The sequence below is a fragment of the Salmo trutta genome, chromosome 21 (assembly GCF_901001165.1).
Source record: "Salmo trutta chromosome 21, fSalTru1.1, whole genome shotgun sequence".
In the NCBI taxonomy this organism is placed as follows: domain Eukaryota; kingdom Metazoa; phylum Chordata; class Actinopteri; order Salmoniformes; family Salmonidae; genus Salmo; species Salmo trutta.
The window spans coordinates 29,385,644-29,529,822 of record NC_042977.1 but is presented as its reverse complement, the minus strand read 5'-3'; the positions used below and the strand labels follow the sequence as shown (position 1 = coordinate 29,529,822).

General features: G+C 42.7%; 1 protein-coding gene across 1 annotated transcript; it reads left to right on the top strand.

The window, feature by feature from the left end:
- Positions 1 to 25,062: 25,062 nt before the first annotated feature.
- On the top strand, positions 25,063 to 133,470 carry LOC115157120 (cadherin-2). Its single transcript, XM_029705095.1, has 16 exons — positions 25,063 to 25,318; positions 28,964 to 29,075; positions 94,710 to 94,930; positions 101,745 to 101,924; positions 102,910 to 103,065; positions 103,811 to 103,955; positions 104,340 to 104,512; positions 105,576 to 105,713; positions 106,224 to 106,409; positions 106,873 to 107,126; positions 107,536 to 107,678; positions 108,477 to 108,710; positions 109,653 to 109,886; positions 110,515 to 110,654; positions 126,667 to 126,831; positions 131,909 to 133,470. The coding sequence occupies exons 1-16, from the start codon at positions 25,262 to 25,264 to the stop codon at positions 132,113 to 132,115; spliced, it is 2,745 nt and encodes a 914-aa protein (XP_029560955.1). The 5' UTR covers positions 25,063 to 25,261; the 3' UTR covers positions 132,116 to 133,470.
- The last annotated feature ends 10,709 nt before the right edge of the window (positions 133,471 to 144,179 follow it).

Sequence of the window (144,179 nt, the reverse complement as noted above, 5' to 3'; positions counted from 1 at the left end):
ACACCAGTGGCGGTAAGTGCTGTTTCAGATGAGGGAGGATGATTTTCTTTTAATGAATATGGCCTTACTTCTATTACAGCATATTGGATGACTCTCATTCATATTCCATTGATCCAGTTCAATGTAACAGCGATAGATTTAGGTTACTACATGATACTCAAATGTTCCCTATACCCATCATTAGGTTGCTAAAACTTAGCCTATGAATGAAAGTTTACAACGTAGGTGAACACAGGTCGAGAGACAAATGTGAAGTGCGTTCCAAATGTTCTATTGCCATACTGGCTGGCAACGTTCTTATCCCTTGAATGCTAGCTAGCCAACTACAGCTGACTTACAGTCACATCAAACAGTGCAGACAGAATAACAACAGTAGCTGCGTTTGCTTTAGCTGTTTTCTAGTGACATTTATTTGGATACATCCATAACAATGAGCTAATGAGGCGCGATTTCACCTGGAATAGAAAATGTCTCTCTCGTCAGGAGAGTGTTGTTCAGAGGAGCTAGCTAACAACACAGCGTACTTAAACAATAATGTAATTATTAGTCTAACAGTTGCAAACGAGCATTTCTATTGGACAAATTCCGGTATGTTTATCCCCGTTTTGTTCCATTTGTTTCCGTTTAAGAAACATTTTTCAACAGAATCGGCGGAATGAATACACCCCTGATCACACGTAAAGAGAGTTCACTCTCATAATAGCCACGTTGTATTCCTTCTCTTCCCTTCGCTTGTGGACTTCAATGTATAACAAATCAGCTGTATGTGACCAGGCGAAAAAACCTTTCCAAGCCAAACCTCTACAAACAGCCTACATCGTTGTCACCATATTAGCTAAAGTAATGTCATAGTCAGCATAGCTAATAGAACTAACGCATTAGTAAACACTCTACAATCATGCAGTAACGTAAGTGTACAGTCAGTAAGCAGTTACACCTGCGGGCCCGGGTGGCAATAAATTAGTAATACCAAAAGCTTAATGTTAACTTGACTTGGAAGAGTTCCAGTGTTGTGTTGGAAATTCATAGCCAACTCCCTAACATAGCATCCCCCTGTTTGAGCAGGGTGTTTAAGTAGGCTAAACTAGCTAGCTGCATGTGCTAGCTAAGTAAGTGAAAACAAATCTCTCTCTATTTCTCTCTTGCTTCTCCTTCATTTTGGAAGAAATTAATTTGTTCAAAACTGTTCAACTATTGTCTTTCTTTCTCCTTGAGTCAATTACTCACCACATGTTATACACTGCCATGCTAGCTAGCTGTAGCTTATGCTTTCAGTACTAGATCAATTCTTTGATCCTTTGATTGGGTGAACAACAGTTCATGCTGCAAGAGCTCTGATAGGCTGGAGGATGTCCTCCGGAAGTTGCCATAACTACTGTGTAAGTCTATGGAAGGGGGTGAGAACCATAAGCCTCCTAGGTTTTGTATTGAAGTCAATGTACCCAGAGGTATGGTGCTACCCTACAGAATGCTGTTGAGGCTACTGTATCAAATCAAATCAAATGTATTTATATAGCCCTTCTTACATCAGCTGATATATCAAAGTGCTGTACAGAAACCCAGCCTAAAACCCCAAACAGCAAGCAATGCAGGTGTAGAAGCACGGTGGCTAGGAAAAACTCTAGAAAGGCCAAAACCTAGGAAGAAACCTAGAGAGGAACCAGGCTGAGGGGTGGCCAGTCCTCTTCTGGCTGTGCCGGGTGGAGATTATAACAGAACATGGCCAAGATGTTCAAATGTTCATAAATGACCAGCATGGTCAAATAATAGTAATCACAGTGAACAGGTCAGGGTTCCATAGCCGCAGGCAGAACAGTTGAAACTGTAGCAGCAGCACGGCCAGGTGGACTGGGGACAACAAGGAGTCATCATGCCAGGTAGTCCTGAGGCATGGTCCTGTAGACCTTCTTTGCAAAATAGTGTGTTTAAATCAGTTATTTGGTGTTATTATATTTAGCATAGTTTTATCTAAAAAGGATAACTTTTTAAATGTTTTACAATTTTAATGCTTATGATATTCACTGAGGATGATGGTCACTGAGGATGAAGGTCCTCCCATTCCTCCTTTGAGGAGCCTCCACTGCACTACACGCTATTCAAAGTGCTCTGAACAAATTAAGGGAATCGTTCACAAATATTGGCTCATATCAGTAATGTGTTTTCGGACACTCCCTTGGTCGTATTCTCGCAGGGCAGAAATCTCAGAGATCAATTGGTAAACTCCGATTTACCACCCCAAAATACCCACAGCACAATGTCTCCTTGCCCCTCTAACGGATGGAATCTACAACTATACGGGCTGCGCTAATGCAATGGCACTTCAAAATGTAGATCATTCATTCCCCAAACAGGGAAACATATCCCAATTAAATGTGCTATCAAATGCTCCACGAAGGCAGTTATTTATCTTATAACTTGTCCTTTTGGTAAAAAATTATGAGGGCAAAACGGAACACAAACTAAAAGTAAGAATCTCTTAGCATCATAGCATCCTTAGGTGCAAGAACTGCAGTCCACTTTTTGGAAGCGAACCACCCTATTTCATCCCTTCACTATATTGGCATTGAACACGTCAGCCTCCCTAGGAGAGGGGTTAACCTTGACAATTTATTGTTAAAATGAGAGGTCACCTGGATCTTTAATTTAAAGACCCTCGCTCCCTTGGTCTCAACGTAGAGTTTGATCTGAAGCCGTTACTGTGATTAGTGTTTTTGCTATCCATTGTAAATAATGTGTTTGTAGGCCTATATGACGTAGCCTAATTGTATCTATGATCGAATGCAATCCATTCATGCTTTTTTATAATGTTCTATTGATATTTGCAAATCGACCAATGAAATTTTGCCACAGCAGGCCATGATTACAGACACTGGTGTGTGTCCTTCGAAACTCTATATAAACTAGTGATCCACAGTGTTTGTCATTATACCCTGATGAAGACAGCTTGGCTGTCAAAATGTTGGTATTAAATTATTGCCTCTGAGCTCCTAGAGTGTGCGGCTCTCCGTTTATTTTTATGAAACCTACCTTTTGTTCAAATTCAAATGAAGAGCTAATTAAATATTTGCTGTATTTGACATTTTTTATGAATCAGTAATATCCCTAGTAAAGTTCTATGAGTGGTAGTTAACCCACCATGACCTTAGTCTTATTACATTTTTTCAAATAAATAAAAGATGTGTCAACTCTGTTACGGCGATCAATGGTGTTCATAAACAATAAGATTATCCTTGGAAGGACTTAAATATATTAAAACTGTTAAACATGCCAGCATGCAGTCACATACCAAACCTAATTACACATTCTCCGATATAAAGTATTGCTTGCAATTTGGAGGTATTCATATCATGTGTCTGTTTGTTTTAGCAAATCACCATATAATAAAAATCAAATAAAAAATTGAATAAACATGAGGATTTTGAGGAGGATACTAATTTTCTGGAAAACTATTAATGGCATTCATTATTTTTGTCATATTTTCGAATGGTTATGATGATACACAACTCTTATGTTTGATGTGTTTGGTAAACAGAAGAGACGCGCTAATGCACAGAGCCCAGAGCAACGCCATGCGAGGAGGAGCGATGTCTTCGGGCAATTGATGTGAAAATGTTACAAATCTTCGGCCTGTGTTTTGCTTAATTTGATCACACAGGCCAGGGAAGGTTGGTGAAGGACAATAAAGCTGTCTAGCTGGCAGGCAGGCAGAGAGCGAGACAGAGACCCGACAATGACAGGACACAACTACGACACTGAGTCTCCGGTCTGCTCTGTACTGTCTGCTGGTCTGTCTGAGAAGCAGACCTGGGTTCTAATAGTGATACATTTTGCAATAATTTTAGCTGTGCTTGATTGAGCATGCCGGTTGCAATGGATCCAATAGAATAGTCAAAAAAGTGCAAAGCCCCTACCATCTGGCACTTCAGAAAATGGCTCAAGCAAATGCTCAAAATATTTGAAAGATTTCTAATAGTACTTGAACCCAGGTCTGGTTTGTGAGGCCCACGTCACAACATTTTTAACAGAACATCATCAGGGGCCTAAAAAATATTATAAAGACTCAAAATGAATCATTGTTTCACTTAATACGTCCTCTGAGAAATATGATTTTGTTTAAATACATAGTGGTGACATGAAGCAGTGGATTTTAATTGTCTCTGTTCTTTTATCTGATATTCAACATGACAAGCCTAGATGCCTAGGGGAGAATAGATGTCAGGGGTTTGATGCCAGTTGGGGGAACCTGAGCTTTGACACGCTGAAGAGCTTAAAGCCCTTGATCCAATTGTTACTGCTTGACAGGGCAGCACATGTACACTGTGTTAGTGTTGAATCATATCTGATATACACTGACTGTTCAAAACATTAGAAACACCTTATTGAGTTGCAACCCCTTTTGCCATCAGAACAGCCTCAATTTGTCGGGCCTGGACTCTACAAGGTGTCGAAAAGCGCTCTACAGGGATGCTGGAATTGTTTTATGATGGTCATACCATGGATCACAAGCTATTTGATTTAGAATTTTAGGAGCCCTTTAGGTATAAAAAATATGAAAAAACAATATTTGATAAAATATTAAATTTGAATTTACAATAGCCCATAGAAAAGCATTGAATAACACATTAATAAATGGCAAAAAAAGACAGTCAAAAATAAATCCAACACAATAAGGTTTTGAAGTGTCTGTCCTATATCTAGAAGATATAAGAAATATCAGGAAATATTTGTGTTTTTTTGGAAAGTATTCAGACATTTACTTTTTCCACATTTTGTTACCTTACAGCCTTATTCATTAATTAATCTCCTCATCAATCTACACACAATAAATACCCCACAATGACAAAGCGAAAATTTTTGCACATGTATTAAAACTTTAAAAACAGAAATAACTTATTTACATAAGTATTCCGAACCTTTGCTATTAGACTCAAAATTGAGCTCAGGTGCATCCTGTTTCCATTGATCATCCTTGACATGTTTCTACAACTTGATTGGAGTCCACCTGTTGTAAATTCAACTGATTGGACATGACTTGGAAATGCACACACCTGTCTATATAAGGTCACACAGCTGACAGTGCATGTCAGAGAAAAACCAAGCCATGAGGTTGAAGGAATTGTCCATAGAGCTCCGAGCCAGGATTGTGTCGATGCACAGATCTGGGGAAGGGTATCAAAAAATGTTTGCAGCATTGAAGGTCCCCAAGAACACAGTGGCCTCCATCATTCTTAATTGGAAGAAGTTTGGAACCACCAAGACTCTTCCTAGAGCTGGCCAAACTGAGCAATCGGGGAGAAGGCCCTTGGTCAGGCAGGTGACCAAGAACCCAATGGTCACTCTGACAGAGTTCCAGAGTTCCTCTGTGGAGATGGGAGAACCTTCCAGAAGGACAACCAACTCTGCAGCACTCCACCAATCAGGCCTTTATGGTTGAGTGGCCAGACGGAAGCCCTCTTCAGTAAAAGACACATGACAGCCAGCTTGGAGTTTGCCATAAGGCAACTAAAGACTTTCAGACCATGACAAACAAGATTATATTGTCTGATGAATCCAAGATTGATGGCAGCATCATGCAGTGGGGATTTTTATCAGTGGCAGGGACTGGGAGAGTAGTCAGGATCGAGGGAAAGATGAACGGAGCAAGGTACAGAGATCCTTGATGAAAACTTGCTCCAGAGCGCTCAGGACCTCAGACTGGGGTGAAGTTTCACCTTCCAACACAACAATGACCCTAAGCACACAGCCAAGACAACACAGGAGTGGTTTCGGGACAAGTCTCTGAATGTCACTGAGTGGCCCTGCCAGAGCCCCGACTTGAACCCGATCTAACATCTCTGGACAGACCTGAAAATAGCTGTGCAGCGATGCACCCCATCCAACCTGACAGAGCTTGAGAGGATCTGCAGATAAGAATGGGAGAAACTCCTCAAATACAGGTGTGCCAAGCTTGTTGAGTCATGCCCAAGAAGACTCAGTAGGCTGTAGTCGCTGCCAAAGGCGCTTCAACAAATAACAGAGTAAAGTGTCTGAATACTTACTTGTAGCCCAAACTGTTCAGACGCTACAGGCATTTTGGTGAGAAGACTGATTTTTGGGATGTCTCCTGGTCTGAAAAATAGTGCTGTAGTTATGCCACTTTCCACCACAGATGCGGAAGGGTGACATCGGCGGATGCGGTAAATTGAGACACAGCCCATGCAAAAAACTGATATCTCCAGCTTACTCTGACAGATTTTGATGGGAATTTTTTTATTATGTTACTTAGATTGACACACCGATCAACAGATTTAAGGATTTTAACCTGTCTCCTCCCCTTCATCTACACTGATTGAAGTGGATTTAACAAGTGATATCAATAGAGGATCATAGCTTTCACCTGGATTCACCTGGTCAGTCTGTCATAGAAAGAGCAGGTGTTCCTAATATTTTGTACACTCACTGTATTTGTGAATATGAACATCAAAAATAAATCGATGTGAAATGCATTCCATAATAATAGGACATTTACACATCACACATTTGCACGTGCACCAAGAGAACCTGACACACTCTGGGACTCACTTGGAATCTCCTGTGGGAGACCTGCTTCACAAGTTGACTCACCCGCTGTGGAGGAGACAAGGGTAAAAGTATGACTTTTCAATTTGGATGATGACAACCGACCAGACAATGTGCCAATCTCACCCCCCTCTTCTCTCAAAATTTGAATATCTTGACACACTATGTATGTGAACAGCCTTGTCTGCTGACACCCTCTGTCTTTCCCCCCTCTCTCCGCACCCCCCTCTTCTCTCTCCACCTCGCTGCCAACTTGTTTTCACTGAGCCGCCTATCTTGCCTGGGCTAATGCGAGTCGACATTCTGTCACCAGAATCCTAAACACAGCCACTGTACAATCTGTCATCACAGTCAGGAATGCATGACATTTACAAGAGATTCTCTGTCACTATCCATTCTAGTCAAATTTTTGGGAGTTTTTGGATCTTTGCCATTCATGCTTCCCCTCCAGATCAGGGCTCATTATAAAGTCATTCACAATGCTTTATTAAGTGTGTTACAACCTGGCTCAAGATTGTAACAATCAATGGGAAACCACACACTGAGTAAAGGAATAACAAAATTAATGTATTCCATAAATAAAGTAAACACTCAACAATAATCAGTTGAGGCATGAAGGTCAGTAAATTAGGTGTCAACTGCAAAAGCCACAACGACACAACCAAAGGTATGCATGGAGAGAGGAATCTCTTGCTGAATGGGGAAACAGTGGCTTTATGCCACAGCTGAGCTTTCACAGGTGTGACCAATCAGCACTGACGACCCTCCCAGCTCCGCCCACCAATCTCCTGCAGCAAAACCCAGTAGACAGAGCAGGGAGGGGATGTCACAAGTGTAATAAACTACTGAGATGGTAGTAAATAAATAAATAAATCCAGTGATTGTCATACATTTTGGGCTGATTTTTTTAACGTTTTACGGAAAAAAATAGGGCACCAGAATTTTCAGATTTTTTTGTTCAATATCCTTTGGCCTCTAATATTACATATAGGCCAAATTCATTTGGTGCTAATTCACCACCTGGCGAAGTGGAAACTCAAAACACAGCTAAATCGATAACTCTAAATATAACACCTACTACTAGTAGCCATGTAATAATCTAACAGTAAATGTAATGTCCTTAAAAAACTTTGCAATGAGGCCTAGAGCACTCACAATTTCAAAGGCGTAGCATATATCTCTATTCTAGAACAGTGTGCTTTGAGGTCAATATTTAGCCTTAAGAAATACAAATTGTACCTACAGAAAGCTGAGATTCTCCTCTTTTTAACAACTAATTGCTTCCAAATGGGGCTGCACGATATGGATAAAAAAATCTAATTGCGACTTTTCTACGAATTATTCAATTGGAACTTTTATTTGCAATATACACTCACCGGATAGTTTATTAGGTACACCGACGTGCTCAGGAAAATGGATCGCTCCTACAGACTGAGTCACGTGGTGTCACATCCTGACAGAGCAGAGGGAGCAATTGGATTAGTTTTGGTCAGGATGTGGCAGGGTTTTTGTGTGTGTGAATGGTTGTGTTGGTGATTAGGATTCCCAATTGAAGGCAGGTGTGTTGAGTTGCCTTTGATTGGGAGTCCTATATAGGAGTGTGTGTTTTTCTTTGGGGTTGTGGGTAATTGTTTCTTGTTTAGTGTGGTTGCACCTGACAGGACTGTTGGCTGTCAGTTTTCTCAGTTTGTTTTTTTGTTATAGTGTTCTTTCTATTAAATTCAAGATGACGAACACTAACTCTGCTGCATTTTGGTCCTTTCCTGAAGACAGCTGTGACACGTGGCCATAGCTTGCTATCTAAACTGTTTGATTGAACATTACAATAGGTAACAAGACTGACCTAAGCGACTTTGAGCATCCAGTATCCCAGAAACGACCGTCCTCCTGGGCTTGTCACGCACAACAGTGTCTAGGGTTTACTGAAAATTGTGCAACAAACAAAAAATATCCAGTCAGCGGCAGTCCTGTGGGCAAAAAAAGACCTTGCTGATGAGATAGGTCGAAGGAGAATGGCAAGAATTGTGCAAGTTAACAGGCGGACCATAACCAGACAAATAACGGAGTAGTACAACAGTGGTGAGCAGAACGACATCTCTGAATGCACAACTTCAAGCCTTGTCACGGATGGGCTATTGCAGTAGATGACCACACCTGGCTTTACTCCTATAAGCTAAAAACAAGAAGCGTCTCCAGTGACCATGCGATCACCAACACTGGACAATTGAGGAGTGGGAAAACATTGCCTGGTCCGACAAATCCCGGTTCCTGTTGCCTCATGCTGATGGTAGAGTCAGGATTTCCCGTAAGCAGCATGAGTACATGGAACCATCCTGCCTGTTGTCAACGGTACAGGTTGGTGGCGGTGGTATACCACTGTCCAATCTGCAGCAACTGCGTGATGCCATCATGTCAGCATAGACCAACATCCCTGTGGAACGTTTCCGAAATTGTCGAATCCATGCCTCGAAAAATTCAGGCTGTTCTTGAGGCTAAGTGGTTCGACCCAGTACTAGATGGGTGTACCTAATAAACTGTTAAAAGAATCTGTTGAGTGCATGTTTTTTATTTGTATTATTTAACCAGGCAGGTCAGATAAGAACAATTTCTTATTTACAATGACGGCCTACCCCGGCCAAACCCTCCCCTAACCCGGACGACGCTGGGCCAATTGTAAGCCGCCCTATGGGACTCCCAATCACAGCCGGTTGTGATACAGCCCGGGATCAAACCCGGGTCTGTAGTGACGCCTCTAGCACTACGATGCAGTGCCTTACACCACTGCGCCACTCAGGATTCATGTACTGATAGTATCCTGAGAGAATAAACACTAAAACAGTGTAGAGGCACTGTGTGCTGCCCCTGCTTGAGTGACAGGAGAGAGAGGCATTTTTCGGGGAGCACACCGCAGGGGGGAGAGAGAGTGTGAGAGGCTTGCTCAGTAAAGCAGGCGACCCCAGCGAAAAAGGCACAGCGGCAGAGCAGACATTTTTTTTTGTACAGGAATCACAAGGATAATGCACTAATGCACTATATGAATGTGCAGATCATACCAGTGCGACCAATACATTTTTTTTACTTGCACAGCTAAGTCAAAGGGTCGGAAAATACGACTAAATAGTTGCAATCTGGAGACCTGCAATCTGAAGCCCTGGAGCCCCACTCTTGCCCCCCTGCCCGCATCCCTCAGGAAGATGACGTGGTATTTATCGTTCATTCATTTAGCATTCATTCTGTGAACATGCACTCTATGGGGCAACAAATCACTCACATTGACAAACATTTGCTAACCAATTCAGAAATGTTTATTCACAGTAGACATTTGCTAACATTAGCTAACCCACATCTTCTGTACAATAAGCAAAAACAACAGTTTGGGAATCTAAAGTTCCATATCCAACAGTGGTGTGATGATTAATGCGTTCCAGTACATATATTTCAGAGTGATATTTATTGTAAATGGTGCAGAAATACTGCTAGGAAATCATCAGCCATCTATCAAAACAGTTATCTATAGTTATACACTAAGGATTTTCTTCACATTTCTGAACGATTTGGAATGCTCATTCAGATCTTTCAGCAGGCACTGTTATGTTTCAAGGAAACAGTTCACTGGAAACACATTCACCTTGCTGAACGTACATCTGGTTCTGACGCTCTTTTGCTGAGACACTTTTTAGTGTGTAATATTTATCACATTCTCTCTCATGTTGAACAAGTGCAAATGTTTGACACTGAAAAGTTGAGAAACTTTATCTAGACTTTAAAAAAAACTTGGGTTAGGGCTCAGTCACCGATACTTTCATATGTTTTCCTTGTTATACAGATATTAAAACGTGTTTGTATGTGTTTACCATAGCTCAACGAAATCAACACTCCCCCAGAAGTGTCCAGCTATGTGTTTTTTTATCCAAGAGAAAGCCTCGTAATGGCACATTAGCTAGCCCACCATCAAGATGACGTGTTTCAGAGGTTCAGCCCCTGAGGCAGACCTTGAATGGAAACTTAACGATGCATTTATGAGAGGTAATTCTGGACTGCGAGTGAAAGTGAGTTAATTAGGTACTAGGACGTTAACATTTGGTGTTCTTGACCCGAACCGCCACTCCCTTTAACGTCCACAGCATGCTTTGCATGTCAGAAGAAAGACGGAATAAATATGGTGAAAGAAAGCCTTAATTGAAGGTTGACGCAACCTTAACATGTGTAAGGTTGGGCAATCAGTCTTCATCTAAGAAAGGCCAATAATCTGTTAACCTACTCCGGTTAGATCTACTGTAATGAAGTGAAGGGCAACCTAATTAAGAGTTGACTGGGTCTATGTATGTTAAGAGGTCAGCAATCTGTCTCACTGTGCTTCTCATTAAATTAACCTAGTCGTCTTGGATTATGAAAAATATTACTGACGCATAATGAACCCTTTGTGAAATTAAAAAATGCCTAGTGAAATCGTTACTGCGTCATTTCTGTGCATAGATAAATTAGGAAGTCATAACCCTCTGTAAGTTCTTGCTTCCAACAATGAGGACTGCCTGGGCCATCTTATTTTAATGTTTCTATTTTTAGAGAATTTTACCGCTTTACTTATTTATTTATTTTAAAGGCAGAGAAGGCAAGGCAGAGAATTGGGCAGATGGCAACACTGCCAACAGAAATACTTTGTCAGCAACATTGAATGCATTTACATGGTAGAGTGGGTCCAAAGCTGGAGTAAATTAAAGTGTCCTGAGCCACAGGGCTCAGCAGAAACAACACAGACACTCTGAGACACACAGTGTGGTGAGCCTTTAACACCATCATCATCATCATTGTTATTATTAACTAGGCCCTCATATTATTACCAACAACCTTCAGTGTTTTTACTTCAATATTATCACTCCTCTTTCTTCCATTTACCACATTGCTCCTTCAGATCCATAATTAATACCAAAGGTCTTGATTGTTTTTCTCTTCTTTCCTATCATTGACCACAGTGGAAGCACAGACTTATCCCTCCCTTTATACTAAACATAGCAGGGGAAAAAGTCCAGAATGTTGAAGTCAGCAGGAACAGATGCTCAGTGTTATGTTCTGAAATGACTCAGTAAAAAGAAGGCAGGCAGAGCTGCCCTGAGAACCTGCTGAAAAGACTCCTCTTTACCTGGCGAGGCTGTCTCTCATCGGACTGTCTGACCAATGACCCCTCATATCACATCTCACCAACAGGCGTTATCAATGAAGCTCACACTGAGCACCACCACAGCATCCATACTAACTAAATATACTGATCACCACAATGCCTTTGTAGTATAGCTGAAATAATATGTTCAAAGTTAAGGAGTTTCAAATTGAGCGTGAATGATTAGCATGTGTGGTCTGTCTAAACAGAGAAGTAAAGCAGGGTATCTATGATGTTGTTATGGCTCTATGAACACCCCCGATGGTTGAGTGAAACAGATACATCTAGAAAGAGAACACCCCACTCTCTCTGGCCCCAGCGTCCCTCTGACACAGCAGCTGTGTTTGTTTGTGTGTGTGTGTGTGTGTGTGTGTGTGTGTGTGTGTGTGTGTGTGTGTGTGTGTGTGTGTGTGTGTGTGTGTGTGTGTGTGTGTGTGTGTGTGTGTGTGTGTGTGTGTGTCGTGCCAATACAGGTGGTTAGAGGGAGGGGCTGCTACACCTGTGAGCAGACAAAATCCGGTACAGTGTACACCTAAGGAGCTGTCGCTGTCATCATCAGGCATTTATAATGCATATGAGAGAGAGAGAAAGAGAGAGAGAGAATTTCTGGACAGAGACAGTATCAATGTTCTGGATTTAAACTCACTTCTCTTCTGCTCTGTATTGCAGAATATGTACAGTGCATTTGGAAAGTATTCAGACCCCTTGACTTTATCCACATTTTGCTATGTTTTCACTGAGACGCCTATCTTGCCTGAGCTAATGTGAATCGACATTCTGTCACCAGAATCCTAAACACAGTCACTGTACAATCTGTCATCACAGTCAGGAATGCATGACATTTACAAGAGATTCTCTGTCACTATCCACTCTAGTCAAAAAAAATAATACTTTTGGGATCTTTGTCGTTCATGCTTCCCCTCCTACAGATCAGGACTCCAGACTAACATTTTCCTAAGTTTTTCAGTTGTGGCACCATCCCATGATTTGGTTGCACTCCCCCCCCCCCAAAAAAAATATGTAGCGTCACACAATAGAACAAATATGAGTAATTTTTTTTTTAGGCAAGTCAGTTAAGAACAAATTCTTATTTTCAATGACAGCCTAGGAACATTGGGTTAACTGCCTTGTTCAGGGGCAGAACAACAGATTTTTACCTTGTCAGATCAGGGATTCAACCTTGCAACCATTTCAGTTATTAGTCCAACACTCTAACCACTAGGCTACCTGCCACCCCAGTAATAATTACAGCCTTATTCTAAAATGGATTAAATCGTTTTTTTCCTCATCAATCTACACACAATACCCCATAATGACAAATCAAAATCAGGTTTCTAGAAAAGTTATCAAAAGTATTACAAATTTTAAAACTGAAAAATCACATTTACATAAGTATTCAGACTCTTTGCTCAGTACTTTGTTGAAGCACCTTTGGCTGCAATTATAGCCTTGACTCTTCTTGGGTATGATGCTACAAGCTTGGCACATCTGTATTTGGAGAGTTTCTCCCATTCTTCTCTGCAGATCCACTCAAGCTCTGTCTGGTTGGATGGTAGGGTGGCAGGGATCGTTGCAGCACAGCTATTTTCTAGTCTGTCCAGAGATGTTAGCTAGGGGGAGTGGGTTCCGTCTGGCCACTCTACCATAAAGGCCTGATTGGTGGAGTGCTGAAGAGATGGTTGTCCTTCTGGAAGGTTCTCCCATCTCCACAGAGGAACTCTAGAGATCTGTCGGATTCTTGGTCACCTCCCTGACCAAGGCCCTTCTCCCCCGATTGCTCAGTTTGGCTGGGCAGCCAGCTCTAGGAAGAGTCTTAGTCTCTTCCATTTAAGAATGATGGCGGCCACCGTGTTCTTGGGGACCTTCAATGCTGCAGCCATTTTTTTGTACCCTTCCCCAGATCTGTGCATCGACACAATCCTGTCTCGGAGCTCTACGGACAATTCCTTCGACCTCATGGCTTGGTTTTTGCTGTGACATGCACTGTCAAATGTGGGACCTTATTTAGACAGGTGTGTGCCTTTCCAAATCATGTCCAATCAATTGAATTTGATGAGGAAAATGTATAATTAATAATTAAACATTTGCAGCTTTAGATTGTTACCCAGCTCTCCTTCTCTCAGCCCTGAAGTCACACTTGTCATAAACAGAGATCTCTCCTTCCCCTCTCTCCTCTCCCTCCCTTTGCCTTCCTCTTCACTCCCTGTCTGGCCCAGTGGATGTGTGTCCGGAGCTCCGGACACCTCCTCCAGAGAGCTCAAGGTGACACACATTTTACTCAGGCTGCTGATGACTGTGTCATGACGTGGCCCTTGTTGGGTATAGCTAGTGGCCTCCCCCTCTCTCTCTCCTACACCCAGGTTCTGTTATCTCAGGTCGTAAATTCCTGGAGGAGACTCTCTCCCCCTGGCCATGTAGAAAGTGATACATAGAGAGAACAAAGAATTTCAAATGGCGAACTCCTGAATCCCCAAAATTAGGATTTGATACAAAAGGTCCACTTGTGAGAAGGTGGGAATGGTCTGTGGACACTTAAGGGACGGGTATGACGAGTGTGTTTGATTTGGTGACCTCAGAGAGGACAGGAAACACACATGACTATATCTCTGAATATGTACATTTCTCAATTATGGGGTTTGCATCTAATTCTTGTATAAAATGAATGAGTAAAGATAAAACTATATAATATGATGTTAAACCCTTAATGTGTTCCCTTTAAAGTTTTACTAAGTCATTGGCCCACTCCCGTGAGTGTAACAGTGTAGGTTCCGTCCCTCTCTTCGCCCCAACCTGGGCTTGAATCAGGGACCCTTGCACACATCAACAACTGACACCCACAAAGCATCATTACCCATCGCGCCACAAATGCAGCGGCCCTTGCAACGCAAGGGGAACAACCACTTCAGGTCTCAGAGTGAGTGACGTCACCGATTGAAACGCTATTAGTGCGCACCACCGCTAACTAACTAGCCATTTCACATCGGTTACATGAGCACAGACATGATCTGGCGTCATGGGACAGCCCTTTTCTACTGTTACGAATGAAATCCTCTTCAGACCACGCCTACCTCGATGGACACCGAGGGGGCACAGGTTGAGTTTAGACCACAAAAACCTCAGTTTAAGCTAAGGTTGTAATGGTTGTTGAATTCCTAACCATACCACGTGGAGCACTGGCTACACGGCTGGAAATGGTTAAACTCTGAGACTATCGATCCCGACAGAATAAGAGCAAATCTTAGATACTAATTACTAGCCTGCAGCTAGAAACTATGTCAACCTGGGATGCGAAGACCGACAACCGCCGAAACATCTATTCTATAAGAACATTTCTGAATGGTACTCTGAAGTATCCATTCTAACCACAAAATACTTCAGGGAAGCAGAGAGAGAGAGACACTTGGAGGAACTTTCCAACAGAAGGACTGACGATTGCAACAGAGATCAGGACGACACACTGGGCGTAAATATATATTGCTTGCAATTATTCCCGAATGAGCGAGCGTTCATGTGCAAAGGATTAGCATTAATATTAATATAATTATCAACTGTGTAGTGACTCCTTTTGTCTTTCCTGCCCTTTTCAGTCCACACCCACTTCCCTTTGTCCACCAAGCCGTCATATCGGCTTAGCCCACTAGCGAACCTCCCCTATCATTTCCTTGTAACCATATCTACCGCGTTGTTTGTTTGTTCATTTCTGTGATTATTTAGTTAGTTAGTAAATAAATGATTAAGACAATTGATGTATGGATGATCCATAGTAAAGGCTGGGTTTGTGCAGATTACCAACAATTTACGACATTTGGAATGAGACTAACGTGAGGTAAAGAATAACTCATTAATTAGAAGACTAATTGATCAGATATTAAAATATCTGAAGAGTTATATTAGAAAAATTACAACTTTGTAATCTGAAGATTTTCCTTGGTGCCCCGACTTCCTAGTTAATTACATTTACATGATTAGTTTAATCACATAATAATAATTACAGAGAATTGATTTGATAAAATAACAGTCTTCACTTTAATGACGCCAAAGACACGACAACTGGTTGTGGCCGTGTCCCCACGGCTACTCCTGGGCCCCACTCCACTAGCAAACCTGGCCTTCCTTCCTTCACCTACACCACCAAAGCTCAAAATAAGAGCCCCTGAACAGAGGGTAAGCTACAGTTCAAACACCAACACCACCAACCAACCCCCGGAGCTCTTTATGGTTATCTCTGAGTTGCTAATCACCGTGCTCTGTTGGTGTATGTGGGGCTAGCGAAAGATAGCGAGAGCAGGCAGGTTGATGCAGTTCCAGCTCTCTGACACATTTAGGGTGTGCTGGGGAAGTGGAGCGTAGAGAGTGCTGTTAGACAGCAGGGTTGGTATTTTTCTGCAGGGTCAGCAGAGGCTGGGGCCAAGCCAGCGTCACGGCGGATAAATCAATTAAACCCAATTAGACACTGAGAAAAGCCAAGGTGAGAGGTAAATTAAATGGCACCAAAAAGCACAGATAGACTTAAAAGGATCCTCAACCCTTCTCCCTCTGAGGTAACTTTGTGAAAACACCTGAGATTGAATCAAACTTTTTTCAGGTTCACTAACACTAACACTATAACACTATCCAGGACCTAGCGCTAGCGAGGTGTTGTCAATGACCTGCTAAATTGAGATATTGTGCTATAAAAAGCCCAACGCAGGTTTTGATGTTTCAGACTGCCATTCAGTTCCTGGAGACAGCGTGGCTTGTGTTTTGTGTCACATGTGGGTGGAGAGGCACAGTGCAGTGAGTGCACAGAGAGCCCTCTGTTGTGTATGTGGGAGGTGTCTGTCAGTGTTCTGAATCATAATGGTGTGTAAGGTGTCACACGGTCACACCTCCATGCAAATGCCTACGGGAAATCAAGGCATAGGCGTTGTGGAAAATATATAATATAGGCATCAATTTGATTCTAATTACCATTTTAGCTAAGATATTATGTGATGACATTCCTTTTGGGATAGTAATGTAGTGCTGTGTCCACACTGAGCAGTGTGAAGCAATATGTTTCATGATCACCTTGTGATCCGGCCAAATGAGGAAACCTTCGCTCCAAGCAACCTGCCACTAACATCTGTTGTGTTGGAAGCATATGCCTTTCTTCTTTATGCCAGAGTTACATCTGACACCAGGCTGCCTCAACCTTACGTTATAAACCATGCACAAATACACACAGACCGACACACACACACAGGCACACACACACACAGGCACACACAAACGCCATGATCGTTACAAACTAAATATGATCATCATTCCCGAAGACAAGATCATAACACTCCTGAATTTGAAATTGTGATTCTTGTTGTAAGTAATTAAAGTATGTTGTACTAATTAGAGAGAACAAAGACAAGCCAATATAGGTGCTTCTATGAATCGCTAAAGTGGTTGGATATTCCTTTCCCCGGTTGCACTTCAAACAAGAGCACTGCAAAGAGCAACAATTCACTATAAACACAGAGTATGATATGCAGATAATGACTTAGTTGTTTTGTAGCTCTGTTCTCAGCATACCCATAATTCAAGTGAAAAATATGAATGTGTTCTGAATTAACGAAAGAAAAACATCTTCTTAAGCATTATGTGATAACCTGCTGAGTAATTCGTTAAGCAATTCATAATTGCTTAACGATGTAATGCTTCAAATTGCAATTCCCCCCCCAAAATTAAGTAAAAAGCTAAATCCTTGATAGAGCAAGGAAATGGAAGAATTGACTGGATGGGGTAGATTGGCCGTGATCTAACTCCCTCACTAAATTGTGATCAAATCAACTGAATGATAATCAATAATCATGGTTTACATCCAATCTATTGCTGCCAAATCCTAAAACCTGTCTCAGAGAAGCCCAGTGAGACAAATGCAGCCAGGCGGACATCTTGGATCCTCCCAGCAACCTGAATATGATATAAATCCATCGTAGGGCTTCTGTTGCTCATACAGGCTGATGATCCCATCCTAAATCAGAGAGGCCAGACTGTCAAGGACTGACAGCCTGTCTCCTCACAGATCAATAGCGATAAGGGGAAATGGATTTCAAGCCCAGAGATCTGAGATAGGGGAGAGAACTGCTCAGGTTCCAGTCAGAGAGTGAGAGGTCCATAAGTATCATGCATATTTGAATGTCAAAGGGAATATTGACCCCTTGGAGTGATGATGATGGCTTGGTCAACATTGTTTATGCCGAATGAGAACTGTTGCGGAGAGTATCAGAGGGGACTAGATAAATACAGACCATGCATCACTTTGAAAGGGATGGCATTCCTATTGTATGCAAATGGTTTGGGACTGGGTCTGGGAGAGGAGAGGAGGTGGATACTTCATTTAGATCCTCAAGAACTTCTCTGTTGGCACTGTCTTTAATCATTAATGCCCATTTAGAGTGGAGTGAGATGGAGAAGAAGATGGATGCTGGAATGGTGCTGAGGAGGAAACTGATTGGAGTTGGGTATTGATTAACTGTGACTAATCACACCTCCTTCCTCATGCGGGGTCTGTTATTTGTTTCTTCTGAACCCTTCTCCCTGAGTGGGGATGTGTAATTGTGTGTGAGTGTGTGTGTGTGTGTGTGTGCGCTGTGTATGCATGTGTGTTTGTATGTGTATGTATGAAAATAATTCTGTCAGAATTCCCTTCATTGGCATCATGCCAAAAGGATTAGTGTATGAATGAATAAATATGAATATTGCAATGAATTTAAGATGGTTTCATTGAATTTACTTGGCTCTTCTATTTGACCTGCAGTGTGCTGGGAGATCATGGTCTGTGAAAAATACTTTCTGGTCTCGCTCTCAGAACTCACAGCGAAATCCCAGAGCCATTTATCATTTTCTCATTCGGTGTTGAAGGAGAGAGAAAATAGAAACTTGTTCAAATGCTTCCCACTGCTCGTGTCGATTGTAGAGCACACTGTAGTGTAGAACACACTGTCAGAATAATCTGTCCACGCGGACACTTTGACAGAAAAGTACAGATTGAATTCCTCCAGGAGAAATTATTCATACTGAAATCCCACTGATGGTGATGGAATGAATGAATGAATGAATGAATGAATGAATGAACGAACAAGCATGTCAACAAACACTTTTCCTGCCACACACCACCAATAAAAACAATAGCTATGGCTTTTATCTTATCTCTTAAGGACAGGCCCTGCTCGCCCCTCTCCCTGAGTTTGCCACGGTCCATGGTCCTCCCTAGTCAGCCAATTAATTGCTATTACAGCGCCAGCTATAACTACAACCCCTCAATTAAGCCAGATGCTCACTCAGCCTAGGTCTGGCTGGTCTGTAGAAGACACAGGGAGACTACACACACACACACACACACACACACACACACACACACACACACACACACACACACACACACCACATGCCAGGGCCTGCAGAGTAACATCATCCCATTGTTTGTGGACAAGGCGATGGCACTGCTCTGCTCTGTTGTGTTGACTCTTCGTCTCACAAGGATTATGATGAACCCTCTGTGCTGAAACTAGATATGATGTACAGCAGGGAACAATATGGCTCTAAAATAATGTTTTGATTTTAAATGCAATTATTGGTTTAGCTCAGACGGCACTTTAGACCATCAAAACGAGCCAGGCCACAAATCCATCAAAACTAGGTTTAATCGTTCAAATATGTGGGTGACTGAAACATATGTAATGGGGTGACATATGCTTGGGGAGAGAGATGGTGTGCAGTGATAGTGGTAAAAAACATTTGAAAACCACTAAGACAGAATAGACACACTACACAGCACAACTCTATTTGGCCCTATTGTTCAAATGGCATAAAAGATTGAAAGCAGCAGATTTGGCAGCAGAAACAAATAATCACATTGTTACTATTGTCCTCAGAAGCTCTATTGAATGCATAACAATTAAGCTTAAAAGCTGCTTTGAAAGCTAGGATGCTCCTCTCAGCTGACTCATTTGTTAAAGGGCAACCTTTGACACATCGGGGAATGCCATTGGCTAACTAATTAGCCAATGATAGAGAGGGGTCAAAATATGTGGATTTAGTCAAAAGGGCTGACATTATGTTGAAGAGATCAGAACGCCATGGTTACAGAATTATCCATTCAAAGTGATGGTCTGTTTATTACTAGTCTCATCCACAATGTGGTAGCAATTACCCTGGGGACTATGAGAACTACGTATAGTTCATAGTCTCTGTATCAACACACATATAGTCAGCATGAAGAAGTACAAAGGTATGTAAGGGTTATAAAGGTGCTGCTGACCTCTGCCATTTTCTCTCCCTTGGAGAGATCAAGGCCACCATTTTCCTGGAGGTAAGAGCCGTTTGTGCAGAGTAATAGGCCTGGAGTCCAGGGCTCCCCCCCAGGCTACCAGCCCCACCAGCATGTCCTGGCCCCAGCCACCAGACACCTGCCCTTATAGGAATCAACAGCAGTGTCAGCAACATGGGCCACATACATCATACATTCACCTTACAGCTGAGAGCAGTGTTATTTCTCTTCACACATATACCTCTACATAAACACTCATCTAACAGCTGACCTGAGAGCAGTGCTATTTCTCTTTACCCAGACTCCTCTACATAAACACTCACCTTACAGCTGGCCTGAGAGCAGGGCTATTTCTCTTTTCCCAACCACCTCTACATAAACACTTCTTCTCTAGCCTCCCTCTAAACAACTCTTCTTCTGGCCTTATCTGCTCTACACATCCAAGTCTGTGTATGTATGATATGGGAAGAGACAATTCTGATTCGGAGTAATGATAATGATATTCCACTTCAGGCTGCATGCGGTTTTATATCATGTTGTTTTCATAAAAGGCAGCCCACAGGAGAAATATGCTGCGTACACAGTTCTCATGGGCGCAGAGTGGCTTTATGAAATATGAATCTTGATATAGCTTGATTGAATGCTCTGAGTCATAATTGGATTCCCCCTCATTCTCCCCTCCTCTCTCCTCCCCCTTGTCTCCCCCCTGACAGAAGATAACCGCGACAGCGTTAATCAAAGAGAGGGAGCGTTTTGATCCCACTCTCAATTAGATTAGATTACATAAACTGAAGCAATTTGCACAAAATGCAATACGAATTATCAACAGGTCATTCAACTTGATCTCTAACCCAATTTAGACATTGCACAGTGTAACTGTATTTCCTTTGGATATACTTGAGTTAAATTTAAAATACATTTTACAATACGTTTCTCCAATACAGTGTAGTAGATTGAATTTCATTTAACTATCAAAGTTGGAATTGTTTGATTACATGTGGAATGGGTGTTGGTAAGTAGAATTTAATGCAAAGGGAAGCCAAAAGTGTAATGATTAATTAACACAAAAGTACCTTACAGTGGATTGTAAGCATCTGTTAAAACAAATACGCAACCCAAACTCTCACTGAGTATGCTTAAACCTGAGCCAGTCATAGGTGATATTACCATCTGTTTGCTCAGGATTACTGGTACTGGGAAATCTCTAGTGTGGTGGGTGAGAGGGAGTTAGCAAGTCAACACTGTTAGCATCAACACCCTAATTCCTCATTAGTTTTAACACACCAATAACCAGAGAGACACTTTATTTTCCTTTACAATGGATTGTGTATTGGTGTCACGACCGTCAAAGGGAGTAGAGCAAGGTGCAGCGTGGTGAGTGTTGATCTTTGTATTTAATTATAAATCAGAACACTACAAACAAAAGAATAAACAATGATAACGACCGTCATGTCTTGCAGGCTTAACAATCAGTACAAAAATAAGATCCCACAACTACAGGTGGGGAAAGGCTGCCTAAGTATGATTCCTAACCAGAGACAACGATAGACAGCTGCCTCTGATTAGGAACCATACTCGGCTCAAAACAAAGAAATAGACATCATAGAAGGCAAAAAATAGGAAGGAAAACTCTAGATAATTTTTTTCTACACGTCAAATGCTATAGGCTACACACAATCCTTATTTAACCTTTATCTTAATTATCTACCTAAATCTCAAAAGTGAAGATGATTCTAGATTTTAACTTATGCCAACCTGTATGATATGAGGAAACATCTGGATGGTCTTCAGTCTGCTGATGTCTGCTGCCTGTTGGGAACTTGAAAGAGCATTATTCATCCCATGTTTTATTAAGAGAACATGAAAGCTGCTTTACATCCATCCCTGAAGATGAGTCAACAGACTTTCACACAGAAAGGGATTCTAATGAATCACATCAGACTTATTAAGTTAAACTAAATTGACTCAGCTTTCTGTAGATATTACTCAAGAATGGACCAAAGAAAAATATGTGGATGGGCGATATTTTCCCCAGGTAGGCCTCAAGATACTTAAGATATCAATGACTAGCTTACTAAAAAAGTGATTTATTAAAACTGTTTACGTTTTGTGAATGTAGCAGTGGTTCTCCACTATATTTTGATTGTTAATTACTGGAAGAGAAAAGTGTGTGGTCGCAAGCGCATTCATTTGGCGCCAAACATTTGTTTGGCTCCACACTATATACAGTATTACTCTGTTTCGATTCATGCATTTTATTATTCAATGTTTGTACTACTTAAACAGGTCACGGTAAACAATTAAATGGACATGGTTATTTTAAAAGAAATGTAAATTGTTTCTTTGTTTTTCCTCGCTCTTGAAGAGGGGATTGTTTGTTCATATGCGTGCACGCGTCAAAAACGGAGGCACGTTCAATAGCTCAAGTTTTAACCATAGAGATCCTATTAAATTAAGTATTATAAAATGGGTGGTTCAAGTCCTGAATGCTGATTGGCTGAAAGCCGTGGTATATCAGACTGTATACCGCGGGTATGACAAAACATTTATTTTTACTGCTCTAATTATGTTGGTAACCAGTTTGTAATAGCAATAAGGCATCTCAGGGGTTTGTGGTATATGACACTTAGCCGTGGTTTAGTGGCTATATACCACACCCCCTCAGGCCTTATTGCTTAATTCTAATTCCTAATTCTATGATTTTAACAGTCTTGTGGTTGGTAACCACAATTAACCTTTCAAATATGTTTCAAATATCACTGAAGGCATCTTTTAGCACCTTGATTGAAAAGGGTGCATATATGGTAAATACTCTATGTAGGCTATGTTTATTGCCTGGAGACGTGTAGCCCTATATTGTTATTCATGGTTTTTGTATGGTGATTGACCATTTGGGTATAATTATGGGCAACATTTTTCGGAACTTTTTTGTTGCCACCCGTGAGATTAAATGTCATTCCTGTTCACCTGTTATGCTGTACTATTATCAAATGTTAAGGTTGAACACTGGCAGTTTAGTAGCTTCAATGAGGGTTACAAAAGTGTGTGAATACCTTGTAGGCCTATGCAAATAGTTAAGGAAGAAATATATTTACTAACTTAACATGATGAACAGGAATGAAATTTACTCACGGGTGGCCAAAAATACATATCTAAAAGCCATACCACTAATTGGCCAACTCTCCTGAAAATAACCTAAGGATTACATTAAAAAGACCCAGCAGCTGCGTCAACCCAGGATGAAAGTGAAATAAACTAACCTAATGGTTAAATTAACCCATGAATAACATGTTGAGTTATTCACGCAACCCAACTGGCTAGGTCAAAATAACCCAGCGTGTGTTCTGTCCAATATTGTCCCAGTGCTGGGTTACATTATATAGTGTAACATTAAGGGAGCCTAAAGATAAATAATCCACTTTTTTAGAGATAAATATTTTAATATTTTTTTTTAAAGGTTGCTTCACCATTTCCTAGTTGCAAAAATTCTAATAGTTTGCCTAATTTCATTTTATGTAACAAAACAAACATCTACTTTATAGTGTAGAGAATCACTGTACAATCTAAACAATTGTGAAATATAGTTTCAATAAACCAAAATATTGTTTTTTCAACTGTTTGAAACTGGTGTACAAAACCGGAAGTAAAAGACGCAAAAATGAAAATTAAGCAAGGGACCCATAGAAATAGTGCAGATACAACAGATCTACCTCTTCTTAGAATTTCTAGCAATGGAAATGACAGATCTATAACTCACATTTCTATGTGCATTTGGTTAGGTCAAACAAAAAGTTACATATTGCCGCTTTAATAAAGCAGTCAAAATTAAGGTACATTTTAATAAGGTGAGCAACTAAACATTTTTCAATTCTAGAAGTTTATGTCCCTTCATAGCTTGTTTGCCTAACCATGACCATCATCCACATAGCTATCCCACTCAGAACAGATGTCAATTCAACGTCTATTTTCATTGATATGAAGTGGAAACAACGTTGATTCAACCAGTGTGTACTCAGTGGGATTTTTCTTTTTTACAAACTTTGTTTTTTTGAGTCAGCAATTAGACATTTTACTTATCATTGAGGCTGTTATTTACATACCCTTCAAAAATAATGAATCTTGCATTAATCAGCAATTAATTGACACTTAATATTCTTTCACATAAGGTAAAGTTGCCCCAAATTACCCTAATATCTGTGTCTGCCTCCACACACTGCAACATCCACCACAATGGCCCCACAGATTGAGAGAGAGGTGTCACATTTGATTTGCATTGAGGCTGTTGTTTGCATACACTTAAAAGTAATTAACCCTGCATTAATCAGCAATTAATTAACACTTAAGATGAAATGTAAGATAAACAATTGTCTGTGACCCATATAGATCAAGCCATATCTATCAATTCTCTCCTAGCAGGTTGGAGACACCCTTCATTGATCCATGATTGGCAGCTGAATGGGAAGATTAGGAATAGGAAACCTTTTATAGACTCTTATGCATTTCATTGCAATTGCAGTAAAATGAAATCAGGTCGAGGTAGGAAAGTATGGCAACATTTAATCACTGTTTTATAAGGGCCCATTTACTGTTCAGCACATGTGCCAAAATGATTTCTTCCTTTTTTGTCAGATAGGCATAGATGGAAGACTAAACCTGATAAATATTCAATTGCCTATCATTAATGTAGAGCATAATCATCCTCAGTAGAAACCCAAGTGTGTCATTCATTTGGATAAAGCTCAAAATAATAATTCATTCATAGGCCTACTATAAAAATAATGCAAGATTAAGGGCATGTATTTAAATCTCCCAGCCTGAGCTTCCCCCAAGATTTTCAGGCAGCGAGAGGAGGGCAGCAGACTGGCGATAAAATACTTAAAGTGCTTTTCAACAGATTGTATGTTTGTTTTTAGAAAGGAGAAGGAGGAGTTTCGAGACGACGGAGTCTCAAGGAGCCACATTGTGTTTAGTGAACTTGGCGAATTGACCAGTAGGGAGAGACAGTGAGAGATCCTGGCACAGCGACAGGGTATTTTCTGTTGGAGGGACTGTATGCATGGGAGGGAGTAGCAGCCTCAGTACCAGGCGGTGATCTCAGATCGGAGCGGAGAGTGGATAGGGGAGGCTGCTACATGCTGCTGCCGCTGCCGCCTTTGTTGTAAGCAGGGAACGTTTGGTTTCACCACTACATCCAGACTGCAGCAGACATACGGATATTTATCACGCATTGAAAGGGAAAATACAAAACAAACGGCATTTCAATGTACTTATACGAGGTCAGGGGACTGCTTCTGCTCACGCTCTTGGCCGCTTTGCAGGTAATGTGTCTCCGGAACGGTTTTGTTGAGTTGCACAAGACAGTTCTAGGACTATTGCTTTCTTTCTGTGACGATGCTGGTGCTGTGATCTGTCGGGTTATGTGCCTGGTTGTCCGTTATAGCTTGCCTCCAAAAAGGCTACATGGGCATTTTTAGGATGGATGCTCGTTATAATGCAGCCAGTATTGGGAACTTGGATATGTGATGCGTCAACAAATAATGACAAGATGTAGTAAATTGATGTTGCGTGAAGATCAACCCTGGTTTGCTTGGAGCCGAAAGCTATTTGAAGGATGGGATGCTTTGCCATTTATAAAGCTTCGCTTGTTCAAAATATGTTATTGTGTTGACTACAATGTATCACTCACTAGTACCCTATTCACTTGCTTTCGAAAATCATGAAAATAAATCTAGCCCGCATAATCTATTATAAACATAGTCTTATCTATTACGGTATAATAAACGTGGTTTATTAGTTCATATGGGCCTCAAGAAATACAATGTTTCTTCTTGAAGTATTTTTTTGTTGTTGAACTTGCTAAAATGCTATACTTGCATGTTTGTTGGCTACATTTGTAACCTTTTCACGAGCCAACATGATATGGTTAGTAAGTTGCTGTTGTCTATTGATGAAGGCTATGGGTTACAAAAGCCTATTATTTCTTCCTCACGGACACGGAATGAGCCTCGAGGCAATGGCCCTTTCCGTCTTGTAATTAGGCTATCAGTGCAAACAACAGTTACGGTGCACTTATGTTGAGTTTCTCTAGGCTAGTGCAATCCAGAAACTCTGCCAGAGACAATGCTGTGTTCGTTTTTGATTTCCTAAGTACAAAATCGTCTTGACCTCAGCTGCTTATAGTGCCTCGGCAGAATGTAAAGTAGGTTACCAAAGTAGCCTAGTCCAGCCTTGTACTTATCACATTTTATAGTTCATTCTGAATATTGTAGTTTCATCAAAATTATGTATCTTTTAATAAGTAATTTAGGCCTGACCTAGCCTACTTGAGCTGTAAAATAATAATTAAGGATTATTTTCTTTAAATTGCCAAAATGTTTAAATAATTAAAGCTCTAATATGAGAGACAGTCTAATGAAATGTAGGACCATGTATTCATTTAAAAAACGAACTATGCTGTTCTATGCATGGTGGTGTGCCCTGTCAATTGATGATGTAGTGTGCTAGAAAGCCAGGCATACACCTCCCCCCGCCCCTCCCCCAGCATTTTCGATTTCAATTCCACTGATTAAGAATGGCAAGTGGCACGGATACTCCCAATACTTGTTTTCCGTGGAACTCTTCTCGTTTCACATTATTTTGTTGTCCGGCCAGGCCCTTCTAAATAAATAGTATTAAGTGTATTTGGGGATGTGAGGTCATATGCTCGTTTTATTTTGTTTTGGATAATTTTTGATTAATTTGATGCCCATCATGTGGTAGGCTAGTAATAGATTATGTGTTATGTTGTAATAGACTACTCACGCTTGATGAGATAAGTGTCAAACTCTAGGTCTATCTAATATCTAATTTGTGTTAAATTGAATTTGTTACATGAATGTTTGTATTTTGTTTTGGAAATAAGATAAATAAAAATAAATAAAGTGACAGATAATCATTTATTATGTAACAAATGGCAGGAAAATGACTTATCGGATTCAACATCAGACTGTTGTGATTAAATCAGAGATAGAGTTGGGGGAGATGAAGAGGGATGATGATGGGGGAGATGAAGAGGGATGATGATGGGGGAGATGAAGAGGGATGATGATGGGGGAGATGAAGAGGGATGATGATGGGGGAGATGAAGAGGGGAGATGAAGAGGGATGATGATAGGGGGAGATGAAGAGGGATGATGATAGGGGGAGATGAAGAGGGATGATGATGGGGAGATGAAGAGGGATGATGATGGGGGCGATGAAGAGGGATGATGATAGGAGGAGATGAAGAGGGATGATGATAGGGGAGATAAAGAGGGATGATGATGGGGAGATGAAGAGGGATGATGATAGGGGGAGATGAAGAGGGATGATGATAGGGGGAGATGAAGAGGGATGATGATGGGTGAGATGAAGAGGGATGATGATGGGGAGATGAAGAGGGATGATGTTGGGGAGATAAAGAGGGATGATGATGGGGAGATGAAGAGGGATGATGATGGGGAGATGAAGAGGGATGATGATGGGGAGATGAAGAGGGATGATGATGGGGAGATAAAGAGGGATGATGATGGGGAGATGAAGAGGGATGATGATGGGGAGATGAAGAGGGATGATGATGGGGAGATGAAGAGGGATGATGATGGGGAGATGAAGAGGGATGATGATGGGGGAGATGAAGAGGGATGATGATGGGGGAGATGAAGAGGGATGATGATGGGTGAGATAAAGAGGGATGATGATGGGGAGATGAAGAGGGATGATGATGGGGAGATGAAGAGCGATGATGATGGGGAGATGAAGAGGGATGATGATGGGGGAGATGAAGAGGGATGATGATGGGGGAGATAAAGAGGGATGATGATGGGGAGATGAAGAGGGATGATGATGGGGAGATGAAGAGGGATGATGATGGGGAGATGAGGAGGGATGATGATGGGGGAGATGAAGAGGGATGATGATGGGGGAGATGAAGAGGGATGATGATGGGGGAGATGAAGAGGGATGATGATGGGGAGATGAAGAGGGATGATGATGATAGGGGGAGATGAAGAGGGATGATGATGGGGGAGATGAAGAGGGATGATGATGGGGGAGATGAAGAGGGATGATGATAGGGGGAGATGAAGAGGGATGATGATGGGGGAGATGAAGAGGGATGATGATGGGGGAGATGAAGAGGGATGATGATGGGGAGATGAAGAGGGATGATGATTGGGGGAGATGAAGAGGGATGATGATTGGGGGAGATGAAGAGGGATGATGATGAGGGAGATGAAGAGGGATGATGATAGGGGGAGATGAAGAGGGATGATGATAGGGGGAGATGAAGAGGGATGATGATGGGGGAGATGAAGAGGGATGATGATAGGGGGAGATGAAGAGGGATGATGATAGGGGGAGATGAAGAGGGATGATGATAGGGGGAGATGAAGAGGGATGGTGATGGGGGAGATGAAGAGGGATGATGATGGGGGAGATAAAGAGGGATGATGATTTAGTGTTTTGTTTTAGTAGACACAGGAAATCACACACAAAGCTTTGCTTTCACCCCTACAGTTTAGTAGGAGTGTTAGGAGTTGTAGCCTAGCTCTACTGTTCCTGAACTTCAAAGCATCCCGTTTACTCAGATCAGAGTAGTGATAAGGGGGACCAGCCAGCAGTGAGCCATAGACCCAACATAGAGCCATAACCACGGCCTGGGACTGGGCCTGAGTCTGGGCCCCTCTATCTCCTCAAAGAGACAAATGGGGCCTGTTCTTGCCTAGCCATGCTCCTTGGCTAATGGTTAACCCTTTTGGCCTCATTATCCTAATTGCAGTCCTTGCTATAAAAACAACAGGTGCATTTGTATGACTGTGGAGGGAGATAGAGTGGAGGGTTCAGAACGAGACCAGGAGTTTTTGGGGTAGTCGAAAGTGCATTTTGGAAGGGGGTGATTTCTGATTCTGAATCATTCTAACCCCTCCCCCCTCCTCCCCCTCCAGATTGCAACGGAGGGCAGGGGCACCCCTCCTCTGTGTCGGCCGGGCTTCACTGAAGATATGTCCGTTGCAGAGGTTCCAGAGAGTGCAGATAAAGGACAGGCCCTTTTCAATGGTAAGTCCTGGTTTCAATATAGCTTTTTTCCATTACACTCTTCACTGCCTGTTTGTAGTATGTTTGTGCACATGTGCTTAATTGTGTGTCTGTGTGTGTGCGTGCGTGCGTGTACTGTGTTTCATTCAACACATGTATGATGTTGAGTGCGGTGGTGGGTAACAACAAACATCAAACATATTTAAACAATTAGCGTTGCTGTTATGTGGGCCTAAAACCCCATGTTGTTTGGCTTGTAAACAATGAAATGTCAATCTGGATAAATGTAGCCCTACTTCTAATAATTTGCTTACACAGGCCTTTTTTGAACAACAGAGTTCAATAATTTTCTCTCTCCAATCTTAGCACAGTGTTGCTGAAAAACCAACGCATAAACAGCAGGACAATGTGTTCCAGCTTACTTGCTTTTAAAAATAGTTTTAGAGCTCTGAATTTAAAGAATTAAAAAAACGTAAAACCATTTGAAATTAGATTACTTAGTACAGTACCCCTCATAGAAAATGCATAAACTTGAAGTCATGGAAAGTTTCAAAGATGGAGACCGACTGCAATTTCTTCTGAATAGGAAATGAAAAACCAAACCCCTCTACTTGTTTTGAAATGGAACCATAGCAGTTGTAATTCAAAAAGTGAACACATTGGATGCACTTGGGTGCACATTGGGTGCAAAGCACAGTCATGGAATGGAAATGTTACTTATATCTTCTATGTCTGTTTCTGTATGTCTAACACCATTCATTATTACACATAAGCTAACCCAAGTGGCACGCAGATCAATTGGTCAAAGCTTTTATATGTTGTGTACTAATCTCTGATATATGCAATAATTATTATGCAAGTAAATGATTATGTTGCTTTCACAGTCATGAAATCATTATTTCTGCCATGTTAGCCTTAAACATAGGTTCAAGGAAATGTGTAAAACTTGCAAGTACAGTTGAAGTCAGAAGTTTACATACACTTAGGTTGGAGTCATTAAAACTCGTTTTTCAACCACTCCACAAATTTCTTGTTCACAAACTATAGTTTTGGCAAGTCGGTTAGGACATCTACTTTGTGCATGACACAAGTAATTTTTCCAACAATTGTTTACAGACAGATTACTTCACTTATAAATCACTGTATCACAATTCCACTAAGTTGACTGTGCCTTTAAACAGATTGGAAAATTCCTGAAAATGATGTCATGGCTTTAGAAGCTTCTGATAGGCTAATTGACATAATTTGAGTCAATTGGAGGTGTACCTGTGTATGTATTTTTGGAGAAATGTCCTCTGGTCTGATGAAACAAAAATAGAACTGTTTGGCCATAATGACCATCATTATGTTTAGAGGAAAAAGGAGGAGGCTTGCAAGCCGAAGAACACCATCCTAACCATGAAGCACGGGGATGGCAGCATCATGTTGTGGGGGTGCTTTGCTGCAGGAGGGACTGGTGCACTTCACAAAATAGATGGCATCATGAGGAAGGAAAATTATGTGGATGTATGGAAGCAACATCTCAAGACATCAGTCAGGAAGTTAAAGCTTGGTCGCAAATGGTTCTTCCAATTTGACAATGACCCCAAGCATACTTCCAAAATTGTGGCAAAATGGCTTAAGGACAACAAAGCCAAGGTATTGGAGTGGCCATCACAAAGCCCTGACCTCAATCCTATAGACAATGTGTGGGCAGAACTGAAAAAGCATGTGCGAGCAAGGAGGCCTACAAACCTGACTCAGTTACACCAGCTCTGTCAAGCTTGTGGAAGGCTACCCGAAACGTTTGACCCAAGTTAAACAATTTAAAGGTAATGCTACCAAATACTAATTGGGTGTATGTAAACTTCGTTCTCTCTACTATTATTCTGACATTTCACATTCTGAAAATGAAGTGGTGATCCTAACTTGCCTAAGACAGGGAATTTTTACTAGGGTTAAATGTCAGGAATTGTGAAAAACTGAGTTTAAATGTATTTGGCTAAGGTGTATGTAAACTTCTGACTTCAACTGTACATAGCAGAAACATAAAGGAAAGAAGTGGTCAGTGGCCATGCTGTTTTATAATCCCAACCCCTCTCAATGGCTGTCATTTCCTTTCAACACAGCTTCAGTATCAAAGTTGTGTTTGTACAGTATCTGCTCTGTTGGAAATACAACATTGAAAAGCACAGCTTGCTACATCTGACTATGCTTTTATCTGTTTCATTTGTATCTGTTTCATTTTGCTTATATACCATATCCCTCAGAAAAACAAGACAAAATCAATGTAATGTTTTGTTTTCAATTATTATAACGATACTGACCCGCAGCATGATTGGAAACAGTAATTACAATGTATCTTGGAAAACATGACCAATTAATTGCTTATTTGCGGTTAACTATTCCCAAAGTAAAAGTGCTGCCACACAAACAAATATCACACGATTACAGTCACCAATAGCACCTCTGAACAGTGCTGAGACTGAAGTCGTCAGCATTCTTCAGTTCGGCTGGTGCCTAGCAAGACGAACCATACGAGTGTGCTGGCATTCTGCCTTCATTTTTTGGGGAAAGAAGTGGCAATAGTGCTGTTTGTCCATTTTGAGATGCCGTAGCCAGCATACACTTCCTCATAATAGTCAGAATTAATCTAAGATATCTCAAGAAATATGTCATTAATTTTGATGTTTTTGCCGGGGAGATCTTAGTTGCTCAATTTTGCATCTGACTGAGATGTTAGGTGCAGTATTTCTCAAGTGAAAAAATGTGCACAAGGACGAGTCGTTTCTTGTTGAATGACAACAGGCACTTAATTGAAGAATCCCTACTGTTGACCAATCACAGACGAGAGTGCATAGACTTCGACTACCGACTTCGATTTGCCTCTGAAAAAATGTAGTCTGCCCAAACAGTCGACAAAACCCTTGCCAAGGTCCAAAACAAACAAAACATCACAAAATGACGTCATAATATATGCACAAACTGTTCAGAACTATTTCGGCTGAGAAGCATGCGGACCAGTGGAGGCTGGTGGGAGGAGCTATAGAAGGACGGGTTTATTGTAATGGCTGGAATGGGATAAACGAAACGGAGTCAAACATGTGGTTTCTATATGTTTGCTACCGTTCCATTTATTCCATTCCAGACATTACAATGAGCCCATCCTGCTATAGCTCCTCCCACCAGCCTCCTCTGATGCGGACGCCTTGAGAGTGACTGCCGATAATAAAATAAGAATATACCACCAATGTGCCATCCCAGGGATTTGGGCCTTGAGGTCATCTGAACCAGAAAACAGCTCCAGTAGCATTGGATTTCACAGTGTGTTCTAAGAAGTCACAGTCAGCTGAGAGTGTGAGTCAGAAGAGACTGAAGGAGAGAGAAGGAGAGAAGGAGAAGGAGAGAAGAGCGAGAGATAAAAAGAGAGAGAGAGAAAAGGGAAAGAAGGAGAGCGAGAGGGGAAAGAGAGTAATGGAGTGGTGGTTGGAATGGAAAGAGAGCTTTCACTGGCCCTTCCTTATACCTGCTCTACAGCTCAACCTCCAGTTTGATCCTCCAGGTGATGGATTTCCCTCTCAGCTGAATTGTGGATGGGCTGTGACCAGGGGTAATCAGGTTCCCTTTTGTCTGCCCCCCTTCACCCCTCCCCTCACCGTCCTCTCTCCTTTTCTCTTTCTTTACCGTCCCTCACCTCCTCTCTCCTCTGCTCTTTCTTTTCCCTCCCTTCCCCTAGCCCTCAGCCCTCTATGGGGAGAGAGGTTCTCTGACAGGGAGAGAGAGAGGCACAGCACCCCTATGTCATTGTAATGCGTTGGCCTGGAGCTGGGGCTGCATGGGGCTCAGTAGCTCAGTGGCGTGGGATGATGCTAATGAAAGCTCCAGTCGCTAATGAAAGGCTCCTGTGGCATGTTTTGAAAGACAAAGCTCCCACGGTGTGGAGGGAGTGTTAAACCCCCCCTCCTGTTTTCTAACTCCACTTTCACCATGCTGCTTGTGAATATTGTTTTTACCAGGAAGCAGGGAAACAGGGGCTTTTTGAGAGGCTCCTAGCCACAAGAGGTGTAGTGTGGAGACTAACGCCATGACACCTTTGTGTTTTTTTCTTTTTGTGAGAATGTCTGCCTCCTGTGCATTTAATTACTTTTCTTAATTGCACCCTTAGGCCCTAAATAATGAATGAATGAGGACTGACTGATCTAGTTGCAGTCATTCTCCTCAACCATACCTGAGTATTCATGCTCATTGTAACAGAAAATCCTTCCTTGTTATATCAGAAATAATCTAGCAGCTTCCTTGTAATATGCATGGACCTGTCCTCCTTTAGAAAAGCTATTAGCGAGTGTTGTTATACTAGGCTCTCTCTGTAGAGCTGGAATAGATTCCTTCTTCCAAGTTGGGAAAGAGGATCGTTGTGAATATGACTGTAACCCTATCAGTATACAGTACTAGGTAACGGTAATACGATCTCTTTGTTCTTGCGGCAGCTGACCCTGTGGTGAGTGGAGACAATAGGAGAAGACGTTACAGCCGACCCTACTGTCTCTGAAGGTGATTCATTTCAGTAATTGATTATCAGAATACACACCCTGAGTAGATCTGGGAGAACATCAGCATTCACATGCAATTTTTTGGAATGAATAACAAAGCCCAAAGTTTTCTAGGCCCAAGACACATTTGGCTCTGCTTGGGTATTCTCTATAATGGCAATTCCTCCACAATAAGCAGAAGTAATTGTTTAATTATAAAGATGTAATTATTTGTTAGGTGATGCAGATCCAGAGATTAACTATTGGTTGGCCCTGGCGAACGCTCCATCAGTTTTCACTGGAATTGTTCAGGTGGCTCTGAACAAAGTTCATTAGCAGGGCAGTGGAGGGGAAAGTGAGGGAGGACAATTATTTTGCTACGAGGCCTCCTCTCCTATGTATCCGATGATGTGGAAAAGAGGATTTTAGCTCTTTGTTTGTGAACGTAAAGCCCACAGGCTCAGGCGGTTTCCCACTGTCGGCCCCAAGGGCCTCTTGTGACCTTGTCTTTAAGCATCCCTATTTGTTTAGGGCTGGCTGATACCGAGTCCCTGAGTGGAGGCCTATATATCTACTCCCACTCACTACACTCATCACCATTCACTACCACAGCTTAGCTAACACTGTGTCACCACCAGTGAATGTTCCTATAGAAAGGACATTTTAACATTCATGTTGTGTTCGTTTCCTGTTTGATCAAAATGACTCATCTGATGAAATCAGCAGGTAAAATGGCCGGTAAGGCTGGCGATGGTAGTGTGGACTGGGTCTTGGGGCTGCTGGTTAATGGGTTAATGGAGAATTGGATATAGAGAGCTGACATGTATTGTCCTGCCTTTCAGACTAGGAGGCTTTTTAAGCAGGATTGTAAAGTGAGTCAGTAACAGTAGCATTATTCAGCAGAGGCTTTCCTCTCCAAAACTGGGTTAATGAAAAAGCCCAAAAGCCTAATTGAACTTAATACATACTCCTCTCAGTAGCAGCCACCCTGCCTCCCCAACCCCCCACCACCTACTTTCAATCTTTTTCTTTATTCCACACTCCCCAAGCTCTTAAATTTCAGATGTTTTTGCCAATTAAGTGTGCTGTGCTGATGGAAGGCAACTGTGGTTATAGTCTTCTTCAACCTCAGTTCAAGTGCTTTTAACGCCAGTGCGTCGACCGTGTCCACTGAGCTGTCTGTATCTGGCTCCACTGACTGGGGGTTCAAACCCTGAGCCGGCCTGGGGAGACACAGTTGGCCAATTTCACTATATGGTTTAAACAAGCAGAGAGAGAGAGAGAGAGAGAGAGAGAGAGAGAGAGAGAGAGAGAGAGAGAGAGAGAGAGAGACACACACACACACACACACACACACACACAAACTTTGGGTGTACAACATCGGCTCTTTTTTTCTGTCTAATGAAATGTATGGTATACTGGATGGAAAGACCTGGGCATAAGAAATCACAACACTTTCTATGATGTTTTTTTAGTGTAGTTACCTTTCCCTGCTCTGTTTGATTAATACAAACCTCTTGAACCCACAGAGAATCAGACCCTTTTGACAAAAATAAAATATTCGGAGAAAAATAAATAATACAAGTTTTTTCTGTCTTTTTATGTTTTTGGGGGGTTGGGGGGGTGTGTGGTGTTGGTATGGTTCTTTGCACTTTGTCAAGGCTCCTGATGACCCCTGGTATAGAGTACAGCTGGGGCAGCTCTCGGAAGTGCTTGAGAGGCCCGTGTGTTTGGTGAGACGTGATCCTGGTCAACTCCGTCCTGTAAATTGGGGCCGGTGCTCAGCAACCGACTCAACCTCTTACAGCTCCAGGAAGGAGGAGGTGATGCTTCTGTGTGTGTGTGTGTTTGTGTGTGTGGAGGGGGTGGTGGCATGGCATTCTGGTGAACTCACAGTGAATGGAGAGGCCAGCCAATGGAGGTTGTGACCCTCACCGGGGTGGCCCCATGTGCACGACACCTCTCAGGGCACGCTGTCCTGACTTGCCAAAATGAACATCTATCATTGGAAAAAGGAGAGGCGGAGAGGCGGAGCGTTCAGAGGGAGCACCGGTCGGTTGGATCTCTATGGATGTTTCCACCATCCTCCATACGATACATGACAAATGGTAATGAATTAACGTGACTATCACAGCGAAGTCAAAGGCATCTGCATTAGTTATGAGAGGCTGCCTGCAGAACACTGGAACACTAAGGGAATGTGATTCTCTTCTAATTGATGAACGCCCAATAGGCCCCCATAAGTATATAATAAATTATAACACAGATACACAAGTTCAGGGGATGGGATGATCAGAAAACACATTCCTTTTGTAAATAATGTGTATCTAAGGGTTAGCCTGAGTCAGTGTCATGGCACAGCACATCATGGTCATAGAAAAGACAATGTGTAATAACCTCGTCCAATGAAGGCTCTCACTGGCTACCTTGCTGCAGAGGAGGTTGTGTAGCAAAGCACTGTCTGAAGCATTGATGTCTGTGCCAATCCTGAATTATTCAATAGTCAAACAAGGGTGCCTTAATATTCTAATCCCTTGGTGAGATGAGAACCATAAATACAGAAGAGCCATCATCCTTTAGTCAGATGCGAAGAGGAGAGGAACAGGGGCTAGGAACAGCAGGACAACCAGCCCTTTATTTCTTTTTTCATTACAAGGATTGCATGTTACACAAGTTCCTCCATCTCTGTTTTTTAAAGTCCGACATCAAGTGCAACCCCACGACCGCACCTCTCTCCCCATCTCATTTGATGGGGGTTCTAAATTCCAATCCCCCGCTTCCCTTGTTTTAAGCCGATGCAGCACTTCTCTCTGGGTGATCCTGTTTGCAGCACCAGTCCATTGCTCTCCTTCTCATTCCCACCTTCTCAGTTTTTCCCCCACCAAGCGGATCAATAGATCCAGGGTCTTTGTTTGGCCTGATCAATATGTTGTAATGAAGGCTGTGCTCCAATTCCCAGCTAAAGTATGGCTGCCTGACGGCTTTTGGAAGAATCAGCTTTATTTTTTATTGTTATGAGAACCCATACATTTTCATCACCTGCCCGTCTGTGTTGGTTTTGCCCCATGCCACGCCACCATGGCCTAGATAACCGCCACATATTGTGTCGGTTGATTGGATCTCAGTGGTATACAGTTCCTTCAGAAAGTATTCGTACCCCTTGACTTATTCTACATTTTGTTGAGTTACAGCATGAATTCAAAATGGAATAAATTGATTTTTACACACAATACCCCATAATGACAAAGTGAAATCATGTTTTGCAGAAATATCTCATTTACATAAGTATTCACACCCATGAGTCAATACATGTTAGAATCACCTTTGGCAGCGATTACAGCTGAGTCTTGCTGGTTAAATCTCTAAGAGCTTTGCACACCTGGATTGTACAATATTTGACCATTATTATTTTCAAAATTCTTCAAGCTCTCTCAAACCGGTAGTTGATAATTGCTAGACAACCATTTCAAGTCTAGAGATTTTCAAGCAGATTTAGGTAAAAACTCTAACTTGGACACTCGGGAACATTCACTGTCTTCTGGTAAGCAACTCCCGTGTAGATTTGGCCTTGTGTTTTAGGTTATTGTCCTGCTGTCAGCTACAAGTGTCTGGTGGAAAGCAGACTGATTCAGGTTTTCCTCTAGGATTTTGCCTGTGCTTAGCTCCATTCCGTTTCTTTTTTATCCTGAAGACCTCCCCAGTCTTTAACGATTACAAGCATACCCATAACATGATGCAGCCACCACTATGCTTGAAAATATGGAGAGTGGTACTCAGTAATGTGTTGTATTGGATATGCCCCAAACATAACACTTTGTATTCAGGACAAGAGTGAATTGCTTTATGACATTTCTTACGGTATACATTTTTTATTTGGTATTTTGGTATTTTATTAGGATCCCCATTAGGTGTTGCAAAAGCAGCAGCTGCTCTTCCTGGGGTCCACGCAAAACATGAAACATGACATAATACAGAACATTAATAGACAAGAACAGCTCAAGGTCAGAACTTCATCAAAAAACTAAACAAAAAAAGGCACACATAGCCTACATATCAATACCAATACATATAGACAAACTATTTAGGTCAATTAAGGTAGAGGCATTGTGCTGTGAGGTTTTGCTTTATCTGTTTTTTGAAACCAGGTTTGTTGTTAATTTGAGCAATATGAGATGGAACGTGCAATAATGGCTCTATATAATACTGTGCGCTTTCTTGAATTTGTTCTTGATTTGGGGACTGTGAAAAGACCCCTGGTGGCATTTCTGGTGGGGTAAATGTGTGTGTCAGAGCTGTGTAAAAGTTGACTATGCAACAATTTGCGATTTTCAACACATTAATGTTTCTTATCAAAATAAGTGATGCAGTCAGTCTCTCCTCAATTCTTAGCCAAGAGAGACTTGCATGCATAGTATTTATATTAGCCCTCTGATTACAATTAAGATCAAGATGTGCCGTTCTGTTCTGGGCCAGCGGCAGCTTAACTAGATCTTTCCTCGCAGCACTTTAGTGCCTTGTTGCAAACAGGATGCATGTTTTGGAATATTTGTATTCTTTATAGACGTCCTTCTTTTCGCTCTGTCAATTAGGTTAGTATTGTGGAGTAACTACAAAGTTTTTGATCCATCCTCAGTTTTCTCCTGTCACAGCCATTAAACTATGTAACTGTTTTAAAGTCACCATTGTCATGGTGAAATCCCTGAGTGGTTTCCTTCCTCTCCAGAAACTGAGTTAGGAAGGATGCCTGTTTCTTTGTAGTGGCTGGGTGTAATTAATAACTTCACCATGCTTCACCATGCTTTTTTATTTTTACCCATCTTCCAATAAGTGCCCTTTTTTGTGAGGCATTGGAAAAACTCCCTGGTCTTTGTGGTTGAATTGTGTTTGAAATTCACTGCTTGACTGACGGACCTTACAGATGACCTTACAGAGATGAGGTAGTTGTTCAAAAATCATGTTAAACACTATTATGTGACTTATTATGTGACTTATTAAGCACATTTGTACTCCTAAACTTATTAAGGCTTGCCATTAACAAAGAGGTTGAATACTTATTGACTCAAGACATTTCAGCTTTTCATTTCTTATTAATTTGAAGAAAAAAAACTAAATAAACATACAGTACCAGTCAAAAGTTTGGACACACCTAATCATTCAAGGGCCTTTCTTTATTTTTACTATTTAGAATAATATAATAATAGTGAAGACATCAAAACTATGAAATAACACATATGGAAAAATGTGGTAACCAAAAAAGTGTTAAATTAAAATGTATTTTATATTTTATATTCTTCAAAGTAGCCACCCTTTGCCTTGATGTCAGCTTTGCACACTCTTAGTATTCTGTCAACCAGCTTCACCTGGAATGCTTTTCCAACAGTCTTGAAGGAGTTCCCACATATGCTGAGCACTTGTTGGCTGCGTTTCCTTCTCTGTGCCGTCCAACTCATCCCAAACCATCTCAATTGAGTGTGCCTTGAATTCTAAATAAATCACTGACAGTGTCACCAGCAAAGAAGCCCCACACCATCACACCTCTTCCTCCATGCTTCACGGTGGGAACCACTAATGCGGAGATCATCCATTCACCTACTTCGCGTCTCACTAAGACACAGAGTTTGGAACCAACAATCTCATCAGACCAAAGGAAAGATTTCCACTGGTGTAATTTCCATTGCTCATGTTTCTAGGCTCAAGCAAGTCTCTTCTTATTATTGTTGTCCTTTAGTTGCAGCAATTCGACCATGAAGGCCTGATTCACGTAGTCTCCTCTGAACAGTTGATGTTGAGATGTGTCTGTTACTTGAACTCTGTGAAGCATTTGGGCTGCAATTTCTGAGTCTGGTAACGCTAATGAATTTATCCTCTGGAGCAGAGGTAACTCTGGGTCTTCCTTTGCTGTGGCGGTCCTCATGAGAGCCAGTTTCATAATGGCGCTTGATGGTTTTTGCGACTGCACTTGAAGAATCTTTCAAAGTTCTTGAAAATTTCCATATTGACTGACCATTTCTTAAAGTAATGATGGACTGTCGTTTCTCTTTGCTTATTTGAACTGTTCTTGCCATAATATGGACTTGGTCTTTTACCAAATAGGGCTATCTTCTGTATACCACCCCTACTTTGTCACAACACATTTGATTGGCTCAAACGCACTAAGAAGGAAAGAAATTCCACAAATTATCCTTTAACAAGGCACACCTCTTAATTGAAATGCATTCCATTCTACCTCATTCCATTCTACCCCATTCTACCTCATGAAGCTGGTTGAGGGAACGCCAAGAGTGTGCAAAGGGTGGATACTTTGAAGAATCCAAAACCAAAAATATTAATACTTATTTTGTTACAACATGATTCCATATGTGTTATTCTACAATGTAGAAAATAGTAAAAATAAAGAAAAACCCTTGAATGACTAGGTGTGTCCAAACTTGTGACTGTTACTGTAATTCCACTTTGATATTATGGGGTATTGTGTGTAGGTCAGTGACAGAAAAATCGAAATGTAATCAATTTTAAATTCAGTCTGTAACACAACAAAATGTGGAAAAAGTCAAGGGGTGTGAATACTTTCTGAAGGCACTGTATATGGCTTCAATACCTCCGACCTCTAATGCAATTTTGCCTTTAGTAGTCTAGCAGTGAGAGGTGGGGGCTGAGAACACTTTATACTGATTCTTTCACGTGATCCCGGCTCCATTGCATTCCAAAGGCCATATCATAACCATGAAATAGTAATGTTGTTAACGTTTTAAAGCAAGTGCACCCATCTGCGGCTAATTTGCACAGAGGTGGGGAGGCTGGCGCTGCCTTTTAAGGCTATGATGCTCGGCGGTGTGACTGGAGAGTACATATTTTATTTATGGCTGACCTTTTTTCTCTCCAGCGCCTCCTTATCGAACAGGTAGTCTGCTCAGTGTTTCCACACTTTTTGGGAGCAGACAGGGACTTGAATGCAGATAAAGGTATTTTTGTGTGGAGGGTGGTTGGTGGAGGGTTGACACGGGCCCACGCTAACCCTTTAGTCTGGCTCACTTTTCACTACACAGCGCTCCTGCTCATATCGCTCATATCAGCCGCAAGCCCTGTCCCCTGTTAGACTGTGTGACACTGACATTGGGCAGCAGTAAGGTGCCTCTCCATTGTGCCTGTGTGTGTGTCAGGGTGAGTGTGTGGGTGTTTGTCGTTGGCATATAATTAGCCTGTTCGCTCACCCCAGACAGTCCTGAGAGCCAGTGGGTCTCCTCTCCCTCTCCACCAGTCAGAGGAGAATTCCGGAAACCACAGCTGTTGCGAAAGGCAAGGCCTTATCGTTAGTCACATGACCTACCTATCGTTCAAATATCTCAACTGGCATTCAGCAGCATTCAATATGCTTTCTATAAGGGTTAACGTCATAAGCCTAGATGCGGTTATTTGAGTGTCGTTTCTAACTACATTTTCAAATAATAATTGTGTTGAATGTGTATCCATGGGGATTGGATATGGAAACAAAGGTTTCATACAATAGGTGCATGGGTCCGTCCTCAGTCATTTGAAGGTTATGTGCTTTTATTGATTATTTGCTTCTGAATCACACCTGGGCCCCTCCAGCCGTGAACCACTCTGGCTTGGGTTTCTGAAATTGATGTGTGGGCTTCAATTTAAAAGACTGTCAGATGGCAAAGATTTTTTCTTAAACAATCCTTTCCTGTAAGCACTCTGTCATGAGGTGAGGTGTGACTGAGGAGACTGGGAATGGTTGCTGTGCATGGTGGTTTTGACTCTAATTCCGATGTTTGAGTTTTATTTAACATGAAATACATCTGGAAAGTGCAGAACATGACCCTTCTATGTAATGAGGTCAGGTATAATTGTCTGTATTGGCCTCGCTTTCCGCATAATATGCTTCCATATATGTAGCCTAGTGTTATTTTTCACCAGTGAAACTCCAGACCTCGATGGAGGAAAAAAAACTGTCCAGCTTGTACTTGGCAGACAACAGATCAACACAGTGGAGTGAAATATTTATTTTACTAAAGGACCGACAGGCTTGTGGTTTTCACTAGTTTTTTTTCTCTCCAGGAGTCAGGCAACTTTAGTTTGGGCAGCAGCACAGCGAACAACTCCATATCTCTTCTGCTAGATTCTAGCCCTGCTTACAGTGTTGACCCAGCAGTCGATTGAGTAGTGTAAGAAACATAGTTTTATTGTTTCCCATTCGTTCATTCCCTCTCTCTGTGTTGTGCAGTTGTTTTTCTCATTATGCTGCTAGCTAGCTGAGTGTGTGGAGGCTAGCCCTCATGTTTTCCACTGCATCCTACCATTCATGCGTCACTAAGCAAAAAATACAAAAAGAACAAATATTCATCGTACCACAGGAACTCACTGCTTTTCTCTCCTTCAGGGATCTTTTGTTTGCTTTAGAATACTTTTAAATTCTAAACTACCATTTTGTTGGCACTAGACCGGGGTGTGGCCCCGGCAGCACATGTGTCCGATCCTCTGACACTACATATCTCACTTATCTGTGAACGAGAAGAACTTGTTGGTGTTTAACAATAAATAAAGTGCCGGTGAGAAGAGCCCAGAACAGCACCATCTCTTGTCTGTAGGGTCATAAGGTCACAGCTTCACTGAACGGAGAGAATGCAGGGCTTTTTTTTATTGAAACAGAGCAAAACCAATGCCTGAGTGTGTATTTACAGTGTTTTTCTTTTTTTCTTGTCAAATGTAAAGCTCAGTTCATGGTTTAAACCCCATGCTGAGCTGGAGAGGCTACGGGAATTGACACACCATTATTTCACTGACTACAAAAGGGGACATTTGAGGCAGAGAGACATTAATTGACCCAGATACTGTAACCAAGTTCCACATATGCCAATATCCTGCCTAGGATGAGGAGCCTCCCTGCCTCCTCTCTCCCTCACCACCGCCCGCCTTGGGCTATGCCAACTATTGTGTTCCGGAGGGGGCTTCTATTTCAACGCACCAGCGCTTCTTTGGACGTTACTTTCTGATGAGTCGCCAGGTCCTATCCTGTGACATCCCTCCCTGACGCGTCCTCCTCTCCACTCCCACCCGTCTCCTTCCCCCTCCATCTATCCATCACTCCCTATTACCACTCCCTCCCCATCCACCTCCTATTCATGTAAGCAGTAGTGTGATGGATGAGCCCCCCTTTCCTCCATTGGATGACTGATGTGCTTTAATTGAGTAATACATTGACACTACTGAAGCGTTCTGCTTAACATTATACTGCATTAAAACCAGCCACGGATTTAGTTCCTTATGGAAACCTTGACAACCTAATGAGTTCTAGTCATGAGCTGAGCACATAGAGCACCATTCAAATAGTGCTTGTAATATTTTTGATGAATGGCTTGGCCCGGTGTTGTTTTGTGGAGGTTTGGGTTTTTATATTTCCCAGAGGTCTCTATGCTTCAGCTGAAGAGGCCTCTGTGTCTGGCTGAGGTGGGCTGGAGGGATGGAGGGATAGAGAGAGAGAGAGGGGATATGAGTAACGCTGACTGTCATCCACTACTTGCTGATCATATCGAGCAAGTGCACCTCCGAAGAGACGGTTATTGATATTTGGAAACATGGTCTTTGTAGAAAAAAAACTCATTAAGTTGATTTACCTGAATATCTGTTTAATCTTGGGCATCTGGTGATTGGGAACACAGAGGCGACGGTTCCTCTTCGCCTCCTGTCTCCCACCCAAACTGTTTACCTCATCAGATGAGCGGATGCGTCTGTCCGTATTACTGTCCCACTCAAAGTAATATACCGTTACCAGGCCGTGCTGACACTGCCGCCTCCCACTATCACACTGCGGACGTTATGATTGACCTGTGGCGATTCCTAGTTACCATCGGTGGCAGGCGTATGTATACGGGCTGCTGCATAACAGAGATCCACTTCCCGCTCCCTCCGCTCACCGCCATTATCCTGGGTTTATGTTATCTCACCCTGTGTCGATATTTACTGAGGCCTTAAAAAGCGTGCAGCGTGTCGCCACTTTATTTGCTGTGTTACCGTGGGCTCAGCAAGAGATGGGCTGGGGGCTGGAGGGAGGGGATGTAGTCAGGGGGGTGGATGTATACTACTGGGAGCTGATAGGCCTGGTTGCTCTATGCACCATGTAGCCTATGTACTGTATGTTGGGTCTGCAGTGCAGTGTATTATTTGAGCCCTGTACATTAAATAACCCAATGAGGTATCCAATGAGAGAAAGGCTCAATAAATACATTTGATTACGGATTTGTGACAACAAGGACATGTGTTGTGTTTGCTTCTCACATCTCATAAATCAACATGAACCAACATATATATTATTTTTATTCAAGCTGCAAGGAGGTCTATCAATTAAACATTAGGAACCCCTGCTCTTTCCATGACATAGACTAACCAGGTGAATCCAGATGAAAGCTATGTTCCTTCATTGATGTCACTTGTTAAATCCACTTCAATCAGTGTAGATCAAGGGGAGGAGACAGGTTAAAGAAGGATTTTTAAGCCTTGAGACTATTGAGAAATGGATTGTGTATGTGTGCCATTCAGAGGGTGAATGGGCAAGACAAAATATTTAGGTGCCTTTGAACAGCGTATGGTAGTAGGTGCCAGGCACACCAGTTTGAGTGTGTCAAGAACTGCAACGATGCTGGGTTTTTCAGTCTCAACAGTTTCCTGGGTGTATCAGGTCCACCTGTCCATGCCCTGATGAATTGAGGCTTTTCTGAGGGCAAAAGAGGGTGCAATTCAATATTAGGAGGGTGTTCCTAATGTTTTGTACACTCAGTGTATAGGCGTAGTACATTTACTACAGGGCACTATACATTATCTGTGTTAACTCACCTACTAGCGTTACATTCCAGGTGCATTGCTTTCCGGTAAACCTTCCAACCCCCATCCCCCACTGTTCCCCACTAGAGAGCAACACACTCAATCTTCTATAGATCCTGTGTCACTCCTTCACTCTCCCCACTAAGTGTTCTAAGCACTGTGACCTTTTGGCAAAGATAAGCTTCCTTCAGCTGACTTTAAGAGTTTGGAATAACAGCCTCAGCCATTAATTTATGCCATTGCTAACCTGAGGGCTATGAGCCAAGGTTATTGACCTTTCACGCCTGTCACTAGTGATAGAGAGACTTAGGCCTGGGAGGAGAATTAATTGGCGTTAATAAGGACCAGGGATTGGAATCAAAGACCTAGGGGCAACTTGATCCTCCAATTCTTTGTTTTACACTATTTGACCAATTCCCTTCTGCTAGAATAGAAATTGATGGCACCGGCGGTGTTGGCCTAGAGTGAAAGTCACACAGAATCATAATGCCTTTACTCAATCCTAATGCATCTGTGCAAACAGAGGGTTAAATGCGTGAACTGATTGTAAGATTAACAGTTGCAGTCCTGATTTACTTACTGCATCTCAATCTTGAACTGAGGTCATTATTACTGGACGTGAGAAGGGATTTGCGGGGGGATTTGAAAAGATAGTGTTTCAAGGATTTTATGCAACAGCGATTTAAGGCTAGAGTTGCTTCAATGTTTTATTTTCAATCTCAAATCTTTTCTCTCTCTCCCTGCTCGCTCTTTGTACTGTGGATTGATTTGGTATGATTATAGCTGGAAAACAATACAACTGAGTGGAGGGCAAGAGATGCAGAGTTTAATGAACTATGTAAAGAATGTCGGCTGGAAGGACAGGGGTCGGGGAGGATGTCGGAGAGAGACGTGGGTTGAGGAGACTGACCACATGTTATTAGGCGCTCGTCTGCCCTCAAAGGCCCCAGTATGAATGTCTTAGTGGGAGGTGATGGAGGCACGCAGCACTGTTATTGGGCTCTTATTGCAATCTCTTCTCTATGAATTGTTTTCTTTTTTTCCCAGCAGTCTGTACTGAACTACTTCTGTGTTTGTAATCACACAACCATCTGTGTCCCTCGTGGGGTTCAACTAAAACACTTTTTTATTGACTTAGGAGAGAAGATAATCTTTCTTTAGTGAATCCTGGATGCACATATTAACACAAGATCACTATCTCTCCCCATTACAAATATATGTTTTTTTTTTAAATGACGAAAACAGATGAAGAAAAGAAAATGGGCGAAGTGTCCCTTGTGGGATCCATCTGAAAGCACATTTTTGATCATGCTGGAGAAACTTATCTCTGGCTGTTGGTCCTTTGTGTAGTAATTCATATATGTTCACATTAAACCAGGACCCTAGCTCTATTCTGGTTAGGAAAGGGAAGAAGACAGAGGACAGAGAGAGGACAGATAATGGATGATGCTGGCTTAGCCCTCTGAGTCATTCATTTAGCTTAGCCTGTTGAATTCATCAAGTGTTTGTTTATTTGATAGATAGATACAAAGTATGAGGTAGAAGGACGGATGAATGAGGATGGTGTGTGTGTGTCTGTAGAGGGGATCCGTTCCATGCATGGAATTTATAGACAACACATAGCCAATGTAGAGGAATATGTTTTTTTCAGTGGATAGTGGAGGTATGCAGGGGGACTCCATATCATTGGGCCATCGGTCCTGGCAGGAGGGATGGGGAAGTGGGTGCCAGTTGGATAATGTAAACAGAGATAAGTCATCTCTCCTGGCTCTTCACTCTCGTATATGTTGTGGAGGACATGCCAGGAAATAAGCCAACCGACTGACACAAAATTATGACTTCTAGTTTGATTGTTTTGTTTAGGGTCGGAATGAGGAAAAGGGGGCAACACTGTCTAGTCCCCGTTAAGTGGACCTTATCGGATGAGCAGAAAAAACAAAGCAACTGTTGGTTGGGAGGTCATTTCAATGTGAAAGGCTTGTTTTCTCTCCCACAGAGAATGCATTGTCTAGGAGTGCTAAGGTCACAGTGACACAAACAAAGCCATTGTGTTGGGTGAATCAGCAGTGTATTTACCAGCTCTATTCTGCTGTGCTACTTCCCTGACCAGCAATGGCCATTGTTAGGGCTCTTTTATATGGTCTCTGAATGATTTGTGTTTGAATAGAGATTTGATGAATATGATTTTGGCATTGATAACTGTTCTGTATGAGACTTACAACATACAGTGCATTCAGAAAGTATTCAGACCCCTTAACTTTTTCGTTACAGCCTTATTCTAAAATTGATACAAAAAAATAACACCTCATCAATCTACACACAGTACCCCATTACGACAAAGTGAAAACAGGTTCTTAGAAATGTTTGCAGTTGTATTAATAATAAAAAACAGAAATACCTTATTTACATAAGTATTCAGACCATTTGCTATGAGACTCGATATTGAGCTCAGGTGCATCCTGTTTCCATTGATCATCCTTGAGATGTTTCTACAACTCGATTGGTGTCCACCTGTTGTAAATTCAATTCATTTGACATGATTTGGAAAGGCACACACCAGTCTATATAAGGTCTCACAGTTGACAATGCATGTCAGAGCAGCACGAAGCCATGAGGTCGAAGGAATTGTCTCCAGAGCTCCGATACAGGATTGTGTCGAGGAGCAGATCTGGGGAAGGGTAGCAAAAAATGTCTGCAGCATTGAAGGTCCCCAAGAACACAGTGGCCTCCATCATTCTTAAATGGAAGAAGTTTGGAACAACCAAGACTCTTCCTAGAGCTGGGCCGCCAAGCCAAACTGAGCAATCAGGGGAGAAGTGCCTTGGTCAAGGAGGTGACCAAGAACTCAGTGGTCACTCTGGCAGAGCTGCAGAGTTCCTCTACGGAGATGGGAGAACCTTCCAGAAGGACAACCATAGAATGGCCAGACAGAAGCCACTCCTCAGACCATGAGAAACAAGATTTTCTAGTCTGATGAAACCAAGATTGAACTCTTCGGCCTGAATGCCAAGTGTTATGTCTGGAGGAAACCTGGCACCATCGCTACGGTGAAGCATGATGGTTGTTTTTATGTGTATGTGAATTATTCACATCAGAGAGTTTGGTAAAGTTCAAGCATAATCCTTTACTCAGGTATAACATGTTAGAGGTCACAACATCCTAATCAGACACTCATAATGCACCTGTTTATATATCCTAGATAGTTGCCCCACTAGTGCTATCTCTGGGTTGGTACTATGCCCAATATCTTAGCGTCTTTCTTTTCGTATAGAATTAGCTCAAGCACTTCATACCATTTTAATACCACAGTGAAAATACCTATTTACATTATCAACACCCTTTTTTGTCCATCTCTTAAAGGACGTAGTTCCCATACCGCAGGGGCGGTCTTAAGTTAGCCGTTGTCCTAGTCGCACTGGTACCATATTGGGCAACTCTGGGACGTTGGGCACCTCTGGGATCCTCAGGTCCTCCCCTCACACTCCTGGGATGCTGGGTACCTCTGGGAGCCTCATGGCCTCTCCTTCCTCTTCCACAGCCTCCTGAAATTATTTAATCCATTTCAGAATAAGGCTGTAACGTAACAAAATGTTGAAAAAGTCAAGGGGTCTGAAAAGTTTCTAAATTCACAGTTTTTTTGCGAGTAACTGGTTAAGCAATTTGCCTTCCATGTGTGTTGAATAGGAAGATATTGACATTCATTACTTTTTTATATTCATGCACATTCTAAAATGTGGCATGTTTATATATAGAGTGGGGATTTTAAACTATGGATTTATTGTGTGTTTTCCAATGATAGGTGAAGACATCAAACAGCATTTGGGTGTTAGATTTTTATAAAACAATGTATACTGAACAAAAATATAAACGCAACATGCAACAATTTCTAAGATTTTCCTGAGTTACAGTTTATATAAGGAAATCAGTCAGTTGAAATTAATTAATTCAACATTAATCTATGGATTTCACATGACTGGGCAGGGGCACAGCCATGGGGGGGCCTAGGAGGGCATTGGCCCACACACTTGGGAGCCAGGCCCAGCCAATCAGAATACGTTTTCTCAACATAGAGCTTTATTACAGACAGAAATACTCTTCAGTTTCATCAGCTGTCAGGGTGGCTGGTCTCAGACGATCCTGCAGGTGAAGAAGCAGGATGTGTAGGTCCTGGGCAGGTGTGGTTACACGTGGTCTGCGGTTGTGAGGCCGTTTGGACGTACTGCCAAATTCTCTAAAGCGACGTTGGAGGCGGCTTATGGTAGAGAAATTAACATTAACCTTTCTAGGATTGTTCGGGACATGAGCGTCCCACCTCGCCAACAGCCAGTGAAATTGCACTAAACAACTCACTGGTCCCAGGCAGTCCACTAATTGACTGAGCTCCTATTTTCTGCCCAGTAACAGGAGAAGGATGAAACACGTTTCTAAAGGCTGTTGACAGCCAATGGAAGCCTTAGGAAGTGCAACATGACCCCACAGACACTAGTTTCGATAGGGATTCAAAAGAAGAACTACAATTCTCAGATTTCTCACTTCCTGGTTGGATTTTTCTCAGGTTTTTGCCTGCCATATGAGTTCTGTTATATTCACAGACATTATTTTAACAGTTTTGGAAATTAGAGTGTTTTCTATCCAAATCTACCAATTATATGCATATGCTAGCTTCTGGGCCTGAGTAACAGGCAATTTACTTTGGGCATGCTTTTAAACCAAACTTCCCAATGCTGCCTCCTATCCCAATGAAGTTAAATTCACTGGCAACAACTTTGATGTAAATATCGGCAGTCATCATGTCAATTGCACGCTACCTCAAAACTTGAGACATCTGCGACATTGTGTTGTGTGACAAAACTGCACATTAGAGTGGCCTTTTATTGTCCCCAGCGCAAAGTGCACCTGTGTAATGATCATGCTGTTTAATCAGCTTCTTTGATACGTCACACCTGTCAGGTGGACGGATTATCTTGGCAAAGGATAATTGCTCACTAACAGGGACATTTGTGCACCAAATTTGAGATAAATAATATTTTTATGCTTATGGACAATTTCTGGGATCTCTTCTTTCAGATTATGAACATTTTACATGTTGCGTTTACATTTTTGTTTAGTATAGCATAGATTTGAATGCATACAGGCATGCAGGCAGGGCTGCCTGGCTGGCGCTTTGCCATTCCTGCAGCTGTGTGCACACTACCCATGATTCATGGGCTTGAATCATATCAACCAATGACAGCAGCAGCAGCAACACAGGCTGTTACTAAAGTAGAGCTGCCTGGGAGAATAACCTGTGTGGCATGCTAACGCTACAAGGACACCTCACCACCGTGACCAACCACGCTATCCACACGCCTACCTGTCACACTGCACGTATCACTATAACGTCACGGCCAAACAATGTGGCCTACTGCTTACATAGTCAAGATAACAATAAGAGGCTGTAATTATTATATTGCTGCGGGAGCTCCCCCCTCTCCCCCACACCAACCCTCTCCACCCCCACCCGCGGTCCCTTCAGAGCCGGGGTAGTGCAGCCGTTAAGGGGTTGGTGTGTGGGGTATTAGGTGCTGCCTGGCTGCTGTTGACAGCTGGAACAGTATTCCAAGCCACTTGGACACAGCTGAGGTAATGTCTGTCCTCTCCTCTCCTCGCCCAATCCACTCCAATCTGGGCCCTGTGATTATCCCTGGCGTCTATTTATTGGTCGGCCTGTCCACGGCACAGCAAAGCGCAACGCAGCATGCCTGGAAAATGTGATTGCACCACCATCGATTTGTGCCTGTTTGAAATAAGGTGGGCCAGACAGAAAGACACATAGTTAGGTGGGAGGGAGATCTTTCCTCTCCCTTTTCCCTCTTCCTTGTTTCTCTCTCCTTCTCTCTCTCTCTCTCTCTGTGATTGTGACTACTTCCTGAGCCTGCTGTGCTGTGTGAGTGGCCGTGACTCCTTGCCCCACTGACCACTGAGGGGTCTGAGCATGTGTGTCTGTTGGCCTCAGCCGGGCAGCTGTGCCCCGCTGTTAAGCTCCATTCTGTGGGGGATAAGTGAGAATTGGCATGCGCTCTGATCTACTCTGCTCTGCCCGTCGAGTGCGTTTCATCTGCTCACAAAACGCGACAGCTGGACTGAGCTTTGGACCACGCCAATGTCTCTTCTACTGCGCTCCTCTACTGACTCTTTCTAATAAGAGATGGCCATCGAGAGAGAGAGAGACTTCCATAGTCTCTTTGCTTTCCACAGTCTCTTTGCTTTCCTCTGGTTTTGGTTCTAACCAAAGCTCAACGAAGTGAGAGCATGTGTTAAGAATTAGCAACGACATAACTGTTTTAAGAGCGGCCTAACACTTTAAAGATGTGGTGCAGCCAGCTCCTTTGCTCTCTTTACTTTCCTCCTACATCCTTGGGGTAAAAACACTGAGCAGTAATACGAGGAATGGTATGAGGAAAGTAATTTATGTGCGGAGGAGAGAAGAGGAGAAGGCCAAGATGAGCCCTCCCCCTGGGGATTAATGGAAGTCTGTGTCACTGTTCACAGGAAATATGAAAGGCTCTTTGTAGGTGGAGGGGGCACGACGCTCGCTGCCAGCAACAAACCACCTATGTCATATTCCAGACCCCCCCCAACCACTAAATTCATTGCCTTGACTGTCTCTCATTTACCCCCTTTAAGCCTGTGTTTTATGTAAATGTTACTCATTTATGATTCTGCTGCAGTGCACTGTGTGTGCCGGGGTAGTTTGGAGCGGCCTCGGAGACACGAGGAGTCTCACACTGTTAGTATTCACTGTCACTTCTATGGTTATGGCCGTTGTTGAAGCGGAGACAGGCAGAGTGAAATAGTGGCAAGATTAGCCTGATTCATGGCCTCACCTGTGATTCCATGTTTAGTATTATCTTTCTGCTTTGATCTATTTTTCTACTGCTCAAAAAACATGTGGGCCTACCTCACAGTTAAGGAGTTAGTGAATGGCTAGTTTGTTTTGCAACTGCCTGCCAGTAAATAACGGTTTCTTCCCAACTGGTTGGACAGTGTAGTAATGGTTTATTTTTAGTGCAGGACTTTTGTCGTTGGAGAGGCTAGCCGTTAAGAGAGGCTAAACATACCTCCCTAGGCAAGACCAGATAAGCGCTGGCCTATCGATCAGTGTGGGTGTTAATATTAATTAATGAGCCTTTGTCACTTCAATGGTGTGTCTTTCATCTAGTCGCACCTTGACACATGTCACACCTGTGTCCCAGTCAGGAAGAGAAGGTGAAAGGCTGATCTGAGGTGTTAATTGTTAGAAGTCACCTGTTAGAATGACTCAGCCTAAAACAAGAGGCGACAAAACGAGTCATAAAAAGCTCCCCTTTTTGTAATCTCTCTCTTCTTTGCAACTGCAACACTTAATGGTTATCGAGAGCATAATTGTTCCTTTTCAGTCAGTCAACTTCAGTACAAGATACTATGGTGAGTTGCAATCTCGCAAATTCGGTTGAAGGATCTACAATCACACCTGACAAGGCCAATGAAATCTGCTCCTCGCTGGAAGCCCCGCCTTCCATATGTGATAAGCTTGAGGCTCGTATTCATTCCTTCAAATTAATCTGCTCTTCACCTCGGTGTGAACAGAAACGATTCATGCTACTTTTAAACAAATAATTGGAACACGAGACTGTCTTACCTTGCGGCGTTGGTCGGGTTGAATGTCTCCCGGCTACGATGCGTTCTGTCGCCAGTTACGGGAGGCTACTCGAAGAGAGATGGCGACCAGGTTCTGTGGGTTTCCCCCCGACAGCCTGTGTCTGTCTTGGTTAAGCCCCGCTTGCCTTTCTTCCCAGAACAGTCTGGGTCCTACCTCGGTGATCTGGTTAACAAGTTAGCCAACTATCTATTCCTGCTTTCCCATGGTGAAGTTGCTTGGGTAGCTCTCTTGTTTAATATACTTAGCTTTAAGTCTCTTGGTTATTCTTAACAGACCATGTTGTGGTCAAAGAGGCTAGCTAGCCTAGTTTAGACTAAAGAGCCTCCTGGCTAATGTTGGCTAGCATGCATAACTTCTGGTGAATGAAGCTTACTAGTGTTCCCCTGGCGCTATGGCAACCCCATTCCTATTTTCAATTCCTGGAGTTGAAGGGAGTAGAGCGAGTAGGGCTTGCATGCTATTCCGATGAGGAAGTAGCCCCAGAGCAACTGCGCCGCTCCAGAAAAACATTGCTGTGATAACAGTGCCCCCACATTTTGTTACAGCAACTGGGGTACTACGTCATCCATTGCCAGAGCCCTCTCTGCCCATAAGGGGGCCGAGCTTCATGCAGGCTATACAGTCTCATGGAAGCACAACGTGTGTTAGAAGCATGTCCATGTTTAATGCCCCTCTGTTACATCTGTGTTCAGTGGGTATTCAATAGGTATATCAATCTCCCCAGGGTGGGAGTAATACGTTGAGCGATTTGCTATCTGTTCCCAAGGGGGCACCCCTCCCCCATGGGTGGCTCTCATTACTGGGATTCATTGCTGATTCCTGCCTTGTTGCTCACTGTCCCTATGAGCAGGGTTGGATGCGACCATCCTATTATCCCACATATGAACCCCGAAATGAGCTGTCTTTCTCCAGCTCAGGGCTGGAGGGGTCTGTTTTTCAGAGCTACTGTCCCATTCCCAGGTAGGTTACAAAGCACTTTGTCGCCAGTACCTATGACTGGTTGGTAGGGTAACCTCCATGATAAAGTTTTTTACTATTTTCAATGAGTGCTGTTCAGCGCTGGGTGCCTGCTGGTTACAGGACCGCTTAAACCGAGTGAGGCTAGTTGTGACAACAGTACCCCCAGGTGGCAATCGGGGTACGTCACTGATCGACGGAGCCCTTGTACCCAGAGTGGGCCGGACAAACCTTGCCACAAAAACACCGTTTTTTCAACCCCAAGTTCCATATTGTTCGAAGGTGTTGAAAGGATTGTGTTTTCCGCATATGAGCAGTGGAGGAAAAAGTAACCATTGTCATACTCGAGTAAAAGTAAAGATACCTTAATAGAAAATGACTCAAGTAAAAGTGAAAGTCACCCAGTAAAATACTACTTGAGTAAAAGTCTAAAAGTATTTGGTTTTAAATATACTTAAGTATCAAAAGTAAAAATATAAATAATTTCAAAATCTTTATATTAAGCAAACCAGACGGAATGATTTTCTTGTTTTTTTTATTTACGGCTAGCCAGGGGCACACTCCAACACTCAGACATCATTTACAAATGAAGCATTTGTGTGAACAGATGCAGTAGGGATGACCATGGATGTTCTCTTAAGAATTGTGTGAATTGGACCATTGTTCTGTCCTGCTATGCATTCAAAATGTAATGACTACTTTTGTCAGGGAAAATGTATGGAGTAAAAATTAAATAATCTTCTTTAGGAATGTAGTGGAGAAAAAGTACAAGTTGTCAAAAATATAAATAATAAAGTACAGAGAACCCAAAAATGACTTAAGTAGTACTGTAAAGTATTTTTACGTAAGTACTTTATACCACTGATTATGAGTTTGATTTTAAGACACACGGTTGTCAAGAGTGGTGGAAATAGAAGAAGAACTAATCTCTCCCAGTCCACAAAATTGCATCCCACCCATTCAGATGGCACTTCACGGGAGGTTCGCTGTCTGCTCAGACCAATGGCGTGCATGCGCAGTGTCACCCTGCATCATGCGAACAGTGACATCAGGCTACAGGCTATAATTTGTTGTTCATCTCCAATGCTTCTGCACCATCATCACGTCAACTTTTCCCGAGGCCTCTGCACCCTTTTTGAGGGAGGATGCTATTATAACTATTTCTATTACAGCATTGGCTGGTGGTGTCGGAGTCGAGAGGGAAAGCAGTGTTACACACATCCATGCTACTGTCCTGTATTCAGTCTCTATGCTTCATAAGAAACCAGAAAAAGAGCTGTCTGACTCCATCTCAGTGCATTCCGTTTCTGGGTCTTGAGCTAGAGTCTATCCCCACGGAGGGGGTGTCCGGGTACCAGCTCTGCTTAGCCAAGTTTCGGCTAGGGTAAACAGTGCGTTTTTTTCCTGTGCCTACGGCTACTGGGGATGATGGCTTCTGTGATGGAAGTCGTTTCCGTGGGGCTATTGCTGATGCAGTCTTTCCAGCGCTGAGTGCTACCCACTCACCTGGACGCATCTCGCAGCCTAATCCGGTCGCTTCCGGTGTCCCTGTCAGACCTACGGGCCATGGCCCAGTGGTAGGACCCTCTGCTATTGTCAGGGAGTTGCCATGGGCTGAGTTGTATCCTGCAAGGTGATCATGACAGACGCATCAAATCAAAGTGTATTTGTCACGTGCGCCGAATACAACAGGTGTAGACCTTACAGTGAAATGTTTAAGTAAAAAATAGGCATTAGGTGAACAATAGATAAGTAAAGAAATATAAACAACAAAAAGTGACTATGCATATATGATAAACAGAGAGTAGCAGTAGCGTAAAAGAGGGGTTGGCGGGTGGTCGGTGGTCGGTGGCTAGACACAATGCAGATAGTCCGGGTAGCCAATGTGCGGGGGCACCGGTTAGTCGGGCTAAATGAGGTAGTATGTACATGAATGTATAGTTAAAGTGACTGTGCATATATGATAAACAGAGAATAGCAGCAGCGTAAAAGAGGGGCTGGGGGGGTGGGTGGAACACAATGCAAATAGTCTGGGTAGCCATTTGATTACCTGTTCAGGAGTCTTATGGCTTGGGGGTAAAAGCTGTTGAGAAGCCTTTTGGTCCTAGACTTGACGCTCCGTTACCGCTTGCCATGTGGTAGTAGGAAGAACAGTCTATGACTGGGGTGGATGGGGTCTTTGACAATCTTTAGAGCCTTCCTCTGACACCGCCTGGTGTAGAGAACCTGGATGGATCGAAGGCAGCTTAGCCCCAATGATGTACTGGGCCGTACACACTACCCTCTGTGGTGCCTTGCAGTCGGAGGCCGAGCAGTTGCCGTACCAGGCAGTGATGCAACCAGTCAGGATGCTCTCGATATTGCAGCTGTAGAACCTTTTGAGGATATGAGGACCCGTGCCAAATATTTTCAGTTTCCTGAGGGGGAAGAGGCTTTGTCATGCCCTCTTCACTGCTGTCTTGGTGTGTTTGGATCATTATAGTTTGTTGGTGATGTGGACACCAAGTAACTTGAAGCTCTCAACCTACAGCCCCGTCGATGAGAATGGGGGCGTGCTCGGTCCTCCTTTTCCGGTAGTCCACAATCATCTCCTCAGTCTTGGTTACGTTAAGGGATAGGTTCTGGCACCACCCGATGGTGAGGTGCGCTTTAAGATAACAAATTGGGGGGTATGGACACTGGTGCGGAGCGCGCTGTATATCAATTACCTTGAGCTCCCAACAATGTATCTGGCGCTCAGGTGCTTCCCCCTGCTTTTGTCCAGCAAGCTTGTGCTGGTCAGATCCGACATATGTTAGTGGAGGCATGCATCAACAGATGGGTAGAGACTCTGTCTCTCTCCATCCCAACCTTGGCTCGCTTGGCTCGCTCTCAATTGCTGGGGAGCAGTGAGCACATACTCTCGCTTTGGGCGACAGATATTTTATCCATGTGGGACCCTCTCTCTCAGAAGTGGAGGCTACACCCCTAGGGGGTCTCCCAGGTATGGGACATTTTCGTCAGGGCCGACGTAGATCTTTACGCATCCCGAGGAAATGCACTGTGTCTAATCTTCTCAATGAGGGACCCGAGTGCCCTGTTGGGAACAGACCCACTGACGCACCAGTGGCCTCGAACCCTCCTTTACACATTTCCACCAGGAGTTCTGATTCAGCCCACATTGTAAAAGGCACACCGGGAGTGCTTATCATTGATTCTTGTGGCTCTCCGTTGGACAGGCAGTCTTGATTTGTGGAAATCATTTGCCTTTTGGGTGGGGACCTGTGGCAACTCCCGTTGCGCAGGAACCTGTGGTGCCATGAGCACAGGCTGGTTTGGCAAGCGAGGCTGGAGATTTGGTTCCTATTGACCTGTCACCTGTGAAGGCCAATCTGATGGCTAGAGGTTGACCTCTGAATGTTATTGCTAACATTATGTTCCTACAGGAGTTTTTCAAGCAGGGGTGTGCATTCTCCATGGTAAAAGTGTACCTGCAGCGTGTCATGTGGAAATTGACGGAGCCTCACCGGGGGCCATCGCCTGGTTGTGCTGTTCCTGAAAGGTGTACGTGGTCTCAGACCAGTCTCTGAACCTATTGTGCCCACAAGGAACCTTGCTCTGGTTTTAGATGCATTGTGTGCAGCCCCCTTTGAGACACTGGATTTGGTGGATCTGAAGATCCTCTCCTACAAAACCTCCCTGCTCATGGCTTTGGCCTTGGCTAAACGTGTTGGGGACCTTCATGCATCATCCGGTACTCAGTTTGCCTCGTGCGAGTCTAAGATGATGTTGCGTCCAAATGCAGCATTCGCCACTGAAAGTCATGGCTATGTCCTATAGGTCCTTAGCTTTTGAGCTATTTCCCTTTTTGCCTTCTCCTTTTGCCTCTGACGAGCAACAGCGGTTTCATGCCCTGTGTCCTGTGCTGGCTTTACAGGCATATATTGAACGGACCTTGGATATCTGGTTATGTGACCAGCTTTTGTGCTAATCCTGCTTACGGCAGGGTGCTCCCTAAGCAGCGTCTCTCCCACTGGTTGTGGAGACTATCTCCCTGGCACATAGCGGCAAGGGTTACCTGCACCCATTCCACCAGGGTTCTGGCAGCAACTTGGGCATTGTTTAAAGGGTTGACTATATGAGATATTTGTGCTGCAGCATCACCACACACTTATATGAGTGTGTAGCCCACACTGTGCTTGTGCCTGGGACAGGGGAAAGTCACTAAACAGCACATTTAACAACAGAAAGTCACTATTGCGCCGTGTGCGCAATACCCCGACTGTCATAGTATGTTGTACCGAAGTTGACTGACTGAAAGGGAACGTTATGACTATAACTACTGTTCCCTGAAGGAGGGGAACGAGGTACACCACCTGTTTGGCCCCCCGCTGCCATTCCTGGTCTCATTAAAGAGCGGTATTAAATTGAACGTATGAATCCGAGCATCACGCTTATCACTTGTGGAAGGTGGGGCTTCCAGCGAGGCGTGAGTTTCATAGGCCGTGATTGTTGATCCTTCAACTGAAGTCGCAAGAGTGCAACTCCCCATAGTATGCTGTACCTCATTTCCCTCCTTCAGGGAACAGTAATCATAACGTTACGTTTTCCAGTGTCTGCAAGACTGAATATATTTTCCTGTTTTTTGTTGTACTTTAAGGAAAGGATTAAAATGTGTCAGATGCTATTGTTTTGTTCTTCCCCGCCTGCCTTGCATAGGAATTTGGTCTGCGCTCAGTCTGTTAAGCCCTATCAATACAGTACGCAGATTAACGTGTTTATACAAAATCCTCTTTTCAGTGGCTCTGAGCTTACCAGGACTACTCCAGAGTTTCATTCTTTCTCTCTCTATGTGTCTAGCTTTTCTTTTAGACATGGAAGCTCTAGGCCTTTAACATCCTCAACCACAGTTTATTTGGTTTGGAGGAAAGAATGAAATAACAGTGTGCTAGGATATAAACATGTCACCTCTGATAAATGGGGAAGCCTTATGTGTGAAACCACATTCACAGGTTCAATGTGTGAGGCACATAATATCGTTACTGGTGTAAGCAATGTATAATAGACCTTTAAGTGGCAAAGAGCCGTGTCTACTGTATGGTAAATAGCCTTTGCTATACTGATTTGCAAAGCAATTCTGAAAATCTTAGGACTTACACAGAATATATCACATATTCCACAAAATTTGGTTTATATAAGATACAGATTTGAGGCGCTATGTTTCTGTTTTGAAGCAGGTTGCTGCTCACCCTCTCCCTCTGTCTGTCTAGCCTAGAGCAGTAGCGCTAGTGACTCAGCGGAGGGAGAGAATCTATTGGCTCTGTATTGACTTCCTCAGGCCGTCTCCAATGGATTTGACACGGATAACACTGTTGTGTTTGTAATGAAAGGGGGAGGGGAGCTAATAAAGGAGAAGTCAAAGGAGAAGAAGAGAAACTCAAATGAAGAGGGGCTCAAAATGGGCAAAAGCAATGGGTTGTCATGGACGACCAGGCAGAATTGCTTTTTGCAACCTGTTTAACTCTTCTCTTTTCTTCCCCCGTCCCCTCCTACTAGTTCTATACTGCATGGGAAGTTCCAGGCAGAATATTAACCAGTCTTTGAAAGGCTGAAACAAAATATATCAGGTGTACATGCATTCCATACCATTCTGACTTCATAAATGTTTTATAATTCAGTTGGCTCTGGCTCCGTCAAGCTGATACATGGAGGCATGGAATAGAGTCTTTGCTCCTATATTGAGGTTTCATCATTTTTTTTCTTCTCGTTTTTTTGTTGTTGCTAGTTTAATTGTAATAGTGAGGAAGCCATTCATTTGTTTAATTCACTGGACTGGGAGTTTATGTTTGGCGTGGCATGGTAGGAGGGAGGCTATTTTAATAGCCGTCCTCTGGAAAGGATAAGCCTGTTTAGGTCTGATGGACCTCCTGTCTCCTATAACCTAATGTGGGAGTGATAGACAGAGCAGGAGCAGAGGATTCTGGGGAGGGAGGCTGTAGATACAGTGGAACTATAAATCGGGACCATGTTCCTGTTCCCTGGCCTTTGAGTTTGTAATTGGCCATTAGGCCTGGTATATATACGGTGGAGGAGGCTGGAGATGGAGGGGCCAGATGTCGTTGGTTGTCGATGTGGCTGGGGGTCCACAGTTGGCCGTTAGTGTGGGGGGGATGCAGGGGGAGGCTGTGGCAGTAAAGAGGGAGATGTGGGCTGGACACTGTCTTTCATTAAAGGGGCTTGGCTGGCGGGCTCTATAAAGACCCCTTTAATGTTCTTACCAGGAGGAACTCCAAGCTCCAACAGTTTGCACACAGTCGTAAAAACGAGCCAAATTCCCCAAGATTATCCCCTGTCATTTTGTCATAGCTCTCGGTACCAGCTGTCCTAGCCTGTTTAAATCTAACACGTGGGTACCGGCCCCCTCCGGTTACGGTGTGTGCCATGAACAGGCTAGATCCCACTGATCTGCTTCAAACTGTTTCTTCACCAAAGACCCCGCACCCCCCAAGGATTAAGGACTCCAGTATTTGGTGTAATATAATTTGATCATATCATCGTGATTAATTTATGTCGCCATTGGGGTTTCTCACATTACAACTCTGTATGCTTTGCCCTCATTCTTTCCTTCCCAATACAATGAAAACAAATACGGCCTTGGTTTTTATATTCAACTACCTAGTCGTAGACAACGGTTTCTTTTTTGAAATAGAGATTGGATTTACACTGGGCAGAGTGAAGTGTCACATAGCCAAGGCGTGGCAGCAGCCACAAGCACCTCTCACTCTATCTCTTGTTTGTCTAGTCCTTAACCCCACACGCAGCAGTTGCGTTGGGCTGGGGGTCCATAGGCCGGGGGTCCACGAAATGGTGATGACCTCCTACTTAGGATTCCAGGGAGGCAGAAAGTCAAATGTTAATTGTCCAGTGTCCTCCTGGTATCCCGAGTTGCCACAGCTGCTATTTCCTCTCACACTCACTCACACACACACACACACAACCTGCATCGCTGCCCACCCCGACCCAGAATGCAACACAATATCCGCTAGCATCCCAGCTGCAGACGCTTTAAGATATCCGCTGTTGCTAATATTCCATTCCCTTAAACGACAGAAGCTTGCATACTTAATCATTAGGGATTCCGGCACAATGCTCCTCTTCTTTGAGGCTTAAGTCCCCAAATCGAAAAACACATCAACAAGAATTGTTTTGAAGATTTTGAGGAAGAAGAAATCTGATTAAATGCTTGGTTTAACGCTGTGTTCTCCTCCTAGTGGTGTTAAGTGAATTTCACATGAACCGAACATCCGGATCAATTTGTAATTAAAATGGTGTTTGGATAAGGTGCCCTCTCCTCTCGCCACTCAGTTGCCCTTGGTTACGGCACACACAAAAAATAAATCTCCCCTCGCTCTCTCTCTTTAAACTCCATTGTTTCCAGTACTTTAGTGGAATGTTATGGCTCCTCTTTGGCTGAGGCTCAGAGAGTGCTCTAATGGAAAGTTTTATTTACATGAGTCTGTTTTGGTGGATTTTTGGCTTTTTGCAGTGAAACTGCTCCCTGGTCAGGCTGTAGAGATCACAGTGGAGTCTCTGTTTCTGACAGATAAATCTCTTTTAATGGGACGTCTGAATACAACTCCATGGTTTCCCCCTTGCACTGCACTGGGATGTTACTTTACATGAAAGCTATGAACGTTGCAAAGCTTTAGCTCTTTTTACCCCCTTATTCCTCCCTTTTGTTTTTAGAGGCAGTTTGTGTGTCTCTGCTCTCTCGTATGCCCCCCCCCCCCTCTCACTTGAAAACCAATATCCAAAAGACTGCTTCAGGTTACAGTGCTGACTGGCAGATACTTTTCAAAAGGTGAACAGAGAGAATAATGTGATATCACAGCAGAGTGGTGGGTGGGGTGGGAGGGAGGGAGGGAGGGAGGAGGAAGTGAGGGAGTGAGGGAACACTGCCCGGTAGGAGCTTCTCTCCCCTGCCGACTACGCTGAAGACATTCAGCTACTGCCCATTGTGAGTCATCTCAAAGGATTCGGTTTGTTTTGGGGACGACCTTTGCCCTCTCACTCCCACATTATGTAAATGGATTTGTGAGTGTTACGCATGTGTGTGTGTGTGTGTGTGTGTGTGTGTGTGTGTGTGTGTGTGTTTGTGCTCCATCTGTGTGTGTGTTTCACGTTAACATTTCCAAGCCCTGAGGCATCTAAACAGCATGTTGTTTGCTGGAGAACGACACCACCAGGCTAAACTGGTTGTCATGTAACTGAACCAGAACACCAACCCCACACGCTGCCTGGTGTTAGTAGACTGGAGATGGTAACTAGAGCTCCCCCACCGGGCCTCCAGCCCCACTCCCAAACTCTGTCATTGTTCCCACTACATAAAGGATGGGGGACATATAACAGAATATGGGCCAAGGTGGTGTCGAGGTTCACGGACAACAGCCTTTCCCAGAGCCTCGCTATCTTGCTTGCGGTGACCATTACCGGTTCTAATGGTTTTAGTAGTCTCTTCTGAGAAACCTGATACCTCTGAAGTGCCCCTGTGAAACCAAGTTAACATTCATTGACTAGATTTTCCCCTGCTGTCTCGAACAAGAGGCTGAAAACATATGTTATGCCCCTCCCTTGGTACGTAATAAATATGGGGATGCTAGTCCTGCTGGTTCTTTTTGACACGTCGCTAATGGAAGTTGGAAGAGAAGCACAGGTGGACTTAATGGATTTTCTGTGTTCACTGCTGTCTTTGTGTTTTTTTTCTTCTCTCTTTCCTTTTGCTTTCATGTGGTTGGCTCTGAACAGGACAATGAGGGAGTTTAAGTGGAAGGATACAGAGAGAAAAGACCTTCAGAATCAATGTGGGTTAAAAAAAGTTTGACATAAATGTGATTTTATTGTTGTTGACGATTGGTGTCTGTGTATTCCAGTTTTTAGTTCCTAGAATCTTATCACACTACACACATGAATGTTTGGCAACACAATATTTCTGACAAGAGACAACAATTGTCAAATGTTCTGAGTCTGTGCCAGTGTGATAGCTTGACCACTTTCTTTAGCTTGTGACACTATTTTGACATGAGGTGACAAATCAAGCTGTTGCTATTCCTCAATAGCCCAACATGGATTTGTACTGTAGTGGGATTTTAAATGCACAGTGCTGTTGCATTTGTGAAACATTGTCATTTCACTCTGACATCTGCTGGAAGGCAACTGTTAGGGAAATAAATATCAAATAAAACAGCTGATGGATTAATCAGTCCAGTCACTTGCTGCTGCAATCGCTGTATTTTTCAACAAAGAGGCCACTTAAGTCAATAACTAGGTCAGTAATTATATATTTTCAGAGCCCATGATGTAAAGGGGCACTGTGGTTTTGCGTATTTTTCTTGTAGTTGCTCACCACAACGTGATTCCAGCCAGCTGTTTTGGGGGTTTTAGCAGCGTAGCATCAACAGACCAGGCTTGGACTGTGTTCTTGCCTGACCTGCCATCACTGGTTTCTGCCATGCAAATACTCTGTACCAAAAATACTGAAGCCACAGTGCTGGTGGTGGTGATGATGACTCAATGCCCTTGTCTGCCGATGACAAGTCATGTCATCACGTGAGCAGCCAGAGCCTACCTTCACTGTCAATGTCATATTTTCCTGTTGAACGATTATGGCCGAAGCACAGTGTTACAAACGTATTATCCCCCGGGTGGCGGATTACCCCAAGTTATCCTAACATTATACATCATATTCACTGTGTTTATGCAAGTTTTTTTGGGACAAAAAAACACATCAATAGAATGCTAAGTATCTAAATGATCACATTTGGGATATAGCTACTGATTAACCCAATAAGGTAAATGCAGATAGGCAACCCCATGCTTCAGCCTATTTATTTATAGTCACAATGCTTCATCAGTTGGGCTGATGGTGATAATGCTTATTTCTAATAGCATACCTGATAATATGGACCATGCGCAGGCTATATAAAATAATTGGAACAAATCATTTCCCTAATATGTTATTGGGCTCATTTCTGGAGATGGTCATTATATTATATATTATATATGGTGTCAGCATAATTGTATAATTGTATTTTCATTCATTTTGGAGTACAATGTCCTTTTAAAAAAGTGACCCGTACCCCTAAATACAAGGGAGGGATCCCCCCTTCACAACCTTTTCCCCCCACTGCTACACATTTTTCCAGAGGAAACTATGCTGTGGATGGTGAGCCTCCCAGACCTTCCGGGACTTAGCGGTGAAGATTTGCGATTCTAGCACACTGGGATATTAAATTGGTTTTACTACACTCATCAACAACCATGGAGAGCTATATGCATGTGTTATTGAATTCATGTAATGTGAGTTATTAGGCCGCACATATTGCATTTCTTCAGTATCTGTCCGAGCGAGCTGATCCAAGACAATAGAGAAAACAGAGGGAATTATTTCATCGTTATAACATCATGATGTTGAGGAATAGAAATAAGAACAGAAACAGAATACACACACATAATATAGCAATCATCAGTGCTTAATGAAAACAAACTAAGAATACTTTTAGTATGCACAGCAAGCGTTCTATAGTCCAATAAAGGTGATGATGAGCTTAGACTAGTGAAATGCACAAGCTCCAGTATTTCCCCGGAACAGAGTCAGGGACCTCTGGATAACTATAGGACAGACAGACATGCCTTGGAGCCATGAGCGTGCCTCTGAAGAGGCCCTGATCAGTAATCTGGCTAACAGGACTAGCCACAGTCTAGGCTCCTGGTCTGCTGCTATTCACATGTTTGGAAGAATAGGTTAAATCCCAGAATCACAATCTCTAAAATTGCTATACCTTGAGGCCTGACAGGGGACTTTTGAAGAAAATGGGACGCCACCTGGCACAATTGAATCCTCCAACTATTTCCAACCCGGAAGCGAAGTGGCAGTCTTGTACCAAGTCAGTCTATGTTATAGCTGCGGGCCAGCCGCTGCCAAGTTTAGATTTTCCCAGCCTTATCCCGAGAATGAGAACAGCATACTTAGTAGCAACGGATCACATTCAAGGCTAGGGTATACTTGCAAGTGCAAACGTATTTCATTCAAGTTTCTTCCATCAATAGAACAACCCTAAAGCCTATCTAGTATAACTCTTCCTTCAATTATAGAAACAATATCATAATCAGCATTGAGTCAAATGAGATTAGTAATTTAATATATTCTTCATCATGTCTCTCAGTAGCAGTTAGCATCTCTCTGTCTGTGCCCACCTCCACCTCCTGTGATAAAATAAGGAACTAGCCAGTGGATTAGTCTTGACAAACTGTGTGGTTTGATGTTTAATAACTCATTGTGTGTGAGCTGTTCAAAGAGAAAAGAAAGGGCCACTCAGTAAATACAGACAGATAGAGGAGCAATAATGGCAGTGGGATGTCTTTCTGATCAAGCTCTTTTCCACCGTGGCCATAACACGCTGTGAACTAGTTTGCCCGTTTGCCCTGGAGGGAGGGAACGGCGAGGCAGGATGGAATGATGACGAGGCTAGCCAGACCAAATATAACACATCTCTCTTTTTTTTCTCTCTCTAGCTGTCCGTCTCGCTTTCTGTCTCTATGTGAAGTTTATTTCCAAAATGCTATATACACCAATTTTTCACATTTGTGTTTTTTCATCAAATATTAATGCTTATCCTCTATATTTAACATATACATCTAACACATCATAAATCCATCCTCATGCTATAGTGTTTGGTTAGAGTTACACCTTGTCCCAAATGGCACCCTATTCCCTAAATAGTGCACTACTTTTGACCAGAGCCCAGATCTCATATTGTTGTATTGATTAATTTTAAAATATAGATCTTTTTAAATTGATGTCACAGTTATTTGTCACATTTGACTGTGTAAAACCTTGCTTAAAACCTTGCAGTGTTACTTTGTTCTCTGAGAGTGAGGCGGATATATCTCGTTTCGCAACAATGTGTGATTATTTGTCTCTCTGAAATGAAACCATCTAGTGATAGGTTTCAAACAATTATGTCTGTCATTGAACAACCCCATGTCATGATTAGAGAGTGAAAATACACACCAATCTCTTTCATAAATTCTTTAAACCCCCAAAATCTTAATTGAAAATGGATATATAGCTTTTTGTCCTTTTGTCTCTCTCTCTGTCTCTCTATCTCTCACTCATCTCTCTGGTCTCCCTCCTCCCTTCTGGTCTCTTTCTCTCTCTTTCTCTCTCTCTCTGTATCTCTCTGTATCTCTCTCTATCACTCCCTCTCTCTCTCTCTCTCTCTCTCTCTCTCTGTATTTAGTCTTCAGAGTGACTCAGGTGGATTCATTATGCTGTCCTGAAGCGCTACACCCCACTTAACAGCTGGGTAAAATGCTTGCCAGACGTGCTCTAAAAGCATTGTCTAATTATTGCGTTTAATTATACTTAATTATCAGATCGGACAGCGTGCCTTTGCAACAACAAAAACTAAAGAAAGACCTAGTCAGCACGGAAAAAATCAAGAATGAGACAGCAGTTTTTTTCTGTCAATATAAAAAGCTTGCTATTCTCTCTGGGACTTATTGTGAATATTTAGTGCATTTCCATAGCCATGCATATACAGTATATACAGTGCATTTGGAAAGTATTCAGACCCCTTTACTGTTTCCACATTTTGTTACATTACAGCCTTATTCTAAAATGTATTAAATCATTTTTTCCCTCATCAATCTATGCACAATACCCCATAATGACAAAGCAAAAACAGGTTTAAGTTTTTTTTGCAAATGTATGAATAATTTAGAACATAAGTATTCAGACCCTTTGCTATGAGACTCAAATTTGAGCTCAGGTGCATCCTGTTTCCATTGATAATCCTTGAGATGTTTTTACAACTTGATTGGAGTCCACCTGTTGTAAATTCAATTGATTGGACATGATTTGGAAAGGCACACACCTGTCTATATAAGGTCCCACATTTGACAGTGCATGTCAGAACAAAAGCCAAGCCATGAGGTCGAAGGAATTGTCCATAGAGCTCTGAGACAGGATTGTGTCGAGGCACAGATCTGGGGAAGGGTACCAACATATTTCTGCAGCATTGAAGGGCCTCAAGAACACAGTGGCCTCCATTGTTCTTAAATTTATGAAGTTTGGAAGAACCAATACTCTTCCTTGAGAGTGCCGCCTGGCCAAAATGAGCAATCAGGGGAGAAGGGCCTTGATCAGGGAGGCAACCAAGAACCTGATGGTCACTCTGACAGAGCTCCAGAATTCCTTTGTGGAGATGGGAGAACCTTCCAGAAGGACAACCATCTCTGCAGCACTCCACCAATTAGGCCTTTATGATAGAGTGGCCAGACCGAAGCCACTCCTCAGTAAAAGGCACATGACAACTCACTTGGAGTTTGCCTAAAGGCACCTAAAGGACTCAGACCATGAGAAACTAGATTCTCTGGTCTGATGAAACCAAGATTCAACTCGTTGGCCTGAATGCCAAGTGTTAGGTCTGGAGTAAACCAGGCACCATCCCTACGGTGAAGCATGGTGGTGGCAGCATGATGATGTGGGGATGTTTTTCAGCGACAGAAACTGGAAGACTAGTCAGGATCGAGGGAGATGAACGGAGCAATGTTCAGAGAGATCCTTGATGAAAACCTGCTCCAGAGCGCTCTGGACCTCAGACTGGGGTGAAGGTTCAACTTCCAACAGGACAACGACCCTAAGCACACAGCCAAGACAACACAGGAGTGGCTTCGGGACAAGTCTTTAAATGTCCTTGATTGGCTCAGCCAGAGACCGGACTTGTACCTCATCGAACATCTCTGTAGAGACCTGAAAATAGCTGTACAGCGACGCTCCCTATCCAACCTGACGGAGCTTGAGAGGATCTGCAGAGAAGAATGGGAGAAACTCCACAAATACTGGTGTGCCATGCTTGTAGCGTCATACCCAAGTAGACTCGAGGCTGTAATCGCTGCCAAAGGTGCTTCAACAAAGTACTGAGTAAAGGGGGGTCTGAATACTTATGTAAATGTATTATTTGTTTATATTTTATTTTATACATTTGCAAAAGAAAAATAACAGTTTTTGCTTTGTCATTATGGGGTATTGTGTTTAGATTGATTAGGGAAAAAATTATTTAATCCATTTTAGAGTAAGGCTGTAACGTAACAAAATGTTAAAAAATTCAAGGGGTCTGAATACTTTCCAAATGCACTCTAAATGTGATTTTTCAGTTTTTAGTTTTAATACATTTGCAAACATTTCTGAACCTGTTTTTGCTTTGATATTATGGGGTATTGTGTGTAGATTGATGAGGGGAAAAAACTATTGAATACATTTTAGAATAAGGCTGTAATATTCTAAATGATTGAAACCCCTTGAAATTATTAGTGGATTTCGTTATAAACTCGAGCACACAGCCAGCCATGCAATCCCCATCGACAAACATTGGCAGTAGAATGGCCTTGCTGAAGAGCTGAGTAACTTTCAACGTGGCACCGTTATAGGATGCCACCTTTCCAACAAGTCAGTTCGTCAAATGTCTGCCCTGTTAGAGCTGCCCGGTCAATTGTTGGTGCTGTTATTGTGAAGTGGAAACATCTAGGAGCAACAATAGCTCAGCCGCAAAGTGGTAGACTGTCTTGATGAGTGAGAACATGATGACTTGTTTGTTGCACTACATGGCTCCACACAGCGGGCGGATGCCATCATGACCCCTTCCTCCCGGCGCTAGCGCTATCTTGCTATCAACAGCCAGGCGACAGACTGTTCCCATGAGCCACCATCTATGGCCAGACAGCAATACAGCTATACAGACATACCCGTACATTTGGAAAGATACTGTATACATATTCACTACCATTGTCACTATTAGTTATCTAACTGAACCATACAGCCAGCCAACCATATACTCATATAGATATACATATTACCCTACCAGTGTCATCATTTGGTCTAATATAGCCTTAAATACATTGAGACATTGATTGTGTACTGCATGTGTGCCATTCAGAGGGTGAATGTTCAAGACAAAGACTTAAGTGCCTTTGAACAGGGTATGGTAGTAGGTGCCAGGTGCACCGGTTTGAATGTGTCAAGAACTGCAACGCTACTGGGTTTTTCACGCTCAACAGTTTCCCATGTTTATCAAAAATGGTCCACCACCCAAAGGACATCCAGCCAACTTGACACAATGCATTGGAGTCAACATGGACCAGCATCCCTGTGGAATGCATTCGACACCTTGTAGTGTCCATGCCCCGACTAATTGAGGCTGTTCTGAGGGCAAAACGGGGTGCAACTCAATTTTATTATTATTATTGTTGCTAATGTTTTGTACTCTCAGTGTTTATATACCCCTACCGTTAGGTATATAACCTAGCCATCTGAACCACTTTACATACAAAACTCCAGCCAATACCTGCAGGCTAGTCGCATGCTGCTAGAGCCATATATTTATACCTAATGTAGCAATGCAGTTGTACTCACACCATCATAGCCATATGTAACAGCATGGTTTTATCATATCCTTCCCCGTTAGTAAAGCTATAGTGATATACAATAAAATACAGGGCAATCTTAAACATTCACACGTCCCATCTGTGGCATGTGCAAATATGAATGGCATTCTTATTAAATTACGCATTTTATTTTCAAACAAGCATCTTTGAAAGGGGATAAAATATGACAGTCTGTTTGATAGGAGCCCTCTAGAAAGTGTGTAAATTATTGTTTGTGCATCCTCAATGACCAAATCCTGCTCCTGTGTTACTTAGATTAAGCCGAGTCTCACTCTGCAACATTACAATACGTCAATTTGTAGGTTGGAGATGTTTTAAATGGCTTTTGCTGCCAAGTAAAAAGAAAGTCATGCATATGAAAGCAAGTAGCAGGCCTTAATGGAAAGATGTGCCCCTGTCGCTTCTCAAGATTTAATGCTACGTCTGAGCTTCAGAAGTTTCATGGGAGAGAAAGATGGCAGATCTTTAACCACCTCATCTGTACATGAGATATTGTCATGTTTAATTTCTACTGCAGTGTTTTTCCCTTCCTCTTGCATATAACAGGGGACACTCTGTTATACATGGGGACAGCTTACCTAACATACATACAACACCGTCTGCACATAACACAGTCTACAGTATATCTCCTTTACATATGCAGGATTTCTTTATTTATTTCCTTTAACAGCGAGGCGACCGACCATCAGTGCTATTACAGAAGTCTGTGCCATCAATTTCAAAGTATGTGATTCACCCAGCCTGCAGATACAGACATTAATTGCTTGCACAGATGGATGATCCCACTACCCACTACCCCCCATACTCCACCCCCTCCAGTCTCACTTCCCCCACCCCCGCCTCCCCCCTCTCAATTTCTTTGCACTCCGTTGGTTGATCTCCTTTGAGCCACTAACTTTGCGTGGGGGATGAAGGGAAATGGGGGGGTGGAATCTACAATCAAGCAGGTCGAAGTAGGTTTGTAATGAGATGAGATACTGTGTCTGTTATGGTGTGTTGTGTCTCAGTTGTTGTAGCTTGATATCTTAAGGAAACCCACACAACAGCACAAAGGGCTCAGTGGAGTTGACAGACACGTTGAGAAGGTGTTTGGATATTCATACAGATGCATGCTTTGCTTTCCTCCCTGCTCTGCTCTCCTCTGCTTTCTTCGACTTCAGCAGGCACATAACAAGCTGTCATGTGTCTGAAAAGCCTGTGTATGTGTTGAATTGTAAAGCTTTTGAGAGGAACATTGCATGCATCCTTTAATCTTTCCTGTGTGTATTTTTCTTTTTTTTCTTTAGCGGCACACTAATTGTGTTTCAAGGGGAATTTGACACGTATTGACTCAAACGTGTGGTGGCTGGCGAATGCACACCCTACCCTACCCTACCCTACCTGTCTGTTGGCAGCTGCATTAATTCTGCTTTCTTTGAAGAACCCTCTCTCTCTTTTGCGAGAGTTATTGTTTTGAGGAATGTTTTTTTCCACCTACTCTTTATCTATCCAGGTTTTCTGTTTTCTGAGAGGCCCCTCAGAAGAATAGGGGTTATTTTGGTGTTGGGATCAGAGAGTTTTTCCTGTGCAATGCCCCATTGTGTGTGGTACAGGGGTTAATGGGGGTGAGAAGGTAGGTGGAGTGAAGGGGATACTGCCTGCTTAATCTATTGATAATGAGAAATGCTTTTTCTGTTTGTCAATATATAGACATCTGAAATACAAGTTGGCTGTGTCCATATGACATTTTTATTCATAGTTTATTTCAATTACATTCCCAGCAGAAATCTGATATTCTTTTGGATCGGATTCAATGTTCATATTCATCTTCTTCATATGGTTTTATGTGGGAGAATAACTTGGATGTCAATCTGTGGTATACTGATTAGGCCTATCCAATTGGTGTTAACAGTACTGCTAGACAACTTAATGTACGTTCCAGCAAGTGTGCGTGTATCTGAGTTTGTTTGTGTGTTTTCATTAACCTTAGAAAATCACAGGTTTTCTCTTTGAGAAAGAGAGAGGGGCAGACTATCAGTTATCTTATTCTGGTCTTCTCCTGAGAGACTCAGACTCACCTTCCTTTGTCTCTTGCTTCACCCCCCCCCGTCCGTCCGTCCGTCCCCCCCCTGTCCCCCCGAAGAGGATCGAGGAACCAGCCTCTCATCTCCTAACACTTCCCCTTTCACCTCCCCTCCATTTCCCCACGTCTCACCTCGCAAAGAGCAGAGTGCATAAATCCCATTTGCTTGCTCCCTGCCTGCACAGTCTTCCTCCCTGAGCAGCACACAATTGTTCTTTATACGTTGTGACATAATTGCATGGAGAGTGGGGACTGTTCCAATGTCCCGTTCATTGTTGTATTTGTCTTTGTCTTCTTTCTTGAGGACATTGTTAAGGGTAGCCTAAATGCACCACTCTGAAGACATTAAGCATGTTCTTTTTATTTTCATTTACTTTGGACAAGTTAACCAAGTTTTGTTATAAGCATTTAACGTCACAGAAGCAGACGTATTGCCTCTCGCGGTGTCTGTGTGTCTGTGGTTGCGGGTGGCATGTCCGTGTGCGCATGTTTGTGTGTGTGGTTACTTTTGTAATTGGATGCAGTGGACCATATCAGTCTTTACCTGGGGTAGTCATTTGCACCAGTTTGATTGACAGGGAGGCTATTCAAAGCAGGCACAAGTGTCATAATTTCCAGTAAAAATGGGGAGAGAGTAGTTCAATACCTCAATACCTACTTCATTAGGCTTTTCTGCTGGCAAATTAGCTGTTTTTAATTGCATAAAAGTAATTTTATGATAATTGCAGCCGAAGTGCTCTAACTCAGTCAGTGCCAAGGATCTGATGGTATCACATTTATGACATAGAAAAGCACCCAACATACAATAGCATTGATTGGTTTAGTTATATTGCCTATAGTCTGTTTGTTAAATCCAAGTGTTATTCAGGGTTATAAGGGACATTCATAGTAACAGACTGCCATGACGTCTGGACACTTGTCTGCAAATGACTAGTTCAACAGATCGTGGGAACTAGTGCATGTAATTGGGGATATTCATTGTATTCTGTCAGAGTGCCTTGATCCTCACACGATGTGCATGCCACTGTGTAGGCTAACAGGGAGAGACAGTCTGCCTGTGCCGTTACTCAACACCGAGGTTGGTCTGGGGGGGCCGGGATATTTTTTTGGTATGTAATGAGATACCATTACGGGATTATAAAACACTTATAATAAGAATGATCTCTTTTAGGAAGAGCACTTCACAGGCCCAAGGATTCATCTGGCTGTGTTGGGGCTGTGGCTTGTCACGTGTGTGATTACGGGGCAACCTAACGTGTGTTCCCTCTGTCATGCGTGACACTTATTATTTGCGTTGGATGGAGCTGGCTGGCAGCTCTGAGAGAGTGCCGTTTAATGAACTGCATGTCGAGCACAAGCGCAGGAGGTTGGACAATTTGTCAGAATTTAATTACGTCCAAATGTACAGGCGTGTTAATTTTTATCAGAATTGATCATGTACAAATGGCTCCCTTTCTCTCTCTGGCTCTCTCGCGGATCTCCTGGGAAATCTCCTTTGTTTTCTTATTCTTTAATTCGGAATCGGAAGCCTTTGTCTGTCCGTTACAAATCAAAGTTCTATTGCTCTCTTTGATTTAGGTTCTTTACCCTGCATTATAAACTGGGTGGTTCGAGCCCTGAATGCTGATTGGCTGAAAGCTGTGGTATATGAGACCGTATATCATGGGTATGACAAAAACATTTTTTTTACTGTTCTGATTGCGTTGTTAGCCAGTTTATAATAGCAATAAGGCCTGAGGAGGTGTGGTATACGGCCAGTATACCACGGCTAAGGGCTGTTCTTATACGTGACGCAATGCAGAGTGCCTTTATTATCATGGTGCTGCTTTGTGCTAGCTTTATCTCCCAGTGATACATTGATTTAGAACTTATAGTCATCTAATTATATAGATGTGTTCATTATTTGGTCATCAAAAGCTCTCACTCACTTTATGATGACTATTCAAATTATGTAAAAAGGTCAAGAGCTGTTCCTTGTTAGCTTTGCTAAACCACTGAAGTAGTTTGGTCTGTTTTATATTCATCACTCTATTTTATAAGTGGTGTAAATCCCACTCCTAACCACCATGGAAATGATGGTCCAGTTTGATTTAATTAAAATGCCTTCAAAGCATAAATGACTTGACAAATAGTTAATTGCCCCCTACCCATCCCTGCCGATTTCATTGTCAAGTGAAGCTCAGTAGCTCACCCATGTCAAGCACCTGAGAGGAGCAATGCCTGAAACTTGGCAGAAATGCTGCAACACTTGGGGATGCTGGGTTTTTGGCTGGAATGAGCAAACAGGCACATTAAAAAAAATTCACACGCTCACTGAATGGAAATGTTGAAATACTGCTGGACGCCAGTCTGTCCGTTTCCACACCTCCATAGAAATAGAATATCTCCCAACAAGCTGCTGTGCTGAGAGGTCATTTGAATTGGGAGGTGATGCAAATCGTGTCTGGTTGAGTTTGCAGAAGCCTCTGCCCTTTATTTTATACATCTGCCACATACTTCCTGACAGCAGCAATACGAATTTCTCTCTACATGTCTATCGGCGGTTTAATTTATGATAATGCTACCCCTCAATCAGGAGAACTGAGCCTTTGAGTGTGTTCAGCCTATTGATCCTTCTTGATCTCAGCCACACGCCACTGTCTGTCGATAGTGAATCTAAACAATTAAACTGAGCGTTTCATTTGAATTTACTGCCACTGATTAGAAGCAAACAGGAGTTGGAATGTTTGGTGTAGGATGTTTCTGAATGCCCTATACAGGTACAAAAAGGGACGCTTTAAAGTCTAATTAGATGTCAAAGCCTTCGCTTCAGTTTGCGGCCCAGCCAGTGTGTCGTGCCATTGGCTAAGATCAGCCAGCATGTTGTCGCACTTTTGTCTGGTTGTATTTTGATGGATAGTGTTTACCATGGTAGAAGACATTGAAAGAGGAGACCAGAGAGCAGGCCATTATTTTAAAGCTGTCAACAGTTTAGACCTGGGGTAGGAGGTGTGAGAGAGACATAGCGATCGACACTGGTGTCAAAAGTTTTGTCCCCAACACCTGGGATAATGACCTATATCGGCCCTTGTGAAGACAGACGAGTACAGTACAATACACACACACACACACACACACACACACACACACACACACACACACACACACACACACACACACACACACACACACACACACACACTCACATACACATACCACACCGCTAGTGCTGCGCGATTAGTGCTTTTTGAGGTCGGTTTTTGTCAATACGTTTTTATTAAATCACGGTTTTCTAATTCGTTTCAATTATTTTGTTTAACATTAAATGTGACCGAACGGCTCGATTCGGTTTTATGTAGCAACATTTTTTTATATTTTTTATTTAAAAAAAATGTTTACCCCATTTTTCGTGGTATCCAATTGTTAGTAGTTACTTAATACATTACAGTTGAAGAACAATGGGAAAGTAATTCTGCTTTGAAAGTTGATAAACTTGGAACCTCACTTTTGAGAAAATGGTCCTTGAATGTTTTGGGTACCTACTGGAGAGCTCTTCTTTGTCTACATCCATTCAGCATCGTTCACACCCTTTAAACTCTAGCCCCACCCATCTCTTTAACCTGTTAGGGTATAGGGGGCAGTATTTTCACGGCTGGATAAAAAAATGTACCCGATTTAATCTGGTTACTAATCCTACCCAGTAACTACAATATGCATATACTTATTATATATGGATAGAAAACACCCTAAAGTTTCAAAAACTGTTTGAATGGTGTCTGTGAGTATAACAGAACTCATTTGGCAGGCAAAACCCTGAGACAGATTCTGACAGGAAGTGGATACCTGATGTGTTGAATTGACTTTAAGCCTATACCATTGAAAAACAAAGGGTCTGAGGAATATTTTGGCACTTCCTATTGCTTCCACAAGATGTCCCCAGCCTTTACAAAGTGTTTTGAGTCTTCTACAGTGAGATCTGACTGAAGAAGAGCCTTGGAACGTGATGGCCCATTAGACACCTGGCGTGCGAGTTGATGGTGGGTACTCTCATTCCGAAACGTTTTAAAAGAGAACCCAATGGTCCGCCTTGAATTTTATTCATGTTCTGGTTAAAAAAGGCCCTAATGATTTATGCGATACAACGTTTGACATGTTTGAACGAACGTAAATATATTTTTTCCGTTCTTGAAGTGAAGTGAAGTCCGGCTGGCTTAGATCATGTGCTACAACACGGAGGTTTTTGGACATAAATGATGAGCTTTTTTGAACAAAACTACATTCGTTATGGACCTGGTATTCTTTGGAAGTGACATCTGATGAAGAGAATCAAAGGTAATGGATTATTTACATAGTATTTTCGATTTTAGATCTCTCCAACATGGCGGTTAGTCTGTATCGCAATGCGTATTTTTCTGGCGCAGTGCTCAGATTATTGCAAAGTGTGATTTCCCAGTAAGGTTAATTTTAAATCTGGCAAGTCCATTGCGTTCAAGAGATGTAAATCTAGAATTCTTTGAATGACAATATAATATTTTACCAATGTTTTCTAATATTAATTAATTATTTTGTTGTCATGACTTGACTGCCGGTATTGGAGGGAAACGATTTCCTGAACATCAACGCCATAGTAAAACGCTGTTTTTAGATATAAATATGAACTTGATAGAACTAAAAATGCATGCATTGTCTAACATAATGTCCTAGGAGTGTCATCTGATGGAGATTGTAAAAGGTTAGTGCATAATTTTAGCTGATTTTATGGTTTTGGTGACGCCTGTCTTTGAATCGACAATACACTACACACAGCTATTGTCAATGTACTCTCCTAACATAACCTAACTTTATGCTTTCCCCGTAAAACCTTTTTGAAATCGGAAAACGTGGTTAGATTAAGGAGATGTTTATCTTTCAAAGGCTGTAAGTTAGTTGTATGTTTGAGAAATTTGAATTTTGACATTTATTTGGTTTCAAATTTGCCGCTCTTGAAATGCACCTGCTGTTGATAGGGTGCGCCACGGGTGGCACGCTAACGTCCCACATAGCCCCAAGAAGTTAAGGATTCACCTGTGAGGCTATGTACTAAACAACCAAGATTTCAAGTCTAAATTCTGGTTTATACTACGGGTGTGTTCGTGAATTTAATTTGGAGTGCCAGAGTGTGCTCTGGGTGTTCGTAAATGTTTCTTGCCGAAAAGTAGGGTTGATCCGAGCGTTCTGACCTAACAAAAGCAGTCAAGCCCCCAAGCTAACTGGCTAACATTGGGTAGCTTGCTAGCTACTTCCGGACACAAATGAGAGAACAGCTCACTCTGACCATTTTAATCACCCTAGCAGAGCTCGTTAGGCTGTTTTTATGTTATCCAGAGCGTTGGTGACTGCAACGGTGCCGCTGGCAACAATTTAATTACATTTTTTCCCCAATTTTGAATGACACCGGCCATATTCAACGGGTGTTGGGCGTTCGTAAATTTGTCAGTTATTCTGTGCTCTGGCACACTCAGACAAGAGTGCTCTGAAATTGGAGTAGATATCAGGATACTGTAAGACCCAGATGCAGACCGTGTCGAAGTAACAATATTTATTATAACACCAGGGGCAGGTAAATGACAGGTCAAGTCAGGCAGGGATCGATAATCCAGAGTTGGAGCAAAGGTGCAAGACGGCAGGCAGGCTCATGGTCTCATAGATTTCATCCTAACCAACCTGCCCTCCAAATACACCTCTGCTGTCTTCAACCAGGATCTCAGCGATCACTGCCTCATTGCCTGCGTCCGTAATGGGTCTGCGATCAAACGAACACCCGTCATGACTGTCAACGCTCCCTAAAACACTTCAGCGAGCAGGCCTTTCTAATCGACCTGGATATTGAACTCATTCCGTCAGTAGAGGATGCCTGGTTATTCTTTAAAAGTTCTTTCCTCACCATATTAAATAAGCATGCCCCATTCCAAAAATGTTGAACCAGGAACAGATATAGCCCCTGGTTCACTCCAGACCTGACTACCCTTGAAGAGCACAAAAACATCCTGTGGTGTACTGCATTAGCATCGAATAGCCCCCGCGATATGTAACTTTTCAGGGAAGTTAGGAACCAATATACACAGGCAGTTAGGAAAGCAAAGGCTAGCTTTTTCAAACAGAAATTTGCATCCTGTAGCACAAACTCCAAAAAGTTCTGGGACACTGTAAAGTCCATGGACAATAAGAGCACCTCCTCCCAGCAGGAAACACTGAGGCTAGGAAACACTGTCACCACCGATAAATCTACGATAATTGAGAATTTCAATAAGCATTTTTCTACGGCTGGCCATGCTTTCCACCTGGCTACCCCTACCCCGGTCAACAGCCCTGCACCCCCCACAGCAACTTGCCCAAGCCTCCTCCATTTCTCCTTCATTTCACCCAAATCCAGATAGCTGATATTCTGAAAGAGCTGCAAAATCTGGACCCCTACAAATCAGCTGGGCTACACAATCTGGACCTACTCTTTCTAAAATTATCCGCTGAAATCGTTGCAACCCCTATTACTAGCCTGTTCAACATCTCATTCGTATGAGCTGCCGCAGTCACCCCCCTCTTCAAAAGGGAAGACACTCTAGACCCAAACTGCTGCAGACCTATATCTATCCTACCCTGCCTTTCTAAGGTCTTCGAAAGCCAAGTTAACAAACAGATCACCAACCATTTCGTATCCCACTGTACCTTCTCCGCAATGCAATCTGGTTTCCGAGCTGGTCATGGGTGCACCTCAGCCACGCTCAAGGTCCTAAACGATATCATAACCGCCATCGATAAGAGACAATACTGTGCAGCTGTATTCATCGACCTGGCCAAGGCTTTCGACTCTGTCAATCACCACATTCTTATCGGCAGACTCAACAGCCTTGGTTTCTCAAATGACTGCCTCGCCTGGTTCACCAACTACTTCTCAGATAGAGTTCAGTGTGTCAAATTGGTGGGCCTGTTGCCTGGACCTCTGGCAGTCTTTATGGGGGTGCCACAGGGTTCAATTCTCAGGCCAACTCTCTTCTCTGTATACATCAATGATGTCGCTCTTGCTGTGGGTGATTCTCTAATCCACCTCTACACAGACGACACCATTCTATATACTTCTGGCTCTTCTTTGGACACTGTGTTAACTAACCTCCGGACGAGCTTCAGTGCCATACAACTCTCCTTCCGTGGCCTCCAACTGCTCTTAAATGCAAGTAAAACTAAATGCATGCTCTTCAACCTGCCCGCCCGTCCACCATCACTACTCTGGACGGTTCTGACTTAGAATATGTGAACAACTACAAATACCTAGGTGTCTGGTTAGACTGTAAACTCCCCTTCCAGACTCACATTAAGCATCTCCAATCCAAAATTACATCTAGAATTGGCTTCCTTTTTCACAACAAAGCATCTTTCACTCATGCTGCCAAACATACCCTCGTAAAACTGACTATCCTACCAATCCTTGACTTCGGCGATGTCATTTACAAAACAGCCTCCAACACACTAAATTGCAAATTGGATGCAGTCTATCACAGTGCCATTCATTTTGTCACCAAAACCCCATATACCACCCACCACTGCAACCTGTATGCTCTCGTTGGCTGGCCCTCGCTTCATATTCGTCTCCAAACCCACTGGCTCCAGGTCATCTATAAGTCTTTGCTATGTAAAGCCCCGCCTTATCTCAGCTCACTGGTCACCCACCCGTAGCACGCGCTCCAGCAGGTACATTTCACTGATCTGTATATTTCACCACCTTTCCTTCCAGTTCTCTGCTGCACTGACTGGAAGGAACTGCAAAAATCACTGAAGCTGAAGACTCATATCTCTCTCACTAGCTTTAAGCACCTGCTGTCAGAGCAGCTCACAGATCACTGCACCTGTACATAGCCCATCTGTAAATAGCCCATCCAACTACCTCATCCCCATACTGTTATTTATTTTATTTATTTTGCTCCTTTGCACCCCAGTATCTCTACTTGCACATTCATCTTCTGCACATCTATCACTCTTGTGTTTAATTGCTATATTGTAATTATTTTGCCACTATGGCCTATTTATTGCCTTACCTCCCTTATCTTACCTCATTTGCACACACTGTGTATAGACTTTTTCTATTGTATTATTGACTGTATGTTTGTTCATTCCATGTGTATTTCTCTGTTGTTGTTTGTGACACACTGCTTTGCTTTATCTTGGCCAGGTCGCAGTTGTAAATGAGAACTTGTTCTTAACTGGCCTACATTGTTAAATAAAGGTGAAATAAAATAAAATAAATAAAGGGTCAGGGACAGGCAGAGCTCAGTAATCCAGAGGTGGAGCGTAGGTACAGGATGGCAAGCAGGCTCAGGGTTAGGGACGGGCAGAGTGGTCAGACGGGCGGGTACAGGGTCAGGACAGGCAAGGGTCAAAAACCAGGTGGACGAGAAAAAGACAGGAGCTGACAGGACGAATGCTGGTAAGCTTGACAAACAAGACAAACTGGAAACAGGAGACAAGGGGCAGTCAGACATAGTTTTAACTTTAGACACAGAAAAGGTAGGAAAAATATGGAGGGTACGGGGCAACAGAGGATGAACAGCAGAGGGGCGAATGATCTTGGAGCGGGGGGAAAGGTCTCGGCTTCAAGGGGTGTAGCTACGGCACTATAGCGGCGTGCCGGTGCCTAAGGCTTGACCTTCTTGGACACCAGTCGGTTCTGCGGATGCGAAGTGGCCTGGGCCTTACTGAACCCCTCCCGGAGGTCCTGGTACTCTGTGGGGATGGCGGAGAGTTCCGGGGCAAATTCCAAGCCCCTAGGAAGACATCCCGGGGCAGGCAGAGCTGACTTCAGGCAATAAGTGTGGCAGGATGGGCTCCAGCCCACGATGGCACCAGTAGACCAGTTGATGAGGGGATTGTGTCACTGGAGGCAGGAGAATCCCAATACCACGGGAATCTGAGGAGACTTGGATAGTCTCGCTGTGATTCCCTGACACCCGTAGGTTGATGGGAGTGGTAATATCAGTGACCCGGCCTATAGGGCGCCCGTCCAGCGCTCTAACCTTCATGGGAGTGGAGAGGGGCTGAGTGGGGATGTTCAGCTCGGAAGTCAGGGTGGCGTCTAAAAAACTCTCTTTGGCCCGAGTCAATGAGGACCAGGAGAGATTTAGACTGGCTAACTTATAGCAGAATGGCAGGAACATGGGTGCAAGCAAGGGAAGCAGGAATGTTCTCCATATGTTCCACCAGAGTACTCGCTCCTACCAGTGAGCCTGATCCCTTTAAAGGACACAAAATCACCATGAGTACCGCAATACAGACACCTCTTCGTGTTGATCCTGTATTGCCGTTCCGCTGGTGATAGCCCAGCTCTACTTAGTTGCATAGGCTCGGGAAGCGTGACTCAGCCGACTCCGGCGACTCTTGGGGCAGGTCGGGAGGCATCGGGTTCTCTCGACAACGGGATTGTCGGGGACTTCCAGGATTGACTCGGAGGCAAGGTGGAATCCCTGGGCGTTTGAGCGAAGTTGAATTTCCTCTCCCTCTGTCATTCCTGAAGTCGCACATCTATATGGGTAGTCAAAGCGATGAGGGAATCGAGATCCATAGATAACTCCCGAGCAGCAAGCTCGTCCTTGATCTCCTCCGAGACACCGTGCAGGAACATATCAAACAGTGCTTCCTGGTTCCAAGCACTCTCCAATGTGTGGAAATACACTGCATAGTCAGCCACACTGCAGGAGTCTCACCGAAGCTGGATTAGCTCCCGGGCAGCTTCTCTACCTGAGAACGAGGCAAAAAAAACCTTCCACAAACCCCTCCAGACTAACGTATCTGGCCGGCTGCTGTTCCCATACAGCAGTAACCCAGGTGAGAGCCCTCACGGACATCAGCATGATGAGATAGACTACCTTGGAGCATTCCGAGGGGAAGGAGGAGGGCTGAAGCTTGAAAATGAGGGCACACTGAGCTAGAAACGCCCAACAGGTGCTCGACTCTCCATTGAAGCGTTGCTGAGGGGGGTAAACGAGGCTCCCGAGAAGGTGGAGTGGCCGATGAGACGGCGCTGCTAGCAGCTGAGTCGCTGAGGAGCTGTAGGGTTACCACCGTGGTAGGCTGCCTCCCAGACAACCTGCGGAATTGCTCCAGCAAACTGTTCAATGCCCGGTCATGGCGTTCAGGCAATGTTTGGACCCCCTCTATAAAGCCATGAAGCAGTTCCTCATGCCTCCTGATGGCAGCTCCTTGGGAGGAGATGGCGTCGCGCAGCTGGCCCGGGTCTGCTGGGGTCAGTCATGGCCAGTTTGTACTATCAGGATACGGTAAGACCCAGATGCAGACCATGTCGAAGTAACAATGTTTATTGTAATACCAGGGGCAGGCAAATGACAGGTCAAGGCAGGCAGGGGTCGATAATCCAGAGTTGGAGCAAAGGTGCAGGAAGGCAGGCAGGCTCAGGGTCAGGGACAGGCAGAGTTCAGTAATCCAGAGGTGGAGCAAAGGTACAGGACGGCAGGCAGGTTCAGGGTCAGGGACGGGCAGAGTGGTCAGACGGGTGGGTACAGGGTCAGGACAGGCAAGGGTCAAAAACCAGGAGGACGGTACACAGGGGATAATGGGGAAGATGGGTGAAACCTGGAGGGGGGTGGAGACAAGCACAAAGACAGGTGAAACAGATCAGGGCGTGACAGTAGATAGCCAGAACGAATTTGCCAGCTACATCTATCGACAGTTGTCGAAGTGACATCATAAACATTCTACTGAAATAGTTACTTGCATAGTGGAGTATTTTGTTTAGACATGTAGCTAGCTAGCTAAACAATGAACCATAATCCCAACTCATAACGTTACTACCCTGCATGAATCTGCAGGTAGCTAACCAACCAGGTTCAATGTTAGGTAGTTAACAATTAGGCTTTTACTACACAGATCATACATGTAACGTTAGCTAGCTAGCCAGCCAGGTTCAATGTTAGGTAGTTAACAATTAGGCTTTTACTACACAGATCATACATGTAACGTTAGCTAGCTAGCTAACAGTACACTTTAACTTGAAATGAAAACAACGTTCTGAAAACGTGTAATATCTGAAATATCTGAAAACGTGTAATATCTGAAAATGTAGCTAGCTAGATTATCTTACCTGTATACATGGGTGGACGCTTCTCCCTCTCTGTTACGGATGCCATGGTTGCCCTTAGTTTGAAGAGGTAATCCGGAGACAGGTGTTTTACAATAGCCTTCTGTGTGTTCTCTTTTCGACTCCGTCTGCATATTTGCAATCAAACGCCGGAATTTTGTACATCTCCTTAGCTATCATACTCTAATTCCACTGATTTCAAAACTCGGTCTTCCAGAAAGTGGAGAGCAACACTTATGCAGTTCTACTATGTGATATCTTTCAGAAAAGCACTGTTAGAAAGGATTACCTACGCATACTGACCAGCTCATATTATGGACAGAAGCGTGCTACATGGCAGACCAATCCGAACTCATCTCTAGGCATTTCTAGCCCACTCATTATTTCAGCCAATCATGGCTAGTGGGAAGGTTGCTGGCTTTTTCTTTGGCTAAACCAACTAGGCTCGTAATTTAACAATTGTATTTACAGATGGCATACAAGTTTGTTATTAAGGCACATGAAAGTTCACATGTTCCAGTAGGCATTTCTGCCCCAAAACGCATTTTGATTTAAAAAAAGTTTACGTTCAAATGGCTCTCCTGTGAAGTAGTGACGCGCGACATATGTCTACTTTCCTGAAACGAGTCACAAATGCACTATTCATTATGTGGGTTGAATGCCATCCCATGATAGTAGTCACTGCCCATTACTGCTTATTACTTATTGACCATCATTTAATCATTACTTTACTTTAATCAAATATTTCAGTTGTTGTGTATATTATATTGTTTTTATTTGATGACTTTATTATTTCATTCCAAGTAATCATCTCATGTCTATAGACGTGCTGCCTATACTGTCTGACAAAATCACTATTTTATTAGTTCTTCAAAGTAAAGGCATACTTTTATGCCTGCTAAATACTTAGATTAGGGAGGTCAAACTCATTACATGGAGGGTCTAGTGTCTGCAGGTTTTTGTTTTTTCCTTTCAATTAAGACCTAGACAACCAGGTGAAGGGACTTCTTTACTAATTAGAGACCTTAATTCATCAATCAAGTACAAGGAAGGAGCAAAAACCTGCAAACACTCGGCCCTCTGTGGAATGAGTTTCACACTTGACTTAGATCATGTATTTTCTGGTAGAGATCCCTCGCAAAGCAACTACTCCCTATCCCTCAATTGCGCATTCTTCTGTCTCTTTTACATAGCACGTGAAAAATAAACATTGACTGTACAAGTAGGCGCACAATGGATTATGGTCATTGTAGTAATTACCACTTTTTCTGCGCTAAACTATGAAGAATATTGACCTGTTGGAAACTACAACTTCAAGCCAGACCCTGCTGTGAGGAACAACCCGGCGACAGACCCCTTTTTGATTGACTGGAGTGATGATTAAAAAAACGTACGAGCCCCAATTAAAACATGCCCACATTGGAGACCTCAGCACTCATTGTTTTCTCTCGGCCGCAGCATTTTTTTTATGGCAAAGGCATTCTGACAAATGATCAAGGGGATAAAACGAATAGCTTTGAAGTCCTGGGTTTCAGATCAAAAGCCCCGTCTAATGCCCCATTACAGGTTGCACTCAGGCACTTTAGTGGCCAGCCCCCTCGTGATCCAGTAATGCAGCCAACAGAAATATGTTCCCTCTCTCTGCCTGGCTCCATTTCTAGCCCTGGACCCTGCCTTCCTCACCAGGGTTTTAACTGATCAGCTGATGATGGCAAGGTTGATGGCTGGTCTTCTTCTTTCAAGGTTTTATATGAGAGCCCCATGTTCTGAGTGCAGTTAGAGTACTGGTATATTAAAGTAAGGTCTTATACAGGTATAGGACCTGTTTGAACTGCTTTTACCATGTTTATAGTTTTTTTTTGTTGCTTTTACCGTGTTACTCCATCTGAGTGGACCCAGTAATGGCTCTTATATTGTACCAGAGTGGTTTTCAAAAGGTGATTTCAGTTATTTCAGTGCAGAGTTAAGGGTAAAAGCTTTTCACTTCTTTCCATGTTTTAGAAAATTGGATGTCAGTGGTGCTGTGTGTCTGTATGTGAGAGTGAGACTGTTGGCTCTATTTTTGTTTGTGTGGGTGTCTGTTTGTTTCAATATGTTTTGTGAGTGAAATAATGACATCATTTTATGTTGACAGTGAATCTAAAGTTCATTTCACATTCATTAACTTTGACAAAATTGTATTTCTATTGTATATTGCTCTTTTCCATTGACAGTATTTCCTGAAATTTTCCCAGCCTTCCATTCCAGGGCTGACCTGTGTCAAATTCTCAGTGCCTCAGAAGTAATGACACTTTAACAGTACTGTAGCCCAGCTGAAAGGGATGCAGAAAGCTGTATAACGTTTGACAAATGTGTTTCCCTTAACTGTATGATCACTGGGAATTAACCTTGGTTATACACGCTGCTGCAGTAAGGTCCAATGAATATGAACATGGAAAGTGGCTTATTATTCATACTCTGATTTTGAAAAGGCATCTTAGGATCCACCCCTCTGGGATCTATCCTCACATAGATTGCTTTTCCTTGCCCTCCTCTTCTTTCCCTCCTTCCCTCACTCCCTCCATCCCTCTCTCATGGAAGGCTGCAGATTGGACAAAGTGAGCAATGTTCAGTAGTTAAAAATTGAACAAGGGTAGAGAGCAATTAAAACTGGATGACCTTTATGGGAGGGGGAGCTAAAGGACGGCTGTTAAAGACACAAAGTTAAACAGTTTTATTTCTAATAATATTGATTTAACGTTGTCCGAAGGGTTCTGGGCAGTGCCGGCCCAGTCAGCTACAGTCAGATAGATTCCAACGGGAGGAGGAGAGGTTACAGTGGTTTTATATGGACACACACACTAACCCCTCTGTTAGCCCCATAATTGTTTACAGTTAAAACTACAGTTTTATTGTTCAAAGAAATAGGTTTTCATTATCTCGCTTTGATCTCAGAGAGAGCGAAGGAGATGTGAAAGATGCTAGCGGTTATGGTATGCTACTGGTGATCTCCTTCAAAGAAGTGGGTATTATTCCTTCAAAGCATGATCTGACCGTTTCACGTGGTAAGAAGAAACTCAGGACACTTCTAAGCAGAATGAAAGACAGTGGTAAGAAGTGTTTGCTCCCTAGCAGTTAAAACGAGTGTAATATTGTCGTATTTATCTGATATTCTCCATTAACATGTATGTATAAGCATTGAGTTAGCTACTAGCTAGCCATGCTAAAGTCTTCATAAAGAGCTGTAGGGAGCTACTTGACATCCTGTTAATAATGTGGTTAGTTTAATATCATCCTAAAGCCTGAGCCGCTGTATCAAGCGGCCGTCCTGATCGCTCCGCTCGCAGAACCCAAATCCCAGTAGCTATGTTGCTGATTAGTATAGAAGGATGTAGCTTAGCCGTTATCAGCTGTTGGCTCCAATGACACAGTAATCCAGCGAGACGCTAGGCACGAGACGATGTGGCACCAGAAAACACACACTAGAATAATCGAATTTACCCAACAAAGACTGATGGACTTCTAAATATGTGGTATCTCCTTGAGTCTTTCACAGTGACCCATTTAGACCAGTCAGAACTTTCCTCGTCTAGCAGCAGCTAACAGGCAGCATTTCATTCTGTGACTAAAAGCACTTCAAAAGCTCTTCAGCCTTCATAATAAGAGGTTCTCATATGATGATGTAGCCTAACAAGGAGAAGACTAAGGCTAATTTTGACATGCTAGATGTAGAAAACAGCAGTTAGAACACAACAGCTAACAACCCTTTGATTCGCTTCAGAGTCTTCACAATGACAATACAACCCCTTCATATTATGATGACGATACTGTAACCCAGAGGAGATATAGCTAGCTAAGACTAATTTCTGCAGGTTAGCCAGAACAACACAGGGCCTTTGTACCTTAATGGGCCAGATCCAGAGAAGCTAGATGCATCTCCCTCACAGTGAAGTAAATGGAGGTGGCTGTTGGGCACTGGCAGGCAGTCGATCATCTTACCTTGTTATTGTCCTCCCAATACAACGACTGTCAGACAGGTCCGCTAGCCCCCAAGAGAGCAAATGGTCATATGCTGATGTGAGAGAAATGTTAAGTGTAAAGAGAAAGGAGAACAGGAGAGAATCTCATTTATGGAAGAAGGCTAGTTCTATTCCCTCGGGATGGATGGGGGAAGGGGGGGTCTGTTTAGCATATCCAGAGAGCCCATGGGTCAGTCTATCTGAGATTAAAAGGGACCTGCATAGGATATTGCTGCTCGCTGCTATGATGATGCTCCTGGTGCTGGTTGTGTTTCTTTGTGTGCGTTTGTGCCAGTGTGGGCGAGCATGATAAAGAAAGGTGGTATCAATGCAATTTGTTAGTGTGTTTTCATCCTTTAGTTGAAGCCTCAGTTTCAGGAGGGGACTATGTCTTCTGCAATAACACATAATTGTTGTGGGTGTTGGTCACCATAAGAATCTAAGGCTGCTGGCTATAGCGTAGCCCGTGTGACTTCATAGCCTTTTCGCAAGTTTATTTTGCAGAAAGCCATTATTGGAGAAAGTCAACATTTCCCCATGTTTCTTTCATGTGAATCCTGTACATATTTTAGTCAGAGCCTTAAACACATGGCTCTCCATGGTGTTTGAAGTGCTCTGCATTAGTAAAACCCCTTCAAGCAAGGCTGAAGTCTGGCAAAGCCCAACCTCATCATCCTACCATCCAGACATCAACTGTAAACTGTTTACTTTCTCTCGAGAGTTTCATTTTACAGAACACAGGGTTATTGCTGCTCAAGCCTCATCTCCCTCACAATAAATGGGTTTTTAGATTCTTAACCTCTCTGGGATATGTGGGACGCGTCCCACCTCAACAACAGCCAGTGAAATTGCAGGGCGCCAAATTCAAAACAACAGAAATCTCAAAATTAAAATTCCTCAAACATACAAGTATTATACACCATTTTAAAGCTTAACTTCTTGTTAATCCAGCCACAGTGTCTGATTTCAAAAAGGCTTTACGGCAAAAGCATACCATATGATTATGTTAGGTCAGCGCCTAGTCACAAAAAAACAAACAGCCATTTTCCAGCCAAAGAGAGGAGTCACAAAAAGCAGAAATAGAGAAAAAAATTATCACTAACCTTTGAGGATCTTCATCAGATGGCACTCATAGTACTTCATGTTACACAATACATGTATGTTTTGTTCGATAAAGTTAATATTTATATCCAAAAATCTCAGTTTACATTGACGCGTTATGTTCAGTAATGTTTTGCCAACAAAACATCCAGTGATTTTGCAGGGAGCCACATCAGTTTACAGAAATAGTCATCATAAACGTTGATATAAGATAGAAGTGTTTCACATAGAATTAAAGATACACTTCTCCTTAATGCAGCCGCTGTGTCAGATTTCAAAAAAGCTTTACGGCAAAAGCACACCATGAGATAATCTGAGTACAGCGCTCAGACACCAAAACAAGCCATACAGATACCTGCCATGTTGTGGAGTCAACAGAAGTCAGAAATGGCATTATAAATATTCACTTACCTTTGATGATCTTCATCGGAATGCACTCCCAGGAATCCCAGTTCCACAATAAATGTTTATTTTGTTTCGATGAAGTCCATATTTATGTCCAAATACCTCCTTTTTGTTCGCGCGTTCAGTTCACTATTCCAAATGCAGAAGGCGCATGCACTAAGTCCAGGCGAAAAGTCAAAAAAGTTGCATCACAGTTTGTAGAAACATGTCAAACGATGTATAGAATCAATCTTTAGGATGTTTTTATCATAAATCTTCAATAATATTCCAACCGGACAATTCCTTTGTCTTCAGAAAGGAAAAGGAACTCAGCTCGCTCTCACGGCCGTGCGCATGACTGAGCTCATGCCATTTTTCCAGACACCTGATTCCAATAGCTCTTATTCTGTCCCCATTCACAGTAGAAGCCTGGAACAACGTTCTAAAGACTGTTGACATCTAGTGGAAGCCTTAGGAAGTGCAATATGACCCCACAGACACTGTATATTGGATAGGCAATCACTTGAAAAACTACAAACCTCAGATTTCCCACTTCCTGGTTGGATTTTTCTCAGGTTTTGCCTGCCATATGAGTTCTGTTATACTTACAGACATCATTCAAACAGTTTTAGAAATAATATGCATATCCTGGCTTCTGGGCCTGAGTAGCAGGCAGTTTACTCTGGGCATCTTATTCATCCAAGCTACTCAATATAGCCCCAGATCCCAAAGAAGCTAAGATGGTAAAAAGAGTTTGAGAAAAACTAAGCTAAAGAGGCTTACCAGCTAAAATGGAAGTTGTTTGCTAATTACCCTTGAGGCTGTATAAAATGTATTCATAGTAAATGCTTAAACACCACCTACATGTGAATGAAGTACACAGGCATGCATAATTATGGGTAGTATCCAGCTATGATACTTTAAAAGCATTATTATGGTGTTCCTTTTGATTTTATATAATAATTGGCTAATTATAGGATGAAATATTGTGAAGGGTGTTACACCATAGTAGAAAAGACGAGGTGCAATCAGGGAATACACTTACATGACATAGACTGACCAGCTGAATCCAGGTGAAAGATATGATCCCTTATTGATGTCACTTGTTGAATCCACTTCAGTCAGTGTAGATAAAGGCGACGAGACAGGTTAAAGAAGGTTTTTTAAGCCTTGAGACAATTGAGACTTGGATTGGATATGTGTGCCATTCAGACGGTGAATGGGCAAGACAAAAGATTTCAGTGCCTTAGAATGGAGTATGGTAGTAGGTGCCAGGCGCAACAGTTTAAGTGTGTCAAAAACTGCAACGCTGCTGGGTTTTTCATTCTCAACAATTTCCCGTTTTTATCAAGAATTATCCATGACCCAAAGGACATCCAGACAATATTAGGAAGGTGTTCCTAATGTTTTGTTCGTTCGGTGTATATAGTGTACAGTCCTAATTTCACATGACATTTCATGTCACATGAATTGCCATTCATTCATTTAGCCCCTGCTATATTTTCCAATAGCAGAGTGAATTTCTTAGCACTTTAATTTGAATTAAGACACTGAAGTGCGACGTGGATCAGCTACAGTTTAGCGACCATCTCGTAATCAACGGCCTCTTGCATGTACGTTCTACCGAGCATAGCTAATTTTGATCCTATTTTCTGTATTGCATTTCCTCATCCCCAATGCAGTCAGCTAGGGCCAGCGTAGGAGCATGAACTAGATTTGGTGAACTGTGTTCGTGAATAATGCATTTTGTCAGTGGCGTCCAGGCATTTGCCCGATGGAATTGCCTCTGGAGCATTCGCCGGGGTCTGCATTTCTGTTAGGTGACTGATGAAACACCTATGCTGAGTATTTCACACCTGTCAGTGACATCACCAGCTGGGGATGAATGATGGAAATATCAGGACGAACCACATGATGTGGTGCTTCAGCCTTGTCACATTTACAGCTCATTACAGGGACCTTGAGCTTTTTACTCGCTTACTGGATTTGGATTTTCAGACAGGCATAAAAAGGTATAGGCTGGAACATTTGATGTACTCTCTCGACGTTAGGCTACCATGGACAGCCTCTTTATGTGTTCCCACTGAGATATGCTGCATCTGATTGATTTTTTTTTTTAAATGACTGTCCCTTGTTACGTTCTCGAGAACGCTGCAAATTAACCTAATGATTTATCCTTCTCTCTTTCTTTTGTCTCTCTCTCTCTATCTGTTCTCTCTCTATCTGTTCTCTGTATTTGTGCCTCTCTATAAGCAGTAGCACGTGATGGAGACAGACAAAAGAGTGACACATTGGGAAGGTTAGCTGTGGTTTATGTGTTGTTAGTCAGCTATGAGGGTTTCTATAAGCCTGTGAATGGGCTCGTTGAGTCGGAGGTAATTTTGGGCCCCGGCGTGGGGCATTAGTTGGACTGGCCTTTCTGCTGACTGGCCCGCTTTCTCCCCCCCCCAGCAGCAGCAGTAGCAGCAGCAGCAGTATATACCCCTCTCTCTGCTGCATCGGCGTTTCTGTCCAAACCAAAGGCCTTTATCTCCCTGGCCCTGTGGCCATGACGACATGTCTGATATGCCGAGGTGGTGGTGGTGGCAGCAAGGATCTCTTTCAGTTTCGTTATACCTCCGGGAGCTAATAAATCTAGATATACTGTAGATAAACTGGAACATCCAGGGTTAGTACAGTAAATGCTGCTCTGGTCTCCTATGGGCTATGGGAGCTTGGAGGCTGGGAGATGGGGGTTGGGGAGCTGGCCATGATAAATGAATAGACACACGCTGGACATCCCCATTCATTATTATTGGAATTTGTGCTGCCTGCTGGGAATTTGCACAGCGATTGCCATGGCGCCTGGTTGCTGAAGGGCCTCCCAGAGGTGTTCACATGGCCAAATCTCAGACTGAGCTAGGGAACAGGAGCTCAGCTCAGCAGCCAAACAACAGGCCTCGGTGCCACAAAGACTCACAAGGAAACCACTGCAGTCGAGTGTAGGCTAACCCATGGTATTACATACACACTAATATCAGTTAACACAGAACTAAAGTCTTGTGTAATTGGTCAGATGCTCAATTAAGTTCTGGGTCCATGCGTGTTAAGAGAAGAGAGACAACGAGGATTGGAACCGGAAAGAAAAGCTCTACCTTCTCTCTTTGCAACTGTCCCATCTGCACCAACCGTCCTATCTCCTTCCGAAATCCAAGACCTATTGGTGCTCGTTATCTCACGCATTCCATTGTATCATGACAGATCTACGGAACCATTTATGTTTATGTAGTCTGTCCACGAGAGAATACACACACGCGCACACACACACACACACACACACACACACACACACACACACACACACACACACATTCACAGGGAGCAACATTGCAGCCTTGTTTGTATTTATCCTTCAATTGAAGAAAAAAAAAAAATTTAGCTACCGACTAGGCTCAGCAGCTAGAGCAGCCCCATAAATGCTAATTAAGATGAAGCAATATAAAGAGGTCAATCCCACCCACCCAGTCATTCTCTCATTCTCTCTCTCTCTCTCTCTCTCTCTCTCTTAAGCTGTGTGCTCACTACACAAATCTGCATATGTTGCATCCAGGTGCATACATATAGAATGTGTACAGTACATGGTTTTGGGGTGATTTAGATTAAAACATTCATTGGATCTATCATCTGTTTGATCTTATAGGCCATAATAAACAAAGCACAAAGCACTTTAGCCAACCAATCAATATACCTAATTTAAGAATAGAGTGTGTGAAGTAGATTGTGCCACCTCTCCCTTCAACGATATGCTGTCTCTCAAGTCTCATCCACCCTGTAGAAGCTGTCATTGTGAGCTGAGCCGTTCTGACACTTCTCTCTGTATTCTGTATGTGTCTGAGCATCAGACGGACTAGTGCTGTGGAGGTGATTGCCTGAAGGCTGGAAGGAAACAACTTCAGCTAACCAAGGTCACATCGCGCTCTGAAGTTGGCTTGCCAGGTTCAAACAGACAGAAAAAAACGAATTGGATGAGGTTGCTCTGAGCAGTGTGCAGATGGTCAATATATAGGCACTTGGTGTGTTCCAGCATATAGGCATAGGATAGATACTCCTCTGTTGATTCTTGTATATCTTAATTTCATAGTGTTCACTTTGCTTCTTTCCCCCACAATGCCGAGCCACTCTCTGAGACACCTTTGTGTGCTTTTCATCAATATTTAGATGAATGGCAATTCCTCAGGTGCAGCAGATCAGTGCACTGCTATGGCTTTGTTTTGCAGATGCGATGCTTTAACTGTAGCACAGTGTAACGGGTCGCATCCAGGGTCCTTTCAACAGTTTCTCCCTCCCTCTCTACAAACGTGATGAAGTAAAGCAGGATTTATTTTCATTCAACTTGTTGAGAATACATTTTAGTTCAGTGTTTTATTTTCAACCAACAAGGCTCAGTGCTTCTACAGTATTCATTGATTAGAACCCTCATTATTTGCTCTCTTCTCTCTATCTATCTCTAGGTGTCTCTCTACTCTCTTCTGTTTGAATTTTTTTTATACATAGAAATGGCCTGTATTTCGGGCATCTTTTTGTGAGGACATGGTGGTTATTCAGTAAGGTACACTTCACTGGATAACTTTGTGTCCACTGTGAAAGTCAACAATCTGATCAAGTTAATGTTTTTCCCCTCTCTTTACGCTTTGCCCATTTTCACAATTTCACAATACTTTGCCATTGGGAAAATGGCTCCGTCACCTGCTGTGGTGATTTAGCCATTGTGCTTTATGTTCCAGAATACAGTGCCTTGAAAAAGTATTCATCCCCCTAAATAAAGTCCATCTGTGTGCAATCTAATTGTCACATGATCTGTCAAATGATCTCAGTATATATACACCAGTTCTGAAAGGCCCCAGAGTCTGCAACACCACTAAGCAAGGGGCACCATGAAAACCAAGGAGCTCTCCAAACAGGTCAGGTACAAAGTTGTGGAGAAGTACATATCAGGGTTTGGTTATAAAAAAATATCCGAAACTTTGAACATCCCACGGAGCACCATTAAATCCATTATTAAAAAATTGAAAGAATATGGCACCACAACAAACCTGCCAAGAGAGCACCGCCCACCAAAACTCGCAGACCAGGCAAGGAGGGCATTAATCAGAGAGGCAAAGAGACCAAAGATAACCCTGAAGGAGCTGCAAAGCTCCACAGCGGAGATTGGAGTATCTGTCCATAGGACCACTTTAAGCCGTACACTCCACAGAGCTGGGCTTTATGGAAGTGGCCAGAAAAAAGCCATTGCTTAAAGAAAAAATAAGCAAACACATTTGGTGTTTGCCAAAAGGCATGTGGGAGATCCCCAAACATATGGAAGAAGGTATTCTGGTCAGATGAAACTAAAATGTAGCTTTTTGGCCATCAAGGTAAACGCTATGTCTGGCACAAACACAACACCTCTCATCACCCCGAGAACAACTTCCCCACAGTGAAGCATGGTGGTGCCAACATGCTGTCAGGATGTTTTTCATTGGCAAGGACTGGGAAACTGGTCAGAATTGAAGGAATGATGGATGCTGCTAAATACAGGAAAATCCTTGAGGGAAACCTGTTTTAGTCTTCCAGAGATTTGAGACTGGGACGGAGGTTCACTTTCCAGCAGGACAATGACCCTAAGCATACTGCTAAAGCAACACTCGGGTGGTTTAAGGGGAAACATTTAAATGTATTGGAATGGCCTAGTCAAAGCCCAGACCTTAATCCAACTGAGAATCTGTGGTATGACTTAAAGATTGCTGTACACCAGCGGAACACATCCAACTTGAAGGAGCTGGAGCAGTTTTGCCTTAAAGAATGGGCAAAAATCCCAGTGGCTAGATGTGCCAAGCTTATAGAGTCATACCTCAAGAGACTTGCAGCTGTAATTGCTGCAAAAGGTGGCTCTACAAAGTATTGACTTGGGGGGGGGTGAATAGTTATGGACGCTCCTGTTTTCTTTTCTTTTTGTCTTATGTTGCACAATAAAAAATATTTTGCATCTTCAAAGTGGTAGGCATGTTGAGTAAATCAAATGATACAAACCCCCCAAAAATATATTTCAATTCCAGGTTGTAAGGCAACAAAATAGGAAAAATGCAAGGGGGGTGAATACTTTCGCAAGCCACTGTAGAAAGGATCTTGTACATGTTGTGTATTATTTTGAGAGCTGGATGCAAGTGAACACAATATACTTTCTCTTTATTTTAACTAGCAAGACAGTGTTAATTCTTTCTCTCACTGAAAGGTTGTTATTAGTAGGTGGTGAATTCTATTTCGGTGTGTGTGCGTGCGTGCACCAAAGAATTGTAGCTCCTATTTTGCTTTTCACACTCCAACATCCCTGATCAGCACCCCGTCAATAGGGCCAGGGGTTAAACCTTAGTTCTTGTTCAGAGCCAGGGCTCAACCTCTCTCCACAGGCCCACATGAGGTGTGCTCCCTCCCACTGCTTTGCTCCCAGTGTAAAGACCCACTGAAATCGCAGCTCTCTGTAGCTCTGTCTGTCCTCAAGGTAATACAAGAATGGGAGATTAGATGTCCTTCTTCAAGGCTTTTGTTAAGTAATTTGCCGTTTGGTTTAATAATTTAAAATGGCATCGGCGCAGCCTACACAGAAATGATATATCTTTACATCTGATCTCTTTAGCTTGGAGGAGTTTCAGTATTATCTGTATGACTGGCTGTTTTTCTGTTCTCTCTGTGTGTGTGTGTGTGCATAGACGTTTGTTTATGTGTGTTTAAACGTGTAGAAGTGTGTGTGTGTGTGTGTGTGTGTGTGTGTAGGTGTGGTGTTTGAGATGCACTGTCACTCACCTGAAACATGAACCAATGTTAGACCACTGCCACTGAAGTGCTCTGGGACTGTGTACTAGAGCTCCAAGGAGCTGTGTATGTGTGTGTGTGTGTCACTGCAGCTGTGTGTATATGTATGTGTACACACTGATGAAATAAACATCACACACTTCTCACTCCCTGAGAGTCAGGATTGCTAGCCGACCACGGCAAAGCATCCATGTTTGTTATTGGGGAGAAGCTGGCATGCAACGTCTTGAGCTTAAAGCATTAGAAAAAAGTCTGGAACCTATGTAAATGATTCCTCTCTTATTTATTTAAGATGGTGCTTCTATTTACCCAGACACAACAATGCATTTAGCCACAGTCTAATTGGCACATCAGTTTTAAAAAACTATGTTTTGGTATTTTAGATATATTCGGTGTGATTCAGCAAGTGCCCTTCAGGGGTGTATCATTTCCCTTTTGCTTTCTTTCTTTTTCTCTTTTCTCTCACGTTCTCCTTCTCTCTTTCTACTGCACCAGTTTTAAACAATACTTTTGGGGCACAGCTTGAAATACATTATGTATGAGTTTTAGGAGGAATTGGAGAACCTTTGTGGACTATACCACACAGTCTGGGAGTGGTGTGGGAGGAGGGTCCATGTCTATCTGGATGTGCATCTGTCTGTCTGAGTGTCTACTCACTGTCTTTCTGTCTCTCTCTCCCTGGTTGCCTCAGCTTCAATCTCATGTTCTGTCTCTTCTCTCCCTCTCTCTTACAGTGAAGTTTGTGAACTGCGGCCAAGGTGGACTGGTGCAGTTCGAGTGCAGTAACCCGTCCGACTTCCATATAGAGGCTGACGGGGTGGTCTACGCCCTCAGGCCCTTGACCGCGTCCACCCTCCGGGCGGTGCCCCTCGTGATCGTGGCCAGGGACGAGACCAATCAGCAGCAATGGCAGACCCAAGTGAGATTAACACCCCCTATAGGCCAGAGCCAACAGGTACGTCCAACACCTCCGCACACATCCTCTCTCTTTCCACCCTCTCCTCTCCTCTCTCTCTCTAATGTTTCTTGATTATTTGTGACTTCGGGTAGCATTCTGCAATGTGGAATGTTCCAATTCCAATTCCGCCCCGGCATCTAATTCCTTCCTCTTATTAGCCGTGCCGGAGCATTCACAGATGATTTGTTCCCTAAATTGTAGCAGGTGTTCCGGGAGACTGGGATGGATGCTTGCTAATTAAAACGTAATGTGTCAATTTAAAGGGGAGCACAATCATATACTCAACACGGTCAGTGAGTAGCGGCGCCACACACAACAGATGCAGAATAGCTCCTCATAAAGACTGATTTCAATCAGCTTCCTTGTGGCGGCAGCGGCGATGTTTATGGCTGTATCTTTGTCATCCAACCAGAGGGGAGTGCATTGCAGTGCACCCCTAGTGGTCATTCAGAGAACAGGGAGCATCTGTCTCTAGGCTTCAAAGATCCTGCCATTCAGTCAATGTTCTGTAGATGAGAGAGGCCGTGTGATGTGGTTATGTAATCAAGTGTGTAATTGAGAGAGAGAACAGGGAGATGAGAAGAAACAAGCCTCATTCTCAGTACTGGATTATGTGTTTCTGTTCAGTTCAATGGTCATAACCTGTGAAAGTCTTTCTTTCTCACTAGCTGGAATGGTGTTAATTGGCTAGAGTGAACAGACTCACATTTAAACTCTCTGTCTTGCTCTATCTCTCTCTCCAATTTTTAGGTTGAATTATTGAAGTCTGCGTTGTCTGATCTTCATACATTGTGGACTCTTATTGTTAATGAATGCCTTTTAAGTACAGCACAATGAGCCTCTTTGTTCAACCAAGACACCATCTGAAAATACATTGTCTTTTCCTCCAGTCATATACAGAACAAATTAGCTGCCCATTTCAAAAGCACCTCTCCGAAACATCACATAAAAGGCAAGTGCATTCTTTTATAAGCCTCCAGATTAAACTCACATTTTTACAGTTATGTCAAATTGGTGTGAGTGCAGTGGGCCAACAGCAGCAGCAGCAACAATGAAGGCATTTTGTGGTTTCAAATTAAACTTCTACAGGGGATGATTTAGTGAGAGTTTTGAAAACAGCATTGTTAGGGCGCTGATGCTCATTTACCGCAGTGACTTCTGCAGGTATATGATTTTAATGACACCATTAGTCACACGTGCCACTCATTTAAAGAGAAATGTACACTTGTCCAGGCCAGATAAACAAGGGGATTGGCCTCAGTAGCTTTTAAATAGAAATAGGAAGACCATCATGGGTAATCATGTCCATTTTAGAAGACTCTGATTGACCCTAGATGTCTGTGTTGTTTTCTATGTGATTGTATGGACAGTTGTTGCTTTGGCCTGGATGATTATGGTAGTAATCAATGTTCCCTCTAATTTTTCTCATCACTGAGCAAATTGCAGGTCTGCTTGAACTTTGTGAAAATTCTGTGCAACTTCCAGCGGGTGTTTACTGTGAACACTGAGGCTGTACCCGCTTTAAGTTACAGTTTTAACAGTTGCCATGTAGGCTACTGTAGCTATTTAATCATAATCTAGGCATACCAGAGTGTCCTATCATCAAAAACAATTGACAAAGAGGTGACTGAAAATGGTGGTGATGTTTAATGCAAGAAAACACTTTACAAAATAAAATGCATTATTATTCCCATACCATTATTACAGAGAATCAGACAAATGATGCTACCCTTTGCCTATTAGCTATTTAGCTTATTTAAGCCTGTCTCAAAATGCAACATTGCCCCTTTAAGTCATAAAAAAAGCTCTTTATCTGACTTGCTTTTGAAAGATGTCTAGAAATGTACACATTTTGTGCTCCTGTAGGAAGCAATCCCTCCCCTATTGATGACTACAAATTATCTATAACTGGGGTAATGACTCACTAACTACCAAAGGATATGAACAAAATGTGCACACGTGGCTACATGCAGCTCTCGCTTTGATCTCAAAACAAACACATCACCTGCTGTAAACACTGTCCAGGTCAAAGTAAATGGCACAGATCCATATATGGTCTATTTGCATATAGGCCTACTGCAGCTCTGATTAGTTATGCCGCACGGTCTGTGTAGAGTACGAGCTGTGTGGTGCATGTCAATGCAATAGAATCCTACTCCAATTCATTCTGCCTACAACAAAATCTCTTGCATAGTTTGTTTTGTTTCGGGATGTTGCATTGAAAGTGGCTAATATTGAGTTGATTCGATCACCATTGCCACAGTAAAGTGAAACGTTGATTGTGTTAACTAACAGGGAACACTCTAAAAAGTTTAGTGAAGTTTAATCTAGTGCTTCTCTTTGTGGGTTGATACAGTATTTATTCTGCACGGCAGTCCATTGGCGCACTGTTTAGAGGGAACATTGGTAGTAATCAAATCTATGATAGAATATAGAAGTCAATCTCACCAGTTTATTGGGCCACGTGTCAGGGTTTCTCCTAGGATATTTTTTAGCAGAGGTGGCAAAGTTAGTGAAGGGGGGTGGGAGGGGTTGGGGGGTTGGTAGTGGACGTGGCCAATGACGTCTATGACAAAAATAGTTTGATGCCCTCCTCTGCTGAGACAAAATGTTCCTGTTTTAAAGCTAATTTCCTGCAATTCTACACATTTTGCCATGGGGCTGAGAGAAAATGAACAGTTTTAAAGTAACTGTCCAGTAAAAATCTCACTTTTAAAAGTTCATATTATGTTAACTCATACCCAAATAATAACTTATAAAACAATATAGCTCCATTATAATTTCTACATACTTTATATCTGGTTTTAGTCGTTTAAGTTGACACTGAAAAAGTTTTACCAAATACATCATGTTTTTCGGAAGAGCTGGTCACAATTTAGCAGCTGCTGCCCGCCATTGTTAAATGAATATAGGGGAAACACTGGTGTGGTTATGTGGTTCTCTCTCCAATGCAATGATTGTCATGAATCATCATCATGTGATCCATAATCACATCAGCGGTTAGATGCTATATTAGCAAACACTGCGAACGCATCGGCCCTTGTGGAATGTTTTAATCAATGAAAAAGTAACGTTTGGCTTAGCAGTCTCAGCCCCAGCACAGTCACATATATCTATCTATCTGTGTGTGTGGCTATAGACAAGTTCAAAATCGCCCTCTCTAAAGCCTAGGGTGACCTTCCCTACCTCCACCACCACCACGACCATCAGCATAAACATCACCACAAGAGTCAGGCTGAAAACCAAGACCTACCCTACCCTTTAGAGAGGGCAATTTTGTACTTGTCTATAGCCACACACACACACACGCACACGCACACACACACACACACACACACACACACACACACACACACACACACACACACACAAAGCCACAATCTCTCTCTCTCACACACAGTACACAAACACTCCCAAGCTCTCAGGGATACTGAAGTGTAGTCTAGCAGTCAGAGGATGTAGGGGGCAGAGAGACCTCCAGTACTCTCCAGAGATAGATAGATGTGACTGTGCTGGGGCTGAGACTGCTAAGCAAACCCTCCACACCATTCATCATTCCAGCCGCCAGGTCAGAAATAATTACCGCTCTCACTCTCTCCTTTGGTTTAATAGGGTAATAGATATTTCTGATGCATGTTCTCCGCTATCTGTCCGCTTGCCTCTCTGCATTTCAAATGTGTGAAAGCAGCATAATCGGATTTCAAACATGATTAGTGGAGGCGCTCCGACAACTCCGCAGATGGTCAGGGAGGGGCTGCGTGCTTGGTGAGGCTGCGTGGGATGGGGCTCGTGTTGTAACGTGGCAAAACTGTCATTAATTTGGCTGTTTGCACAGACTCTGGCTTTAGGCTAGTTTTAGTTCTTTGGATATTGTGTAACAATATTGACGATCAGTAATTACAGACGGACGAGAGAGAGTTAAGAAGGGACTTTCTGAAGAATGACTGTTCTGCAGGATGACTGTTCTACCTAAGTTTGCCAGCGTCTTGTTTACATTTTCTATCGGGCATTCAAGGTTATTGTGACTTCTCTGGCGCTACTTGGGTCTCTCTCCCAACAGTCTCTCTCTCTGTGGAACAGCGAAGGCAAATGGAGCCATCTGGCTATATAGAGTCTGGCTTGCAGGTACCATCCTGCTTTGTTTCAAATCACTTTCATTACAGCCAAGGGAGGATGGCACATCCATTTTAGAAGCCTGTGTGTGTGTGTGTGTGTGTGTGTGTGTGTGTGTGTGTGTGTGTGTGTGTGTGTGTGTGTGTGTGTGTGTGTGTGTGTGTGTGTGTGTGTGTGTGTGTGTGTGTGTGTGTGTGTGTGTGTGTGTGTGTGTGTTGCCTGTGCGTGTGCCTGTGCGTGTGTGTGTGTGCCTGTTTGTGTGTGTGCCTGTGCTTGCATGCGTGCTTTTATCAGAACATGAGAGGAGGTCTGTGATTTAAAGCTAACTGAGGGGCTACAGTACTATCCTCGACAAAGAATCTCAAACACTAATCTCATTCCCAGCCATGGAGAAGAGAGCCTGGAAAGAGGGGCTGTTCAAAAACATCATCACACATACAGTGAGGGAAAAAAGTATTTGATCCCCTGCTGATTTTGTACGTTTGCCCACTGACAAAGAAATGATCAGTCTATCATTTTAATGGTAGGTTTATTTGAACAGTGAGAGACAGAATAACAACAAAAAAACAGAAAATGCTTGTCAAAAATGTTATAAAATGATTTGTATTTTAATGAGGGAAATAAGTATTTGACCCCTCTGCAAAACATGACTTAGTACTTGGTGGCAAAACCCTTGTTGGCAATCACAGAGGTCAGATGTTTCTTGTAGTTGGCCACTAGGTTTGCACACATCTCAGGAGGGATTTTGTCCCACTCCTCTTTGCAGATCTTCTCCAAGTCATTAAGGTTTCGAGGCTGACGTTTGGCAACTTGAACCTTCAGCTCCTTCCACAGATTTTCTATGGGATTATGGTCTGGAGACTGGCTAGGCCACTCCAGGACCTTAATGTGCTTCTTCTTGAGCCACTCCTTTGTTGCCTTGGCCGTGTGTTTTGGGTCATTGTCATGCTGGAATACCCATCCACGACCCATTTTCAATGCCCTGCCTCACCCAAGATTTGACGGTACATGGCCCTGTCCATCGTCCCTTTGATGCGGTGAAGTTGTCCTGTCCCCTTAGCAGAAAAACACCCCCAAAGCATAATGTTTCCACCTCCATGTTTGACGGTGGGGATGGTGTTCTTGGGGTCATAGGCAGCATTCCTCCTCCTCCAAACACGGCGAGTTGAGTTGATGCCAAAGAGCTCCATTTTGGTCTCATCTGACCACAACACTTTCACCCAGTTGTCCTCTGAATCATTCAGATGTTCATTGGCAAACTTCAGACAGGCATGTATATGTGCTTTCTTGAGTAGGGGGACCTTGCGGGCGCTGCAGGATTTCAGTCCTTCACGGCATAGTGTGTTACCAATTGTTTTCTTGGTGACTATGGTCCCAGCTGCCTTGAGATCATTGACAAGATCCTCCCGTGTAGTTTTGGGCTGATTCCTCACCGTTCTCATGATCATTGCAGCTCCACGAGGTGAGATCTTGCATGGAGCCCCAGGCTGAGGGAGATTGACAGTTCTTTTGTGTTTCTTCCATTTGCGAATAATCGCACCAACTGTTGTCACCTTCTCACCAAGCTGCTTGGCGATGGTCTTGTAGCCCATTCCAGCCTTGTGTAGGTCAACAATCTTGTCCCTGACATCCTTGGATAGCTCTTTGGTCTTGGCCATGGTGGAGAGTTTGGAATCTGATTGATTGATTGCTTCTGTTGGTAGGTGTCTTTTATACAGGTAAGAAGCTGAGATTAGGAGCACTCCCTTTAAGAGTGTGCTCCTAATCTCAGCTCGTTACCTGTATAAAAGACACCTGGGAGCCAGAAGTCTTTCTGATTGAGTGGGTCAAATACTTATTTCCCTCATTAAAATGCTAATCAATTTATAATATTTTTAACATGCGTTTTTCTGGATTTTTTGTTCTTGTTATTCTGTCTCTCACTGCTCAAATAAACCTACCATTAAAAATATAGACTGATCATTTCTTTGTCAGTGGGCAAACGTACAAAATCAGCAGGGGATCAAATACTTTTTTCCCTCACTGTATGAAGGCAATGTTAGCCTTCACTGAATTCTCAAAAACGAAATGGGTCCTAAAATATAATATGACCACATCAAAAAGCCTCCCCCCTCCTATGTTCGGTCCTCTAGCTGGTATAGTTCAATGAGTATGTTTACATGCACACTAATAATTCCATATTAAAGTGATTATGGCAGTAGGTCGAGTATAGCTTTAATCATGTAAACATCCTAAGGTCATAATCGAAGTCAGCATACACCGATTAAAACACCTGGTTTTCTGAGCAATCTTTGGAAGTATTAGGAAATATAAACACCTTAATCTGAATTCAAGCTGTGTATTTGATCTGTTCATGTTATGCCCGAGTGAACGTTTATTTTGATTGCCAATTTTCTGCATTTATCAGTCCTATCAGGTAGCCTGATTTCAGATGTGTCCATGTAAACAGGATTATTAAGGAAATCATTATTCTTGCAAGCATGTAAACGTTTGATATTAACCAAGCATGTAAAATGATATTACCAATAAACTGTTTTAGGCTGTCAAGAATTTGTTTTAGGCTGTCAAGAATTATTTCCATAACTTCATTGGTTGGTAAAGATAATTTGTCTGCTGGCTACTGTATAAAAAGTCTACCTAAAGCCATTGGTTTTTACATGTGTCAAGTTGGTAAACAGATGTTATTTCTCTCCTCCAGGTCCAAGATATCCCAGCTCCCCCAGCTCTGTCCCAGGGTCTCCAGGAGATCTGGTTCCCATCGCGGCAGACAGACAGCAGCTCCGTGGGCCAGCTCAAACGCATGAAAAGGGACTGGGTAATCCCCCCAATCAACGTCCCAGAGAACTCCAGAGGAGAGTTCCCCCAGGACCTGGTCCGGGTAAGACGCCACACACATAGGCACAGGCACACGCACTCACGCACGCACACATGCATGCACGCACGCACGCACGCACACACACACACACACACACACACAAACACACACACACACACACACACACACACACACACACACACACACACACACACGCACACACCTATCACACCGGTTATCCACAACCTGAAAGGAGACGGTGCTCTTATTCTGAGCTTCATGGTTCTGTGGAGCAGCAGCAGATTTTGGACCGGTCATTTCTGTTCTACCAGCATTATCACTCAATCCACCACCATATTGACTCCACGTCCTGAAAGGTCAAGTGCTTGTGCGAAAGTATCTGATTTCCCTCTCCCAGTCAGGCAAGCCGTCACTATGAATGTTCCTGCTATTATGTAGCTTTAGAGATGAGAGTGAAAAGGACAAAGAGCCCTCCAGTGGCTTGTTTCCCTCAGGTTTCCTGTTGAGATATTATCCTCACTTTATCATGTGCTCAAGGGGCAGGGGGTGGGTGGATATGAATGATGGAGGACTGGCTATCCTTCTCATGTCAGTTAAGTATACCCTTTCTCAACATAAGTCTACTGGATCCTGACATAGTGCTAAATCCAGTATATACTTTCTGTATGTATTATATTTAATCCAGAAGCATTAGGGGACTGAGTTTAATGGATGACATAAGGGAGAGGCACCAGGCACCATCCAGACACACCATGGATACCAAGCTTATGGGTAGAGATAGACAGGCCAGGGAAGACATAGAGGCTCAAATACATCACACTCGCATATAGTTTAGACACATATACACACGCAAGGGAGGAAGATCTGTCTGTACCACTCACCAACGGGACTCTAGCACGGGGCAACACACCAACACCGATACATACCCCTGCCATAACATCATTATTTTAAGTAGAATTCTGAACAGTATATATACCCACAATTGATTATTGATCGTTGACCAACGTACTTTTGGGTTCTGAAACAGATCCGGTCGGACAATGACAAGAACCGCTCCCTGAGGTACAGTGTGACTGGACCCGGAGCTGACCAGCCGCCCACTGGCATCTTCATCATCCACCCCATCTCTGGAGAGCTGTCCGTCATGAAACCCCTGGACAGAGAACACATTTCCAACTTCCATGTAAGTCTCATACACACACACATGGGTCTACGTGAGAGGGAGGAGATGATTAGGACCACACATACTGACAAAGTCAAGATCCACTTTGGATCAAAACATTGTTATTTTCTGGCCAAATAACGGTAAGGTGGAGCAATAGTGTCTGCGGGTCCTATTCATCTCAAGCTTTCTTTGATTCAGCACCATCTAAAGGGATGTGCATTCACTTTAAGTGATAGAGAGAAGCTTGGCCTTGTGCAGTTCAGTGAATAGGAGAAACAGAGCAGACATTCTGAACAGTTACAGTAAAAGGTTTCTAAACAGTGTACCAAGCATTAAGCATTCTTTATCCAGAGGTATGTGTCCTCTTTGGCTAATACATTGTCTGTATACTCCAGGAGGCTGTCTGGCATGTGTTCAAGGTTCCCTTGGTAGTCAGCGTGAGACTTTTATTAGACAGTGGGCAGACAGAAAAAAACTATAAATTACAGGTTTGTAATGAAGGTATAATGGAGCAGGCATCGCTCGAAGCGCTGCACTGTGAACAAACAAGCATTAACAGTATTGAAAGGCACATTTCTGGGTTTATTTTTTTTCTATAATTGGAAATAGCTGAAGTAAGAGAGCCATTGCAATGCCAAAGTTCTGCTCAGGCAAATGTAAGTGTTTTTGCTGAATGTTTATTGTTTGGTTCTTGCATGCATGTGTATGCATGTGTCCACCACAGTCAGCTGAGTGCTGATATCTCTCTGGTGTCTCCCTCCAGCTGAGAGCCCATGCTGTGGATCTGAATGGTAACCAAGTAGAGAGCCCCATCGACATTGTAATCAATGTGATTGACATGAACGACAACCGGCCAGAGTTCATCCATCAGATATGGAACGGCACCATCCCTGAGGGCTCTAAACCAGGTAGTGGCCTAGACCAACCTCCCAGCCTTCCTATCCTCTGGCCTTCGGTGCCACTAAACTATCACTAGATAAAACAGCATTGATTAATCACAGGGGGTAATCATTTTGTTAATTTTGCTGCTGTTCGATATGGATAAGATCTCTGCCAATAGAATGTATTCTCTTGTGGAAGTGCTTTGTCAACATTTCAGACAAAGCCAAAGTTTTTTGGGGGCTATGTTTTGACTGTGCTCCATATTAGTCAATGGATCCTCATAAAAGGGAAGTAGTTTAATGACTGTAGGTACATTAAATGCAGTCCTGAAATAAAACAAGGTCATACTGTTTTAAAAACCCTTGTTAAATCCCCTATTTGCATCTTCTGTCTGTCTTGTCATCACTCAGGGACCTTTGTTATGACGGTAACGTCTGTTGACAAAGATGACCCCAAAACAGCCAATGGGATGCTGCGCTACAAGATCGTATCCCAGAATCCTGAGAGCCCGACATCCAACATGTTCACCATCAACAATAAGACAGGAGGCATCATTACCGTCGCAGCCGGCCTGGACAGAGAGGTACGCAATACAGGAGTTTGTGTATGCGTGTGTACGCGCATATGTGTGCCTATTAAACCCCCAATGCAGTAGCATTAAGGTTACAGTCCCAGTATCATAGCCATTTATCACATTAATTAATGTGTGCTTCTCATTGCTGCACAGCACTCCTTGAACATGCATAAGTCAAGACATCCTTTCCTTTGTTTACCTAAATGAGCTGTGGATTGCAGATACAGATTTGAAAACAAACAGAACAGTGTAGTTTTGGGTTGTTTTTGCTGATGATAATCTTCACTGTGTCTCAAAACTAATTAAGCTCGCTAAGCATGACTGATTACCATTTTACCAACGGAGCCCAGAAATGGACTCATCGCCCACTTCATACTTATTGCCTCTAACAAGGAGGCAACATGCATCATTGAGCAGATAAATGTTTCTTTTTCTCCCCGTTGCTATTAATGGTAACACTCTCCTATTTAATTGCATGGCGATGGTCTTGCTTATACTGGATGGAAGTGACGAAACAAATACACAAGTTGAGGGGGAGAAACAAAGCCAGTTGGTGCAATTCTGGCGAGGGCAATCTGGCTAGCTGGCCTGCTATATCAAGTTCACCCCTGGGGCCACTGTTATAGCTGTTATATGTACGGCAGTTGCCACCGTGAATGTAATTTGCCCGATTCTCATTACCTAGTCACTTGAGTGGCTTTTAATGTGAAGGGAGTAATTTATTACAGTGGGATTACCCATCATGCACCATGATGCTACACAGAGTAGAAATGTATAAGTGTTGCACTCCCACAGCAAGCAGACTTCTATAGATCCTTTCTCTCTCCACTGGGAAAGGATGTGGACTTGATCATTGTGAGAATAACTAGGATTCCTCAACCTCTTCATTGTGGTTCGACAGATATTAGGTTGTTAGGATAAGAGAAATTGAACTTAATAATGTAGAGAAATTGAAAATGATCATTATTTTGGTTTATGTAAGATTCAACCTACACGTAAGGCTCAACACAAGGGTTTAGGTGTTGTTCGCATACATATTTAATTATTTTCCAACATGTTTTTCTTCTTGCAGAAAGTTCCTCAGTACACGTTGATCATCCAGGCCACAGACATGGAGGGCAACCCTATGTACGGTCTCTCCAACACCGCCACTGCCGTCATCAAAGTCACGGACATCAATGACAACCCACCGGAGTTCACTGCAGAGACGGTGAGAAAGAACACAGCTTCACATCCATGTACTACACCACACTGTGTGTTACAGTCATAGCACTGTCACACTGTCTATATGTACTTAACCCACACATAGCACACACTCAGCCTTGCTTGCAGAGCATTTCATAAAGATTAGCTGTTAGCCAGCCATCCGTTTGCTGTTCTGTCCTACTCCGTCCAGATTTTGACACATGTAAGTACTGACACCCTAAGTACATCAGGCAGACAAAGAGAGGAGATGAGCGAGAGCAGAGGAGAGGAGAGCTGAGAAAGGTGCTGAATGTATTTGTGAGAGATGCTTCCCCTCTGTGTAATGTAAGTGTATTGTTTTATATCAGACCGAGATGGTGAAGATAACATGATAAGTTGCTGTGGACATTTATTTACCTGAAATGTCGGGAGTGTAGTGCTGGAGCACAGAGCCTGTGTTTTCCACTGGCGCAGCAGTATGTCTAACTGCTCTCTAACTGCTCTCTGTCCCATCCCCCATCTTTTATTCATGTAGTTCTTTGGAGAGGTGCCTGAGAACCGGGTGAATGTCATCGTGGCCAACCTAACGGTGACAGACAAAGACCAGCCCAACACGCCAGCCTGGAACACCGTCTACAAGATCACCGGGGGCGACCCCACCGGCAGGTTCTCCGTGCCAACCGATCCCACCACTAACGAGGGCCTGGTAACTGTTGTCAAGGTGAGACTGGCTGCTACCCCCTCAGACTCAATCAACCCCCCATCTCGCGTAGGAGCCACTGACCATGAATAACGAAGACAGCTCTTAAAGATTAAATTAATAGTTTATAATGCCTTCTATGTCGGTAAGCTGTAGGAGTTATCTATAGCAGAGAGAGCAAAGGTGCATGTCAACTGTTTTATTTAACTCTGTGTGTGTGTGTGTGTGTGTGTGTGTGTGTGTGTGTGTGTGTGTGTGTGTGTGTGTGTGTGTGTATGTATAGCAATTGAAGACTAATTGGTCTACAGTTGTAGAACTAGCTACAGTTGCTCCTAGCTGACTTCTCCTGGGCTCTTTGTCTTATGGCATTAGAAAAATAATAATAATATTTTACTGATCAAGAAAAACAGAATGAATACTTTATCCATCCATTCTCTTACACTCAATGGAACACACTTATATACTGTTGGTTTCCTCCCTACAGCCAATCGACTATGAGATCAGCAGGACGTACGTGTTGACGGTGGTAGCGGTGAACGAGGTGTCCCTCGCCCGGGGCATCCACTCCCCTCGCCAGTCCACCGCCACGGTCTCCATCAGGGTCATCGATGTCAACGAGAGCCCTAACTTTGAACCCAACCCGAAACTCATCAAACTGGAGGAAGGGATGCAACCAGAATCAGCACTAACCACCTTCACAGCACAGGACCCTGATAGATTCATGCAGCAGACCATTAGGTAGTAATGACACTAAATAGCTGTATTCATGCAGAATTTTTCATACAGTTTGCTCAAAGCACTGACTGGCATTATGTCAATGAAAATACTCCCTTTTACTGAACATTCAACACCTTTAGCCTTAAATTTACATGTCTGCATGAGAGAAAAAGTAACATGTAAGGTTGTCTTGTATCTTCTGTAAGCTTTCCTCGTACTCTGTAAATGTACACACTGAAGAAGGCTGTGAAGCCTGATGCAGTGAAAAGAATTTTAAAAAGTAGAATAAGGAAGTAAGCTTTATGCGACATCTTTTTGAGTGCGGACCCATTACATCTTTTTGTTTGTCTGAATTTGCGGGTTTTACGCATCAACCAAGCTTCTGGGAGATCGCAATGATTCTCTTTTGACTCGTCCTTTGTATTCTCAGATACACCAGGCTCTCAGACCCAGCCAACTGGCTGAGAATCGACCCTAACACCGGGCACATCACAACCATCGCCGTCCTGGACCGTGAATCGCCCTACGTGAAGGACAACATGTACAGTGCCACCTTCCTAGCCTCTGACAGCGGTACGTAGCTTAGCCACCAGGCTCTAATATCTGCTTCCCACAAGTAACCTAGGAGAATATTGTTTTTAGCAAGCAAACACAGCTACCTTGTTCAAGGTTAACATTGTCCCTGACATCAATGTAGCAAAAGCCACCCCGTTGAAGGAAATGTTTCCGAGCCAGCCCAGACTAAACAGCCACACTGTGGACGTGTTCACCTCTCTCCTTCCCTGACTGGATTTACCTCTGTTCAGGTTTAGCCTGTTCCACGGAGCACAGCACAGGCCAATGGGCTTAAACTCACCCAATATAGAGTTTTCTCAGCATTAATAGGTTAGGATTGGATGACTAGCTCCTTTGAGCGTGGCCTGAATGGCAAAAAAGCCTCTTAGCCCCATGAATACATAGAGGACCTGAGGCTCTGGGGCTCCGGGGCTAAGGCAGCGACAGTAGGCTCTTCTCTGTCTGTCTGCTTTAGTATTCTCACCCCGTGGCCTCCCCCTTCGTCAGGAAGACACACTCTCTTCAGATCACACACCCAGACCCTCTGCCCTCCCCCCGTCTGGAGGGGTCCTGTCCCTGCAGGGTGGCTGCTGCTGCTCCTCTATGCCCTAGTTTAGCACCAAGCACCAGGCTCAGGATAAGGACTTTATGCATTGCCACAGTGCAGTGAGACATCATGCATTAAAATGAGGCAGATCACTTCGTTATATATTTCCCCTTATCGTTATGTTGATTTGTTAAAATCGATATTTTTATCAATGTACGTGTGTGTGCATGCGTGTGTCCCTGTCTGTCTGTATGTGTTGTCCCGTCCAGGCATCCCCCCGGCGAGCGGCACAGGCACCCTGCAGATCTTCCTGCTGGACATCAATGACAACGCGCCCCACGTCTACCCCCAGGAGACTGAGATGTGTGAGAAACCTGAGCCCAACGGCTTCAACATCACAGCGCTAGACGGAGACCTCAGCCCCAATGCCGGACCCTTCGCATTCGAGCTGGCTAACAGACCCTCAGACGTACGGAGAAACTGGACCATCACACGGCTCAGTGGTAAGACACAACAATAACAAAATGAGGGCTAATCAATATACCTGGGCCTGTGGGTCGGCAGTACTTCTGGTTTTCATTCTTCCCATGTAATCAGAGACCGATTTAGTCCTCCTGGGTCACCAGGAGCCATTCTGGCCAATAAATGACATTCATCAATCAACTGCCAGTGAAAATGGAGAACCACCAGTACCGTGTGGCCCTAGTTATTTGGATGGTGATAATAACACTGTAGGGTTTGGGACTGTATGTGCTTGGCACTGGCTTAGAGGCAGTACTGTAATGGCTTCATGTCCATGGGTTGACATGTGGTTTCAGGCTTTCCATAGGGCCAGGTGCAGTGACCTATAACAGTAGACAGTGTTCTCAGTGTGGGTTCCTCACATGACCTTAATGAAGACAATGTACTATAAAAGAGATTAATAGCAGGCCTTCGCTTCATCAAGCAGCTCACTAATTGATTATGCTAATTATGCTAACACAAAAAAAGAGGAATGACTCACTTGTTGTGCGTTGCTAGTGGTTAGATGTTGGGAGTGTAAACCACAGTGAATAAATATCATAATAGTATAACAGCCAAATGGATTATAGGATCTGGGGGAGTTTAGCCTAAGCGCCATTATTAAAAGGTCTTCAGTGGGTTTATAAAATTATAAATATAAATCCTGACCATATTTTGGATGACATATGCTGGCAACTTCCAGGTATAGGAAGTTATGCTGTTCTGTTAAGCTTTTTTCCCAGTAGTAATAAGTTGGTTATCTAATTTGTATACTCAATATAGATAAGTTCAGAGATGAAAAAGTTGCACTTGGATTTGTTATGTAGAGGTTAAGGTTAGTGTTGTTTTGTGTTAAGTAAAATGTTTCTATTTCTCTCTCTTTCTCTTCCTTTACGTCTCCCTCCCTCCCGCTCTCATCCTCCCCCACTCCCTCCCACCCCCAGGTGACTTTGCCCAGTTGAGCCTGAAGATCGGTTTCCTGGAAAGCGGCATCTACGAGATCCCCATCATCATCACTGACTCTGGCAACCTGCCCATGTCCAACACATCCTACCTGCGTGTCAAGGTGTGTCAGTGTGACCACAACGGGGACTGCACCGACCAGCAGCACATTGTCGCTGCAGGGCTGGGCACGGGCGCCATCATCGCCATCCTACTCTGCATCATTATCCTGCTCAGTGAGTGTCCCACTGCCGCTTTGCCTCAGTGCACGCATGCACACACACACACAAGACACCAGTGCCGTCACCCCACCCACCACACACATACAGTGGTTTGCGAAAGTATTCACCCCCCTTGGCATTTTTACTATTTTGTTGCCTTACAATCTGCAATTAAAATAGATTTTTTGGGGGGTTTGTATCATTGGATTTACACAACATGCCTACCACTTTGATGCAAAATATTTTTTTATTGTGAAACAAAGCATGAAATCCAAGTAAAAATCTATTCGAATTACAGGTTGTAATGCAACAAAATAGGAAAAAACCCCAAGGGGGATGAATACTTTTGCAAGGCACTGTACAAAACAAGATAAATGTCATCCCTTACCATCTCTAAACATAGCCGCAGGGATTATTAAGGAGCTCAACGTCATGCCCAAGAGATAGCAGTAGATTATTTCTCGATTACCCAAAAGATAGATAGCACTGATCAGTCTCGTGGCAAGGTTTACATTCTGAATTGATTTACATGTGTATGCAAAATATCTTATGTTTTGTAATATGGGATATTTTGCTCTTTTTATTTCTTTATATCTTTCTCTCTTGATTCCTCCCTGCCTCCCTTTCCATTCCTCCTCTGTAGTTCTTGTGTTGTTGTTTGTGGTGTGGATGAAGCGTCGTGATAAGGAGCGTCAGGCCAAGCAGCTGCTTATTGACCCTGAGGACGATGTCAGAGACAACATCCTGAAGTATGACGAGGAAGGAGGAGGAGAAGAGGACCAGGTAGAGAAACACACACACACACACACACACACACACACACACACACACACACACACACACACACACACACACACACACACACACACACACAAACATATATACACACACATGCATGCAGGCGTGCACACACACACACACACACACTTATATAGAAAAAATACACATAAGTGCAGGCACACACACACACACTCACTCACACATTCACACACACACAAACACAAAAACACACTTATACACACACAAGACATCAGATGACTTACAATACTAACCCGCACTTGTTGTAATAAACTCCAGTTAATACAAGGGAATCATTTCGTAAATGTCTGGTAATATCATTAACAAATGGAGTGTGTTCTTGCCATGGGCCCATTTTGTGATGGACTCCACACACTGGGCCAGGTAGTGTTCAGGGCTGGTTATTGCAGCGATAATGTAATTGGGAGACAGACATCTGCTGCTGTGTTATAATGAAGCTCCATCTACATATCTACCAATGATTGGGCAGGAGGGAACATGCACACACACAGGCACATACACACAGGTACATACACACACACACACACACACACACACACACGAACAGGCCCACACACAAACAGACACACATTCACACACCGGCACACACACACAGACACACACACACACACAGAAGCACACACACAAACTGTAATGTCTGAAGACACTGTGATATAACACTCCTCAAAGACCTTAGAAGCAGGATGGGTAACATATTTCATATTTATCAAAAGAAAACAAGCTTCCATTTTGAGCTAGGGGGAGGAGGAGGGATGGACGTCAGAAGGAAATGGTCTTGTCTATGAAATCTGGAAGTCAGTCCGTCGGGGTTGTATTGTGGGTAAAAAATGAACCAGACTGCCCCAGTGATGTGGACTATATAATGCCTCAGCTCTGTTCTCCCTATCTCTCCCGCTGGGGAGGAAATTGAAGTGTCAGTGCAGTGGCCGCTCGGCGCTCTCAAAGTATTTTATTTTAGTTGCTGACTGCCATTACCTGGGTTTTTATTAGTCCATGTGGCACTCATTCTACCAAGAGGAGACAGATGATCATCCCCTTGCTCACTGGCCATGTGGGAAGTGGAGAATAATGTGGTGAAGAAAGAATATAAAATTCCAGAAACTTCTGTGGAAGTTTTGTAAGTTGATAGAGAAACTCAATCGTGATGAGTGTTCTTTTAGCCCTGTCTGCACTTAAATGCAGTCTCAAACTGAAGTACATCTGTGGGTAACACTTTATTTGGATTGTCCCAAGTAGATGGTTTGTATAGTGGGATGCAAAAGTATTCACCCCCTTGGCATTTTTCCTATTTTGTTGCCTTAACCTAGAATTAAAATAGATTTTTTGAGGATTTGCATCATTTGATTTACTCAACATGCTACCACTTTAAAGATGCTACCACTTTCTACCACTTTGAAGATGCAAAATATTTTTTATTGTGAAACAAACAAGAAATAAGACAAAAAAACTGAACTTGAGCGTACATAACCATTCACCCCCCAAAGTCAATACTTTGTAGAGCCACCTTTTGCAGCAATTACAGCTGCAAGTCTCTTGGGGTATGTCTCTATAAGCTTGGCACATCTAGCCACTGGGATTTTTGCCCATTCTTTAAGGCAAAACTGCTCCAGCTCCTTCAAGTTGGATGTGTTCCACTGGTGTACAGCAATCTTTAAGTCATACCACAGATTCTCAGTTGGATTGAGGTCTGGGCTTTGACTAGGCAATTCCAAGACATTTAAATGTTTCCCCTTAAACCACTCAAGTGTTGTTTCAGCAGTATGCTTGGGGTCATTGTCCTGCAGGAAGATGAACCTCCGTCCCAGTCTCAAATCTCTGGAAGACTGAAACAGGTTTACCTCGAGAATGTCCCTGTGTTTAGCGCCATCCATCATTCCTTCAATTCTGACCAGTTTCCCAGTCCCTGCCGATGAAAAACATCCCCATAGCATGATGCTGCCACCACCATGCTTCAGCGTTTTCCTTGATGGCCAAAAATATCAATTTTAGTTTAATCTGACCAGACTACCTTCTTCCATATGTTTGGGGAGTCTCCCACATGCCTTATGGCGAACACCAAACGTGTTATCTTATTTTTTTCTTTAAGCAAGGTCTTTTTTCTGGCCACTCTTACATAAAGCCCAGCTCCGTGGAGTGTACGGCTTAAAGTGGTCCTATGGACAGATACTCCAATCTCCGCTGTGGAGCTTTGCAGCTCCTTGAGGGTTATCTTTGGTCTCTTTGTTGCCTCTCTAGTTAATGCCCTCCTTGCCTGGTCCTTGAGTTTTGGTGGGTGGCCCTCTCTTGGCAGGTTTGTTGTGGTGCCATATTCTTTCAATTATTTTGTAATGGATTTAATCATGTGACAGATCATAGGACAATTAAATTGCACACAGGTGGACTTTATTTAACTAATTATGTGACTTCTGAAGGTAATTGGTTGCACCAGATGTTATTTAGGGGCTTCATAGCAAAGGAGGTGAATACATACGCACGGACCACTTTTCCAGTTTTTATTTTTGGGATTTTTTTTAAACAAGTTATTTTTTTAATTTCACTTTGGACTATTTTGTGTATGTCCATTACATGAAATCCAAATAAAAATCAATTTAAATTACAGGTTGTAATGCAACACAATAGGAAAAATGCCAAGGGGGATGAATACTTTGCAAGGCAGTGTAGATGCTTAGTAATTTTGAATATGTTGACCACATTTAAACTAACTATCCACTAACCCAAATCCTTATCCTAACCCTAAACTTAACCCTTACCCTAGCCCTAACCTTACCCTAACCCCTATTCTTAACCTATCCTTAGCAAGCATTTGCATATCAACATATTGTTTGTTGATAGTATGACAATCTGTAGATCATCTACATGGGACTATCCAAATAAAGTGTGACCTCTTGATCTCTGTCTAGTTTTTCAAAGGACCACAGTGGAAACCTGCATATGATATAGTCGTTACAAATACATATGGAAATTATTATTTCGAGGCCACACAAACAAAATAGCTTGGAGATGCGTCCTTTCATTATCTGGAAAAATAGTCCTGTTATTAAATTACCACCGGGCAATTTTTTATTGACAGAGCAAACCTGTTTATGCAGCCGCAGCAGGTATCCTAATTAATCATTCAATTGTCAAAAAAAAGGGTGGAAAACAGTAACCTCTTAAATTCTCACTCAGAGGAAGGACGCAGTCAGTCAATAGGTGCAGCTCAGGGCCATCGTCAGCCAAACCTTTGCTTTAAGCAGAATATTAAATAGATATTTGAAGTGAAAATATGGCCTAACAAATTCTTCCCCTTACGTGATGAGTTTGTTTATCCGATGTTGTTGTGGTTGTTTACTGCCCAGCTCCACCCATTTTAAGATCAAGGGGAGGCTAAAGTCCAACATTGGAATGTCCAGCCACAGTGTTGGTGATTCATTGTGTTGTCCGGGCGTGGCAGGGGAAATGATATGTCTGCAGGTTGGTGCTTAGTGGTGTGATGTGTGAAGAATGGTTACCTTGAGGGCGTAGTGTGTCATCATTATCCAGTTGTGGCTCTGTGGCTGTAATTTTATGGTGTAGTTCTCTGTTACTAAGCCCTGACCTCTGGGATGACCCTGTAGTGTAGAAGGTCATGGAAGGGTCACAGGGAGATTGGGAGGAGGACAATTGGGCTGGGAGGAAGACGGAGGCTAGAGGGGATGCACACATGGCGTTCTGCTCTAGGATGTGTAATGGCCATTGTCCCCTTCCAGCCAATGTGACTGTCAATCTGTGTGTTTGGATGTTTATATTAAGACAAACATCATACATGTATTTATATTAAAATAAACATAATACATGTGTTTTTATTAAGATCGAAATAGGGAAGAAAAAGGGTGTAAAAAAAATTCTAATAAAAAATGATACATTTGTTTATATTAAGATAAACATGATCCATGTGTTTTTTATTAAGATAAACATGAGCCATGTGTTTATATTAAGACAAACCTGATACATGTGTTTATATGAACAACATTTTGTTGTGTGTCTGTGTTTGTGTCTATTCATATATATTTTCGGCATGTACAGTGCCTTCTGAAAATATTCATACCCCTTCAGTTTTTGTTGTGTTAGAGCCTGAATTCAAAATGTATTAATTTACACACAATACCCCATAATGACAAAGTGAAAACATGTCTTTAGAAATAATTGCACATGTATTGAAAATGAAATACAGAAATATCTAATTTACATAAGTATTCACACTGCTGAGTCAATACTTTGTAGAAGCACCTTTGGCAGAGATTACAGCTGTGAGTCTTTCTGGGTAAGTCTCTAACAGCTTTCCAAAAAGGAAAGAGGGATTTGCCCATTTTTCTTTTCAAAATTCTTCATTACTAGACAACCATTTTCAGGTCCTGCCAAAGATTTTCAAGTAGATTTAAGCCAAAACTGTAACTCAGCCACTCAGGAACATTCACTGTTTCTTGGTAAGCAACTTCAGTGTAGATTTGGCCTTGTGTTTTAGGTTATTGTCCTGCTGAAAGCTGAATTCATCTCACAGTTCCTGGTGGAAAGCAGACTGAACCAGGTTTTCCTCTAGGATTTTGCCTGTGCTTAGCTTCATTCTGCTTCTTTTTCATCCTGAAAAACTTCCCAGTCCATAACGATTACAAGCATACCTATAACATGATGCAGCCACCACTATGCTTGAAAATATGGAGAGTGGTACTCAGTAATGTGTTGTATTTGATTTGCCCCAAATATAACACTTCGTGTTTAGGACAAAAGGTTAGTTGCTTTGCCATATTTTTGGGGAGTTTGACTTTAGTGCCTTGTTGCAAACAGGATGCATGCTTTGGAATATATTTATTTTTCACAGGGTTCCATATTTTACCTCTGTCAATTAGGTTAGTATTGTGGAATAACTGCAATGTTGTTGATCCTTCCTCGGTTTTCATTATCGTGACACCATTCATATCACCAACATGGATACTTGTTAAAGAAGAGATGGAGAGGGGGAGAGTGACAGAGACACTTAACATTGCCACATTCAGAAACTACTCTCACCTACAATAACCATATATATTTTGCACACAAACCGCAGCCCGGTTCTGTTGTGCATGTGTGTTTATGCATGCACAAGCGCACATGCCAAGGGCAAGAAAACCAAGTATCCTGGTAGGCTGCAACCTGGGCAGAGTGAGTCTGACGTCATCAGATAATTTCCATGTCATTGACCGTGTTTCAGTAAGAATCGGTGCCGACCTCAACCCATATGCCAAGGGGACCTTTAGTAGTTTTACTACAAGTCAATGTTTCTTATACCATTGTAGTGATGATAGGTATGAAGGAGTCTATTTCATAGCTATGTTATCCATGGAGGAGCTAACCTCACGATGGAACCGGGCCATCCCAGTTTGGGAATAACTGGTCTAGGGTATCCGGGATGATGCTATTGATGTGAGCCATGACCAGTCTTTCAAAGCACTTCATGGCTACCAATGTGAGTGCTACGGGGCGGTAATCATTTAGGCAGGTTACCTTCGCTTTCTTGGGCTCTGGGACTATGGTGGTCTGTTTGAAACATGTAGGCATTACAGTCTCAGTCAGGGAGAGGTTGAAAATGTCAGTGAAGATACTTGCCAGTTGGTCCGCGCATGCTTTGAGTGCACGTCCTGGTAATCCATCTGGCCCTACAGCTTTGTGAATGTTGACCTGTTTAAAAGGTCTTGCTCACATCGGCTACTGAGAGCATTATCACGCAGTCGTCCGGAACAGCTGGTGCTCTCATACATGCCTCAGTGTTGCTTGCCTCGAAGCGAGCATAAAAGGCATTTAGCTCGTCTGGTAGGCTTGCGTCACTGGACAGCTCGCAGCTGGGTTTCCCTTTGTAGTCCGTAAGAGTTTTCAAGCCCTGCCACATCCGACGAGCATCAGAGCTGGTGAAGTAGGATTCAATCTTAATCCTGCATTGATGCTTTGCCTGTTTGATGGTTCGTCGGAGGGCATAGCGGAATTTCTTATAAGCGTACGGATTAGTGTCCTGCCCCTTGAAAGCCTTTAGCTCGATGCGGATGTTGCCTGTAATCCATGGCTTCTGGATGGGATAAGTACGTACGGTCACCATGGAGACGACGTCGTCAATGCACTTATTGATGAAGCCGATGATTTATACTCCTCATTGCCATTGGATGAATCCCGGAACATATTCCAGTCTGTAATAACAAAACAGTCCTGTAGAGTAGCATCCATGTCATCTTACCACTTTCATATTGAGCAAGTCACTGGTACTTCCTGCTTCAGTTTTTGCTTGTAAGCAGGAATCAGGAGGATGGAATTTTGGTCAGATTTGCAAAATGGAGGGCGGGGGAGAGCTTTGTATGCATCTCTGTGTGTGCAGTAAAGGTGCGCTTGAGGTTTTTTTCCTCTGGTTGCACATGTGACATGCTGGTAGAAATGAGGTATAAACGGATTTAAGTTTGCCTGCATTAAAGTCCCCGGCCACTAGGAGCGCCGCTTCTGAATGAGAATTTTCTTGTTTGCTTATACAGCTGGTTGTGTATGTCAGAATCGGTTTGTGGTGGTAAATAGACAGCTAAAATAATATAGATGAGAACTCTCTTGGTAAGTAGTGTGGACTACAGCTTATCATAAGGTACTCTACCTCAGGCGAGCAATACCTCGAGGCTTCTTTAATATTAGACACCGTGCACCAACTGTTATTGACAAATAGACACACAACCCCACCCTTCGTCTTACCAGACATAGCTTCTCTGTCCTGCTGTTGCATGGAAAATCCCGGCAGCTCTTTGAACAACAATAAGTTGTTGTTCAAACACGACTCGGTGAAACATAAGATATTACAGTTTTTAATGTCCCGTTGGTAAGATAATCTTGATCGTATATCATCCATTTTATTTTCCAATGATTGCACGTTGGCCAATAGAACGTATAGCAGTGGGGGTTTACTCACTCGCCGACAAATTCTCAGAAGGCAGCCCGACCTCCGTTACCCTTTTTCTCCATCTTTTCTTCACGCAAATGACGGGGATTTGGGCCTGTTCCCGAGAAAGCAGTATATCCTTCATGTCGGACTCGTTAACCTCTCTAGGGTATGTGGGCCGAAATCGTCCCACCTACTCAACAGCCAGTGGAATCCCGTGGCGCGTTATTCAAATACCTTAGAAATGCTATTACTTCAATTTCTCAAACATATGACTATTTTACACCATTTTAAAGACAAGACTCTCGTTAATCTAACCACACTGTCCGATTTCAAAAAGGCTTTACAACGAAAGCAAAACATTTGATTATGTCAGCAGAGTACCCAGCCAGAAATAATCAGACACCCATTTTTCAAGCTAGCATATAATGTCACATAAACCCAAACCACAGCTAAATGCAGCACTAACCTTTGATGATCTTCATCAGATGACAATCCTAGGACATTATGTTATACAATACATGCATGTTTTGTTCAATCAAGTTCATATTTATATCAAAAACCAGCTTTTTACATTAGCATGTGACGTTCAGAACTAGCATACCCACCGCAAACCTCCGGTAAATTTACTAAATTACTCACGATAAACGTTCACAAAAAACACAACAATTATTTTAAGAATTATAGATACAGAACTCCTTTATGCAATTGCTATGTCCGATTTTAAAATAGCTTTTCGGTGAAAGCACATTTTGCAATATTCTGAGTAGATAGCCCAGCCATCACGAGCTAGCTATTTAGACACCCACCAAGTTTAGCCCTCACCAAAGTCAGATTTACTATAAGAAAAATTGGATTACCTTTGCTGTTCTTCGTCAGAATGCACTCCCAGGACTTCTACTTCAATAACAAATGTTGGTTTGGTTCAAAATAATCCATAGTTATGTTCAAATATCCTCTGTTTTGTTCGTGCGTTCAAAACACTATCCGAAGGGTGACGAAGGGTGACACGCCCGATGCGATTCGTGACAAAAAAATTCAAAATATTCCATTACCGTACTTCGAAGCATGTCAACCGCTGTTTAAAATCAATTTTTATGCTATTTTTCTCGTAAAAAAGCGATAATATTCCGACCGGGAAACCCTGTTTACGTTCAAAGACAGAGAAAATAAAAACATGGTGTCGCCTCGTGCACGCGCCTCAGTCTCATTGTCCTCTGATCGACCACCATCCAAATGCGCTAATGTTTTTCGGCCAGGGGCTCCAAAGACATCATTCACCGGTTTGCCGCCTTCTGAGAGCCTATGGGAGCCGTAGGAAGTGTCACGTTACAGCAGAGATCCTCAGTTTTCAATAAAGAGAGTGTAGAAGCCCAAGAAATGGTCAGACAGGCCACTTCCTGTAAGGAATCTTCTCAGGTTTTTGCCTGCCATATGAGTTCTGTTATACTCACAGACACCATTCAAACAGTTTTAGAAACTTTAAGGTGTTTTCTATCCAAAGCCAATAATTATATGCATATTCTACTTTCTGGGCAGTAGTAATAACCAGATTAAATCGGGTACGTTTTTTATCCGGCCGTGAAAATGCTGCCCCCTATCCCAAAGAAGTTAATGGTATCTGTTGCTTTTATACATGTCTTACTACTCGAAAGTCGTCTTAATTCTTGCTCAAATAACTTCCGTAGCTTATTTTTCAAAATGGCATGTTTTGTTTCTAAATGTCTGTGCAAGAGTGAAGGTTTCATCGAGTTGTGAGATAGTACTTTTGCACATGTAACACACTGTGGCTGAGGAAAGGTATTACTCCCAATATAAGTGAACCCCAAATGAATGTAGTTCTCATCATATTTGCGCCTCTTCGATGGTCCAACATCCCTGTTGGTTGTTTGGTGCTTTCCCGGGTAAGGGGGCAATAGCTCTTCTGCTGCATCAGATTCACAACTGTCAGTGTCCATGCTAGCTGGGCTAACAACAAATGTAGAATTACTGATGCTAGCATTGGATGTGCTCGTGGAAGCAGAACAGCTTGTGTCGTCGACAGGTGCAGGTGTAGTACTGCTGGTAGTAGCAGTACTACCAGTAGAGTTGGTATGTGTCTCTATAGACGCGGGCCTTACTTTTTTTAACCATTTATGGCAGGCAAAAACCTGAGAAAAATCTAACCAGGAAGTGAGAATTCTGGTGCTTGTAGTCCTTTCAAGTCATTGCCAATCGAACACACAGTGAGTTAGGGTTCATTTTGCACTTCCTAAGGCTTCCACTAGATGTCAACAGTCTTTAAAGAGTTGTTTGAGTCGTCTATGATGAACAGAGACCGAATGAGAATGCTTAGAAGTTGGTGACCCCGGGAATGAGACGCGCGTTCATGCAAGAGGTAGCTCCACGTTCCAAAACGTATTTCAAGACACTGGTTTCGTCCGGTTGGAATATTACTGAATCTTCACGTTCTAAAGGCCCTAAAGATTGATGCTTTACAACGTTTGACATGTTTGAACGAACGTAAATAGATTTTTTTTTTACTTTTCTTTGTGACATTTCCTCGCGCGTCCTACATTTGGAGTAGCTGAACAACAAGGAGCTATTTGGACATAAATTATGGAGTTTATCGAACAAAACAACATTTATTGTGGACCTGTGATTCCTGGAAGTGCCTTCTGATGAAGATGACTGAAGGTAAGCGAATATTTCTAGTTTTATTTATGCTTTTAGATGACTCCAAAATGGCGGCTATCTGTATTGCTTGATGTCTTTTTCTGAGCGCAGTACTCAGATTATTGCAAAGTGTGCTTTCCACGTGAAATTATTTTGAAATCGGACAACGTGGTTGGATTCAGGAGATGTTTAACTATAATTCTTTGAATAACAATTTAATATTTTATCAAGGTTTATGAATAGTATTTTTGTAAATCGGTGTGCTGATTCACCAGCAGTTTTGGAGGCAAAATATTTTCTGAACGTCACGAGCCATTGTAAAATGCTGTTTTTGGATATAAATATGAACTTGATCGAACAAAAAATGCATGTATTTTGTAACATGATGTTCTAGGAGTGTCATCTGATGAAGATTGTCAAAGGTTCATGCATCATTTTAGCTGGTTTTGTGCTTTTGGACGGCTACCGTTGCTTTGAAAATGCTAAGAAAATGGCTGTGTTGTTGTTCTTTTGCTGTGGTGGTATCCTAACATAATCTAATGTTTTGCTTTCTCTGTAAAGCCTTTTTGAAATCGGACAACGTGGTTGGAATCAGGAGATGTTTATCTATAATTCTTTGAATAACAGTTTAATATTTTATCAAGGTTTATGAATAGTATTTTTGTAAATTGTTGTGCTGATCACCGGCAGTTTTGGAGGAAACATATTTTCTGAACATAAAGCGCCAATGTAAAATGGGGGTTTTGGATATAAATATGAACTTGATAGAACAAAAAAATGCATGTATTGTCTAACATAATGTCCTAGGAGTGTCATCTGATGAAGATCATCAAAGGTTAGTGCTGCATTTAGCTGTGTTTTGGGTATTTGTGATGCATGCTAGTTGCTTGGAAATGGCTGTGTGGTTTTTGTCTATGTACTCTCCTAACATAGTCTAATGTTTTGCTTTCGCTGTAAAGCCTTTTTGAAATCGGACAACGTGGTTCGATTCAGGAGAAGTGTATCTATAAAATGGTGTAAAATAGTCCTATGTTTGAGAACTTTGAATTATGACATTTTGTGGTTTTAAATTTGGCGCTCTGATTTGTCACTGGCTGTTGAATAGTGTGGGACGATTTCGTCCCACCTCCCCTAGAGAGGTTAATAAGAAAGGGCTAGAGGCATCTTATATGGTGAGCTACCGAGTGGCTAGGACAGGCAAGCCCCATACTATTGTGGAGAACTTAATTCTTCCTGCTTTCGCGGATATGGCTGGGACAATGCTGGGGGAAACGGCCAAAAAACTATACAGACAATTACTTCATCAAACAACACTGTTTCGTGACGCATTAGTGACATGGCAAGAGATGTTTCGAAACAATTACTGCTTCACATACAAGCCAGTGAATTATATGCGTTACAGCTGGATGAGTCAACAGACTCCTGGTATATGTCCGTTACGTTCATGGGGGGTAAATTAAGGAAGACATCCTCTTCTGCAAACCACTGGAAACCAGGACAACAGGAGAGAATATTTTTTACGTACTGGACAGCTTTGTTACATCAACTGGACTTTGGTGGTCAAGATGTGTTGGTATCTGTACTGCTGACACAAAAGTCATGACTGGGAGACATAGTGGAGGGGTAACGCGCGTGAAAGCAGTTGCTCCCGACATCACTCGGGTACACTGCAGCATCCATGAGAGGCTCTTGCTACCAAAGGAATACCTGACAGCTTGAAAGACGTTTTGGACAGTACAGTGAAAATGGTTAACTTTGTTAACTTCTTAGGGCTAGGGGGCAGTATTAACTGCCTCCTACACCAACTCAGAAGCTAAAATATGCATATTATTGTTCAGGTTTGGATAGAAAACACCCTAAAGTTTCTAAAACTGTTTGAATGGTGTCTGTGAGTATAACAGAACTCATATGGCTGGCAAAAACCTGAGAAGATTTCATGCAGGAAGTGGCCTGTCTGACAAGGAGTCGTTCTTCTTGTCTCTGTTTATTGAAGAGTGAGGATCTTAGCTGTAACGTGACACTTCCTACGGCTTCCATAGGCTCTCAGAGCCCGGGAAAAAGCTGAACGATATCGAGGCAGCCCCAGGCTGAAACACATTATCGCCTTTGCCAAGTGGCTGATCAGAGGACAAAGGAATAAGGCGCGTGCCCGAGTTGACCCCGTGCTATATTGTCTTTCGTCTGTTTACCTAATTGCAGATTCCCGGTCAGAATATTATCGCTTTTTTACGAGAAAAATGGCATAAAAATTGATTTTAAACAGCGGTTGACATGCTTCGAAGTACGGTAATGAAATATTTAGAAATCTTTTGTCACGAAATGCGCCGTGCGCGTGACCCTTATTTACCATTGGGATAGTGTCTTGAACGCACGAACAAAACGCCGCTGTTGGAACACAACTATGGATTATTTTGGACCAAACCAACATTTGTTATTGAAGTAGAAGTCCTGGGAGTGCATTCTGACGAAGAACAGGAAAGGTAATCAAACTTTTCTAATAGTAAATCGGAGTTTGGTGAAGGCTAAACTTGCTGGGTGTCTAAATAGCTAGCCCTGTGATGCCGGGCTATCTACTTAGAATATTGCAAAATGTGCTTTCACCGAAAAGCTATTTTAAAATCGGACATATCGAGTGCATGGAGGAGTTCTGTATCTATAATTCTTAAAATAATTGTTGTGCTTTATGTGAACGTTTATCGTGAGTAATTTAGTAAATTGTTAGTAAATTCATCTGAAGTTTGCTGGGGGTATGCTAGTTCTGAACGTCACATGCTAATGTAAAAAGCTGGTTTTTGATATAAATATGAACTTGATTGAACAAAACATGCATGTATTGTATAACATAATGTCCTAGGTGTGTCATCTGATGAAGATCATCAAAGGTTAGTGCTGCATTTAGCTGTCTTCTGGGTTTTTGTGACATTATATGCTAGCTTGAAAAATGGGTGTCTGATTATTTCTGGCTGGGTACTCTGCTGACATAATCTAATGTTTTGCTTTCGTTGTAAAGCCTTTTTGAAATCGGACAGTGTGGTTAGATTAACGAGAGTCTTGTCTTTAAATAACTGTAAAATAGTCATATGTTTGAGAAATTGAAGTAATAGCATTTCTAAGGTATTTGAAAATTGCGCCACAGGATTCAACTGGCTGTTACGTAGGTGGGACGATTTGGTGCCACCTGCCCTAGAGAGGTTAAACAATTTAAAGGCAATGCTATCAAATACTAATTGAGTGTATGTAAACTTCTGACCCACTGGGAATGTGATGAAAGAAATAAAAACTGAAATAAATAATTCTCTCTACTATTATTCTGACATTTCACATTCTTAAAATAAAGTGGTGATCCTATCTGACCTAAGACAGGGAATTTTTACTAGGATTAAATGTCAGGAATTGTGAAAAACGGTGTTTAAATGTACTTGGTTAAGGTGTATGTAAACTTCCGACTTCAACTATATGTAGTGTGTATACTTTCCAAGTTACAGTATTTCCTTTAGAACATTTTTAATGACATCACAAAATAACAAACATGACATTAGTGTTATATAGATCGCCTTTGACTATTCCCCACATTCTACGTTCAAAATATTGTTCCAGTATTCACTTTTGATCATGTTAGAGTTTCAGCGGGAAAAGGTCTGTTGAGACTAAGCACTTTGTTTTGGTGAATTTTGAGAGCACAGGCCTAGATCTTCTCCCTTGATTTACAACAGGGCGTGAGTGTCAATCCCGACTAGTTCTATCCTACCCCCTCTACCGGTGAAAGGGGGTCTGATTGAAGTTAGTCATTGCAAACCTGACCTGACGTATTTGGATTCTCATGGTCAGTCATGACACTGTTTTAGTCACCATTGGCCTCATGGTGAAATCCCAGAGTGGATTCCTTTCTCTCCGGCAACTGAGTTAGGAAGGACGCCTGTATCTTTGTAGTGACTGGGTGTATTGATACACCATCCAAAGTGTAATAACTTGTATTTTTGATCCATCTACCAATAGGTTCTCTTCTTTGCGAGGTATTGGAAAATCTTCCTGGTCTTTGTGGTTGAATCTGTGTTTGATATTCACTGCTCGACTGAGGGACCTTACAGATAATTGTATATGTGGAGTACAGAGATAAGGTAGTCATTCAAAAATTAAGTTAAACACTATTATTTCACACAGAGTGAGTCCATGCAACTTATTAAGTGACTTGTGTGGTGGAAATTCTAACCAAGTGAGAGAGACTTTGTTATTTCTTCAAACAATCATACTTTAATATTGATTATTTATTGCAATAATGGAGCTGGTCAACGACCACCCGTAGTTGACCGTTGAGAGCCCAGTGAGCAGAACTGTGCCACTGCATGTCACGGTTGTCGTTGGTGAATGAGGACCAAAATGCAGCAGGTACGTGTATACTCATTTTTAGATTTATTACCTTTCAAAACGGACACTCCAAAACACGCAAATGAACGAACAACAAACAGTCTGGTAAAGCCTAGGGCTGAACACAGAACAATCACCCACAAATCACAAACACACCCTCATATATGAGACTCTCAATCAAAGGCAGATAGACAACACCTGCCTTCAACTGAGAGCCCCAATCAACCAAACATAGAAACACACACACTAGATTCCACATAGAACTACCTAGACATAAACCAAAACCCGGACATACTAAATCAAACACCCTTTACACAAACACACCACCCCGAACCACATAAAACAAATACCCTCTGTCACGCCCTGACCAAACTACAAAACAATTAACCTTATATACTGGCCAGGACGTGACACTGCATTTTATAATTAAGACACATCCTCCTGAATACGTGACAAACAACAGATGTCTGGAATGGGTGAAAAGGTTAAGATTTGTATAAAATAAATGAATAATTCACATCAGGTAGTATCTGCTGTGAAGACTATTTTCATTGTATAGAAACCAGGGTTTGGCCTCCAAGACGAGGTTCTTCTCATCAGCTATCCATGCCAGAGCCATCTCTTCCCTGCTACCTCAAAGTACACAAACACCAACTTATTCTATGGAATGCAGGCTGTAGGTTTTATTACCATGCTATCATAAATCCATTGCCAGCCCAACTCAGTCCACACAGACACAGATGAGAGAGTACTGAGAAACCTTATTCGATGCAAAACAGTATTATAACATAATCTTGTAATTTTCTACCATACTTGTTAAGCAAATTTTTACTCTTGAACTTATTTAGGCTTGCCATAACAAAGGGATTGAATACTTATTAACTCAAGACATTTCAGCTTTTCATTTTTTATTAATTTGTAATTTGACATTATGGGACATTATTGTGTGTAGGCCAGTAAAAAAAATCTCAATTTAATCCATTTTAAATCCAGGCTGTAACACAACAAAATGTTGAAAAAGTCAAGGGGCGTGAATACTTTCTGAAGGCACTGTATGTGTTTATATGGTCCATCTTTAATCATGCAAATGTTCGCATGTTTGTGCGTTCGTGTGTGTCACTGTTTGCGTGTGTGTGTGTGTGTGTGTGTGTGTGTGTGTGTGTGTGTGTGTGTGTGTGTGTGTGTGTGTGTGCAAGCGTGTGTGTGCGAGCGTGTGTGTGCGAGCGTGTGCGAGCGTGTAAATGTGCATAGTTGTATGTGCAAGTAAGCAGGGACAATTTTGAAGGGGGATATTAGAGATGGATGGATTACCGAAAATCTGCTGAGGGACAATCCATCATACACGCTTATTAAACACACAGCTATTTTCCCATGACATTCTCTCCATCATATCTTCTCTGATAGCATATCAGTCCAGCTCCTCACTGCTGTCTTCTCATCCACATCACAACTCTCTCTCTCTCGCTCTCTCTCTCGACACTGCACAAACCAAACAAGCCAGTCAGGTTGCCTTGGCAATGTTAATAGGACAATTAATGGCTTATGCATATCCGCTATTACGTGCCTAGGGCTTGATTACAGCAGAACAGTTTCCTGCGCACCCTTCCAGAAGAACACCTCTCTATTGCAACTGGCTTGTCGACTGATGCTCTGTTTCTTTGCCTTGACCTTCTTGTTAAAAGCAGCTAACTGTCTAAGTGATGTTTACAAACAGTCTAAAGTCCACCCATTGATAGGTTTCTTTAGCTCTAATGTTACAAGGTCGCTCATGATAATGGCTGGAATGGAGAAAATGGAATGGCATAAAACACATATAAACCATGTGTTTGATGTATTTGATACCATTCCACTGATTCCACTCCAGCTATTACCATGAGCCTGTCCTCCCCAATTAAGGTGCCACCAACCTCCTGTGGTGTGTATGGATCCGAGTCTGGGTCCGGTTGGGGGGGTTCTGCCCATGCCAAGCTCCTCTCCCCAGCTCTGTGAGGATATACACTTATCTCTGGCTCCTTGCTGACTCCCATCTGCCTCTCCTCTCACCCTCCCCTCAAGGATTACGACTTGAGCCAGCTCCAGCAGCCCGACACGATAGAGCCTGATGCCATCAAGCCCGTGGGGATACGGCGTATGGACGAGAGGCCGCTGCACCCCGAGCCCCAGTACCCTATAAGGTCAGCAGCCCCACACCCAGGGGACATCGGAGACTTCATCAACGAGGTAAAAAAACAAACATCTAGAGTAATGCAACAGGGAGAGGAAATTGCCTCCCTCTCAAAGTCCATTGTCAATGGCAAGATCAGGAGGATTTAGAGAATGATTTCATTCAATTGTCAATTTAATGAAATTAAGCGAATGCTTCGAAATAAAGGAAAACAGAGGTAGATGGTGCAGGCTTCACTTTTGAATTTCGTTGAGGTTAAATTAGCAAGCTCTTTCCCTGTACTCATGGAAGTATTGATTGAAACAAAAGCAGACACATGCCTTAATTTTGCTGGACCCCAGGAAGAGTAGCTGCTTCCTCGGCAGAAGCTAATATGGATCCATAATAAATACAAATAGTATCTGTATTATTGACTGTATGTTTTGTTTATTCCATGTGTAACTCTGTGTTGTTGTATGTGTCGAATTGCTACGCTTTATCTTGGCCAGGTCGCAGTTGCAAATGAGAACTTGTTCTCAACTAGCCTACCTGGTTAAATAAAGGTAATAAATAAAATAATAAATAAAATAAAATAAAAAATACAAACATGAAAGGTTAATGAATTTCATGAATAAACTTTCCCTTTTGATTTTAAAATTACATAAATATAGCTAGGTTTCGATCTAATTGGCAATAGATTTTCATGCAAATATTCTAAAATCCGCATAAAAACAACTTGCATTCTCTCACCAGAGATGTGTTTCCATCAAATTGACTTGTTGCAGATAAATGGCTGTGCGTGATGACGTAGTGCACATAATAATACCTTTTCTGGTCAAATTCCCATGTACCGAATAAAAAATACAAGTGAAATGGGTTTCCATTGCATTTGAACTCTGTTGATGGTTTTATCACAAAAAATGTTGCATTATATAGTGTGCCCACTCTGGTATTGGCACGTGCACTCTAGCCAACAGCGCAGATAGAGTGCAGATAGAGTCCACGTATAGCCTACATGATGAGATATTTGTACTTGTCAAACTTCAGCCAGGCATCGATTATCATGTCACCCGAATAAGACCCTCAATTTTTATTGGAAAAGAGCATCAAGCTCATCACCTTGCACTTTCACCACCCTGTGAAGTTCCTCATAACTTATTTAATCTGTAGCCTAATAAACTGCATGGTTTCCCAACAAGTCGTAGTGGGAGGACCACATAACATCACCAATATTTGCGCATTAAAAAAGTTTCCACCGACATTTCTCGCATTAATTAATTTTACCGACACAAAATGATCCCACCTTGTCTAGCATTGTTTTGTTGACATTTGGAAAGGCCTGTCATTACATTTTTTTTCTGACATGTACTTTACTTGCATAAAAAGGTTGATGGAAACCTCACTTTTTTTTCATTGATAAAACTTCACTAATTATAATGTGTCCAATATAAATGAGCTAAATCCACATGTTATTATGAGTATTCAAAGAGTTCACTTGTAGATCATTTTATTTTTCTCTTAGCCGTGTAGCATGGGATGGAGTTAGCTTTAGACGTCGCTCTGTAGATATCTAGTGTGATGAGAAAGAGAAGCACATTGGCTTTCCATAGAGGCACCCTGTTCTGTTCAACATGGCCTCGCTTGCCTCAGGCCACCATTGAGTCTAGCGGGGGAATTTATAATGAAAAAGACAGTCATGTATTCTTCACCAGCTCCAACAGACAATACTTTCACAGTATTACAAAGTGAGTTCTCTCCCTCTCCCAGTTTTTGGCCTATTCCCATGTTTTTAGATTAGAACTTGCCCTTTCAGCTCAGCTTCCCCTACTCACGCTATATCTCTCCCATTCCCCCTCCTTCGCTCTCTCGCTCTCTCAGAAAAGTCCTGAATACACTTAATGCTCCTGTCAGCTCAATTTATATAGAGTGAGTTTGAGTGTTTTGCCCAGTGAGCAAAAAAAAAGTTGCAAAACTGAGCAACTTGTTGGAGCAGAGAAAAGTCTGCTGGTTAATGTATTCTTTCTATACAAGGACAGGAAGATGTTGTGGTCCGGAGCATCCTGACCCAGACATCCACATTACAGGCAGTACATGTCAGCCTGTTTCCCATAACACACACACACAGGCGGTCATGGTAGATTCTATCCACTATACCCTGCTGGCAGCTGGTTTATGCCTTGTCGTCATTGGGGTTGGAATCTGACCTGGCTGCCCAGGGAGAGGGGGTGGAGGGGGGTGAGGGTGGGGTTACGGGTCTGGGCTCAAAGTCTGGAGTGTGCACACAACCCCATGCCTACAGAGCCTTTGGCAGTTAATTCAAAAAGGGGGAGTTAAAATTTAAGCATAGGTCTCAAATCCTCCTAAGAATTTAGCCTCTCGGAGTGGCCAACAATAGTCTATTATTCAGCTTTTAGTCTGTTCCCGCTCAGGGAGGTAATGTCTGGGGAATCAGCCTCACCATACACATAACCTTTTGTTGGCTACAGGTGCTGGACCAAAAGTTCACACAGTTTTAGATTTAAGATGTAGATGTTATTGAGACGAAAGTTTTTCCATTCAACATTTCAGCTGGTGAAATGAACAGAGAAACTTGCTACTGCAATTTTTTTTATTTCACCTTTATTTAACCAGGTAGGAGATAAGGCAATAAATAGGTCATAGTGGCAAAATAATGACAATATAGCAATTAAACACTGGAGTGATAGATGTGCAGAAGATGAGTGTGCAAGTAGAGATACTGGGGTGCAAAGGAGCAAAATAAATAAAATAAATGACAGTATGGGGATGAGGGAGTTGTATGGGCTATTTACAAATGGGCTATGTACAGGTGCAGTGATCTGTGAGCTGCTCTGACAGCTGGTGCTTAAAGCTAGTGAGGGAGATATGAGTCTCCAGCTTCAGTGATTTTTGCAGTTCGTTCCAATCATTGGCAGCAGAGAACTGGAAGGAAAGGTGGCCGAAGGAGGAATTGACTTTGGGGGTGACCAGTGAAATATATCTGCTGGAGCGCGTGCTATGGGTGGCTGCTGCTATGGTGACCAGGGAGCTGAGACAAGGCAGGGCTTTACCTAGCAAAGACTTATAGAAGACCTGGAGCCAGTGGGTTTGGCGACGAATTTAATTGAATTTAATTTTGGATTGGAGATGCTTAATGTGAGTCTGGAAGGAGAGTTTACAGTCTAACCAGACACCTAGGTATTTGTAGTTGTCCACATTTTCTAAGTCAGAACCGTCCAGAGTAGTGATGCTGGACGGGCGGGCAGGTGTGGGCAGCGATTGGTTGAAGAGCATGCATTTAGTTTTACTTGCATTTAAGAGCAGTTGGAGGCCATGGAAGGAGAGTTGTATGGCATTGAAGCTCGTCTGGAGGTTGGTTAACACAATGTCCAAAGAAGGGCCAGAAGTATACAGAATGGTGTCGTCTGCGTAGAGGTGGATCAGAGAATCACCAGCAGCAAGAGCGACATCATTGATGTATACAGAGAAAAGAGTCGGTCCGAGACTGCCAGAGGTCCAGACAACACTGAACTCTGTCATAGAAGTAGTTGGTGAACCAGGCGAGGCAGTCATTCTCTGTAATCTCTGAATAGGATCTTATTCAATTCAATCAGAGACCTTTATTGTGAGCAGTGGAACAGAAGAGAAAGTCAGGGTAGACATGGAAAGACACTACAGCACAATCTTTTCTTAAAATGGACTATTGTCTCTCTCACACAGTGAGAGATCTTAGTGGAATTAGGCGGATGAAGCTTTGTGATTGGCTTACTTTGTCACACTGCCAGTGGGGTGGTGGTTATGTCGGATGTTGCTCTATCCACCGGACCAGTGATGGCAGTAATTGTAATGAACGATCCCTCTGTCATATTTCCCACCAAGTGATCAGCGCCACAGCCCTGAGCAAACATTTAGCGAAGGCTAACAAGTGGAAAATAATCACTAAGCGTCGAGGCACTTTGTTTCAATCTATCCCTTATTTGAGAGAGAGTGAGAGACAGTGAGCGAGAGAGACAGAGAGCGAGAGAGACCGAGAGACAGAGAGAGCGAGAGACAGAGAGCGCGAGAGACAGAGAGCGCGAGAGAAAGTGGTAGTGGTGTTGTAACAACAAAATGGAAGAGCTCCAATACATATCTGACATTTTTCTAATGAGCCTAGTGGCTCGGTCGTGACTCTGTGTTGTGCTCGGTTTCTTTTAATTCGGTTATTATTTGTTAGATTTCAGTTGCAGTGATAAGAGATTGGATTCAGGCCTGAGCCCAATGCAGTTCATGGCCAGAGCACATCTCCAATGATAGATAAGCAATCTCACGTGGCAATGAGAGTTTCTGGGAATGTTAAGTACAGTACTGGGAATGTAAGTCTTCAAAATGGAACCCCCCCCCAATCCCACCCTACCTTCTGGAACACACGCACTGGAACAAATACATATACTGTACACACGTGCGCACACACATACACACGCACACGCACACACACACACACACACACACACACACACACACACACACACACACACACACACACACACACACACACACACACACACACACACACACACACACAGCTCTGCACTTCTTCACCGTTCCCCAGTCCTCATTCATAGTTTTAGGGCAAAACCTAAACACATGAAATGGAGGGGGTATGTAGTACTACATCATGATCCAGAATGTGGTGGCGAAAGCTGCCATATTGTCAGTGCCACTACAGTGATCTCCTCCACTCAGCGCTCCAATCCCCTCAGGCAGCGCCTGTGGAGAGGGGAGTGAAGGAGGGTTGAGGATGGAGGGCCAGCTCATCAGTGGCAGCCTTCCAGTGAGCTGAGGCATTTGGTCATGCTCAATCTCAGCATTTGATCAAGTTCTAGATAATCCTGAATGCCAGAAACATCAGGGAGAATCACAGCCAAAATGCTGTGCTGCAGATGGACAGTTAGAGCCGGACCTGATTTTCTGATCATGTAGAAGGGAGGAAAACAAAGGAAATGTGTCTAATATTAGCCTGGTTAGGTGGAAGTGGGGGATAAGAACATGTCTGTGAATGTGAATGGCATTTTGTAGCTGCAGTCAGACAGGGACTGGGTCTGTTGTGGGGGACTGGCTGGCCTTAATCTCCTCACTCATCTAACCGTGTTTTTTTATTTCCTCCTGTCCATCCAGGGACTTAAGGCAGCAGACAACGACCCCACAGCCCCGCCCTACGACTCCCTGCTGGTGTTCGACTACGAGGGCAGTGGTTCCACAGCCGGCTCCCTAAGCTCCCTCAACTCCTCCAGCAGCGGAGGGGACCAAGACTACGATTACCTCAACGACTGGGGCCCTCGCTTCAGAAAACTGGCAGATATGTACGGAGGGAGCGACGACTAGGAGACAAGACCTACAAAAAACAAGATGACAAAGAATGGTGAACCCAGGAAAGTAGAACATATATTTTGTTTTCCTCTCGATGGACGTGGACAGGTTCTGATTACCGATATTCCCCTGACCGAGTGGTGACAGGAACAATGACAGAAAAGTACAAAAAATTACAGCATAATTTCTAAATATTTTCAAAAAACAACCAACCTAGGCTTATTGTTGTAGTCTACGCATACATATGCTTGTTGAAGGCTTAGGCATAGGCTGAAATGTGGTCCAGTTTTGGAGAAGGGGAGGGAACATTGGTGAACTGTCACTGTTTGGATCGTTGATATTGAGAGCGCTCAGTTACACTTGAATTTCACAGTACAGAAGCACTGGGATATAATGTGCCTTTTTGTACATTTTTTGGGGATCTGAATGATTAGTTTTATGTTCAAGGCTTTAATGGTACTGACTTTTGGAGTGATTTCAAAACATAAAGTATGTTAAACTATGGTATGCTTCTACATGCTTTTTTGGTTACACAATACTGCTGTTTGTTGAACAATGATTATTTAAGTGAATTACCAAGAGGAAGAGATGATGAAGGATCCTTTGTTAACTTGGATGGGGAGAAACAACTGAGAACAGCACTGTACAGTATGCTAGAGTTTTTGACTTTTTTCACTAAAACATATAACTTATGCAGCTGGTTGCAAATAAAGGGAGTCATAAATGATACTTTTGTAGCGGAATACGTTTTTTTTCTTTTTTCTGAAGTGGTGTAGTACTTTACAAAAACAGCAACTGTTTATTTTCTTCTAATCCATGTACACTTCATTTGCCTTGGTCATCATCGGGTACTTTCAACTTTTTCTTCACTGTAAAGAAAATGTGTACATAATGTTGTTTTTTCTTTTTTTCTTTTGATGTAGTCTATGAAGCAGTGCAAAAAGTTCTGAACTTGTAAATGTATAATTTGGACTACAAATTAAAGGTTTTGCATGTTTTTATCTTTTCACGATAACAAAAATGATGAAAAAATGTTATTTACAAAATGTATTTACAAAGCAAAAAAATAAAAACCAGGTGACATTACATGTGTAGAAGATAAGTTAAGAAAGTATTTTGTATAAAATGAAGAAACAACTGAACAAAAAAAATGAAAAAATTGCTATCTTGTCAGCACAACTGTTTGAATTTGTACCAAAAAAAGGGTGTGGGTGGGGTGTTGTGGTACCCACCGTTGGCACTAATTACTGAATCAGCTTTAAGACTGGGAAAGGTTTTTGTCTGAAGCTTTGTGGATAATCGTATGTACTGGAATACAAATGATACATCTGACCCCAACAATCCGAATAAAATGCTAATTTTGGAGCTAACGATTGTCTCTTTATTTCTTGATTCCTCAAACTCAAAGCATTGTTTCTTATGAATAACAACCACTTTTACAAGAAAAGTAGCTATTGACCAACATTTAATTTGACCTTTTTCTACCAAGAGTTTGTTGTAAATGTTTGTTTACAGTAAATATGTGTAGAGATGCATGAGTGTACTTTAGTTTTCTGGTCAATATTCAAAGGGCATAAAACAGATATTCAGAATCTCTTATGTCCTCCTCACAAAGGTCAAAAGGTCATCAAGCACATATCGATCAGCTACAGCCAGCTGTTATCTGCCTGGTTCTGGTGTGTACAACAGTCCAGAGAGGAGCTAGCTGTCCTAGTGAGATGAAGAACACTCAGCCCAGCAGGGCTCTGCCTTCAGGGGATGTGCATGTATACTGGTCACAAGGGACTGTGGGAAGTAGGGGTGAGAAGAAAACAACGTGAGGAGGAGGAGAGAGAGATGGAAGGGTGTCACACTAACTACTGCTCTAGCTATCATGCACATAACATATCTGGATGCTGCTGTCACAGACACATCCATCACAGTGGCGACCACTGATTGTCTGAATACCCGGGTCGCGAGATAGTTAGAGTTGTCAACAAAGCAGCATGACAGAAATATGAAGCCAAGTTTTGGAACTAACGGTAGCTTCTTTAAGAAAAATAAAGCAATCTGTGCCTTTGAACAACAGCATAAATACACACATTTCACTTTTGCGTGTCAAAAACTGAATGACCACTGCTGCACATGCTGCCACTGTTTTGAACAGATTAGATTATACTATTTAGAACGAGCAGCCAGCTCAGGAATGAACAAGTGCACCAGGGAGAATGCAACAAGTAGCATGCAGATGCAATAAATTACCACACATTATCTACCTAGGGATAGCTAGCTAGCATAATGTCTTAAAGCATGATATGCGCTAGCCAGTTAACTTTCATTCTGAAATAACTTAATATTTCCGAGCTAGATATTAGTTTAGAAAGTCTTGGTATTGGCATGGGAGCTAACTAGCTAGCAAGTTACCAGCTAACTATAGCTAGCTACTTATCAAAGGTAGATAACTGGTTAATTTGACACCAAAAATCTACCAAACTGTTTCTCAAAATTACTGTACCTGGCTAATGATTTTGATCATGCTTTGTGATACACCGTGTTTTATGCTGTTTTAGTCCACACAACATGTCACCCTGTCACCTACAGTATAACCTGATGAACACATGGGGGGGAAAAAAATTGCCATGCTTTTTTGTCCTACCAGATCCACAATGTGTCACGTGGAACGGAACAGGTGAACGCAAGAGCAGACTGACTCAGACGAGGAGACTGGGATGAGGTAACCAAGGTATTTATTGAAACACGGGGGGAAGATTGACTGCAGGCCAGGGGAAGCTCGGGCGAGTTGCTGGAATCCAGGTGCGGAGGCTGAGGCTGGAGCAAGAGGTGTGGGGACAGGGTAAGCAGGTCCGGAGGGGAATCCAAGGAAGCGTTGAGTGGGGAATCCAGGACAGAGTAACAGGACTGACGAGAAGTCAGACTGGAGACAGGGACCAGAGTCAGAGCGGGCAGAACTGTAGCGGAGAGGAAAACAGCGTCAGATTGCAGCTGGTGGGGATCTGCTCTGACTCCAGCACACCTGTCTCCGCCCACACAATCACGCCCACACACACACACACACACAGAGAGAGAGAGAGAGAGAGGGAGAGGGAGAGAGCATTGGGGGAGTGGCGGCAGGTCAAGGAGACATCGGATGAGCACTAGAGGGAGTGGCAGGAGCAGATGTGACACAATGAGAAGGTTCTAGCTAATATATCCCTCTGTCTTCTACTCTTGTTGGATGCAGTTGTCCGGTTTATCAGGTTCCAGGCTCCCATGACTGTTATGGTAATTTATATACAAAAGTTGTACGTTTGCAGTTCAGGGAGCCGGTTGTGGTCAGCCTTACTGGGAATCATAGTTAAGGGAGCCACTTGTGCTCAGCCCCACTGAGAATTGTAGTTCAAGGAGCCGGTTGTGCTCAGCCCCTGGGAATCGTAGTTCGGGGAGCCAGTTGTGCTCAGCCCCACTGAAAATTGTAGTTCAGGGAGCCGGTTGCTCAGCCCCACTGCAAATTGTAGTTCAGGGAGCCAGTTGTGCTCAGCCAAACAGGTGGATTGGACACGCCTTATGAGTTCAGCCTAATTAGACAGTAGTTGGCTGGGAAGTCCTGCCTCGAAAATTGTTGGTCTTTTGAGGTTGAGGTAATTATTCCCTGATTTGTAACTGGTAACTGCTCTGTGTTTGCTTATTGCAAGTCTTATCTCAGATATATTCATTATTATAACTTCATTAGGAAACAAAACATAAGGAGTACCTTCCTAATATTGAGTTTCACCCCCTTTTGCACTAAGAACATTCTCAATTCATCAGGGCATGGACTCTAAAAGGTGTTGAAAGCGTTACACAGGGATGCAGGCCCATTTTGACACCAATGCTTCCCACAGTTGTGTCAAGTTGGCTGGATGTCCTTTGGGTGGTACCATTCTTGATATACATGGGAAACTTTTGAGAGTGAAAAACACAGCAGTGTTGCTCTTCTTGACACACTCAAACTGGTGCGCCTGGCACCTACTACCATACACTGTTCAAAGGCACTTAAATCCTCTGAATGGCACACATACACAATCCAAGTCTCAATTGTCTCAGGGCTTAAATATACTTCTTTAACCTGTCTCATTCCCTTCACGTACACGGATTGAAGTGGATTTAACAAGAGACATCAAAAAGGGGTCATAGCTTTCACCTGGATTCACCTAGGCAGTCTATGTCATGGAAAGAGCAGATGTTCCTAACGTTTTGTACGCTCAGTGTATGATGCAGGTTTTTTAATATGATCAATCAATCAATCTAATGTATTTATAAAGCCCTTCTTACATCAGCTGATGTCACAAAGTGCTGTACAGAAACCCAGCCTAAAACCCCAAACAGCAAGCAATGCAGGTGTATAAGCACAGTGGCTAGGAAAAACTCCATAGAAAGGCCAGAACCTAGGAAGACACCTAGAAAGGAACCAGGCTATGAGGGGTGGCCAGTCCTCTTCTGGCTGTGCCTGGTGGAGATTATTACAGAACATGGCCAAGATGTTCAAATGTTCATAAATGACCAGCATGGTCAAATAATAATAATCACAGTAGTTGTCGAGGGTGCAACAGGTCAGCACCTCATGAGTAAATGTCAGTTGGCTTTTCATAGCCGATCATTCAGAGTATCTCTACTGCTCCTGCTGTTTCTAGAGAGTTGAAAACGGCAGGTCTGGGACAGGTAGCACGTCCGGTGAACAGGTCAGTGTTCCATAGCCGCAGGCAGAACAGTTGAAACTGGAGCAGCAGCATGGCCAGGTGGACTGGGGACAGCCAGGAGTCATCAGGCCAGGTAGTCCTGAGGCATGGTCCTAGGGCTCAGGTCCTCCGAGAGAGAGAGAAAGAAAGAATGAGAGAATGAGAGAAAGAAATAGAGACAAAGAGAGAAAGAGAGAGAGAATTAGAGAGAGCATACTTAAATACACACAGGACACTGGATAAGACAGGAGAGATACTTCAGATATAACAGACTGACCCTAGCCCTAGCCCTATGATTAGCTAACCCCACAGTGGAACCAACCACAGGATCAGTCTTTTATTCGGAGGTATTTCTAAACTGCATGGTGCATATCACATATCGAACAATTCCTTTGAAGTAAATTATATTTCAATTTCCTAGGAAGTAGCGGTAAAGTGCTTAGCTATAGCTGAGTCAGATTTGGTTTAGCATAGGTCACTTCCTTTAACATTGAGGTTTTCAATTTCAGACGTCAGTTTTTTATATTGTGGTGTCTTTTTGTGTGTGTTAACATTCAGATTTAATCTCAGAAACGCAGAAACAGATGTGGTTGATGGTGACTCATTCGTTCAATGAAAAAACACATTGTTATGCCTTGCGCTTTACCAAACAATGGAGGCTGATGCCAAAAGCAGACTGACGTACTTTGGCTAGCTAGTCGCTTTGATGACCTAGTAATGATCAAGATTTGCTCTGAGTTGATATGATATAATCTTTCTGCTTTAACCTTTTACTGCAGTGGGCTAAATAAGGGTCACACAGTGTTTCTTGGTAGTCTTAACCTCCCTGGGCAAGGTGGGACGTTTGCGTACTTAGAAGCATGTCAACCTCTGTTTAAAATCAATTTGTATGCAATTTTTCTCGTAAAATAGCGATAATATTCCAACCGGGCGACGTTGTATACATTCAAAGACTGAAAGAAAAACATGGAGTCGTCTCGTGGACGCGCATCTCCAGTGTCATTGTTCCCTGCCTGACCACTCACAAAAACTCCTGCTGTTTTTCGCCCAGAGACTGCAGAGACGTCATTCCACTTTCTGGCGTCTTCTGAGAGCCAATGGAAGCCTTAGAAAATGTCACGTTACAGCAGAGATGCTGTATTTTTGATAGAGATGCCACAGAAGGAGAACAAATTGTCAGACAGGGCACTTCCTGCATGGAATCTCAGGTTTTGGCCTGCCATATGAGTTCTGTTATACTCACAGACACCATTCAAACAGTTTTAGAAACTTTAGAGTGTTTTCTATCCAAATCTACTAATTATATGCATATTCTCGTTTCTGGGTAAGAGTAGTAACCAGTTTAAATCGGGTACGTTTTTTATACGGCCGTGAAAATACTGCCCCCTAGCCCCAACAGGTTAAACAAATCTACTTTGAAACAAAAGTATACACCTCAGACACATGGTTATGGGCTTACAGAAAATAATTGAGTTGAAATGAATTCAATATTGCATTTGCATCACAACATTACACTTTATATACATTACAGAAGAGTGGAATATAACAAAGCTTTTTGACATAGAAACACAATTTTTTGGGCTTTAAAAAAAAAAGTTGATTAATTATGAAATTATATATATAAACATATATGTATATATTTTTAGGGGTATATATATCAACCTTAATATTGCAGCAAGTGTGGCTTCTATCCATATTATTGTCAGCGTCATTTCCAATCCCAATATATTTTTGTGTAAATATATATATTATTTGAATTATATATATATATTTTCAATATATTTTCCTTCTTTAGTATTTTGTTCTAACCCTACCACCACTCCCCTAATTGGAGTAAACAAATGGACAACAATACATAAGCTTCTACTTCCAGCTTATACATATACACATTTTACGGACACAGTATATTTTACATTAGTTATCTTCTTTTGTTTGTCTGTTTTTAGTCCCACCCTCCAGCTACCCTCAAGCCGTCCCATCTATCCCTGAAGATCATCCGGGTTTTGATTTCTAATTGCCATATATTTTTCAACTCTGCTGAAGTTCTGAACCTTTCTATTCTCATCGTTTCTACAGATTGTAAATGAAAGATAAACACCTTTGCTAAGAGTATTATTATATTATTGATCGATTGACTATTACTTGTTAAATCACCCAGCAGTTATATTTTCAGAGTTAACTCCAGGTAAATGTTGCAATTCTTCAGCCATTCCTGAACCTGTGACCAAAAACAAGCTACATATGGCAGTACCAAAACAAGAGATCTAATGATTCTGTCTCTTCACAGCAAAATCTGCATAGCTGAGATGGTTGTATCCCCATATACACTATATAAACAATAGTACAGTTCCAGTCAAAAGTTTGAACACACCAACTCATTCAAAGGTTTTTCTTTATTTTTACCATTTTCTACATTATAGAATAATAGTGAAGACATCAAAACGATGAATTCTTCAATGTAGCCACCCTTTGCCTTGATGACAGCTTTGCACACCCTTGGCATTCTCTCAACCAGCTTCACCTGGAATACTTTTCCAACAGTCTTGAAGGAGTTACCACATATGTTGAGCACTTGTTGGCTGCTTTTCCTTCACTCTGCGGTCCAACTCATCCCAAACCATCTCAATTGGGTTGAGGTTGGGTGATTGTGGAGGCCAGGTCTTCTGATGCAGCACTCCATCACTATCCTTCTTGGTCAGATGGGATGGCGTATAGCTGCAGAATGCTGTGGTAGCCATGCTGGTTAAGTGTGCCTTGAATTCTAAATAAATCACAGACAGTGTCACCAGCAAAGCACCCTCACACCATCACACCTCCTCCTCCATGCTTCAGGAAGTGTTTGTCGGGAGCTTCATGAAATGGGTTTCCATGGCCGATCACCAAGCGCAATGCCAAGTGTCGGCTGGAGTGGTGTAAAGGTCGCCACCACTGGACTCTGGAGTGATGAATCACGCTTCACCATCTGGCAGTCTAACGGACCAATCAGGGTTTGGCAGATGCCAGGAGAAGGCTACTTGCCCGAATGCATAGTGCCAATTGTAAAGTTTGGTGGAGGAGGAATAATGGTCTGGGGCTGTTTTTCATGGATTGGTTAAGGCCCCTTATGTCCAGTGAAGGAAAATGTTAACGCTACAGAATATAATGACATTCTAGACGATACTGTGCTTCCAACTTTGTGGCGACATTTTGGGGAAGGCACTTTCCTGTTCCAGCATGACAATGCCCCCGTGCACAAAGCGAGGTCCATACAGAAATAGTTTGTCGAGATTGGTGTGGAAGAACTTGACTGGCCTGCACAGAGCCCTGGCCTCAACCCCATCAAACAACTTTGGGATGAATTGGAATGTCGACTGTGAGCCAGGCCTAATCACCCAACATCAGTGCCCGACCTCACTAATGCTCTTGTGGCTGAATGGAAGCAAGTCCCCACAGCAATGTTCTAACATCTAGTGGAAAGCCTTCCCAGAAGAGTGGAGGCTGTTATAGCAGCAAAGGGGGACCATCTCCAATGCCCATGATCTTGGAATGAGATGTTCGACGAGCAGGTGTCCACATACTTTTGGTCATGTAGTGTATATAACATTCTATTGGTTGCAAGAATTTGGTATAATAATTAAAAAACTAGAAGTTTCGAATCTGGCGTTTTTTTGTGTATCAGTTCCTAAACTATGTGCCATGGAATTGGTTCATCGAAAATCTCTTCCCAACTATTTTGCAACCTGTATGGCGCAGCTGGCAAATGTTTGGTCCATAAATGAAACACCTTCTCACCCTTCAATTTGCCTCCTCCATTTTTGCAATCAGTTGGTTTTAAATTTGGATAAAGCAGACTCCATGTATTTTTGTTAATTGCATGTGTGACATAACTCCCCCAGTTCTATTTATGATAGAGTTGACAAAGGTTATACTTTTTGAAATGTTTTATCCAAAAGTAATATATTTTTAATCAATTACTATATTTGAGTTTAAACATAATATTTGTTGTAATATTTGTTCTGTCTTTTCTGGTGGAATAAACTGAAATTGCAACCAGCTTTCTATGGCTTGATTTAAAAATAGTAATATTTTAGACATTATTACATTTTCTAATAACTGAAAGTTAGAGGTTGTAATCTGAATAAAGGGAAAAAGGCCATTCTTGAACACGGGTGAGCCATTCTTACTAATCTGCTAGAGAACCAGTTTGTATTTAAGTATGGCTTTTGTATGACTGAAGCCTTTAGTGAGAGGTCCAATGCTTTAATATTTAATAATTTCTGCTTTCCGAGTTCATATTCATTATAGAAATAGGCCCGTTTTATTTTATCTGGCTTTCCATCCCAAACATTATGAAAAATATTAATAACATTCCACCCATGAGGCCACTAGGTCATTTGACTGCAGGAAAGGTTGATCTGAGATGATAGTTCACATCCTCCTCTAAAACCATTAGTGAAGGTACATAGTGTCATTTTCTGTTCCATATGTTCGAGTAAAGGTACATGGTTCGACCCACACCCAACGTAGTAAAGGTACATGGTTCAACCCCCCACCCAAACGTAGTAAAGGTACATGGTTCAACCCCCCACCCAAACGTAGTAAAGGTACATGGTTCAACCCACACCCAAACGTAGTAAAGGTACATGGTTCAACCCACACCCAAATGTAGTAAAGGTACATGGTTCAATCCCCCACCCAAACGTAGTAAAGGTACATGGTTCAACCCACACCCAAACGTAGTAAAGGTACACGGTTCAACCCCCCACCCAAACATAGTAAAGGTACATGGTTCAACCCCCCACCCAAACGTAGTAAAGGTACATGGTTCAACCCACACCCAAACGTAGTAAAGGTACATGGTTCAACCCCCCACCCAAAATGTGTTTTAGACAACCAGGTTACAGTTTCCCCCTTTCAGTGCTGTGCTGTATAGGTGCCAGTACAGGAAACCGTTCAGGATGTCTTCTCCATCGCTACTCTCATCTACAGGCACTCCTCCTCCTCCGTCCATCGGCTTAATGTACAGATCGCTCCATGGGTGATGGGTTCAAATCAGAGCATTACTTAAGTCCTGTTTCTTTTTTTTACCCCCATTGGAGGTAGGGAGAGAGGGAGGAAGGGAGGGAGAGAGAGAATAATTTGTATTCTGACGCTGCACTTCAATTTCACAACAAGGTCAAGGATTATCCCCAGGTGGAATGCAGGGCAATCTCAGTCAGAGAGCCAGAGACATGTGAAGGCTGCTCCTTCACTGCTTCCACAGGCACTCCCTCCAACATACTGTAGTATATGGGTACAGCCATGGGAGCATTATAACTGAGCCACGTCTTGTAGTCAAGCTAAAGCTGGACTCAGATCCAATTGACCAAACAACAAATAGGATATCACTCTGGTTATTTCATATATGATGATATTGGAGTTGGAGTGAGTGACATGTAATGTAAGAGTTACAGTAGTATCAATGTGTTTATGGAATTCTCATTTCCAGAAATAGGGAACAGCTATGGGTAATGCAATAAAAGGAACATAAATGGGTAATGTATTTTCTGCATTTGATTGTGTTATGATGAGCCACAAATGCAGAAGCAAATTAAATGTATATGAAGGAATATTTAATTTGCACATCTTATCTGACATTGAATTGATCATTATTTGCTAAAGCAATTCATGTTAATGACAGTGACGTGTTAAATATATGAAGTGTTGTGTTGAAATGAAAAGGACAAACCGGTTAATCTATAAATATAGTTGTTTATTTGCTACTATTTTTAGCTAATGTACTTAAATACCTACTAAAACCTGGCTTCATGTAATATTTGCTATTTTTCATTTATGAATGTGACAGTAAAGATCTGCCAACACTATTCACTGTGTTGTCTTCGCACATTAGGACACAATATCTACCTCGTTACATGTCAAGGGATTTGTATTTAAGTTAAGTTAATTGGGCCAAGCACTAGCTCCAAACACACAGGGAAATACTGCATGCACTCATTCCAACCTACTCTCCAAAGACCATCATATTGGAGGATTGGATGGGTCTATTACTAATGTCCCCAACACACAAGGGGTCCCCTGTATAAGCCAATAAAACAACATTCAAAACCCCTTGACCATCCTAGCTCAGCTGTAATGAGAGAGCGAGAGAGAGAGAGAGATACAGCCAGACAGACAGACAGACAGACAGACAGACAGACAGACAGACAGACAGACAGACAGACAGACAGACAGACAGACAGACAGACAGACAGACAGACAGACAGACAGACAGACAGACAGACAGAGTGATCCATTCTAGCTCAGCTGTAATGAGAAAGAGAGAGAGCTACCCTGGACTATCCTAGCTCGGGTGTAGAAGAGGTACCCTTTCTCTGGCTTTGCCTCTATCTCTGTCTGGATGGATGAATGAATGTCACAGCCATGGTCACAGTCACAGTGTCGTGGGTCCCAGGCTCAGAATGGGGACTGTCACGGGGTGTGCAGAATACAGAAGGAGTCCGATGCAAACCAGCTGCTAAACTATGCAGCCTGTGACCTTTGGTGGACCTGGAAAGAACTTTCAACATAAAATCCAAGCCCTGCAAGCAGAGTGTACTTCCTTCGGGGCACATCCCACGCCATGCCGGCGGCCCCTGCCGGCGCCATCCAATGAATAAGCATATGTGTTACAGCTCACCGTTCATATCTAACCCGGAGCGTTACATATTTAATTTGTTTCTGTATCTACCCATTTGTTCATGAGGCATCAATCACATAGCCCGAGCCTTAGCATAACCCTGTTGTGATTCTTCATTGTTAATACTATTCATCAAAAGATTGGTAGCTGTGTGAAAACAGCTGAGGATGCTAGTCCATGGAATAATAGAGAGAATAAGAAGATAGACAGAATAAGAAGATACGAATAAGAAGATAGACAGATGTTTTAATTACTGTGTATCTACTAATTCATATGAGGTGTCACTCATTTCAGCATTGTCCTATTGGTTTGTTACAGTGCTAATTATTAGTCACGGGACCAATAGCTGTGAATGCTAACCTAATGGAGTATTATAATAATCCACAAGTGTGTCACCGTGGTCATGGAATGGAGTACAACCGTGTCACCATGGTCACGAAATGGTGTGCACTGAGATGAAAACTATTAATTATATTTCTTTCATATGATGCATATCAGCCTGAGACTGTGATTTCCGGCTGTGTGTAGCTATCTGAACATTCAATGTCACTTTCTGCCGAGACCGAATAGGACTATTTCTCATCCCTGCTGCGAGTTGATATGTTTCAAACAGGGCATGTAATCATAGGACACATACATACACATACATGCATAGAGGCTTTCATGCAGACAGTGGATCAGGTCTTTTTCTGACACTCTTGCTTTACTTTTTTTTTTCTCTCTGGAAAAT

Coding starts and splice junctions, on each gene's coding strand:
- LOC115157120 (XM_029705095.1), top strand. CDS start 25,262: ATGTACTTATACGAGGTCAGGGGACTGCTTCTGCTCACGCTCTTGGCC. Junction 25,319..28,963: donor CGCTCTTGGCCGCTTTGCAG/GTAATGTGTCTC, acceptor CTCCCCCTCCAG/ATTGCAACGGAGGGCAGGGG. Junction 126,832..131,908: donor TCGGAGACTTCATCAACGAG/GTAAAAAAACAA, acceptor CTGTCCATCCAG/GGACTTAAGGCAGCAGACAA.